Source organism: Akebia trifoliata, chromosome 4 (genome assembly GCF_017979445.1).
Source record: "Akebia trifoliata isolate Shusen 1 chromosome 4, ASM1797944v1, whole genome shotgun sequence".
NCBI classification, from domain to species: Eukaryota; Viridiplantae; Streptophyta; class Magnoliopsida; order Ranunculales; family Lardizabalaceae; genus Akebia; species Akebia trifoliata.
The window spans coordinates 44840169-44980781 of record NC_141378.1 but is presented as its reverse complement, the minus strand read 5'-3'; the positions used below and the strand labels follow the sequence as shown (position 1 = coordinate 44980781).

General features: G+C 34.4%; 10 protein-coding genes and 1 non-coding gene across 18 annotated transcripts; 6 read left to right on the top strand and 5 right to left on the bottom strand.

Moving 5' to 3' along the window:
• Window positions 1-1500: 1500 nt before the first annotated feature.
• Window positions 1501-1609, top strand: LOC147405231 (small nucleolar RNA Z279/snoR105/snoR108). The gene has a single exon (XR_015178134.1). It is a non-coding gene; the product is annotated as a small nucleolar RNA Z279/snoR105/snoR108 (small nucleolar RNA).
• Window positions 1610-5300: 3691 nt separating this feature from the next.
• On the top strand, window positions 5301-9013 carry LOC147405230 (tubulin beta-1 chain-like). Its single transcript, XM_086441460.1, has 3 exons — window positions 5301-5764; window positions 7467-7736; window positions 8140-9013. The coding sequence occupies exons 1-3, from the start codon at window positions 5368-5370 to the stop codon at window positions 8820-8822; spliced, it is 1350 nt and encodes a 449-aa protein (XP_086297586.1). The 5' UTR covers window positions 5301-5367; the 3' UTR covers window positions 8823-9013.
• A 1752-nt stretch (window positions 9014-10765) lies between these two features.
• Window positions 10766-22010, bottom strand: LOC147405229 (E3 ubiquitin ligase BIG BROTHER-related-like). The gene is made up of 7 exons (XM_086441461.1): window positions 21636-22010; window positions 19637-19931; window positions 19491-19531; window positions 14167-14199; window positions 13959-14080; window positions 13775-13883; window positions 10766-11224 (listed from the first exon to the last, which is right to left on the bottom strand). The coding sequence occupies exons 1-7, from the start codon at window positions 21816-21818 to the stop codon at window positions 11177-11179; spliced, it is 831 nt and encodes a 276-aa protein (XP_086297587.1). The 5' UTR covers window positions 21819-22010; the 3' UTR covers window positions 10766-11176.
• A 2799-nt stretch (window positions 22011-24809) lies between these two features.
• LOC147405228 (uncharacterized) lies at window positions 24810-28151 on the top strand. Of its 3 annotated transcripts, none has more exons than XM_086441459.1 (5): window positions 24810-24962; window positions 25280-25539; window positions 25617-25659; window positions 27582-27726; window positions 27846-28151. In XM_086441459.1, the coding sequence occupies exons 2-4, from the start codon at window positions 25288-25290 to the stop codon at window positions 27701-27703; spliced, it is 417 nt and encodes a 138-aa protein (XP_086297585.1). In that variant the 5' UTR covers window positions 24810-24962; window positions 25280-25287; the 3' UTR covers window positions 27704-27726; window positions 27846-28151. The 3 variants fall into 3 exon arrangements, with proteins under 3 accessions (XP_086297585.1, XP_086297583.1, XP_086297584.1); XM_086441457.1 differs by having other exon boundaries at window positions 27817-28151; XM_086441458.1 differs by lacking the exon at window positions 24810-24962 and adding an exon at window positions 24969-25110 and having other exon boundaries at window positions 27817-28151.
• A 6551-nt stretch (window positions 28152-34702) lies between these two features.
• On the top strand, window positions 34703-42999 carry TIM (triosephosphate isomerase). 2 transcript variants are annotated; one of them, XM_086441454.1, is made up of 9 exons: window positions 34703-35038; window positions 35917-35943; window positions 37877-37946; window positions 40135-40258; window positions 40857-40941; window positions 41095-41227; window positions 41346-41519; window positions 41806-41888; window positions 42717-42999. In XM_086441454.1, the coding sequence occupies exons 1-9, from the start codon at window positions 34802-34804 to the stop codon at window positions 42771-42773; spliced, it is 990 nt and encodes a 329-aa protein (XP_086297580.1). In that variant the 5' UTR covers window positions 34703-34801; the 3' UTR covers window positions 42774-42999. The 2 variants fall into 2 exon arrangements, with proteins under 2 accessions (XP_086297580.1, XP_086297579.1); XM_086441453.1 differs by having other exon boundaries at window positions 41095-41231; window positions 41350-41519.
• Window positions 43000-43958: 959 nt separating this feature from the next.
• LOC147405226 (nucleolin) lies at window positions 43959-50791 on the bottom strand. The gene is made up of 4 exons (XM_086441456.1): window positions 50409-50791; window positions 50170-50301; window positions 49894-49964; window positions 43959-44675 (listed from the first exon to the last, which is right to left on the bottom strand). The coding sequence occupies exons 1-4, from the start codon at window positions 50622-50624 to the stop codon at window positions 44267-44269; spliced, it is 828 nt and encodes a 275-aa protein (XP_086297582.1). The 5' UTR covers window positions 50625-50791; the 3' UTR covers window positions 43959-44266.
• Window positions 50792-52394: 1603 nt separating this feature from the next.
• Window positions 52395-55919, bottom strand: LOC147405225 (small ribosomal subunit protein eS19x). The gene is made up of 4 exons (XM_086441452.1): window positions 55763-55919; window positions 53489-53579; window positions 52956-53139; window positions 52395-52743 (listed from the first exon to the last, which is right to left on the bottom strand). The coding sequence occupies exons 1-4, from the start codon at window positions 55844-55846 to the stop codon at window positions 52671-52673; spliced, it is 432 nt and encodes a 143-aa protein (XP_086297578.1). The 5' UTR covers window positions 55847-55919; the 3' UTR covers window positions 52395-52670.
• Window positions 55920-60993: 5074 nt separating this feature from the next.
• Window positions 60994-61407, top strand: LOC147405224 (uncharacterized). Its single transcript, XM_086437966.1, has one exon. The coding sequence runs from the start codon at window positions 60994-60996 to the stop codon at window positions 61405-61407; it is 414 nt and encodes a 137-aa protein (XP_086294092.1).
• An 899-nt stretch (window positions 61408-62306) lies between these two features.
• Window positions 62307-65987, bottom strand: LOC147405223 (uncharacterized). 2 transcript variants are annotated; one of them, XM_086441450.1, is made up of 5 exons: window positions 65701-65987; window positions 65493-65604; window positions 64371-64447; window positions 63662-64282; window positions 62307-62678 (listed from the first exon to the last, which is right to left on the bottom strand). In XM_086441450.1, the coding sequence occupies exons 1-5, from the start codon at window positions 65902-65904 to the stop codon at window positions 62562-62564; spliced, it is 1131 nt and encodes a 376-aa protein (XP_086297576.1). In that variant the 5' UTR covers window positions 65905-65987; the 3' UTR covers window positions 62307-62561. The 2 variants fall into 2 exon arrangements, with proteins under 2 accessions (XP_086297576.1, XP_086297577.1); XM_086441451.1 differs by having other exon boundaries at window positions 62309-62678; window positions 64371-64444.
• A 3659-nt stretch (window positions 65988-69646) lies between these two features.
• LOC147405222 (putative alkaline/neutral invertase B) lies at window positions 69647-74220 on the top strand. 4 transcript variants are annotated; one of them, XM_086441446.1, is made up of 5 exons: window positions 69647-69870; window positions 70565-71037; window positions 71643-72074; window positions 72677-73235; window positions 73751-74220. In XM_086441446.1, the coding sequence occupies exons 1-5, from the start codon at window positions 69822-69824 to the stop codon at window positions 74044-74046; spliced, it is 1809 nt and encodes a 602-aa protein (XP_086297572.1). In that variant the 5' UTR covers window positions 69647-69821; the 3' UTR covers window positions 74047-74220. The 4 variants fall into 4 exon arrangements, with proteins under 4 accessions (XP_086297572.1, XP_086297574.1, XP_086297573.1 ...); XM_086441448.1 differs by having other exon boundaries at window positions 70545-71037; XM_086441447.1 differs by having other exon boundaries at window positions 69826-69986.
• A 9307-nt stretch (window positions 74221-83527) lies between these two features.
• Window positions 83528-123164, bottom strand: LOC147405221 (uncharacterized). Its single transcript, XM_086441445.1, is given in 36 exon segments — window positions 83528-83942; window positions 84726-84932; window positions 85213-85764; window positions 87201-87479; window positions 88011-88442; window positions 89347-89709; window positions 90824-91114; window positions 91221-91481; window positions 92597-93892; window positions 94485-94914; window positions 95096-95508; window positions 101001-101357; window positions 101441-101701; window positions 102253-102861; window positions 103957-104178; window positions 104478-104699; window positions 104830-104979; window positions 105768-106113; window positions 106315-106537; window positions 106937-107195; window positions 108015-108350; window positions 109459-109841; window positions 109844-110426; window positions 111098-112330; window positions 112410-112472; window positions 112546-112598; window positions 112928-113009; window positions 113396-113464; window positions 114606-114665; window positions 114754-114816; window positions 114969-115064; window positions 116754-116862; window positions 118729-118814; window positions 118907-119032; window positions 122075-122772; window positions 122914-123164. Coding segments are annotated over 36 exon segments (11394 nt in total). The 5' UTR covers window positions 122972-123164; the 3' UTR covers window positions 83528-83819.
• Between the last annotated feature and the right edge of the window lie 17449 nt (window positions 123165-140613).

Below are 140613 nucleotides of genomic sequence, written 5' to 3'. Positions count from 1 at the left end.
CAGAGATTGGAAAAGGGCGTCAATCAAAAAATGGGTAAAATGGAGAGATTGATTTCAATCGGACTTCAAATCGTCATCGTCAATACCGTCAATCGTCAATGACGTTGATCTTCATCGCTATTTTGATCGGGATTGGGTTCAACGATGAATGGCATCGATCGACGATGGGTTTTTCAAGCCTTAGGATTTATTGTCGTCGTCGATAGGTTTCAATTGAACGAAGCTAACATCGTCGTCAATGGGTTCGATCGATGTTGTAGTGGTAGTCGTCATCAATGAGATCGATCATTGCTGCTATCAAAATCGAAGGGTGAAGACATATTAACGATGAACGAAGTCAATATAATTGTGGACAGACGATAGAAATTCTAAAAATGACGAAGGGTTAAACGTCATTTCATATCAATGTGTTTAAACGTTGTTGCGTGAAGTGTCTCCCATCCGTTTTTCAAAATAACGGTTAAAAATAAAAAAATTGCATTAAAAATTTCAGAACGCGGATTTTAAAAGCGTTAGGCCCCGTTTGATTTAGCTTCAAAACTTAGCTTATCACCGCAAACGCTGAAAAATCTGCATTTAGAAGCTCAATCAAACACCACCTTAGTGTTGTAATGGCCAAAAATATTGTAAAAAATCTCGAAGAGCAAACTATACTTCTTCTTTCCTTTTTTCACTTTTTTTATTTGTTTAGTGATTTGGATATTAAGAAATGTTTGATTGGATGGAAAATTTGAAGGTGATTTAGACTTAGTTCATATAAACATGGTCATCAACTAGAATAAAAACTGGAGTCTCACACCTCATAAAGAGTGGATCGAAACATACCCTCGTAGGCCTCTACACTTTGGTAAGTCCTTTACAAATTAATAGCATGCCCCCAACTTCTATTTACCCCTTGTAAACTAATGAAAAATAACTTAAATGTTCTCGTCTCTAATCTCTAGTAGAAGACCCTTGATTTCTTCAAGTTCTTAAACCTCTAGTGCGAAACTATTTTTAACTACTCAGCCTTAAATTGGATCCATCATCTTTAACAGTGCCCTTTGTAGAAATGTTTTCTACCAAAAAACCCATAGTCTTCTATTACTCAAAAATCCTATATTATATTTACCATAATAAAGGTCTCAAGGGATAAGTAAATGGAAATCTTGAGGTTGAAGATGATGGTAAAAATTTCAGGGGCTGGAGATTGTTCCAGGGAAGAAAAATGAAGGGCTTATTGGCTAGACATGAAGTTGGGGTACTTAGGACATTTTTCATTAATCTAAAAGAGACACCAAGGTTAAAGGGGGCATCTCATCATTTTGGAAACACAGGGCTATCTAAAAATCTTATCAAAATGTGAAGCTGTAATGTGTAAATCACCCAAATATTTGTGAATGATTGGTAAGGAAACTTTTAGTCCCACATCGAAGGAGGAGTAAAGTTTAAGTAGAATTGATTTTTTTAAATAGAATAGACCTCCATTCAGTAAAAACCATGATCCTTCAGGCAGTTAATGGGATATGATGAGTGGTCAGAGCTCGCTTTAAAATAATTGCGAGAAGGGTGTCCAGCCCAAGCCTGGTTACGACAATATGGGCACTCTAATATATACCAATCTGATCCCTACAAAATACTAATAGACCTTATCACCTTAATTTTGTGAGTTTCGGTCATTTTTATACGGGGCACGTGCGCACATCACCGTACAACGCCCTTCTAAATTCTAATTGCTTATCACACATTAGGAAGTTGGGAAAAGGGCCTCGCTAGGTTAGTGAAAGTTTCTTGAGATTAGTGAAAGTTTCTTGTTACTCGTCTTGATATTGTGCACCAAAGAGATTATTAGAAAATTTGTCTCAGATGACTCGTCTCATTCATGGATGAGATTAAGGGTGTTGATGCATGAATGAGACTAAGGGTGTTGATGCTTATGGGTTCGGATACAACAATGTCCGAGTCAAAATTTTTTATCTGATATTTGAATTTAAATGTTCTAAAATTCTATCCAAATTCGAATCCGACTAGAATTCAAATAATTTGTATATTAAAAAAAACACAATTTTTCCTTATCCAACTTATTTTTTCTTATTAATAATAAATAAAATACAATTGTATATATTATATTATTTATATAATAAATAAAATAAAATATATTATATATTGTTTCAAATCCGATTTGAAATGTTGGTACTTGGATTCATATCTGACAAGTATTTGAATATATAAAATTATCTGAATTCGAATCCGATTCAAATTCAAAATATCCATTGACACCCCTAGATGAGACGTCAAAACAAGTTGGTTCGGAATTGCCATTGACCCAACCACTCGGGTCATGACCGATGATTGAAACAATTCTCAGTGATTTAAATTAGTGTATCTCAACGATGATTTACATTGAACTCAACCATTAAAGAGAGTGGGGGAATTAAAAAGGAAGTTTGGTGCTATTTAGAAAGAAATCCCCCTTGAGGGTTTATCAGGTAATTTTCTCAATGAATTACTTAATTAGATCTGTATTATTTGGAAATGGGTATTTGATTTCAAATTAGCGTAATTTAAGTCATTCAGAAACTTTTCTAATTTTCTATTTTGAATTTGTAGGGCCCAACGTTAATTTGTTAGACCAATTTATATTTGTAAGGTAATGGAAGTTTTATCATGATGCGGGCGTATCACTCCATCTAGTGATGAATGTTTGAGGTACTTTATTCTTGTGAACTTGAAGAGACAAATGAAAATGACTTAAAAAACTTGATTTTTCTCCCCATACTCTAGACAAGAAACTTCCTGATTTTCCTCCCCATGATCAATCATCTTAAGTAAGATAAAATATGATTTTGCATAAAACTCTATCATAATTAAATGGGTGTTTTTGTAATTTTAACTAATTAAAAGGATATTTTTAAAGTTTGACAAATTATGTGATTATGGTAGTCGTAAGTTGCAATTTTATTTATTTTGATAAATAACATCCTAGTAAGTTAAAGAGTAAAAAAATAGAATTTTGGGTAAAAAGCAAGAATTTTCTTGAAAGACATTAATATGGGGTGGAAAACGATGGTTGGAAGATGAATTAAATAAATTAAAAATAAGTTATCAATGAGATTGAACAGTTTGAAGATGATTGGTTTTGGAAAGATATTCAAAGGATTTGGATAGAGGTTGAAGATGAGGGCATTTAGGGTTTATTTGCTAAGTGAGAGTTAATCGTAAGAGTTGAACTTTCATGTTTGGTAGATGATGAGAGTTAGGGACAAATGAACTTTCAAATAGGATTTGATTGCAGGGCAAAGGATTCGAAATAAAGTTCCAAGGCTTGGTGGAAGAGGTGATGCCATTATTATTGGATTCAAATCGAAGGGTGGGTCAAATAGGAACGAATGAACTCTCCATAGAAGAAAAATAAAAAACCTAATTCATGAAAAGAGAGAGAGAGAGAGAGAGGAGGACAGAGCATTGGCTAGGATTGGAGAAGAAGAAGAAAGGGAGAGATGTCTAGGGGGGTGAGGGGGCGAAGAAGGAGAGTGATGGCTAGGGCGAGGTTGGGAAATAAAGAGTGAGAGTGAGTGAGTGAGAGAGAGAGTTGCATTTGAGTTGTTCACAATGACGAATATTCTCAACATTTACCCCTGAGGGTGAATGTTGAGGTTATTAACTTGTGCGAGTTGACAATTCAAATGCAATAAGTTTAAAAACCTCGTGTGGGTGACTAAATCTTTTATGCAACAACTACTTATCAAACACACCCTTTCATTTTTTTTCTTATTTTTGTTGGAGAATTATGCAATCCCTTCATTATGCTCATCAAGTAATTTTGGGTTATACCAAACCCTTGGGGAGCGGGTGCTCCCCAAGAGAGTCATTCCTTTCATGGGTTTCAAACACCTGACTTATGCTTCACTAGGTGCTTATCAATGATTGACTCGCCATGAGTCTAATCCCTTGAGATTCATTGAGATCATCTTTAGTTAGTCTATAAGAGAAGACTAAGGTCAAGAGTCATACAATCATTTCAAGAAAAATAGAGGTATGTAAGACATTCATGGAAGATTATGCCTAGCCTTAGTAAGTTAGTAAGGATTTCAACTTCAATAATAGTCATCCAACAAAATCACGATTTGATGCTTCATGGTTGTAGAGGACAAAATTCTATAATATTTGAAGGAAAAAAAAAAATCCAAGAAAATTTATTTTTCATCATTGAATTTTAATTTTAAGTTTAGGAATTATGTGGAAGTTCGGTGGTCATCCATTTTCAAAACTTAAGATCAATCACAAAAGGATTTTTTTTATTATATATTTTTTTATTGGCTTGGAGGACTATGGAGTTTGATTGTTGACATGGTAATCCATTTGAGCAAAATGACCCTTTGTAAGGTTGAAAATATAGTGAGAACCTTTTTTCTCTTCATGGAAAGATGGAGGTAGAGTTGGCAACGAATCGGCTTGGTATCAGATCAGTATTGCTCCAATACTGATCCAATTTTTTTATAAACATGCACCTGATCCGACTGGATCAATGAATATGTGAATCGAGTCCGATCTGTTTCATTTCATCATTTATTCGAAAACCAATCTGATTCGAAATCATGCCTTATTTCCAAATTACCAATGCTCAAATAATTTAAAAAATTTACTTTCTATCTACAAATATATTTATAGAGAAAAATCAAAAAGATTAAAATATTTTATCTACATGTATTTATATGAAAATAAGAAAAAAAATATATTAAAATATATTTGAATCAGATTTTTTCATAGAGTGAATTAGGGTATATCCAAATCTGATTATTCATATTTTTTTTTATCAGATTGATTCGAACCGATTCAGGCATCAAGTATATTTCAGATGTGTATTGATTTTCAACTGTCCCCCTATAACACATGACCCCAAGGCACTCATCACAGAATCGTAGATCACTTACATCAACATACGCACAACCATACATATCTTTTCTGTATCTCGAGGCAAATGATCCACGGTCATGTGATGGGGCGTATCTCAGAGAGGAGGGGCGTATACCATGTGCTAACTAATGCCGTAACCTAATGGCGGGGTATGGTACGGTGTATACCAGGTGCTAACTAACGCCGTAACTTAACGGCACTCAAAATACTGTTGTCCGTATATTCCCGCTTCCCTTAGCTTCAAAGTCCCCTCCTTTTGTGGTCCTGAGGTGGGCACTATCCCTAAATATTTATCGTTGATATTTCCTCGAGATTAGAAAATAAGATCATCCAACTGTCTGAAAAATAGGCAAACGTTTTCCTAAGGACGACATTACCATTTTCTCCTATATATCCGCTCCTCCTCTAAACCGATGTACTCGGACACAGGAGGAACGAACAAGTTCGAAACCCTAACTACAAATCTCGAAAATGCGAGAAATCCTTCATGTTCAAGGAGGCCAATGTGGAAACCAGATCGGTGCGAAGTTCTGGGAAGTGATCTGTGATGAACATGGAATCGATCCAACAGGAAGATACAAAGGTGGAGCGTCAGATCTGCAACTTGAGAGGATCAATGTGTACTACAACGAAGCTTCTGGTGGAAGATACGTTCCGAGAGCTGTTCTTATGGATCTGGAACCAGGAACGATGGATAGTATCAGATCTGGACCGTTTGGTCAGATCTTTCGTCCTGATAATTTTGTTTTCGGGCAATCTGGCGCTGGAAACAATTGGGCGAAAGGTCATTATACTGAAGGAGCTGAGTTGATCGATTCAGTTCTTGATGTTGTTCGAAAAGAGGCGGAAAATTGTGATTGTCTGCAAGGTTAGATCTGGTTTAATATATGTTTCTCTGTTTCAATTTTGTGATATTTTGATTGTTTATGTTTGAATTTTTTTATTTAGTTATATTAATTGAATCCTATGCGAATTGGGGAAGGATATGAGATCTGCAAGAGTTTTACTTCTCGGATCTAGATCTAGGAAGATCTTTGATTCTTATTAAAATGTTGTAATCTTGGAAGTGTAGCATTTCGGGTTTTCTTTGATGCTTCTATGATCTATATTTAAATTTAAATCTTGAGATAAATTTTTGATAACTCAATTAGAATGAAGATATTCATAGTTTTATTTTATTATTTCTTGATATTTCAGTAATCTGTTGTAGGATATTTTTTTTTCTATCTTGATTTGTTGATACTCTTTCTGATATGCTTCGAATGTAATTGCTAGAGAGGGAAGCAAAAATGAGTGAGATTATTTCCAAATGTCAATTAAAAAAAAATAATATTACTTAATCTTCCCAATAAAGAAGCAATGTGAATCATAATTAAAATTTTCCTCATTGCATTTGCAAGTTTAGATCTGGTTTAATATCTGTTTTTCTCTTCCAATTCTGGGATATTTTGATAATTTCTGTTTGAATTTTATGCTTATTTTGTTATATTATATTAAGTTGATCTGATGAGAATTGGGGAAGCATATGAAATCTACAAGAGTTTTTCTTATCCGATCTAGATCTATGAAGAGGTTTTATCAGATCTTTGATTCTTATTAAAATGTACAAATATTGGAAGCATAGCATTTTGGGATTTCTTGGATGCTTGTATGATCTATATTTAAATTTAAATCGTGAGATAACCTTCTAGTAATTCAATTAAAATGAATATATTTATAGTTTTATTTTATTTTAGTTTATTATTTCTTGATGTTTCAATAATTTTTTTAGGATCTCTTCTATGCTGATTTGTTGATGCTCCTTCTGATAGTTTATAACCTTATTTTGTTCTTCTTACATGCTCTTTTTATTCCTAAACAACAAATCGTTCGTAGAGAATATAGTAGTAACAAAATGCTTTGAGAGTCTAAGGTGAGATGAGAGTCTTGGTAGAAATGGAGAGATTTAGGAAAGAGTCCTACTAACCTTACTAAGTAAGGATTTCACCCTTACCAAAGGTCCTTGGGCTCACTTTTTGGCATCCAAAAACATGATCTGATGATTTAAGGTTGTAGAGACAAAATTATATGAACTTTTGAAAAGAAAATTTTCAAAAAAGTATTGGTTTCAAAACCTTGGATCAAGCCCAAAAAATATTGTTTTTTGAACCTTTTTTTTGGATATGAGTTTTTGGATGCAATTTAGAGAGCTGTGGTGTAGGATTGTTAATGTGGTAATCCATTTGAGCAAAGCAGCTCTAGGAAGGCTTAACATCTTTACTAAGCTAGCAAGGAAAATGTTTTCCTTAAGCAAATGCGGTTATGTTATTTTCATAAATTATTGAACGAAGATTACATAGGAATCTTGATTTTAGGATGATATGGACGGGGAATCAGATAGCACACAAGTGAGTTCTTAGTTGCAGAGTATAAGAGCATAACCTGTCAGTTTGCTCCACTAACAGACATGAAAATTGAATAAGCTATTTGTACTCTCTTTGTTTGATTTTCTTCCTCTGATTGACACTTTTTAAATTTCAAATTGTGTCAAACTGATCAGGTTTACTATGTTTACTCTCTACTTTTGTCAGGTTTTCAGGTATGTCACTCTCTTGGAGGAGGGACTGGTTCTGGTATGGGAACCCTACTGATATCAAAGATGAGAGAAGAGTACCCAGACAGGATGATGCTTACCTTTTCCGTCTTCCCCTCTCCCAAGGTATCTGACACAGTTGTTGAACCTTACAACGCCACTCTCTCTGTTCACCAGTTGGTGGAGAATGCAGATGAATGTATGGTCCTTGACAATGAAGCACTCTACGACATCTGCTTCAGGACCCTTAAGCTAAGCACCCCTAGCTGTAAGTATCATATGGTATCAGTCATGGTTTTAAATCTCATTTGAGATTGAGATTACTCGCCCTAGTCATCTCAGTATCATTCAACAACGAGATGGGTTTACATGGTGTCTCAGACTTCACACTGTCTTGTGGGATAAACGAGATGACTTGGATGATATTTTGTAAATCTTGGCCGAGTCAGCAAAACTCATCTAAGTCAACCGAGATTTGTATATATATATATATATATATATTTTTTTTTTTTCATTTAGAATTTTATTTAATGGTTTATCTTGTCTGAGACAACTTGCTCCCATCCATCGACAGGACAAGATGTCTAACCGAGTTTTGAAACCATGGTATCATCACCACAATGAAATTAAAAATAATAATTAAAGCCTTACTTATACTACTGTTGTTGCAGTTGGGGACCTGAACCACTTGATCTCAGCGACCATGAGTGGGGTGACGTGCTGCCTAAGGTTCCCTGGGCAGCTTAACTCAGACCTGAGGAAGCTGGCGGTTAACCTCATACCGTTCCCGCGTCTCCACTTCTTTATGGTGGGATTTGCTCCACTCACAGCCCGTGGGTCGCAGCAGTACATCTCCCTAACCGTGCCAGAGCTGACCCAGCAAATGTGGGACACCAAGAACATGATGTGTGCAGCAGATCCCCGTCACGGTCGGTACCTCACCGCCTCAGCCATGTTCAGGGGAAAGATGAGCACAAAGGAGGTGGATGAGCAGATGTTGAATGTTCAGAACAAGAACTCTTCCTACTTTGTGGAGTGGATCCCAAACAATGTGAAATCAAGTGTGTGTGACATTGCGCCAACTGGGCTGACAATGGCATCGACGTTTGTGGGTAACTCAACATCGATTCAGGAGATGTTCAGGAGGGTGAGTGAGCAGTTCACGGCCATGTTCAGGCGCAAAGCCTTTTTACACTGGTACACAGGGGAAGGAATGGACGAGATGGAGTTCACAGAGGCAGAGAGCAACATGAACGACTTGGTTTCTGAGTACCAGCAGTACCAGGATGCCACTGCTGATGATGAAGAGGAGGAGGGATATGAGGATGAGGGTGTTGAAGAAAATTACAACTGAATGGAAAAACAGAATAGGATATCTCACTTATCTACCATGTGAGTGAATCGTGTCGCTCTCTATCTATTATGCGGTTGTTTGTGCCTTTTTCCACCATGTCTTATTCAGTTCCTGTTGTTCTATTTTCTGTTCTTATAAGCGAATATTATTGTTGGTTTGCTTTCATGAATGCTTCAAGTGGTTCAATTTTATTCTTGTGGGTTGCTCTGGGTGTTTATTTAAGGAGGAGAGCTGAGCCCCACTGGATCTCATATATTTGTGTCATGAAAACAGAGTGGGCATATTATTTCTCCCTGAGGAATGTGGTTCTAATAGAAAAAGATATAATGGGTTCATGTCTCGATTCTCAAAAAAAAAGTATTGGAGGAGTGATTATTGAACAAATGTTCAGAAGAAATAGGTGAGATTTTAAAGGATTGATAATTGATCCGATGTTAGAAGAATCGCTATATATGATTGATATTTGCAATTTATCCAATATTATGATTCATTCTAGGAAGAGAAAAAGATGAGAGGACAACTCCTGGATCGGAATTTGGACTTTTGTGAGTTCTCAACACTTCACCTCCAACACCTATACTTCCAAGCAGGAGATGTCATGAATGGTGAAACATGGCTTCATCTAACATGCCAAACATAAATACAATTTTATGTAAAGGGTGGTTCAATTTTAGTCTTATGGGTTGGTCGTTCCTGGTGTTTTTAGATGAACAAAACGTTCTTTTCCGAAAGGCAAAAGTTTAGGGTTTAGCCAAATCTTGTGCTCTAGCCTCATAGAATCAGGTTCCGCCTTTTTATAATTTTTTTTTTTTGCCTGTTTCCCAAGGTCACTCTGGAATGTTTTTGAGTGTTAAGTCTCAATGAGGTGTTGACTTGCAGGCATTCAAGAGGAAACTTTGGAGACTAGTCCCCTTTGCTATATTTGTTGGGGGCTGTGGCTGTGGCACGAAAGGAATTTTAGGGTATTTGAGGATAAACGGCCGTTGAGATCACGAGATAATCATTGATTTCTGGGGTCTTAACTCTTTTAAGTCCCAATGGAGTTTGATTTTTATTGAAGCAAATGGGATTTTTCTTCGAGGATCTTTTGGGGATGTGGGATTGGTTTGTAAGCATATGGGAAGCTCTTGATTGTTGTCTAATCTTTCTTCATTGTTTTTTTGGTTCAGGTTTGGTCTTCTCTCTCCCCACCCCACCCCATTGAAGTAATTTTTTCTCATTTAAAAATAAAAATAATAAAATACAACAACTAATCTTCTTGACTGGCATGCCGTCTGTAAATTGTTGCTGCAGCCAGAAAGGTCAATCTGTTCAGTAATTTTATCCCAAACATGCAATCATAATAAAAAAGGGGTGGTTTAAAGTGGCACATTACCATATTAAAAAAGGGGCAATTTAGATAGAACGCTCCATAGTTTGGCTTGGCTTGTTTTTTTGGTTTTTTGTTTGTTTCTCGAGAAAGTTCAATAGGGCTATTTCAACAGTTTGAAAACATGGGCATATCAAATATTCGCCAAACTATGGAGTGTTATAGCTCTAACCAAAACCCTTATAATTTTGTTCCAAAAACAGTCATTTTCTACCTCTTGAGTAAACTATTTTCAAGCATCATCCTCCAATCTCAAGAATAAGACAATTTTTTGGAAAATAGAATATGGTAAAATTTCTACTAGAAAAAATCAAAGGCTTATAAAAGGAGGGTTAGGATGCCACTTCTTATGAAAGGGAAGTGATACATCCAATATGGCTGGATATCCATCAACTAGGGACAGAAATGAAGAAGTAAAGGCACATAATTTTCCTTTTCAAATAGTCTTCATTGAAGCATTTGCAGGTTAGGACCATCCGGTGTGGATTGGGATATAGGAGGAGAATGGATATGCTGTGAAGTTCAAACTCACACAATTTCATTTAAGTCTGATGGAAAAAAAATAACAAATATCTCAAGAAAAAAACGAAGAAGGTTGCTTTGTTGATGAATCCATAAAATTGGTGTAATCAAATCAAGCACTTGAATACATATATAATACTTGGCCCACCAACAAATTGATCACAACCATTGATTTGATAGGCCGATTTTAGGATGGGAAGTGATCCCAAAAGAATGCTGATAGAGCATTGTACTACGACAAACAAATAATAATAACATGTTGAACAAGACTTTAGTCTTTGGAGGTACCTATTGATTTGAGCAGAAAAAGGAACATAATAAATATGCGAGTGCCCATGCAGCATGTTTTCCAAGAAAGATGGTGAAAAAGTACCCCCATACAAGAGATATATATATAGCTGTTGTGTTTCACCTGTTTCGAATCAGAATAAATGTAACTTAAAAACAAGATCATACATCACCACTATCTGTTCTCAGAAGAGGAAACCTCAGCATTGCAGACAGGGCAGACCTGCACAATCACAATCACAATCACGTCTTAGTATATATGAGAACAGTTGTTAAATCTGGCTAAAACCAATAAACTTGATGTACTAACCCAGAATACAATACTTAATTTTGGAATAAAAGGCTCGATGAACCAAAGGGCATGGCCTTTCAACAGGATTTGAGACATGGATTTAAGAGGGTATTGATGCAAGACGGTGAGGGAAGAAGGGGAAAACAAACTAAAACACTAAATAATAACCTAATTTTCGTAATTTTCTCTTTCTTAATTTTTCAACCCTAATAAATTTAAATAAAAGACAAACTAAAATTACTAAACTATCTCTAAATATTATACTAAGACCATGGGCAAATAAAACATCAAAACAAGCCCAAAAAACATAAAATTAAAATCCTAAAATAGAAATCAAAATAAAAAAATTAATCTAAAATAACCCCCGAACGATAAAATAATAAATCTAGACTCAAATAAGTGAAAACCTAAATAATTACAAATTTTTTGTCGGAACCCTTAACCATTGACTTGATTTGCGTTCCACATTAGGTATCTAATGGAAATTATCTTTGAGACTCCAATAAAAAATGCAATTTGATAAAGAGAAGCTGCTCTACACCACAAAGGAAGAAAACCGTAAAGGATCACAAAATAATAGTTGGACTACATCGGAATCAAATCATTGGATCCTAAAATTTATGGAGATTTTAACATTCATAAGTGAAAAAAAAAGGAAATAATAGCCAAAAATTTAAATATGTATCATATATAGCAGGTCTCCGACTCTTGGCATCCATATGAGTGTTTTCTTTCTTACTTTCTCTTTCCACTTTTTGGAAAATACTCTATAATGTGAAACTTAAGATAGTGCTTTGGATGGTAATGATGTATCCTCACTTAAGCAATACAGAAGGAAAAGAGAAGAAGAAAAGATTAGTTAACTAGTAGGAATAATAGTCAAATTAAATAAGTTTCCATCTTTCATTTACAATCTCAATTCTTAATCTTCAAATTTTGTGATGTACATACATTTTTCATCATTCGAGTTTACATATTTTTGATAACTAAACTCATTAGTAAAACACCTAATAGTTGTTCTTGGTCTGTTCTTTACAGAAGCCAGCTCCAGCTCCAGAAGCTGGCTTCTAGAAGAAGTAGAAGTCCAGAGCCTGAAAAGCCACATCCAGCAGAAGCTTGTTCGTTATAGAAGCACATAAGCTAGAAATTGATGTTCGTTTGATAGCTTTTTATTGCTGGATTCTTATAAAATGACCAGAATACCCTTAATATTGATAATGCACAAAAAATTAGCAGAATACCTTAACAAATATATAATTGCACTATATATATATAATAAATTTATAAATTTTATAATTCTATTGAAATTTCGATAGGACCTCCTCTTAAAAAAAATATATATGATAAAGAAAATACCTGCATAATATACAATCTAGCATCCACATAAAGATGAAAGGTGTTTTGATAATAAAGTAGTGATGATGAATTGCTTTTGATCTTTGTAGTAAAGATGAAGGGTATTTTGGTAATTTCATTTTATTTTTTAAGGTCAAGTTTGGTTGAAAATTTAATTAAAGAGGTATTTTGGAAAATGAAGGGTATTTTGATAATTTCATTTTATTTTTAAGGTTAAGTTTAGTTGGAAATTTGATTAAAAATTAAGGTATTTTGATAATTGGTAAAGATGAAGGGTATTTTGATAATTTCATTTTATTTTTTAAGGTTAAGTTTGATTGAAAATTTGATTAAAGATGAAGGGTATTTTGATAAATATAAAGGGTATTTTACTTATCTCATTTCATTTTTTAAGATTAAGTTTAGTTAGAAATTTGATTAAAGATTAAGGGTATTTTGGTAATTACGCTTGAACCGTTTTATGTTTTTGGCTTCCAACAAAAGCCATTTGAAGAAGCCCTCTTGGGCGACTTCTTTTAGGAGCTAATTTTAGGCTTCAATTGAAACCTACAGGAGTAAAAAAAGCCCAAACGAACATCATTTATCTGGCTTTTTTGGCTTAAAAGCTAAAAAAGCGAAAAAAGCTGGCTCCTGAAACTGAAAAGAACAGAGCAGTGTCCAAGGCTCAAGAAAAAAACTGCAAACAAGTAATCATTGTTTTTTTTGGAAACGTGCCACATCATTTTACTCGATTGGTTATGATTCAGTTTGAATCAAAGGATTCAACTTATAAATCATAGGTCTTTAATAACACTCATGAATGGAGCATGTAGCAAGTAATCAAAATTTGTAATTTCTAATCCGGGAAGAAAAGGACATCGGGCATAATAATGGGAGCACGTCTAAAGGAAAAAGCCTTCCAAGTTTCATCTACTCTTGAACGATAAAAATACCTCCAGCTAAGGAGGATGTTAAAACATTAAAAAAGACAACCAAAAACCTAGACAGGTAAGAAATTTTACCAGATCACGTCCTAAATGCTGGAGAAAGTAAAAAAGTTCAAATGTTAAGCAAAAAATTAGGATCCCCTTTATCATGGAATAAAAGAAAAATAAGTATACTTTCCACCACAGAATACAACAATACCTTGTTTATTTGAAGCCAGTTGTTTATGCACTCACAATGGTAAGAGTGCTTGCATGAAAGCACGGTCAGGGTATCACCATCCTCATAGTCCAGACGGCAAATAACACATCTGTAACATACCCATATAAATTCCTCCATCACACACCACTACAAATCATTGAAAATGAGGACATTAGGTACTTACTGATCAGTGCTGCCATCCTGGTTGCTTTCTGTTTTGTAATTAACTAAAGGCAAAGAGGCAATTGTATCAGCAGAAAGTCCTCGACTCTCAGTTCCTACCACTTCACCCAAGGCAAGCAATTCCTGTAATAATAATAGATCCCTTCTTCATAAAGTAAACTAAAATAAAGAACCTCTTCCAAGGGACCAATAACCAAATTTTAGTGTACCTCATATGAAAGTTCATCAACCTCCCATGCATCCTGAAGACACAATAAGTGACACAAATATATTACCGCATTGAATAAAGAAATCACATACTAACTATAATATGGAGGAATTCAAGAATCCAGCAGCGTCACACTCATGTCCTTTTAGTCTGCCAAGTTGCAGGAGCACTAAGATAGTGCTTACAGAACATAAGTAGATATCAAAGTCGCCGACTTTTTCTAAAAATCATGTTTAAATCGCCGATTGTTGCTATTTAAACAAAAAAAAATGTGATTTTTTTTTTTTTCAGAACAAGCTATTTTAACAAAGACCAATAGGATTTAATGATATAAATGATCACATCATTTAGTAGAAAAAATATATTGTCGTAACACTACTTCCATTTTTTCATTTTTTTTCCAACTTTTTCCCTTGCCAACTTTTTCCTGAACCCCGACTTGGTGACTATGCATAAGAATAAAGGTGTATTAGAGCCTCCTTTATTTGCAAGCAGTGAAACATAGCAAAATAAGATGATCTCTCCATTATGTGTAAAAAATTCCTTCTCCAAGATTTGGAAGACATGGTTGAGGCAATTGCTGTGAATTACTGGCTCATGTTCAACCTCATAAAGAACCAAAAAATCATCCGGAGAAGTTCAAAGAGAATGAAGGTAGCATTGTTCCAAGAAAAGATGGTCAGCCCACATCTCTTGCAGTCGATGTTGACTATCAGGTTTGCATTGGGTCCAACTGCAAATTTTGAGCTCTATGGTTACCATAGACTAACACTCAATTTCTTTCTCATCCTCCTGCAGATATGTAGCCAAGCACTTCAACTGATAGAGCTCTTGGATTGCTAATAGAGAGGTTGATAACCAGTCACCAATAACCTAGGTAACTTCACACACTTTTTGATTCTTACTAGCAATGACCATATATTACACTGTTGACAATTGCATATAGAAAGTTCTCTTAGAAATGGATAATCTTTCTGATTGCAATAATTTCCTATTTCCCAAGTCCTGTAGTTTTACCTGTTTTGTAGTTTATCAATGAACGTTATTGTGGTTTCAAGATTTTATTGAAATGAATCTGGTTAAAGGTTATAGAATCAGATGAAGAGTCATCAACATTGGAGTATTTTCTTCCTTCAATATGTAACCACAAGGAGGGTCGTAGTGGCTCTACTACTGTGTTTTTGCATGGACCACTGTCCACACTGTCTCACTTCGACTCCCATTTAACAAATGATGGTGCAAAACCTAGAGCGTGTAGTGAAAACAAACTTGCACTGCCCTATACGCTTGAGCTGCAATGACAGAAACATTCAGCTTAGTATGCCTCGTTTATGAGGAGGTCGGCCTAAGGTCACCCAAGCTGCACATTACTCATGCTAAGCCTGACTCGGAATAGATTGGGTTGAACACATTCTTTTTAATATATATATAGAGAGAGAGAGAGTCCGTCTATACATACTCCCTACTTATATTCCCTTTCTTTACACCAAATCTCCACCATTAATAGAAGATAGTTCACGGTTCAAAAACTGCTGACGTGGCAACTCAGTTAGAAAAAATTTATACGACTTGGCTTGATCCAAGTCATTACTTTAATTAAATTTGTATCCCTATCCTTACTTTAATTGAAGGCAACAGCCAACCAATGTAAGTCTCTTCTCTTTCCATATTTTTCTCAGTGAAAATAAAAGGATGCCATGATCACACCTCCATCTAGCATCCAAAATCTGATATAGGATGCCACGGCAATGTAGAACACAAAATTTGAAGAATTATCATAAACAACAATAACAATAATAAAAATAATAATAGTAATAATGAAAGTCTAGGATCAAGCTAAAAAACAAAAAAGTTTTTATTTATTTATTATTTTTAAATCAGATCAAGACCATGGAATTCATAGGGCTATGGTGTCATTCGGCCAACATGTAGCCCAACAGCCCTTTTTGGAAGTTAGTCACAAACTCTATGAAATCCGAGTTTTTTTGGATCTGAGTCATGAACTATATGAAATCTGGGTTTTTTAGGAAGGTAGTCACGAAACTCTATGAGCTCTATGAAGTTTGTCACCACAGCCCTTATTTGATCTGAGTTTTTTCTATAAAATCTAGAGGGCTGTGGTATTGGACTGCTAATGTGGTAATCCATCTGACCAAACCGACCCTTCGTAAGGCTTAAATGCTTACTGTGTAATCACGTGGGCTATGATCTAATTTGGCTATCACGTGGGCCCAACAGCCCCTTTTAAGAAGTTTGTGACAAAATCAGGCTAATTTAGAAGGGTCCACTAATGTCATTGAAACATCTTTGACATTGATTTTTATTAAAAATATATAATTTATTATTTTCACTAATATCCAATATTTGATGAGCTCCCTTCAAATTGCATTAATTGGGTATTCTAACTCCATGATATTTTGATTTAGATCTGTAAAAATCATTCTATAAGTGATACATAGATATTGGTAATTGATTTGATCATTCATATAAGAAATCAATAAAAGATAGGTTGATTAGGAAAGTGGACCCTATTGGTGTGCTTTTAAGGAAAGACATCTAACTGTTGTATACTAATGAGATGGCAAGGTTGAACCCTATGGTGACGTGTCTAACTTAAATGCTTAGCATGGATTTTAATAGGGAGAGAATCCAAAGGAGAAGTTTTATTGCACCCATCTTTTCCGCTATTTAACCGCCTAGAGCAGAGCCAATTAAAGGAAAAAAATGAAGACAAAAACTTGCCATGTCAGCATAAAGATTGTCCATTGATGTTGCTGGGCAAACGACATGGATTCAGAGTAAAAGAAAGGAGTACGTATAGACGGACTCATATATATATATATATGTGTGTGTGTGTGTGTGTGTGTGTGTGTGTGTGTATGTGGGAAATGTTAACGTCCAAAACCTCACGGGGACATAATAAATGCTTGCTTACCTAATAAATGCAAAGGGAAATTTAGTCTTTTGATTTAAATGCCTTTTCTGTAGTAAATGTTTTGGCAATCAATGCCAATATAATAAATGCATTTATTACGGGCATAATAAACGTATTTCTTATGTAAAAGACTAACATACCCTTGTCTATTTCACTAAAAGACAAAATGAGGAAACATATCATTGGGAAAAATACAGGGAGAATGTTAACGTCCCCACAAGGCCTTGGATGTTAGCATTCCCTTATATATATATATATATAGAGAGAGAGAGAGAGAGAGAGAGAGTTTTAGTCCAGGGAAAAAGAACCAGAAGGTGTGGTACACACATACGAACAAAAAAAACAAAAAAAAAAACTAGAAGGTATGTCTCCCTACTCCATCCCCATGGACACAATAACCACATGCTTGATATGATTCCCATTTGTGTACATATATATATATTAGTGTGGATCAGTGACTTAGATTCAACTGAGTTTTGGACGATCATATGCCAATCCCGGTCCAATGTCATTGCCTAGTCATATTTGGAACTCCAGCGCGCCTGACACCGATCCCAAATAAAATCAGACAAGCAACTCAGGACCGACTGAGTTTTGAAACCTTGCTTTGGAAGGGTAAAGCATTGTATGTCAAAAATCAATACTTAAGTAGCTAATCGTGTGATTTTGCTCAATTTTTCACATGGGTATTATTTCCCCTAACTACCATGTAGTTACCCACATTTCCTGTTTATATAAAAGTTGCCAATTGATATAGCCAATACTCAAACTATAATTATGTCCGGAGTATCTATACTTATCAAAAGAAAAAAGGTTCAGAGTATCTACACCCAAGCTATAGTAAATGAATTATCCAGCAATGCACTGAATGCAATGTGAAGCCGTGAAGTATAGCTTGAAAATCAAGAGATGGTATTGAGATATGAGTAACTTAGTAAGATTTACAAATTATCAAATGAAGAATGAAATTATGTGAATGACTGATATCAGTCCATCTTAGGTATCATGAGTATAATTTATAATAATCATGCCCCCATGTTACCTATTGTTTGACTTCTATGTTTCTGTATGTGCGATTCTCAATGAAATTACCCCCAATGTCTACACAAACAATGAAGAGTTTGTGCTGAAATAGTTCAGATACGGCCAGAATATATTATGTTTTACAGCTAGATACTCCATAATTCCAACCTAAACAAATCCTTTACCTATAATTAAATGGTGAGATACATTGTGGAAAGAGTTCTTTTGTTGGCTCGAAAATACGAAGCCACATTGTCCTCCAACAAATCAGAAGTATATCATTTTATGACATGCGTCTTTTACACTTTTGCAAATTTGCACAATATAAAGCCAATTTAGGGAAAAACATATTGATACATTAAGCCTGATAAATTTGGGGGTCCAACTCAAAACCAATTGGCAATGAGTGGAGAGGCCCAAGAACTTATTATAAGGAGAGAAACAAGGCAATTTGTGTCCGATGTAGGACTAAACTCAACACGCCCCCACACATGTGGGCAGGACTTGGCCAAAGCAAGTGGAGATATGAACTAGGTGATGTGAAGGAGAGAAAGGCCCGCTCTGATACCATGATAAATTTGGGGGTCCAACTCAAACCAATTGACAATGAGTGGAGAGGCCCAAGAGCTTATAAGGAAAGAAACAAGGCAATTTGTGTCCAATGTGGGACTAAACTCAACAAAGCCAATCCACAAAGTAGTTAGAAGAACATAATTCTCAAAAAAAAAAAAAATCTAAAATTTGGGAATCCTCTTTGTACGCTCAGACCTAGAAAAATGAGCTTAAGATTCTAGAAAACCGTATCATGGTGCTAGTGTTAAACTGGCCTTTAAATCACATTATACATACTGAGGTTGCTCCACTTCCTATCAAAATTTCACCCATCTATCGAAAGATACAGATAAAATTATCCAGTAATACATTAGGAATTAAATATGCATTGCTATATCCTAATAATGGTCCCAAAAGATAGTAAGATATGAACTTGAATAGCATTACCAAAATAACAACCAGATAGGAAACAAATGGAATTTATGATCAGCTTTCAAATTCAATGGGTCGTATCTCATTTCTGAATATAGATCCAAGAGCAGTTGTAACTTCTGAGCAAGAATTAAGCCACTAAAACATGAATAATTCAAACACATCGCAAGCAGGAAATTAACACGAGCCATGGTAACTGAACATGATAATGACATTAATACACAAGAAAGGCCCCCACATATACTCAAAATAAAGTTCTATTAATTCAGATCATTTAAGAATATCTTATATTAAGAGTCAAGACTCCATTTGCTAATTTTTGACGTTATTTAAGCTGCAAAAGGAACTAGTGATAGAATAAAATCAGAGACAAGCATGAATACCTGAGAATTACTATCATGATCATCAGTATCTTCTGGTTCCCCTATAATCATAACAAGTTATTAGAAAATATAATAAATGGGTAACTCACAAGGGAAAGAAAGCAAGATGAGAAACTACTTCGATGGACCAATTTCAACCAACTCACAATCATTAATCCCTGCAAGGGCCATCAAATGAGCAGCCATTTCTCGCTCTTCAGCATCCAGGAGAGCTCTTGCATAGGCCTCATCACTATTAAAAGCCGATCGTTGAAGTCCAGAAACCTGGTTATTATCTGTAGCCTCAAGATGTGCATGAATATCAAATGCATCTTCATCAGCATCATCATTATCATCATCATTTGGATCATCGATATAATCTTCGTACACAAAACTACCAGTCTCTGAACTTCCATAATCACTCACTGCACCATTCAAGGCCAGCATCATATATGCCCTCTCCTAAATTCACATCCAAACACACCCAATTAATTTCCAATCCACTATGAATCCAAAAAATCGAAACTTTCTGATATAATTAAAAACAAATGAAGGTAGGTCTAGTGTGAAATTTTTAAAACCCTAAAAAGAACATATACATGAAAAGTAAGTAATTCAATCAAAATACAACAAAACTTAGTGGAATTAGAATTAAGAACTGGAGATCTGAACTTTTGCAGATTGAACCTGTTCTTGGAACCTCTAATTTCCAATCAACTATGAATAAGAAATCACTACTTTCAGATACAATTACAAACAAATGAAGGTCTAGGTGTGAAATTTTTGAAACCCTAGATAAAACATACGCATGAAAAGTAAATCATTCAATCAAAATCCCAAGAAACGAAGTCGAAATGGAATTAAAAACTAGAGATTTGAACTTTTGCAGATTGAACCTCTTCTTCTGCTTTTTTTTTGATAGGTAGATTGAACCTGTTCTTGTAACCTCTAATTTCCAATCCCCTATGAATAATAAAAAATCGCAACTTTCAGATATAATTAAGAACAAACGAAGGTTTAGGTGTGAAATTTCAAATATTTGAAACCCTAAATAGAACATATATGTGAAAATTAAAGAATCCAATCAAAATCCAATAAAACCAAGTCCAGTTAGAATAAAAAGACTAGAGATTTGAACTTTTGCAGATTGAACCTGTTCTTGTAACCTCTAATTTCCAATCCAATATGATTATAAAAAAAAAACACAACTTTCAGATATAATTAAGAACAAATGAAGGTCTAGGTGTGAAAATTTTGAAACCCAAGATAGAACATATATTCAATCAAAATCCAACAAAACTTGGTCGATTTAGAATTAAAAACTAGAAATTTGAACTTTTGCAGATTGAACCTGTTCTTGTTACCTTTAATTCCCAATCCACTATGAATAAAAAAAATCGCAACTTTCAGATATAATTAAGAACAAACGAAGGTTTAGGTGTGAAATTTCAAATATTTGAAACCCTAAATAGAATATATATATGAAAATTAAAGAATCCAATAAAACCGAGTCCAATTAGAATAAAAAGGCTAGAGATTTGAACTTTTGCAGATTGAACCTGTTCTTGTAACCTCTAATTTCCAATCCAATATGATTATAAAAAAAAAAAACGCAACTTTCAGATATAATTAAGAACAAATGAAGGTCTAGGTGTGAAATTTTTGAAACCGAAGATAGAACATATATTCAATCAAAATCCAACAAAACTTGGTCGAATTAAGAATTTAAAAACTACATATTTGAACTTTTACAGATTGAACCTGCTCTTGCAACCTCTAATTTCCAATCCAATATGATTTTAAAAAAACGCAACTTCCAGATATAATTAAGAACAAGTGAAGGTCTAGGTGTGAAATTTTTGAAACCCAAGATAGAACATGTATTCAATCAAAATCCAACAAAACTTAGTCGAATTAGAATTAAAAACTAGATATTTGAACTTTTGCAGATTGAACTGTTCTTGTAGCCTCTAATTTCTAATCCACTATGAATAAAAATAATCGCAACTTTCAGATATAATTAAGAACAAATGAAGGTCTAGGTGTGAAATTTTTGAAACCCTAAATAGAACATATACGTGAAAAGTAAATAATTCAATCAAAATCCAACAAAACTGAGTCCAATTAGAATTAAAAACTAAAGATTTAAACTTTTGCAGATTGAACCTGTTCCTGCAACCTCCGAGCGAGAGCGAGGTCGGCATCGACTTGGCTAAGGCTCGTGAATGGAGTTCTCGAAGACTGCCGAGACGGAGCCAAATTCGATTCGGTTTCGGGTTCCGTAACGGAATTAGGGTTTTCAGAATCGTTTGCTTTTGATTCTCCGCAAGGTTCTTTCGCGTTCTCCATGGATTCAAGAATCGAAAAATCTAGAAACAAAGAAGAGATCAAAGAGATCGTAATTTAGGGATTCGATCGTACCAGAATTGATCCGAACAGATGAGATAGAAATGATAGAAGAGAAAGGCGACTATCGCGAGATCGATTATTGCCGTTGAGAGTTGAGAGATGATGAATCTGGATTGTGGATCACGGTTTTAAAACCCGGGATTTCGACTCACCGTCCACTACTGATACTTAATTGACTCATTTGAGTCATGGTGTTTCGAACGAGTCAAATCGTTAAAACTTTAAATTAGAGTCCTCATAAAATGGCTCGCCAGGCGGCATACGCAATCGACTCACTTATGTGGACACGTTTGGAAACTATAGATCATTCCACCTCGGGATACATGGATCCCTCGAGATAGACCTTTTTATGGGGAAGTGTTACAACGTATCCCAAGGCAAAAAGATCTAAAATTCTAAACTTGTCACATCAATGAGTCAATTCAGTATGCCACCTAGAAAAGTCAGTCTATCACGGCTCTTTAAATTAAGTGTGCAACTTGGTCAGGTACAAACGAAAAGTGATAGCTTTAAAATGACTTGGTTTGGTTTGGAACAAAGTTATGATTGGATTTTGATTTGAGAAAATAGAGAACCGATCCATTTGATTTGGTTCTCAATGTAAAGTTTGTATAGAATTGAATCAAATCGAAAATCGAGCCTTAATAAATTACTATTTTTTAGAAGTTAAGATATAAATTGATGATTTTTTAAGGATAGATTAATGGTTTATTATATGAAATTTCATGTATATTTTTTTCATTAAAATATGTTACTTGCAAATTATATTTTATAGGACATTGGCAACTCATAGAATTAAACTCAACTAAGCTAAACCAACCTTATTTCAATTTGATTTGGTTTGGTTTTATGAAAAATTTATTTTAATTTTAATTTTTATTTAATAGAATTGACTTACGTTGATTTGATCTGATTTGACTCCAAACGAAGTCAATTTGCACATCTTAATTTAAATGATATCAAGTTTTTTTTAATGGCAAGTTATCTGAACTTACAACTGACTAGGAGGATTGGAAGAGATAGGGCCAAAGTCAAGACATATATCGGTTCCTCCCCCGGGCATATGCAATGCCACACATCACACGCACTGGATAAGTGAGAGTGTCCTTTCACAGGATGCCCGAAGAAATTTACAATTATAGATATAAACAATTTGACGAAATACTGCTCATAAAGGAGAAATGTGTAGTTGAAGACGTCAAGGATGGGAATCCTATGGTAAAGGGGTTATTATGTGTTGGTTCCGGGGGGGGGGGGGGGTATTCAAATGATTTTTGGTCAATTAGGTGAGAGTCAAACTGCATAGGGTTTGCTGTAATGTTCCAAATTAAATTTGGTGCTGAGGCTGATGTTATTTTAGAGCCAACTTTTGACTTTAGAAATTGTTTATAAATATAAAGAAAAAGGTGAAGGATTATTTTCTTTTAATAAAAAGGTAATTTAGACATATACCTCCTAGTTTTGATGAAGGCCAAAATCTCTGGCCTAGTCACTTGTTTTAAAATATTTTTCAAAAGTCCCTCCTATTTTAATAATTTACATATTTTTATCAAAAAAGTATCCATTGTGTGATTATTAGGGATGTATGACATTAGAAGAAAAAAAAAACATGAGCAAGTTGAATACAAGGGTATTCTTGTCTTATTTCAAAAGTTGGGATGGTTTCCAAACGCTACTTTAGAGTGTTTGGTTCCCAAACGCATGTGCTACCCCTATAGTACTTCTCCAACTCCTCTACATAGAACTCAGCTCTAAAACTTTCTTGAGTCTTGGCTTAGTATCTTTTTTGATCACAAAACTTTCTAATCTCATCTTTTATACTTTCATGTTCATTCAAACTTTTTTCTCTGTGTCATGCTTCCTTATGATTAAACTCCTAAGATTCTGAAAAGATCTTCTATTCTAAGTCGTATTTATCTTCTAAGTCGCCTTCATGCTTATTCTTTTAGAAGATGAGTGGTGATTTTCTGACTCCTCCACATGGCATATTCAAAATACTCTCTTGATGTGGCATGTGCTAGAATTATCAAAAAAATATATCGTTCTAGCACATGCCACATCATGAGAGTATTTTGAATATGCCACATCAGGGAGTCAGATTATCACGACTTTTATAAAAATGATCAACATTATCTTTCGTATTTATCTTCCAACTTGACTCCATGCTTAGTCCTTTATAAGGATGATCATTCGGCCAAAGTTGTCTTCAACTAAGTATTATCCATTAGCCACGTATCATACTATCATAGTCCTCTTTCGCACTCGATAGAATTGACACATGATGATCTCGACTAACCTCACTCGTCAATCAAGCCAAATCTTAATCCTTGAAGAGTCGACACATGTAGGTGTTAACTCTTTTTGTTTGTGTTTTTGTGGCTGCTTGGATATCTTTTTATTGGTCCACGTTACTAAGTGTAATTATGCACCTACAGTTTTTTAACTTATTGGAGTTTAATCAAAAGTTGGATAAGTTGACTCGACTTGATTGACTTTCAAGGTGGCTCGATCCAAAAACTCATTGGTTTGAACCAATTCATTGTATTAAATTGGTATTTTAGTTGAGCCAACATGGAAATAGAGAGTCAATTAGAAACTTTATCAAATTATGACTTACAAGCATGGTTTCAAAACTTGTCTGAGATTGAGATGTATTGCTTGAGTCATCTCAATGTCAGGTATCGACAAGACAGACGAACAAATCAATTTTTCGGATGAGATATAAAATCCCATATTCATTTTTCATTTTTTTGAATGAGACGTTTCAAATGTATCGAAAAACTCATCCGAGACAATTTGTCATCTAACATGGATGAGACGAAGCCCAGTTTTAAAACCATGCTTATGAGGTACTATTTAAATATTTGTATGAAAAACGATAAAAAAATATATATATATTAAACATTACTTTAAAAATACTAAAACCTATTCAAAATAGAGAGTTTCTATTGCCACACTAACTTTTACTAATGCCACCCCAAGATGTGTGCTAATTCTTTGGGAACTCCTCTGCGTCTTAAGAGTCTAAATCCTACCTCATACTCCCAACAGCGAAACAACCAAGCGAGTTGATTTTCTAGCGAGGTAAGTGCGTACTTCTTCTTCTTCGTTCATGATTGAAATTAGGTTTTTTTTTACAGATGGATCTTCAATAAAGTAGACTTAAAACCCTAATAAGCACGACAACAAAACCCTAAAATATGTAGTTTCTGGGGTTGTTTATTTTGAGATGGTAAGAATTGGTCTTTTTTAATGAGGGAGAATTCATTAATTCTGGAAATTTGGAATTTTTTTTATAATTTGGAATTCGAGCTCTGATTGAATGATTCAAACCTTTTTCATGGAATCATTTTCGCATTCTTTCTGTACTCTAATTTCTAAATGGAATTTCTGACTAACAGAGAAAGTGATGGAGAGATCTCTTCGTCTCTTCAGAAATTCCTTCAATCTCGTTAGAAGCTTCAGTGCTTCTGCAACTTCTGCGACGACTTCTCCGTCTTCGAGTGCACCAACATCAGTGTCGAAGAAACCAAAGCGTAAGAAGAAGAAGAACCTCATCGAAGTTGCTCAGTTTCTTCCCAATTGGGGAATTGGTTATCAGATGGCTAAGACTCACTGGACTGGAGTTTCCTACCAGATCACCAAGATCAATCTCTACAAGGTCCATGTTTATTTCTCTCTTTTTTTTTTCATGCATTTTTACCTTAATAGGTTTTCTTTTTTGGGTTATTGTTGCAGGATGGTCGGCATGGAAAGGCATGGGGAATAGTTCACAAAGATGGTGAGTTTGGTTTCTGGTTTTTTGGGTTCTAAGTTTCGTATAAAGAGCTGTTAATGATTTATTATATTTGAGTTTTCTGTGTTAATGTTGTTCTTTAGTGTAGAAGTCTTTATACGTACTAAGAGTTCATTAAAGGTTTTAGTCTGGGAATATAAAATCTTAGTGAGCCAAAAAAAGATTGTGGGTTCAAATCCAACTCTCCATTAAAGAGAGACAAAACGTAATCATACACATATGTTAATGAGGGGAGTGTAGATTGGTTAATATGTTTGATTTTCTGATGCAAAGCTTTGGGGTTCAACTCAACCCCATTCCACAAACTTGCACATGAGAGCTGCATTGTGTGAAGGTGACGACTAGCTTAGTTGGTAAAGTCTATGGGTGATAATATGATACACATATGGGTAGGTTATCATTCTCTATATCGACATACCCTAATGGTGGAACGAGTGGTTAGTCACATAAGAAGACCAGTAAGGGTTTCCCCCAATCCTTTCAGGTGATACCTGCGTGGGATGGACAGATTAAGTAGTTTAGGCCCTCAGAGTCTAGCAAGAGATGGACAGAGGATTGTCTATTATCACATGAGGAGCTGGAGAAAGTGGACGAGTTTCTTTAGGAAGCTTGTGTGCATTCCTCTGTGAAATCATTTTGGAAGGAGTTCCATGGCTTTGTGAGGTTGAACATTGTGTAGTTCTCAGTGAATACTAAGGGGTGTACCTCAAGTTAGCGGTATTTCGTCCATTGAGCAAAAACGGGATTTTGTCTTCTACACGTGGACAGTGGAGACCAAGAGGTGGAGATCTTGGAGATTTTGGCTAAAACAGGAGATGCACAAAGATTTGGGCAGTTGGAGCTTTGGAGGAGGGAGGGATTTTTTGTTAAAAAATATGGGGTCAATGTCTTCCCAATTTGCATTTTATTGAGGTCCATGCTAAATTCATTCATATCTCCACTAGCATTAAGTGAGCTAATGACAATACATTGTGATCTGCTCTTATCCAAAAACCGATCTTATGTGCATTCCAATTCACAATACTACAATAGGATAGTAACTCTGCCAAGAGAGACCCAGAGATGTTCTGGTGGTCTAACTTGAGACCGTCCATACCTAAAAACCATGCTAATGGATTCTGCCATAAATTCTTGAATTGATGTCTTTGTTGTTCAAGATGACACTTTTTCACCCTCATTTGCTGAGTTAAAATAAGAATCTTGGTTGGGCAGCACAAAAGCCACTTAGTCATTGGCATTCCCATTGACACTTGGCCATCACGAGATTGCTCGTGTTGACAACAGGCTTTATGTCATTGATTACTTTATTTTGTTCGTAATATTGGATGGGAGAAACCTTCTCTTTCCCAAATATGGTTTGTTGTGCCTCTGGACTGCGCTGAGATATTGTGATCACTTTTGGGTGGATAATTATCATCATTGTTATTGAGTAAGAATTAAGTAAATGGTATTTTTCGTACATGGTGCTCTGAATACTATTTTTGGGAGAATGAGGAAAGCTAGGTTTTCTCTATACCCATTACATACAATCCAGGTTTCATTACGCTTGAGGTTATGTTCTGTTGTTTTCCCAAAATTTATCAAGTGTTAATGTATACTGTGAGAGTTCTTTACACTAAATTGCCGGAGGGTTGCATCAGGTTGGCGCTTAGTGTGGAAATCCACGACCCCCCAACATGAATCCTGACCAGACATTTCACCCAACCCCAAATCTTTGGGTTGAGGCTTTGTCGTTGTTTCCAAACTTCCATGATGGGCTAGGTTCTATATTTATATTTGATCATTTCGATGCCTACTGGATAGTTTAACCTTCAATTTATTTTTGCGCTAGTAATGTTGAGTTGATGGTTTTAAGAATGTATATGCTAGTAATGTTAAGTTGATGGTTTTAAGCATGTATATTGCAGGGGTGCTAGCTGCAGATGCTCCCAAGAAAATAAGTGGGGTTCACAAGCGCTGTTGGAGGTACATCGCAAACTCAAAGAAACCCATAGAGAATACACCAAAACCAGAAGCTCAAGTGGCTTGATTCCTTGTCTTTGGGTTGTGAAGGTGCGACTTTTCCGTTTTATCTGCTTTATTTTCTGTTTTCTCCTGAAAAGAAAACCGTAATTGTTACATTTATCTTTTTTTTTATTGCAGTCTCCTTAGATCAATGTGATTTATTCCAGATTCAGTGGAGATCTGGCGCACTCCACACTCTCTTTTGGAAGCTTGAGCAAGATATAGTAGGTGTTCCCTGTTTTGTAGAAGTTGCAAGCTCATCTTGGGTTTTTTTTTTCACCTCAAAGAGAAGAGTATTTGGTGGGTCCATTGAGATAGTTTTTCCCTTTTTATATAATTGCCTACATGTTCTCAGTAGGAGTAACAGAGTTTTTGCTGTTGCCCCTGGTTATGTGATGATCTTATTTAGTTGCCTGAGATATTGTTTCCAGCATTGGAATGGTTAAGTACAATTCAGATTCTCATTTACAAAATTGGTTTAATATTTCATACAATGTATAAGCTTATTTCTATAATCACTGAAGAAGAAAAGATAATGTCTTTAATAAAATTGGATCGGTTGGGTATTCCATTTTTTCTTAAAAAAATGTTCTAAGATCTGGTGTTCCAAAATTCAAGGACATGCAAAACCCTTGTGCATTATGCTGTTTTATTTTTTATTAAAAAGAAAACAAACCCAATTCGTCGGCCTGAAGCCCACAAATTGAACTTACAAAAATTTGACGGCTTGCCGCCCGCGAATTATGTTGTTGAATTTGAAAATTTTCACGTAGTGACCTCAGTCTCCCTTCAAAGACTTGAGGGATTTAGAAAAAGTCCCCTTTATATTTTTAGTAAATATTCGAGGAATCCTTGTTTTTTCATACTAGTGGTATACCCCTTGGCCTAGGCATCATCTGAAAAACTTGATATGAATGTTTCAAGTGTTTCGAATGTTTCGGTATTGTTTCAATTTTTGAAAAATCCAAAACATTGAGATGACATGAAATTTTAAACCATGCTCTCTAATTCTAATGGTAAAGAAGGGTAGAGTCGGCGATGAAAACGCAAATAAAAAAATCATCCTCAACTTTAGGATGTCAGTTTAAGTCCACCTATATATTCTCTCTGCATTCACCCGATGTGTTATTTCCCCACTCGTCTTCCTTCTTTTTATGAAGATAGCCCTCTAACTCATATTGGCTAAGCATTTGTTTTATTCTCGATGAGCTTCCAACTTCAGTTCTTCTCCTTTTCGAATCGTAACAAAGTCCCAGGAGGCACTCATTACAAAGATTTTGAATCAAGACAAAGTCAAGTTATTTGCAAATTCTTTTCTTGCACATTTGCTTGTATTAGTGTTTAAAAATCGAATTGATGGTCTGATAAGGTCCAATTAGATTTTGTTATAAATCAATTGAGCTAAAGAACCAATGTGTGTGTATCCCCTATATATATGACATAATATCTTGACCATATAAAGACAAAATCTAATTATTGAAAATTACCCTCAAGATTAGTATCATCGAGATATATTGTTGAGATATGCAAAAAATCTCAACCGTTAAATTTTGTGTTTACATGATCAAGATCTTATGTCATTTCATAGTCCAACTAAATTGAACAAGGATTCAACTCCAGTTCCCCAATCAAATTGATAAAGATTGATCCAATCATTAATTCGATTGCTAAACTATTTTTCTATATCATGATTTCAAAACTCGTCTGAGATTGAGACGTATCATATGAATTAACTCAATATTAGGATTGAATGATACAAATTCACCAGTCAATTTTTTGAACGAGAGTTAATACCTCATGTTCATTTTTGAAATATTTGGACGAAACATCTAAACGTATCGAAAATGAGAAATCGAGTTATAAAATCATGTTCTATAAAAGCGTATTAAAACAAAAATAACACCATTACTCAAAGCATGACAAAATTTTAGTTCACATCAATTCATGGTGAACGTTTCTTAAAGTATTTAAAACCTTCAATCAACCGTTCAGCATCCACTCATAAAAGTTAACGAATGTGTCAATGTTCTACCAATAATCTTAAAGACTCGCGGTATTTGCAAGGATCATTTACTCTGATTCTTTTTGCCTAATTTGCTTTTCAGCTTTTGGATTTTCTCTCACAACTATCTCAATTGGGTCAAATCTGCTTGGCCAGACTGTGGGACCCATCTAGTCAAAGCTAATTTAACTCTCTTTACTGGGTCCCACCCGATCAAGTTATGTGACATCGACTTCTCAGTTGTCAAGCAAAAGCTCAGACTTAAACAAGTTTTAGGATTAGAGAAACCTTTCCATACTTTCGTAGTGTGGAAAGAGGCGTTACTAAGTCTCATCTACTGTAAAAAAAGATCTCGAGATGGGTACAAATAAGATTTTCAGATTTGGTACGAATCTTGAGGATGCTTAATAATTAGAAAGTCGGGTTGGAGTGACCTCATGATTGTACCTCACATCACATCATACATCTTGACGTGAAAGTGGACAGGAATCATAAATTTTATTTTTTCACTTGCACCTACGGTTCCCATGCACCTTTACATTAGGATGTGTGATGTGAAGTACAATCTTGAGGTCATTTCAGTATTATTCTAACAATAAAATGAAGAGCAACTTAGAACTGCTTTCCATTTCAGTCTTTGGGGGTAGTGCATTTCATTGCCAACAAGGATTAGTTTTCTTTTAAGAATCTCACTTTTTAGTTAACTTAGCAAACTTTATCATCCATCATTTCAAATATTAGAATGTTTTTAATAAAAAATTTTAAAAGTATTATAAACATTTAAATAGAATCTATTGCATTTTTATTTCAAAAATTCTCTTTTAGAGTTCTGACAATTCTAAAGAAATTTTACTTTATTAAGTTTGTTACCCAATAAATCTTGGAGTGGGGATCCACATTGTAAAATTTAAATTGATGCAATTACTTAATTACTTAACATACCTTAGAGTGGATTTTAACCGCATCAATTTGCAACATTCAAAAACAAGATCTGATGCCACATGGATTATAAAGGACAAAATTGTAAGAATTTAGAAAAAAAGAAAATATATAGAAAAAAAAAGAGAGTAAATTTTCACAATTGAATTTTATATTTAAATTTAAGAATTCAACAACCATCCATTTTCAACACCTTTGATCAAGTTCAAAAAATTAAAATAAAAAAATTTGTTTTGAATTTCCATGAAATCTAAAAGGTTGTGGTGGTGGATTGTCAATTTGATAATCCATGTAAGCCCACGACCCTTAGTAAGATTTGGAATCTCATTAAGTTAGTCATTCTAGCATGATTCATATTAGTAAGTTAGTATAGTGAAAAACTTCGAGGGGGGTGGGGGGGTGCTCAATGAAAATTTCGAAGCCAATAAGTGGTTAGAGTTTGTAGGTTATGTTCGATACCTAATATGAGCAATATTTTCTTGAGGCCACCCACGAGGGCGTTACCTCACTTACCTGGTGCATGCGATGTGCAGGTATTATTGCATGTACCCGAGGGAGGGTCCCATATGCCTTGGTTCCGATCCTAGTTGATCCAATCCTCCTAGACAAACGTAAAGGGTCCCATATGCCTTTTTCAGGTCTTAGCTCATCCAATCCCCCTAGATAGACGTAAGTCTAGACACCTCGTTATTAAAAAAAAATAAAAAAATTGTTCAATGACAATCTTGATTAAGTATAAGAGTTTTTTCTTAATAAAATTGCAAGAGATAGGTCTGCCCAATAAATCTCAGTTATACAAATTACAGTTTTTACTGATAATCTAGCCAAATTTTGCTTAGATGATCACAAACGCAATTCATGCGAGTGCATGGCAATCATGTACACCCTACCACCAGTAAAGCTCTCTACTCTGCCACTTCAGCAAAATTTTCAAGGTTATCTCTTGTGTCTGTAATCCATTTATTTGGTAGACGTGACTCCAGAACATGTATTGATCGATAAATACAAAAGCAAACTCTCAAATGATCTCATAGGTCTCAACCAACTCAACATTATTGTCTTTTAATCAGAATTTTAATAAATTATATAACATTTTCAGTTGGAAGCCATGTTGTTGGTTCAAAATTTAAAAGCTTTGAGCCTAAATTTTAAAAGGAAAAAAAAATTATAAATTGAAATTTCTGAAACCTAGTGATAATTAAAAGGGTTTATATATATATTTTAATTAATAATGTTTAAAAATCACATTTTGATATGAAATAAATCACATTTTGCATTTTTAGCAAATCCAAAATGAAAATGGACAAAACAAGAAGAGTCTCAGGTTCACTTTGGACTTCTCTGGGATTTCGAAAGTGGGCCTAAACTCAAACTTTCAAATTTAAAGATGGCTTCAAGTTATTAGATTTAATAATTTTTCATAATTGTGATTTATAGGTATTGATTTTGATCATTTTTTAATAATGTTTATATAAGTATATAAACTAATGGTTTTAAAGAGATGCTATTGGCACCCAACTTTTACTTGCGACACCCCAATTGATGATGTAGATTTTCCAAGAACATTTTGACTCCATTATTTTTAAGAAATATGTGGAGACCATTTTTATTCCACTCTGTGATAAGGGCACGCGTCCCAAAAGGTTGAATGAACCCAATGCGAAGTATTGAGCCAAACCCACAAACACCAAAATCACCGTAGATCACGACAGGCATCTATTGAGATCGAACTTAGTACCTGAATGGAATGAGTAGCAGTAAAAGAGAGGAACTGAATCTTACCCCTGCCTACTTAGTTATTTGGGAGCACAGTACAAATTGAGCACTGAAGATAAACATTTTTCGCATTTCATTGAAGCGTGGAAAGTTGAAGGGGCAATTCAAATGTTCTTATATTGAAGTGGTCCACACAGAGGTCCAAATTGATTCTCGGATCGGTAAATCCATTAGCTCGGCCTCAAGGCTTTAGATATAATAAGATGGGACATTAATAACGATCTAAGCACTATCATGCATCAAATCTATCCTATTAATTGTGATATTTACCAATACTTGACATTCTTTGACTCGTCCACCGTCAAACAGTGAAATCACATTAACTCAATATTTAATACAATGAAACACTACAAATCAAACTCGATTGAAAATATTAATGAGGCATAGACACAACCCCCAGGAAAAAGTCTACAATCATCATCTAGCTCACGTTCTACGAGATATCTTACCTGGATCAATTGTGTAGTGACACCTGTTATTGAATCTTAGTTATAAAATCTCCTATCAAAGATTGAAAGATGGTTCATGACACAAATTCTACTGAAAAATACACTCTCACTCTTCATCCTATGCAACCTTACTATTCATCATCTTATTTAATTTCCCATTTATCTTCCATGATTATTGACTTAAGCTTCGAAGAATCTTTGACAGGCACCACACCAAAACCTCATTATTCTTGTCTACTTTTCTTCTACTATCAAAAAATTGAAGATGAACTAAAGAAAGAATCCTTTGATCAAGATCGAAGTCATCATCAAGAAGACATTCTTATCTCGAGGAATAAAAGCCCAAAAAACTCTCGAGTCTCGACAAGAAATATGTTTGATCACATTTTATTAATTTAAATTTTTTAAAGATTATTTTGAAAAAAAATATATTTAATTTTGCATTTTGCTATCCCCAATCAAACAATGTAAAATATGATTTTTAATGAAAATAGAAATCCAACTCATTTTCCATGGCTAGTCAAACACATGCATCATAAAATTTCCTTCTAGATGTTTTATTAAGAAAGTTGGCAACCCAACTTTTACTTATTACACCCCAATTAAAAGTAGGGAAAATAAATGAAAAGCTGAAAATAAGTAAAGTTGGGGTGCCAATAGAAGCTCCCCTCTCTTCTAGATTTCTATTTTTTGAATTTAGGCTTTTATATGAGCCGAATCATAATTGTAAACAACTATTGAAATTGTCTGAAGGAGTGATAATGTCTTGTAATGTTGAGATTAAAATCTAAACCAAACCTTGATAATGTTTGAGGAGTGTGTTTTAATTAAAGAAATTGTGGTGTGATAAGTAAAAGTTGGTGAGTTAATAGAATTTCTCTTTAATATTTTTATTATTAAAGAGAAATTGTATTGACACCCCCAAATTTTACTTATCACACCCCAATTATTTAAATTACTTATGACAATCTAACTAAAATTTAACGCACTCCATTCAAAATAAAATTAATATTAGGCAAATTATCATTTTGTGCGTTGAATATGATGAAATTTCGAGTTTGGTACATTGTTCATTTTAATTATGAAAATATATTTTCAAATGAGTTTGCTAGTAGATATTCTAATTTAAAGTGATGATCTCCCTGATAAAAAATGACGAACTCACCGATAATTACCAGTGATCTAATATTTAAAAAATAAAGACAATTGTCTTTAAATTTATTAGTGAGGTCATCACTTTTTATGAGCAAGATCGACACTTTAAAATTAAGGATATTTTATATTTTAAATTTACTAGGGTTACTTTTATCAATGGATTATCACTTCAAATCAGAATACCTACAAACGAACTCACTCAAAAACATATTTTGAGAATTAAAATGAACAATGCATCAAAATAATTATTTTTGCAAAAATTAACATTGTTTTGAAATAAAAATCAAAAATATTTTTACATTAGAATTTTCTTTATATATTTGTAAAAGATGAAAAAGTCACGAATTGTCATCTTGGACAATAATCCATCCAAAAGAACAAGTTGACATCGATAAGATCGTTTATTTCAACCTCATAATGATATTCCAGTATAATAAGTAGAAGTTAGGGTGTCAATAGAAATTTTGACATCGATGGGATCATCTATTTCGACCTCATAATGATATTCAGGAGTTAAAGTTAGGGTGTCAGTAGAAATTTTGACATAATGATATTCAGTGTAATAAGTAAAAGTTAGGGTGTCAATAGAAATTCTTATTAAATGCATGCACGGAGTTGACCCCACACCTCCAACAACCTGGTAAGGGCTCATACGATTGGCCCTATATCAATATCCTTCCTTATTTAGCGCCAAAGTAAAGCCGCGTGGCATAACTTTATCTTCTCTCAGCTTGATAGCATTGGCTCTTGAGGACACTACGGAGTACACAGAGACAAGACGAGGTAAGCTAAAATTGGGCAAATGGCGATGGCCTCTACATCTCTCGCATCTCAACTGTCTGGTCCCAAATCTTCCTCCACTATCATCTCATCTTCTCCGCAATTCTCTGGACTTCGTCGATCATCTTGTTTGAAGTTCGATCAATCTCACTCTCTCTCTACTACACAATCTTTCTTTAACCAGATCGCTTCTCATCTTCGTCTCTCCTCTTCTTCAAGTGGTTGCAGAGCTGTTGTTACTATGGCTGGATCTGGAAAGGTCGATTTTTTTCCCTCTTTTTTTTTTTAGATCTCTTATTTTCTTGATATTTTGTCTTCGATTCGTTCAATTTTTTTTTTTTTTTGGGGGTTTGGTTTTGCCATTTGGATTTAGATCTGAGCTGCAGATTGATTTATGGCTAGGATTGTGGTTTTTGTTTTCGAAAAAAAATTATTTGAAGTTTCTAGTCCTGTTAAACTATTTGCTTCAATGGCTACTGTTTTAACTCTCATCTCTACTTGATATTTTTTTCTTCGATTTTTTTATTTTTTATAATTTGGATCGAGATCTGGTTGTTGGAGAAAAGGAGTTGGAATTTATGTTGTATTGTATATTAGGTGTTTAGTGCAGATTTATTTGATTTGAAGGGACTAGCTTTCTGTTGGTGGAATCATGGCTAGGATTGTTGTTTTGTTTTTGAAAAAAAAATTGTTATTTGAAGTTTCTAGTCCTGTTCAATTCTGCTTCAATGCTTATTGTTCTTGAGTTTAGCTTTCATTAAATTTGAGAGAAGAATTTGTACTTTATCTTATTTTTTTCTTGAGTTATGAAGAGATGTCATAAACTTTTGTTTATGCTAGTTTTTCTTGATAGTTATAACTTATTTTGATCCTGGTTTGAACGATCTTAAAAAATCAGAAGGAATTATGATCCAACTGTTCTCAATATCAATATCTATTTTGGATTCCTCTTCCCCTTTCTCCTTTCTATGCTTTTTATCTGTCATTTTTCTGTAATTATGCCATTCGGTCTAGATAATGGACCCATCCCTTGCAAATTAAATACACAAGGTTGGACATTTTGAATTAGTGTAGTATGCGTTCTTTACCTCAAGTGTTTTTTGGGCTTCTGATCCCTTTCATTGCTTGTTACTGCAGTTTTTCGTTGGCGGCAACTGGAAGTGTGTAAGTATCATAGTCGCTCTAATTAATTAATTTTTTTATAAGCATTAATCAATTTTTGTTTTGTCTTTAATCCTTATCTCATTATTGGTTTATTTGTCTGCATTTACTTCTTGTGATAATCTTCAAGAAATCATTCTCTTAGGTATTTCTAATTTGATATTGCACAGGAATAGATTTTTTTTCATAGTTTATGTACATAGCTTTCTACTGGTATTTATATTAATTGAAAAGATATGTTATGCATTGAAGAACAAATCACATAATTCAAAGTACTTGTGAGTTACAAGAAGGCAAAAAGAGGACAAAGAAACTGTCTACCCTGGAAGATGTTCTTACCCCCAGAGAAAAGAAAACAAGGAATGTTAGACATGCACAGTATAGATATTTTGTTATTATACATGGTTAGGGGTAGTTTGGTCTTCTTGCTTATAATTTTATTTTTATATCATTTTGTGTCATAAATAAGTTAATGTGATCTGCACAGCTTCTCTTCAGTTTCCTATCAACTTTTGGAAAAAGAATGAGTAAGAGGAAAAAAAAAAGTATGACGAAGAATGACCATGTGAATTTTAAAGATGAAAAATGAGGAACAAGCAGTGGGGGACTGTTCATCTAAGCATAGTGACAAAGTCGACGGCAATGGAAAACTTCGGAAAAAACAGGAAAAAATGATTAAACATAAAAAATGAATTAAAAATTATGAAAAATGTGTGTATATAGAATACATTAGGCATTTATTCTAAGTCTCCAATAAATTTTTTGAGCAAGAAAACACACTGTTGAATATCTATGCATGATAACATGTTTTCAAAATAATTATACATGTTATGATTCTAAAAAAATTTCAACATAACTTTTGTTCAAAATAACACACTATTGAAAAAATGAAAATGATATCAAGGTATTATCATCAGATCCCTTATTTCTACATTATTGAATTACTGAATCCTACATTAAACAACATTCATGAGTTATCAAATCACGAACAACTATAAGACCACAAAAAAAAAGTTCATTCTTTTTTGAAAAAAATGTGATTAAAACATAAAGAATGCATTTTAAACAAAAAATAAATAAAAAATTGACTTTTTAAAAATTGATCCACTTCAAAAAAACATTTTTATCGTTTCAATCGCCAGAGATACTAAACACTTAAAAAAAAAACGTTGTTTTTGGTGGCTATGCATCCAAGAAATCCTAAGAGATCTTTAATAAATGCAATAAAGTACAAACCCTAAAAAAACTGAGATGAATGATTCTGTAAGAATGACTCATCTCGGTTGAAAATGGCCAATCTGTATAATTAAACACAACGGTTCAGTTCCCAATGTTTACCCTTCCCATTAGTAGGAGTTGGGATTTAATCTCCCTATGAATCTCGAGGACAACTCTTCACTTTATTTCCTTTTCTCTTCTCTTCCTTTCCAAGAATACTCCTCCAACTTTATTTTCTTTCCTCTTCTCCCCCCTTTTCAATGATAACCCTCTCAATTTAATTGCCTTTCCTCAACTACCCCCTTAACCGCAGAGACCGGCACATGCAAACTCTAGTCTAAGCATATTTCATACTGAACATAGAGAAAGCCCAAAGAACAAAACAAAGCAATAATGTTACAGGTAGCGTTAGAAACGCCTTGGGAATTTCCAATATGATTGATTTTATACTTTTTGTTTTTATTGCCAGTTTTAAAGTTGGAGATTGCACATTTGTTTATCGTTATCACTAATTTTTATTTGAAGCTTCCTTTTGCTACTGAATGTGAGAAACGATTCTTCTAGCAAACTCGTCATTTATTCGATTTACACTACCATTTTTGTTTCATTATTGAAGATTGCACATGTATTAATTGGGACCAATTTGTGTTTTATTTTCTTTGGTTGTAATTTTTCCTGTATGACGCTGTTTTGTTTTGTCTTCTTTCGTTTGCAATAGAATGGGACAAAGGAATCAATCAGCAAACTTGTTTCTGACTTGAATAGTGAGAAAATGGAGGCTGATGTTGGTGAGATAAAATTTTTCTACTAATGTGCTAATTTTATGCTACTACATCAGTTAGTGCTTGTTTGGTGTTATCTTTTTCCAATTCTACGAGTGTTCGTACTTCTTTGCTTCCATTTTACCTGCTTGAAATATGATAATCTTTGACCTCATCTTGTATTCACTAGGCATGCTGGTGTTGTTGGGCTTTCAAATTGCACGCATTGTGATATTCGCTTAGAACTTCAAATCTTTTCCTAATGCATATTTAAATCTTCTTATTTTTTGGGATATATTATGCATATTTAAATCAATGAAATGGCTAGCTAGATTTTTAGAACGTCTGTTAGAATACAAATTATAATGGTATCTCGACCAATGAAAACACTATTGCATGTCCTGATTCCTAACCTTCTCCTGCCTGCATTCTTCTCAACTTCCAACTAATTATTTGGGGGCGGAAAGTTAGGGGAGGGTTTTATCCCTGACCCCCATTTTAAATGCTCTACTATGAGAAGAGACAGAATCTTACTTTTGAGTTATAAGCAGAATCTCAAGTTGATCTTTTCCTCAAGTTTGTTGCTTTAGCTCTTTTAGTTGGAGTAAGAAATAGAGTAGTTCGGTGTATGCTTGTAAGAGAGTCTGAATGTTGGGGGGGTGGGGGGGGGGGGGCACAAGGAGGAAAGGGGGGACCCTTCCCTCACCGAACTGGATCGCTATTCCTTGCCAAAGGAATAAAATCAAGCTCCAACCTACTCTATTAGCAAAACGAACTGTAAGCCCATATTTGATATATCTAGAATGCAAGCTCAAAGGCCTGTATGTCAGCCCCTACTTAAGCGAGTGTAAACTCCTGATTTAATGCTCTAAAAGGCCTGTCTAAAGAGGCCCTGCTAAAAGGTAGCTACTCCCCTCGAGGGGGTTAGGGGAGAGGGGGGGGGGGGGGGATGTCCTTATTGTTAGTTGCTTTAGTGCTAGAGTAGCTAGGGTGAAAAGCATGTCTCTTGATGGTTTCAAAGGAAGCTTCAAGTCTAGTGTTTAACATCTAGTATAGTTGTAGTTCTTTAATGGACTGCCTATTCCTAACAAGGAATAGAGTAAAGGTCTGACTTTAAGCTTAAGTATCTGTATAGCCCCATAAGGGCGAGGACCGTCTTCCATCTCCAATTCACCTCCTGGGGGACTTTGAAGAATCCTTTATTTAGGCCGTAGGAGCTTGAAGAGAAACTCAAATTCCCCTGCATGTGCTCTTGTCACTATCCAGTGAATTCTTTTGGGGTATGGAACTTTGGATATTCAATGTATTTTTGATAAAAGAAATGTTCGTCAAAAGAGGTTTTGGAATAGAAAAATGTCAAAAGCTAGGGAATTTCAAACCTAGCTCATGTTGCAAAAATTGAAGATCGACCACCATCTATTGCACTTGGAAAAAAAAGAAAAGTAAACAAAGACAAAACCGGAAAGACCACCTCTAGGGTTATGTTTGCAGTTGATGACAATGGGAGAATGTTCACTATGCATTCAATGCCCAAGAGGTATCATTAGAGGAGAGATTCCAATAAGTTTTCAAATCTTCTAACAAATCCATAGCCTCTGGTTCTAAGAGGCTTAGTGAACACCTACAAAAGTTCTCCACACTTTTATGCCTACAAACAATCCAAACACAAACCAAGCCGAAATTCTCAAAACAAGATTGAGATTTGTAATTTCATGGCTTCATTTTATTTATAGAGTGGTATTGAGTTGCCCTGGAAGCACAGAATGCGGGTATTTTCATTTTATAAAAAATGCACAGTTCCCTTTATATTTTTTAATCTAGTCAATTACTCATAAGAAAAAAAAGATGACCATCATAAGAGAATATGGATGTACTCTTAAGAATATTTCAAGAGATGTGTTCAGTGTACCACTATGCTATATTCTTTAATATTGAGCTGCATTTACAAAGGTTGGACATTCATATCTCCCCATGCTTTCGCATGGGGGTAGTATGTAGATAATATGTCACTCCTTAATACATTGCACTTTTTTAATAAGTTAACTTCCTATTATTTCTAGCATCTTGCTACAATCTGGCTTTTAAAAGCAAGCCTTTTCTATGGTCATTGTGCCATGTTATCTAGGTGGTTGTTGAAATATGCTCGTATTATGTATTCTATTTTTTATAAAAAAGAGAAACCTCCCTGAACTTTTGTTTTCTCTGAACAATGCAGATGTTGTTGTGGCACCACCCTTTGTATACATTGATCAAGTAAAGAGCACATTAACAGATAGGATTGAGATATCTGCTCAGAATTCTTGGGTTGGAAAGGGCGGAGCCTTCACAGGAGAAATAAGGTTTGTTTTTCTTCTCCTAACAGGACATGATAAATCAGTCCTCCATCAATTCTCATCCCATAGGGAGTTTCAAGGCATTCCATTTATGCTCCTATATCGTAGGTGGGATGAGTTCATTCAAAGGAGAGAATTTAAAAGGATGTTGTCAGTTGTTTTATTTTTGTCTTGGGATTTTCCTTTGTTGTTTTTAATAGTTCTTACTTTCTTATACACAGTTCTATGTATCAAAAAGAGAGGGGGGCTGAAAAGCGAGAATATAATAAAAAAATTATTATTGCTAGTAAATCATGTACTACTTAGTTTACTAATCATATCTGTCCATCTTCTTGTTTGAACTCCTTATCTCACTTGTCCTGCTTTACGTATCACCCCTTCTCTAGTGTTGCGAGTGGTCTTTGTTACTCATGACCAAACTATCTCATAGGCCGATGACCGAAGTAATCAAAAGAACGTGAAGGTCAATTCTCTATTATCATTTTTGCACATTAGCCTTTTAGGTTGGTTTTGAATCAGGAGATCCAGCAAATTCGTAGCTCATGGGCTTGTTTTCTTTATCTTTATCGTCAATAACTACCAATTTACGTGTTTGGTTGTGTAGTGTGGAGCAATTGAAAGATATTGGCTGCAAGTGGGTTATTCTTGGCCATTCTGAGCGTAGGCATGTTATTGGTGAAGATGACCAGGTATTAGGACTTAGAAGACTTCCAACTAGTATGCATATTCTCTTTTCCTTTTTTTTTTTTTTTCTTTAATGCTGAAGTGAGGCTATATGTTTAAAATGCTATATACCTAGTAGCTATAAATTCGAATCTCAACTAAAACGCAGCCACATTCAGTTTATAGGGAAGAAGGCTGCTTATGCATTGAGCCAAAATCTTAAGGTAATAGCTTGCATTGGAGAAAAACTTGAAGAAAGAGAATCAGGGAAAACTTTTGATGTGTGCTTTCAACAAATGAAGGCATTTGCAGGCAGGTTTTGCTATTTCTCACAATGTTTCTGTTCTTGCGGATTATGAAATGTAGGGTTCGTGTTGCAAAGTAGATACTTGGATGAATGTTTCCTAAATGCTTAGTTCATGATGTACAGATAGTGTTCCCGGATGGGATGATGTAGTTGTTGCATATGAGCCTGTATGGGCTATTGGGACGGGTAAAGTGGCCTCTCCACAGCAGGCTCAAGAAGTACATGTAGCTGTTCGTGATTGGCTAAAAAAGAATGTCTCTGCAGAAGTTGCTTCTAAGACAAGAATTATCTATGGAGGTATTCCATTTCTAAATGAAACTCTGTGCGTTGTGGATACTTCATTTTTTTATATAAAAAGATAATAATAATAATTTCAAGCCTTAAGACTTGGTGATAAACTGAGAATTATGAGACTTACTTTTGTTGAAATGTGATTTTTCTTGCTTAGTTATCTTTTGGTTCTTGGATTTTGCCCTTAACCAATTTCTGGCAATGCCCTGAGCTTGTCTGAATGCTCAACTCTAATTTCGAGGATTGGATATGCTATTAAAACATCTAACCATGAATTCATATTCTTTTGAAGGATCTGTAAACGGGGGCAATTGTGCTGAGCTTGCAAAGCAAGAAGATATTGATGGATTTCTTGTTGGCGGTGCTTCTTTGAAGGTAAATACATGCTTACAATAGTTGTTTCTTAGGGTTGATACATTGAGAAAGGTGGGAAGTATGACACCACCATCCAATACTTAGCTTTATTTGGATCCATAGCCATTTCCATGTGTACGTGCTATCATCCTGTTATGCAAACCACTCTCCATGTATTTTGCTTGTAACAAATCTGCAGCAAGTAACTTTAAACAACTTAATAGGTGACCATTTTTTTCACTCCTTTACCCTCAAAAAGGATGGAACACCTTCTGAGGACATGATCCACACCTGTCTAATCCTAGCCAAACAGGAAAATAGCTATCATTTCGGCGAATTTTTCTGTAGAGTTGCAACCCAACTACCCTGGATTCTTTTATCGTTCTACACTGTCAAGTCAATGACTCCACTTGGCAGTTATCCTAGACAAAATTCAGCCGAATTGGTTGATTGGAGCCAATCCCCCTTCTTTCCCATAAAATAAAATAAAAAAAAGAAAAGAAAAATATGTAAATGGGTTATCTATTGAAGGTTTTCTATCATTTTATGGGATTGAGTTTGAGATAGAACTTAGAAGATGTTACAATTAAGTTTCATGTCTTGGGTAAAGTTCCTTCATCATTATACTTTATAGTATGATAATATCCCATTGATCTTCCCTTATATAATATTCATCTAATATGCTACAAAGTACAATCCGATAAAATTTCATCAAATACCCATTTGTTCGAGATTACTGAACACTTGCAGGAAATGTTTTACGACGCTCCCGTGTGATGATAGATTACCCTTTCAGATAGAAATGTAGGTTCAAGTTACTTATGTGATTACACTGCTACGTTGTTGCAGGGCCCGGAGTTCGCCACCATTGTCAACTCCGTAACGTCCAAGAAGGTGACTGCTTGATCATTTCGTGGTGATTTCAGCAAATAAAGGCCAAAGGAAATCTCTTTTATTTAGTAAGAACATGATGTAACAATTATGTGAGCATTTGTATTTGTGGGGCTTTGATCATGGGTCCAATTTTCCTTTTCTAGAAAGAATTTCCTATTTTTGGTGTGAATTCAATACCATAATTTTGGGCTAACTTAAAATAATAAATCATATAAGAGGCATACTATTGTGGACTGAATCTTGTTCGCCTTCTGTTTCTACTTTTAATTCTCTGTTGCTGACTAAAAGTCTATTAATGAGTTGTGACAGGTTCAGAGCAAGGTTTGATGGTAGATATCACTCGTTAAAATTTCAGAATTAATTCGAGGAAGTCTAATTTGATAGTGTTTGTGGGAAAAATTATGGTCAAAATGTTGGAAAATTGTATTGATGTTATATGAACTTGGGGAAAATTTTGATCAATTTTTATTCGTCGGAAAGTTAACTGTGAAAATATAAATGATCTCAATTCATTTCTTCCCTAGTGGGATTTGGTTGTATTTTAAGATGTTTAAACTTTTCTTTAATGGTTGGTAGATGATTGGCTTAAACTCTAATCAAAGGATCTTATGGAGATTGATCACTATGAATTATTGGGCCTTTGAGAGGAAGTTATATTTTCATGCAAGTTGTTTGAGAAGTTGAAAAAAGTTCTTTTTTTGGTTTTTTGTTTTTGGGTTATTGGATGGGTCTCTCAAGTCTCAACCAACCTATTTGTACATTCTTTCTTTTGTATTTATTTATTTAAAAAAACATGATGATAACAGTTACAACTAAACTAATTGTATATGAGAAAAATTAAGAATCTAACTAGCAAAACTTACTGATGCTATGAAATACAATAGGAACCTAAATACACTTATTGAGAGCGAAAAGAGGATACTAGCCTCATCAATGCATGAATCAGACTCAGCCTAAAAGAGATAATATGAATTAATCGACGATTCACCAATAAACCCACCAAATAATTGGTTATTGATCAACCCACCAAATAATTGGTTATTAATCGACAAATAATTAGTTTTCTTCTTCAAAGTTCATCAGTCCCAAGCAATTAATCAACAACTAATTAGTTTTCTTCTTCAAAGTTCATTGGCCTTTCTTGGGACCTCGATGAATTTTTTTTCATCCTCAACCTTGATTCTTATTTTTCCAAAATTTTATTAAAGATTCTTTTATTTCTCAAATAGGAACAACAATCCAAAATTTTCACGAATTTTTTTCCAAAACTTTTTGGGATCTAAACATGTGTCTACCTAATCAAACCATGGTATAGCTAAATCACAGAGAACAACCCAAGAAAGTAGAATTACAAATCTTCCAATCAGGTCAATTGTCATTGAAGATTTCCCAACTCATGAAATTCATCAAAAACTTTGCTCTGAATTGTCCAAGTACCAACTCTAAAGCAAAATATAGTAAGAAACACAAAATAATTAACCAAGGGAATCAGTAAATTAATTAGTCTAAGCTTCTCTAAGTTTCTTCGTCTTTCTCTTGCTCAAAACAAAGTCGTCATCATCGTCATTGCTTGATTCATTCTCCGAACTGCTTTCCTTCATCTTACGCTTCTTGGACTGCTGCCCCACTGTTTTGGATTCAGAGGTCTGCTTCACTGAAGAAGCCAGGGAGGTTGTCTTCTTCACAGAGGAAGCCGGGGAGATCTTCTTCATTGAGGAAGCTGGGGAGGTTGTCTTCTTCACAGAGGAAGCCGAGGAGGATATTGTTCTCTTAACAGTGACAGACTTAGTAGTCACCTTCACTGAGGCCACAGCTTTGATCGGCGAGCCTAGCTTTTGTTGCTGGGTCTTCATCTGTTTCTTCTCAAAAACCTTCTTCGCCACGTCTTTGGTTAACAATCCATGCTCCATCATCCTGTAGTGGCATTGAACAACGTAAACCTCAATAGGGATCAAAGACAAACTTTCCGAATGTCTGACTCAGGTAAATATGAACTGCTTTGGGCCTGATTAGCAAAGCAACTTTGAGGTCATGGGTTCAAGTCCAGCTTACCCATAAAAAATAAAATAAAAAACTTTGGGGATCAATGACAAACTACCGAATGTCTCGACTCGGATAAATATAAACTACTTTGGGACTGATTAGCAATCAGGTATGGTCTGGCTTACAGATCCATGATAGAAAGGGAGAGGAGATTTGCTAACCTATTTGCTGGAGTTCATAGTTATAGGGTATTCTACGTGCATGCAAAACAATCCGCATATGTTTTCTATGATGTATACTGTATCAAGATTAACTAAAAGACAACAACAACAAAAACTGAAGTAGCCCTAGCTTACAAACCCCAAAAGAGAAAAATCTGGAAATAAAGATGAGGCTTATGCCTCAACACTGTAGGCAAACACATGGTCTAAGCATATGAACAAATTATCTTTTTAAAGTTGTCCCATTATTACCTTAAAATATTCTTCCCATCACATCTTCAGATGGAATCCATGATTTTGTAATTTATGGAGTTATGGGGGGTGGTTGGGTTTTGCTTCTATAATCTTGTAGGTTTCAGCCTTGGTCCGTTGTACGAGTTGGGCATCTTTAACCCTTTTTTTCTTTTGTGGGATTGTGTGGTTGGTCTGCTCAATCTACCTTGAGCTTTTTGCAGTTGTAATGTTTCTGTTTTTTTAATAATATTGTATTTTACTTACCATAAAAAATCCCTATAGACACTATATCTCCTCTCATTTAACTGTTAAATGGATGAACAAACTCTTGATGGGACAGGCATTTATGTGTGCGGGGGAAGAGAAGGGACCGATTCACTGCCTGGCCCTACTATTTACTTCTCAATTGGCACTGAAAAAAAGGGTATGCACTATTTCTGTTAATAATAACTGTAAAATCCCAACCATATTCTAAGTAGCTTCAACTAGAAATGTTACCAAGTTACTTTGTTTAAGTGGGGAGAGAAAAAAGAAATGATAAAGACGACAGCTCTTGAAAACTTGAGCTTTGTGTAAGTAGGATAAGGATTCCCAAGATTGAAGTCTAAGGACCGATCTAAGTACAACACATATTGCCAAGCACCAAACAGTCCTCTGGGGGATTCTATCTAGTTTGTACGAAGAATGACCCTGAAAAAATTTCCATTATTCATTGTTGAGGTTGGGGTCAATGTTGGATTGTCAAAATGCCCAGATGAGAGATGAAATAGCCTCCCCTTAGCCTAAAGTAAGCATGTTAACTGAACATAAAGGAAAAAAATTAGAACAATTATTAATAATGTACTGATACAACTATATACTACTTGGAAAATAGTGTATGGCCCTTACAAATACAGTTATACAAGTGCATGTGATACATGAAAGGCATAGATTTACGTAAAATTATCATATAAGAAGATTAAAATCCTTTTTTTTTTTTTTGACAGATTATAATCATATTCAATTATACATTCACAACCACATATGTTATTGAGGAGACAACCTTATTAAAAAGCTAAGCATCTCTTCAAGGGTATAAGAGTACACCACATATGTTATTGAGGAGACAAACTTATTATTAAAAAGCTAAGCATCTCTTCAAGGGTATAAGAGTACACCTTGATTAGCCAATAAGTCCACTCTTCCTCAGTACATCAACTTCTATGCATATGTCCTTATACAAAACCTCAAGATCTACATGAAATTTGCTCTAACAATGTTAACTAACTCCTTGATCTTCCCACCTCCTATGATGCCCAAGCAATATTGTTAGATGCATCTTCCTCAACTTCAAGAAGAAACTAAAAGGTCAAAAGATATTTAGTCCTTAATGTGACACAAGCTTCTGCTTCATTTGAGTCTCCTTCCCTATACATTAAGAGTGTTGTCTCTAAATGCTACCCTATCCCAGCTGGTCCTGATTCTCAGATCACATACCCATCAATGTTTGAACTTGCCTTCAATTTTCTTTGACTATGACAAAATATTTTCTTCAGCTAATTTGCCTCAATAACCACCTTCCAAATGGTTGCAAAATCCAACACCTGTAGTTATAAAATTGTATCCCATCTTATCATCTCCAACTTTATAACCGATAAACATAGAATTCACCAATCTCCTCTTTTTTGTTTGAAAATTCTTCCAAATCCTTTCTTTCCAATCCCCCTAATGAAAATAACTTTTCCATTGTGATCAAGAGAAACATAACTCTACTCAACTACAACTAAAATCTATTAACTTGCAAGGCATAACCCATTCTCTACAGAATTAAGAAAGCCATCCCATCCACTGGTACCTCACAAGTCCATGTATATAGCAGAACAATTTCAATACATAAAATTACAATGGCATGCAATAATAGAGTATCTATTAAACCATTAATCGTCACTGTTCAACAATTTAAAGTAAATTGCTGATTTAATGTTCCAGTGATTTGCTTTTGATTAGAACTAAGTTTTGACTAAGGGGCTTAGATCCATAGCTCAGTTGGTTTGACACATTGCAAAGCAACTCTGAGGTCGTGGGTTCACGTCCAGCTTGCCCATAAAAAAAATGTTTTGACTAAGAGTTTTGCAGAGCAGGGAAGCATTTTTGACAATGTTAGCCAACGCAAGAAGTTTAGGAAAAGAATTACTTGTGTAAAGGTAATTATGTCCAGAAGGGTTTACATGGTTAGCTGGTGGCAGTGGTTAGGTGGAATAAATACTTGGGGAAGGAAGTAGGCTTATGAGGGGAAAGGACAGTTGGAAGATTTTAATGGAACCGAATACTGTGAATGGAAGAGTTGAGCCACATTTGAATAACCATAAGGAATATCTGTCAACACCTCAAGAAAGGAAAATTATGGCATGACGATAAGTCCTAAGCTCCAACTAGTGGATTGACAAGTTTGAGTAGTTCTAGGGGGTGAATTGGGCATAGAATTCAAGAGTAGATAGAACAATGGAAAAGTTCCACAGGATTGAGGACAATCATACTAGGGTATTCAGCACTAAAATCCTCAAGGGGAATGATATATGGCCTCCACTTATGAGTGAACCCAAACCCAAGTAAGTGGCAAGAATGGCATATTGGGTGCTTGTGAAGGGAATAATAGACAAACACGCACAAGGACACGAATTAGGAAAAGTATCTCCCTGAGAAGAGGCATTTCACTTTTCAACAGTCCAATGAGTGTGATGAACTATCAAGTTCATCACAATGGACTTTGGGATAAAACAACCAAATGAAACCCAAGTGCAATGGGCACCAAGCACCAAGCATGAATCAGATCAACGAGGATATCAAGATAGTGAATTGTGGAGAGCCGTCATAAACATATCAATATCATGGATAATGTGGCCCTTGACATAAAAAATTGCAGTTCTTTATGCAACCTGGATGGATACTTGACACTAGCAACATGGAAATTGATGTTAGTCTGGCCCTTAGTCTTAGCCGTGCAAGTGTGATGGCACCCTTAACATGGGCTTCAGAACCATTGCCATGGATCACTTTTGTCTTGAGATGTACCACAAAGACAGCCAGTGCACAACTTGATTCTAAATAAGATAAGACATGGGCGAGTTTAGCAGTGTCAAACACTGATACGAAGTGCCAGGCACAATGACCACAACAAACCTGATGCAATGTCCATACAATTGATTCCAAAACACTGAGATAACCACTTATGCAAATACTTCAGTTCACAAAATAAATACTTCAGTTCATGTCAAAAATATAATTATAAAAAATATTTAGATAAACATTAATAATAATATAATAGAAACACTTAATTTTATAGTTAAGCCTACAGCAACATATAGATAAGAGATGAAAACGAAAAATCTGAACAAATTTGAATTGTTTGAGAAAATGTCAATGTGGAATAATTGAATATGGCAAGGTGTTGGATATGACAAATGTTAGACTATGAACTGTCCTTGTTACATGAGTATGTTTCCCCAAACAGGTGAGGTACAAACCTGTGGTTGTGGCCTGTGGGCTAAATGTGGCCAAACCTGTACGAATCTTGGCTCAATTAAATTGGCACTCATGCAATTTGTGCCACACATGGCTAAGTTACCTTTGAACTTGACTATGCAGACCGAGGCTGCATCTTGGAGCCACAGTTGTTGGTGGTCTCAGGCCTGCCCACATGGGATCCCTATAGTGGTGAGGCCAAGGTTCGTAGGAAGTATTTCTGGTCACTAAGGAATTAGGTTTGCTGCAAGAATGGTAGTGTTGGTTTTTCCCAGACAGAGATCTTTAGGCTTAGTTTATGATCAGCTTATAAGGCATCTATGACAGGTACCAAAATCCACTAGAGGCGGGGTGGTCAGAAAGAATGTGAGACCAACTACTTCCCACACACCAGAGACGAGCATGGCTTCTAAATGGTACCAAAAAGGCATTGTGTGCATTGGGGCACAACTGGAATTTGTTTCTACACAACCATACGAAGAAATCCTTAGCTCTTGAGATACCTCGAGAGCAAGAAACTCAACATTATACCTAAATGAAAGAAGAAAGAATCTGAATTAAAAACAAACTAAATTCGAACAATGCCATATAAAAGATGTCATTAAACCATATGATGAAATCATGTTCAAGCTACCTCTAGAACAAGCAACTCAACATTAGAACTAAATGAAAGAAGAAAGATTATCAATTGAACACAAACTAAATTTGAATAATGCCATATAAAAAGCTGTTACAAAACCATATATGATGAAATCCTTAGCTCTCGCAATACCTCATTTAGTCCAAACTCAACATTTGGACTAAATGAAAGAGGAAAGACTATTAATTAAACACAAACTAAATTGGATTAATGTCATATAAAAGCTGTCACAAAACCATATATGAAATCCTTGGCTCTCAAGATACTTCTAGAACAAGCAACTCAACATTAAAACTAAATGAAAGAAAAAAAAAACTGTATAAATCATAGGGAAATTTCCCAAATAATTACAATCATTTTTGTTTATTCTGTAAGTGTTACAAGTGTTGACAAAGCTACGACATAGTGTTGACACTTTGAGAACGATTTGTCATCAGTATGTGGTGTCAACACATGTAACACTTTCGGTGATTTTGAAAACTTTGGTAATTATCTGGAAAATTTTCCTAAAACATAAATAGAATTCCAACAATACCACCAAAAAAGCTCTTACCAGAACGCAGCCATATCGCTACCAGGCAACTGCTCATACAATGTTTCATAGAAAATCCTTAATGGGTCTCTCTGCAAAACCAAAATGCAACAAACCCATAACCCCAAATCTCCCAAAAAAGACACATTTCAAAAATTCCATTAAAGAAAAATTAAAAACAATAGAAAATCCTTAATGGGTCTCTCTGTAAAACCAAAATGTACCAGACCCATAACCCCAAATCCCCCAAAAATGATACATTTCAAGAATCCCTTTAAGGAAAAAATGTCACCATACTTCCTCAGGTGGGTCACGCTTCTGACCAGGCAAATCAAACACCTTCTTCTCCTTCTTCTTACCATTATCTTCTGCTACAACCACTTTCTTCTTCATCTCTTCTATCTTAACTTTCTTCTTCTTTTTCTTCTCCTTCAGTCCCCAAGAACCACAAAAAAGAACAAAACACACCCATTATTAATGGAAAATAAGAGCAAAATAACTAACATTCCCAGATTGAAATTTGAGGGGAAAACAACCTGATCGACCTTCTTTGGAGACTTTTTAGTGACGGGTTCGTCACTATCTTCGTCTTTCGGTTCTTCTTTCTTTACTTTAGCTATCTTGACACGAGCTTCTGCAACACTACCGTTAATGGGTTTCTTCTTCTTGTCTTTGACAAAAGAACTGAGCCTTAACCCATCTTCGTCTTCAATCTCTTCCTTCTTCACAGATTTCACTTCTCCGGAAGGCATTTTTGCGAGAAAATACAGAGAAAAAGCAGGAAAAATGGAGAAGTTTTCTGAAACTACGAGCGTACGTGAGTTTGGAAGAGAGAGTATTGGTGTTGGGTTTCTCTGCTTTTCCAAAGACGATTCATACCGATACGGTTTGTGCAGTTTGTAACGTTCATAGGTTTATAGACCCTAAGAACAGTCTAACAAAAGATCCGGCTAGGCGCTAGCTGCCCCTCCTTGAGTCCTTTGTCAATGGATTGGGTCGGATCGAGGTTGATTTCGGATCAATCTATAATACGGATCGGATTGGACTTAAAATCGGTTCAGTATGGATTGGACCTTAGCTTTGTCAAATCAGGTTTTATCTGATCTCAATATTAAGATCCAAATTTAAATTGATAATAATGCAATAGGAGGAGAAGAATCGCCCAAGAGGTGATATATTGGATATATTTTGGGTTTGTTGATTTTTTTAGATCAAGTTGTACAAAGATTTCAAAGGAATTTTCTTTTAAGGAATTTTCTTTTAGGGTATGTTTGATTGCACATGGAAAATAGGGTGGAAAATCAATTTCCATGGAAAATGATATTTTTCAAGTGTTTGATTACACATGGAAATGGAAATTCATTTTCCACCTCAATCAAAAAGTTCACCAAAACATGGATTTCACTTTCCCACCCATATGGGTGGGAAAGTGAAATCCACCCATATTTTCCATCTCCAATTTTTTCACAATCATATCTTCTTCTTCACCACCACCACCACCATTACACTAACCTCACCATCGTCACCATCACCCTCGTCATTGCCTTCACCGTCGTCGTCGCCGTCACCGTCATCACCATCTCCCACCACATTTCCTCTCTCTCTCTTCTTCTTCTCCTTCTCCATCTCCATCCCTCACTTCCGTCACCACCTCCACTACCATGTTCTCCCCTCATCTTCTTCCTCACTTACCTCCGTTGCCATCGTCACCGCCACCACCACTGTCATCACCGCCGCTATCACCCCTACCGCCACCGTCTCCACCATCGCTATCATTGCCACCGCCACCGCCACCACCACCGTCGCCACCACCGCCACCGCCACTTATCTTCTTCCTCTCCCCCTTCTCTCATCTTTCTTTCTCCTCCTCCTCTCCTTCTTTTTCTTTTTTCTCATTTAATTTTCCCATGATTTTATCCAAATAAAATCAAACAATAAAATTTGATTTTCCAACCCTACCTATTTTCCATCACAATTTTTTCATAGATTTCAAATTCCATGGAAAGTCACTTTCCATGGAAAGTGGTTTGTGTGTTTATTTTCCCTCCTTCGTACTTTTCTGTTCTTATATAAAGGCCATCTAAGCCTCTATTTTTTTTTTTTACTTCTTCAATAAGGATTTGAGGTATAAAATGATAAATGGGCATAATGATTAAAAACAAAAATAAATTTAGATCTGAATTAACTTTAGAAAATGAGGTGGGTTTATATGATAATTTGGATCTTGACTCATTCATCCGAAAGTTTGGATTCCACAATTATTTGGTGGGGTTCAATCCATAAAAAAGTTGAAAAGGATTCTTAAAAGTAAAAAAATATTAGAGGTACTAATCACTTATTTGGAGAATTTTACAAATTTGATTCATCCACTCGACCAAGCTCAGATTGGATCCAGATGAAATGAAGTTTTTATGGGATTGAGAACAGTTTAGTACCAATCCTATTCAAGCCCGATCCAAAGACTACTAGCCCAAGACCCTCATCAACATCACCCAATATAAACTGAAACATGAAACATTGGATAAAATAAACAATAATAATTGCATCTGGGCTTAATCAAAATCTTTAATAAGGTACTGGTCCACATTCCAACACATACTAAGATCAAAACAATGTAAAACTCAAAATCCCTAACCAATTCCATGTTTGATTTTCAAGATACTCTGCAATAAGAATTGAGAAGAAAATGCATACGGTCTCTACTCTCTACAACTATGCCAACAAAAAACAAAACCTGCAAAACCTTTAGAACGGAACAGAACAGAACAATGTGTATTAGCAGTGCTGAACAAATAATTTTAAGGGGCGACTACAATTCGTCCAGCAACTTGATCCAGATCCCGCTGGCCAGTTGATGTGATTCTCCTCCCACTGTTACACAAGAACACAGTAGATTATTAAAAAATGATTTACGGGCTTTTAAAAGGGGGAAATTATAAGCACTGTTTTATTATTAAAATTCCCCAAGATGTCCAAAAATTCCCCCCACAAACTCATAGTATTAGACATGATTAGCCTTAAATCTAGATGGTGAGGTGTTTGTTGCCAATCATGGAATAAGGAAAAAGGAATCAATGACGCACCCCTTTGGATCAATATCAATAATGTTCATATTCTGCAGTTGTAGAAGGATGTGCCGAGCAATTGCACCACTGCTCTTGCAAAAATGGGGTGGACGACTCCCGTTTCTCTTGCGTCCACCATAGATCTTCCGGAAACCACCTACTCCAATACCGTGCCTCAAATAGATCTTCCTAGCCATGGAAGCTGTAATCCAAAAAATAAAAAAAAGTTAATAGAAACATATCTAATGGTCACATATCCATCAAGATGAGTTCAACGGAGATCTTTGGTGAAAGGTGTTAATCCCCCTAATATGGATATTATCCTCCTAAAACATCTTCTAACCCCACCAAAAGTGGAGCAATTCAAAACATTCTGGATCACCAATAGGGTAAAAAAATTATAGAACAGACTAATTTTTATGCTGAGACCTACATGGCGCTGAGATTGTCCTCACCAAGACTCTTATCTTGATGTGGGCCAACAAACCCATGCATGAATAACACCAACGTGTGTCTGTGTGTGTAAGAAAAACAAGCAAAAGCATGCATACCAGCTCTGATATAGTACCAATCGGGGTCATACGGAGCAAGTTCCTTGAATGTAGCAGTCTTCACAATATCAGTCCAGTGAGGAAGCTCCACCTATTTACAAAAGAAAAGAAAATGAAAACGTGGCGCTTGCAGACAAAATTAAAGTGAAGTTGAAATCTAGTCTGGTTAGACACTATACCAAGAGATTTATATTGCAGATTTTTACAACATCACTTCAAATTAGCAAAAACCTACCTGGAATGTGTATCAGAATATGATTTTAACACTACAATATTAGGATTATTTATGAGGGTTTCTTATAAACCTAGTTTTTAAGGCTTAACATTACCAGACCTAAATTTTGCACAATTCATACCAACAGATTTACATTAAAGATTTTTCCAACATACTTTGTGTCAGCAAAATCTAACCTGGGGTCTCTTTCAGAACATGATTTAAAAATAACTCTTACGATGATATATTGTGGTTACCATTAAGATCATGTTGTTGGTTCAGCATCACCAAATTATTGGCAAAAGTAAGTTTTACTTTGTCTCCATTGACAATAAATGGGAGCCTGCAGCTTCAGCTGGTAAATCAAATCGTAGAGTATATTTAATTCTTTTTTATGTGTTAAATGGAAAGCAGTCTTTTGGATTTTATGAAATTCATTCCCTCCAATCTCGAACCTCTTAAAAATAACATATACCATGGGATGGGGCTTCCCTTTGAATACAAGGAGTTAATCTATCCTTGGTAATGCAAAAAAAGATATTGACTTTATGTTGGTCTGGTGTACAAACTCACTATAAGTGGAAACTCGCACGTCTCGCCACCAATTGTTCTAAAACTAGTAACAGCTCCACAATACACATCTTTCATAACATCAACACATGGGACTCTATGTTTTTCCATGTCAGTAAATTCATGTGCAAATTTGTCTCTATTTTCGAAACTTTACCATTAATTGCCCAATTAAGAAAATAGCACTGATAGTCAACCTCCTTGCATTGACCCCACAATGATTGGTGAAATTTTACATATCACACTTGTTATTGTAAAAAAAATAGGTACCCATACCATAGTACTCCATTTATCTAACATTTTCTTTGTATCTAAAAATATTGTTAAACAACCTAAGAAACCAACAAAATACAGTTTCTCCAATGTACTTCCAAGTATCTATATGGGGATACAATCTGGTCGGAAAGCCTTTCATATTTTAACCAGAGCCAAAGTCCCTTTCACTTTTATAACACAGTCTTACAATAGCTTATATATCTTATGTAAGATAAGCATTTCCTTCAACTTCTAAGCTCACTAAGTGATCTTCATTTTGCAATGTATGAAAATAATCCCTTCATCTTTCCTTAATTTTCCTTACTAAAAATAGAAAATTTTGGTTTTCATTCTCAATACATCAATGCCTCCAGTTTTCTTCTTTTATTTTGCAAGTTTGTAAATATCTTTCTCACCTTCTATAAAACATCATAAATTCCGTGTTTACCTTATTTCTTTGCTTCTTCTTTAACAGATTTATATATATTTTTTCCTCAAAACTTTCGTGTCTCTTATTTACCAACAAGTATGAACATGACTTTAAATCTTATCCGAGACCGTGACGACTCGTCCGATATGACATGACGGATAGACAAGTCAAATGTATCGGACGAGATTTAAAACCATGACTCATTTTTCTCATTGTTGAACGAGATCCAAGACGACTCGGTCTCGTTCATGGACAAGACGAGACGTAAAAACGAGTTTTAAAACCATGAGTATGAATAATATTTTCTTCTATTATGACCTTTTAAAACAGTGCATGCGTGTATGTGACACACTTCAAGCTAAACTCGATACAAATTGGAACTAATAAAGTAAATAGTTAATTACTAACTCCTAGGAGAACAGCTCAAATGTTGGCATTATCATCCAAATAGCCCTAAATCATATTAAATTGATAATCCCTTTTTTCCAAAAAATAATTTTCTACAGTGCATCCGAACAGGCCCTGACATTAAAACTGTAGAATTCGTAATCAGATCAACAAAACTCCAAATCCTGAGAACAAAGAATAGACATTCACATTCGAAAAAATATAAAAGCAGATCAAATAAAAATAAAATGTGGAACAAATCAATCAACAAGCACGAATCTAAAACCCCAAAATTATTGTGCACATACATTAAGAAAAAAAAAAAAACTAAAAAAATCAAAGTTTCAATATTAATCTGATATCTACAACTATAACGTAAATTTACATATAATAAACAAGAGAAGAAGTGAAGATTTACCTTTCCCGATCGTTTGAGGTGAGCAGAGTAAGCTTTTACAAATTCATGTGGAGATACATCCTTAACAGTCTTGGCAGTTGCCATGGCCGATGAACAAGGAAAACTAGGGTTTCTACTCTTCTCTCGATTCTTAGGGTTTCTCTTCGAATGTTAGGCAGATTATATACGCACCCTCCGCTTGACATGACACGTAACCTTTGAATTTATAATATGCACCCGCGTTTTCGTTAATATTTAGTATACCTCCCTCCACTTTCAAATTAATTACATGATACCTTGACCTAGGTCTTCTCTAATAGACTAATAAAAATGACATAACAGCCCTCTTTTCACCATCACCATTGTCATCATTGATGTATTCATCATTGTCATTATATCATAACAATCCATCATCATCATCACCATCATTATTCATCATTGTCATCGTCATCATGATCACCTACAATCATCATCATCCAATTCAACAGGTTGAAGATGACTATTTTGGAAAGAAAAATCAAAGGTGTTTAGGTTTATGCTACTTGATTGGTGGGTTCATTTGGTTTGAATTTAAGTTCGCGATTCTTATTTCGTCTCTAGAGAATGGACTCGATTCGCATAGGTAGAGACGAAGACGTTTGAAGGTTGAAATAATGAGTAAGGTACAAATAGATCAAATATAATAGATTTTGGGAAGAAACAATCAACCTTTTTTATTTATAAGTTGTAGATGAGGTTATTTGGTCATTTTTAATTAGTTTAATAATAAAGCCAACGTCAAAGGAGTATACTATCAGTTTAAAATTTTGTAGGGATATCATAAATATTATGAATATATGTGGAGGGGGTGTAAAACAATTAAAATAAAAGAGTTGCAATCCAAAATGGTGTCTCGTTCTCATAGGAACATACGAAGTCTACATTACACTTGTTTATTGGAGAACAAATATACTGGGCTGCATGCCAAATAGAAAAACCAACTTAGTTAAGAGCCCAATGTTTCTTAGACCCCTACTAAAACACATTGTGTAGAATCATTCCTATGCTATAGGAACATGACACCGTTTTGGATTTTGACTCAAAGTAAAATGGAATTTGCTTTGATTCGCTAGATTTGGCGAACTCATAATGAATTGTACCGCAAATTGGTTCGGTTCAAATTGATTCATGTTTCAGTAACATACTAACGAATTTGATTAACTCTTTTTTAAGTCATTTTCCATTAATCTATAAGAGAAGCCCAAAGTTAAGTGGCATGTTTTCAACTTTAAAACATAGGAGCTTCTCTAATGTTATGTTTGGATTGAGAGAAATGGAGAAAAGAGAAGAGGAGAAAATAAATGAGTTTCTCTTCATTTCGCTTGTTTTGATTGTTAAGTGGGGAGAGAAGAGAAAAGAATTAGAGAGAAAAAAAATGTTGCTTTTCTTCCTCTCCAAAAATTAAGAGAAGATGAGAGAAATAGAGAAGGCCAACTCTAAGGTTATGTTTGGATTGAGAGAAGTAAAAAGAAGAGAAGAGAAATTCAATTTCTCTCTCCACCATGTTTAGATTGACAGGAGAGAACTTCACTTTGAAATTTTAAAATATCTTAAAAGAACTTTAAGAGTAGAGTTGGAATTATAAAATATTTAAAAAGGGTTTCTCTCAATTTCTCTCTTCTCTCCACTTTTGGGGAGAAAGGAAACTCATCTTTTATTTTTTCTCTTCTTCTCTCTAATTCTTTTCTTTTCACTCCCCACTTAACAATCCAAACAAGTGAAATGGAGAGAAACTCATTTATCTTCTCTTCTCTCCATTTCTCTCAATCCAAACATACCATTAATATTCACCGAAATGTGGAGGGGAGGGTTCTACCAAATTTTTTAATAAAGATGAAAATGTGTAGGTAAAGGGGAGCGTTCTAACAAAATTTTGAAGAAAGATGGGTGCTTCAAAGTTCTTACTAAAAATTACAAAAAAAAATCCCAATATTTAAGTTAATTTAAATAAATAAATATTATTTAAAAAAAATAAATTACAAAATATACTACTCAACTTGCTTGACTGCCCAACATTTTGAAACCATTTATATGTTAAAATGTTAGATTGTCTAACGAGTTACAATAATCCTACCAGATGAATTGCTCATTATCTTCTACAAAACTTTGAGTAGTTGAACTGTCTAACAGGTTTTTAAAACGCTGGTTAGTCCAGCATTTTAAATAGTTTTTTTAAACAAAAGGATAATGATGAAGTAACATCCATATCTCAATAAAAAGCATCTATGATTCCTATACACTTTCACGTCAGAAATGTCCCTCACAATCTTACTCGAGCACGACTCTGAACCAAAATCGATTTTTTTTTTTTATTAATAAAAATGTTAACTCTCTTTTGGTAAATTTTTGAAGTATTTAGGGAAATAAATACCCTGTATTTATGGTAGTAGGATACTTACTTTGCTCCCAGTCCCAATTTGCGCCACGTTGTATACCCTTTAGACCCCAATTCCAACATATCCATTTGGAGTTGGGCCGCCTCTTGGTAGATCTCTTGACACCGGAAATCAAAAGGACAAACCATATATTGCCCCACCAAAAAAATTTCAAGACAAACTAACAATGGAATTAAATGGAGAACTTCTATTGGCACATCAACATTTAACTTTTAACATGTTAATTAATTAAATAATATATTACCTAAAACATACAGTTAAAGGGGACACCAAAGTCATCTTCTAGACTCTTTGGAAAATCTAAAAAGAAGAAATTTTAAAGATAAGGAAAATCAAGAGAAATAGAGGGGGGAATGAGAGGGAGAGGGAGATTAAATTGGGAGCGACTACTTGAAGATCAACTAGAACTGATTGCATCCCATTACATAAAAATCCCCTTGCACTCCTCCTCAAGTTTAAATCAATCTAACATTATTCTACCTTGTTGAAAGTTGGACTCCTAATTTAAAAGTTCAAATCATCTTCATTTAGGCCATTTGGATTATCACATTGGTCCAAATAACTAGGGTTGACAATGATCTGAAATATACCCGATGTCGGAACCTGATCCGAAAAATATGAAAAATTGGATTTTTGGATTGAAATCTTAAATCTGAAATAATTTCAGATCGGATTCGGATCTACCCTAAGCTGATCCGAACATATTTCAATAAATTTTTTTATATTCTTAATTTCATATATATACATATATATCTAAAATGTTTTAGTCTTTTTTATTTTCCTCTATATTTGTAGTAGGAAAGTATATTTTTTAACATTTTATATATTTTACAATTTTGAATATTGATAATTTAAAATAAGGCATGCGTTCGGATCAATTTCGGCTTAAGGATGAAATGAAACGGATCAGATTCGATTCACATATTCAGTAATCCGTTCAAATCATATAAGATCGAGTACATTTTTAAAAAAAAATTTGGATCGGATCAAAGTGGCACTGATCCGGTACCGAATTGATCCATTGCCACCCCTACAAATAACACCCCAGCTCATATACATTAATGATTTAGAATTTAGATCAGGTTTGAAAAAAAATCATGAAAGAATATTTTTTTGTTAGATGTAAGACTTTAAAAATGCACTATTGCTAAACACCCAAATTTAAAATTGAAATCCAATGGTGAAAATAAGTCATTTTTTTAAAGGTTTGTTTTTTTTTTTTTTTTCTTTTTTCTTTTTTCAAAGTTTTTAGAATTTAATATTCTATAACCATATGGCACCTAATCGTGTTTATTTTGCCACAATGCGCAATTTACTCATGAGTAGTAAATAAATAAGGAACCTATTAAGGCTTTTGGGCAGACCATGGGGAGGGAAAATCAACTTACATGGTTATATGGTAAGGTTGAGAGCCTAACTATATTAGAGAAACTCCAATGGACTCAGGCTCGAGCTTTTTATCCTCTCCCAATTGGTATTTTACAGAGTCAAATTCATTCGAAATCACTCCAACGCACTTAAGCTGGGATTCTCTACTTTGAAATATTTTGGAGAGAGAAAATAGGAGAAGAAAAAGAAAAAAGTGAATTTCTCTCTCTACATGTTGGCAGTAAAAAACGACAGTAATTATGAAATATTTCACTGTAGCTGAATTTGTGGAGAGTCATTTTGACTAGTAAGATTGGAGTGAAGACCCCTTCAAAATCTCAAATCCTAGAAAACAACATCTGCAATCTTTTCTTATTAAAAGAAACAAGTACATTAGATTTCTCAATATGGCTTGGCATCATCACTTTGCGTGGGCATCAGTCCTAGAGAATGGTGGGCTAAGTAAAGAATCCATACAACAGCATTTATGCCAAAGCAATCAAAATCTTAAAGTTAAAAATCGAATCCATACTTTTAGATGCTAACTCCTCTGTGTTTTGGTGAAATACTTTACACACCCCTGCCATTTTGAACTGACAACATCCCTTGACCGTGGTCTTTTATGAGAGATTAATAGAAAATGATTTGAACACCCTTATATAAAGTGAGAGTAAAACCCAAAAGAACTTGAATAACAACAGTGAAAATACATATAAACTCCCTCTCATTAGCAAAATACTTTGGTATACCCCCCAAATATCTGTATATAACTCTTGCTAGAAGCCCTTTTTGTTTGAAGAAAAATCCATCATTGCCAACCTCTTCAATGTTTTGGATTGAAACTTTGATTTAATTTGCAACTCTTGCTTTTTACCTTAAAAAAGTGTAAACCCTTGATTTATTTTGGAAAGTTATCATATTTAAAAACTTTATTGATTTCTTCCCATTGATTTAAAAGCCATTAAATAGAAAATTGAATAACTAATCAAATAGTATGGATTGCAAGAAGCGATCTAGAGACCAAACTGTTGATTTTTCCCTCAAAAGTAAAATAATACATCGTCTTCAACCACCCTCGATTTATTTTGGCAAAGTCATCTAAGTTAAAATCTTTACCTATTTTGTTTCCATTGATTTCAAAGACAAAAACAAAAGAAAGAAAGATAAGTTGAAATGAAGGGTTTCTTGGCAAGACATTGAAGGCAAGGTTACTTTGACAATTTTCTATTAGTCTCTCACCAAAGGCTGTGGTCAATGGCTATGTCATCAATTTTTAAAACACGAGAGGGTGATCTCAAATATCCACCAAACCTAGAGGGGGAATATCAAAGTTAAAATATACATAAATTAATACATAAAGCCATAAACCAGTCTCTTCTTATTAAGATTTAAGAGTGCTCACCACAAGAGATAGCACATGCATGTGCACACACACATAAAGAGACAGACATGTCTTGGTTCTTAAGAGACAGAAGAGGCCCCGAATGGAAACGCGGATGGACAGAACAGACCGTGTCCTCCATCTCCCTTCCTCCAGCACCATTGCTTGCCATCTCCGCGATTGTCGTGCTCTTTCTTTCTCTGTCCCACTACTCGACCTATAAGGCCCAATTGCAGTACACTTTGATCAACTACCATGTACTCCTCTTCATGTTGCCAGTCGCACTAATACTCATTGTAAGATCCATTTCTGTCGATCGAAGGTATATATTTCGGGTCCCACGTTTTGAAAATGCTTCGATTCTTGGAGCTGGGAAATTTCCATGGGGTGTCGCTGCATTGGTTGTTTTGCTTCTGGTGATGATCTCTTACAAGTCATCCTTTGATTCACAATGGTTTCGACCTCTGTGGAGGTCAGATTAATTGATTCAACCATGTGTGGATGAACTTATTAGTGGCTTTTTAAGACATATATTAGTTGGTACCACATGTACTTACATGTCATTCAATTCGAGTTTTTTTTTTGACATAAATGTCATTATGGACATTACAATAAACCTCACTTCTAGACCCAAAAAAACACTTTTTAAGCATGATTAACAACAATCCATTGCAAAATAGCGATTCTGTAGGAACTACGCTTATGCTCAACAAACCATATTCTCAAACAATGCCTAAGTGTTTATGTGTATGTGTTTTCTAGGGTACATGACAGGCTTACCAGCTTGCCAAGTTGGTACCTTCATAAAGAGTACATTTTTATAAAAATAGAATTAAAACAAGAGTAAATTACCAACATGGAGCATGAAAATTGTAAAATTCCCAAAAAGGTGCACTATATAGTCAAATTAATTCCAAAAATGGTAATTTATCATTTTCAAAAATAAGTTTTTTACCAAAACGTTAAAAATAAAATGAACAGTAATTTTTCAATTTTTCATACCAAAAGTAACCTTTTTACTATTCACATTTTTCATACCAACATTTTATATAATGTTGGCGAATTAAGATAAGAGGGTATAAATGTAATTTGAATATAAATTAAAAAGAATGGTAATTAAGTAATTTCAATATTAAATAAAAAAAAGGTATTTTGGGTACAAAAATGGTAAACAATACTGTTCCTTTTATTTCTTACCGATTTGGTTAAAAAACACTTATTTCCGAAAACAATAAAACGGTAACTTATCATTTTTGGAATTAATTTGAATAGTTCACTGTATTGGGAATTTTTCAATTTTCGGTGCATGTTTTGGTAATGTCGAGTTGGTAAAGCATGTGATACCATAGTAATACCCACCTTTCACATAATTGCATACCAATATAAAAGAAGAGAAATTACCCCAAATAACCAAGTGATGATAAGTTGTTTATCCTGCTTCATAATTCAAATAGAAGATTTCTTCCAAATTATTATCTAACTAATTGGAAATCGGACAGAACAAGAAAAATAAAAAATTGAATCAATTACATACATAAAACTTAGAAGGATACACAAATTTCGGTTAGAGTTGTTAGCCGAGTGCACATCAAGAAATACAATTATACGATTGTGGGCCTGCAGAGTGTTACAAGACTCATGGAGATGAGGTCTTCAGTTTGGGAACTTTAAACGAGGAAGAGAACAACCTTGGAGTCCCTGAACTGGTGGGAATGGCCTCAACTCCCCTTCTTCTCTTTGAACTTCTAAATTCCTGTTCACAAAAAAAAATTGATTGGAAATTTCATAAACCTTCAGATACTTTATGCATGATCTTTCCCTATTTGGATCAATAAGTAACCAAAATATTTCTCTTTCGAATAGAACAATGCTGAAGTAACCTCAAGATTGTACCTCATATCGCACATACTGCCATGAAAGTGTGTTAGTAACCCTAGATGATTTTCATCGAGATACAAGTCAAAAAGCATCTATGGTTCCTACACACTTTCACATCAGGATGTGCGATATGAGGTACAATCTTGAGGTCACTCCAGCACAACTCTTTCGAATATTATGAACCGAGAAAAAAAAATGAAATTATGTGGTAGTTGGATAGCCGCACACGACCACCCCAAATATTTTCTAAAGAAAAACAAAGAGTGAAACAATGATCAACTAACCTCTAGCTACAAATCTTCAGTAGTTTTTTTATTATTATCAATTACATGGTCCCAACATTATACTTAAATTACAGTTTCCGGAGCATGTTTGTCATATGAAAGACAGATTTGATAAGCCAGGTTAAGAAACACTGTTTCATCTAAAAGAAAGCTGGAAATCCTTTCTATTTACTCATTTATAGAATCAAAGCATACAGAAGAAACCAATAATTATACATCTATTTACCAAGATAAAGTTTCCTCTATCCTTGTTCAAAATAAAAACAAACATTAACTTCAAATGCATAAAATGTTCTACCATTTCTAAATTCACAGAAGACCATTGGACCGAGTGGAATGGAAGAACATTATTTGATTAGCTGACCCCAATTCTTGGGGATAAGGCCTTCTTCTTGTTGTTGTTGTTGCCTCAAATTCATAGGATGTCTAGCAGATTGCATTAAAAGTACGCATATAAAAACATATAGAGATTGTGACAACGAGACATGTTAAATGATGCCAAGAGACATTAATTCAAAACGTGAGATAAAAAATATGTTTAAATAAATTCATGTTTTACTCAATTTGGACTTACCTTCTGAGGGTTCTTCACACTATCAGAGGCTTGTGATACAGCTGACCCTTTCTTCACAATAGGTCTCCTATCCCTGCAATTCTTTTGGCTTTCCAAACTACAAGCACTTGGTTCCATTGTGCAACGATTCAAGACAGGTGTAGTACCCGAAGCACTTCTCGAGTTTCTTAGAAACTCTAATTCCTTAGAGAGTCTAGAAATTTCTACATTGCCTTTATCTTTGTCTGCCTCAACCTTAGCCAGCTTAGCTTTTAACTCAACAATGGTCTCATCCTTCCCATTTTTCGATGACTGCAACTGTTCCATATTCGTTAAAAGTTTCTCAATCTTCTCATTTGCTTGTTCAACTTCAATTTGCTTACAATTTTGGAGATTAGTGTAGTCATTTTCGATCCTCTTAAACTGATTCCACACAAAATTTCTTTCTGATAATAGTGCAGAAACCTCAGAATTATTCTTTGAAGTAAGCTCCTCATATGCACGCTTTAGTTTTTTTAGTTTGCCCTCCAAGACCTTCAAACTACGTTCTTCTCCCTTGTCATTCTCCGTAGAATTTGGGTTATCATCTACTATTACTGTCTTTCCTTTGTCAATTACTTTGTTTTCATCGCTGGATTTTTCCTATAAATCAAGATAAATTTAAATAATATTGGGTACTCTTAAACATTAAAAACTCAAAATATAGTTTGAAGAAATTGTGCCAACTTACATTCTGGTCAGCGCATTTACGAGTAAGGTAGTCAAACCATAATTTAAAGTCCTCCAACTCACTTTCTGCGTGTTCTGCTTTAAAAGAAATTAAAATAAAATTATTCCCTCAAAATCAGAAATACTCTAACAATAGATTATATCATATTGGTTTAGGAAAAAAAAAAGACGGCCCTATATCAATTTGAAGCAAATAATCATAATTCATACATAGGAAAATAAGGGTAACTAAAATTGCTAATAAGAATCCCCACTCTGTCTACACACTTTTTTCGTTTATCGCAGAGGCAAAAAATGCCTTAAAGAGAGTGACCAAGTTCGAGCCTCAACTTGATTCAATCTTCTTCGTGTAAATCGTAATAGATCAGATAGTATTGTACAATCAGCTTTATAAGTAATGGTGTTATAATAACTAGAAGGTGGCATGTAGAAATGCACATGTATTTAAAGGGCTTATTTGTAATTTAAAATATTAATTAAACGCAGATTTGAAGATTAAAAAAGAATATTTTTGTAATTTTGAAAACTAACCAACATGTTTTTAATTTGATCACAATTTTCTTGGTTTTTTGACCAAAATGACCCTAATTATATTAAGTTTAAATGTTAAGGTGAGGGCATTTTTGGAATCCAATTTTTGGTCTGGAACCACTTATACTCAACCTTTTCTCATTATAATAATAAAGATAAGATGACTATGATAATGGTTGTTCATGATTGTGGCAATAATGCTTCCATCGTCGATTGTGTTGATGATGGCAATGACGCTGATGTGTATAGTGGTCATGATGACATGGACATGATGGTGGTACTAATTATAACGATGATGATGAACAATGGATAATGATATAATGTTGATGATAAGGCGTTGGAATAAAATTGCAATTTAATGCTAAAATTGCAATTTAATGCTAAAATTGCAAGCCAAACCCGAAAAACATAAAATACAAAATAAAATTGCAATTTAATGTTAAAATTTAAACAGGACATGAAGCATAATAAAATATAGATAAAATTTCTATATTCTAAGATCCAAATGTGCATAATTGGAAATTTAATCTTACAAATTTTTTCCTTATGGTTACAAAAACAAAACCCTAAAAATTTGGGAAGAAAATCTGACCTAATTTGTTCTTATAGAGAAGAGACTCCCTCTGCTTCAATCCGACCACTAGTTCCGATTTCGCTACCTCTAAAAAAAGACCCTTCTCCGCCTCTAGGAGATCCCTCTTCATCTGCAAAAGGAATTAGAAACAAAAGTTTAAAAACCCCAAATTACACTGAGAGAAAGATTAAAAACCTCTCTGAATTTGAAAGTTTCTTGAGTGAACCTGAGAGATTTGTTCTTCGAGAAGATGAACATCGGAAACCCATCGATCGTATTGGATTTGGATCCGATCTTCGAGAATCTTTCTCTCCTTGACCAGAGATTCGAGTTGGGTTTGTTGGGTCCGCAACAAGTGTACGAGAGCATTGAAGACTTTCTGCCATTGACTACGATCACATGAGATCGTAGGAGCCTTGTTAGCGACCATTGAGACGAGCGAGAGAGAGACAGAGAGAGAGATGACAACGGTCGAAATATGGAGCGTAATTTAGAGTGATTATGATAGGAGGTTCTAACTTGCGCTATTTTCAGAGTACCTGAGGAAATTGGCCGTTGTATTTGAAAATAGGTTTAAAAATCGTTGAGTCGACCCTAAAACTAGTTCAACTCCAACGATTCACTATTACTCATACCAAGTTGGATCGAAAACTCAACCGGAAAACAAAAGGCATAGGTGATACTAGGTAGGGGTGAGATTTGGTTTGTTTCAATTCGATTTGATTTAATTTGAGGCCAAATTGGAATCGAACTGACAAAGGTCGATTTCACTAAAATAGAATCAGAACCGAACCAAAATGTCATTGATACCAAACTAATGGTTCTAACTTCTATGGAATGGATTGCCAATATTTTATAAATTATAAATTAGAAGTAACATATTTTTAATGGAAAAAACAAATATTAAACACAAGATTTTATACAATAAATCATAATCTATGTATAAAAAATTATTAGTTTATCCATAATAAAGTCTTTAATTTATGTCCTAACTCTTAAAATAATTCATAATACATTAATATATATATATTACTTTAAGGGTTCGGTTCGATTATAAGCTTGATCCGAGAACCGAACTAAATTGATCGATTCTCCATTTTCTTAACTTGGAACCAAACCACAACTTGTCTCAAACTGAATCAAACCACCCCAAAGCTATCGGTTTAGTTCGATTCTCAATTTGATTCAGACTAAGTTGCACCCCTAATAATAGGTTGACCTTCATGTTAGTGCACCCACTTTCTTTTATACATCCCAGTCCAAAATGTGCTTTTGTTGGGTTCAATGAGCACTGATAGTAGGTGCAATAGCCTGGCCCTTCTTAAATTTTACATCTCCCAAACCATGGTTTTATATCTCATACGAGATTGAGACGACTCGTCTGATATGTTTCGGTATCGTCCACCAATGAGATGGATAGACAAGTCAAACGTATCGGATGAGATTTAAAATCATGATTCGTCATTTGCCTCATTGTTGAATGAGACGACTCAAACATATCGAAAAACTCGTTTGAGACGATTCAGTCTTGTTCATGGAGATGAAGACGTCAAAACGAGTTTTAAAACCATGTCCCAAACATACAATGTTAAACAACTCATGTACCCAACTAACATTTTTCAAATTGATCAAATACTCCTTGACATGTGCCCTCATCCTTAATCTCTAGCATAAAATACTCCTAGATTTAGTCATCTTCAACTTCCTTCTAGTAATGAGTTGCAAATGAGTTTCCATTCTTATAGCAACATATTGTGTTTATGTGGCATGTTTTAAAAGGAGATTAAACACATCAAAGTGCATTCAATTAGAAAAACAATATAAGGTATAATCATTGTACCTATTTAATAGAACTTTGGGTAGAAAAACAACAAATTTCATTGAGGGATTGAGGTATGGTTGAAAAGGATGCTCAGAACCAAACAAACAAATAAACGAATTTGACTCACTCCAAAACCGATCGACTTCTTATAATCCTAATAGGAAACAAATACTATATTATTGACAAATAAATAATTCTTCTAATTAGATAGATATCCTTAATTAGTAATCCAACTAAAAGATTTAAATAAAAGGCATGTCATAATTACCACGTCAACCATAGATAATCAAAACAACTCTACACCCTTCATAGACGACTAGTCCCAAAGTCGAAAATTCTAAAGATGGTCACCAAAATCGGAGAAATTCTTTCTTATAGTGGTCGATGATATTAGAGAACATGGACCTCTTTTCTCAACACTTGTTTGTCAAGGTTTCTAAGTAGTATTATTATTTGATTTTCACACACGATATAAATTTTGAACTGCAACAATCACCCCTTCTTGAAAAAATGAAAGTTCTTCTTGAAAAAATGAAAGTTCAACCTTGAACTTTTTGGAGATTAGTTTTTTTTTTTTTTCATCGAATGAAAGCAATCTAATGGATGGTTTGTGTGAGATAGAGATTTGTTGTCCAATATATGATGATCGGGGCATCATGACTTGATCAACATCTTTATTGTCATAGTCATCTTATATATGAGATTCTTATATATATAATTCCACACATCATTCTTTGGATCCAAATCCTTGTGTTAATCTTGGTTGCTTCAAAACTACTATAATTCCTAGACGACTAATGATAAAGTGACTTGAAATTCACTCGTTGACATGGATATTTGTATAGAACGATGTATCTTTTGAGTTGTGTTGGAGTGACCTCAAGATTGTATCTCGCATCACACTTTTCCAATGTGGAAGTCTGTAGGAACCATAAATGTTTTTCACTCATATCTCGATCGATGAAAAACATCAATGGTACCTATATACTTTCATGTCAGGAAGTGCGATATGAGGTACAATCTTGAGGTCACTTTAATATTATTCATATCCTTTCCTTGTGTATCCTGAAATAGATAGTGAAGTTCTCCTTTGTAACCTCGGTTCTATCATTGATAAGGATCGTAGGGATATTTTCTTTCTTAAGATTGTAGCTTGTCTGGGTCTATCTTAACCCTGTTAACCTTTCAAATATATATATATATATATGGGGGGGGCGTTCAATGGCCAACTTTTTAGCAAACTTTTTGGCAAAACATTTTCAAAACATGAGTTAGAGGTTTTGGAATGGGCTGATTTTTGGTGAGGATGATCTCTACAGTGAGGAGATCATCATCACCAAAAATCAGCCCATTCCAAAACTTCTAACCCCATCAAAAACAGTTTACAAAAAATGGACGGTCCACGATTTTTCAACTGGTAAACATGGGTTAGAAGTTTTGGAATGGGATGATTTTTGGTGAGGATGATCTACTCACCGTAGAGATCATCCTCACCAAAAATCAGCCCATTCCAAAACCTCTAACCCATGTTTTGAAAAATGTTTTGCCAAAAAGTTTGCTAAAAAGTTTGCCCTTGAACGCTACCCTATATATATATATATATATATATCCTGAAGAAAATGATCTATGATTTTATGCACATGCCACGTCAACAAATAAATTTTGAGTCAATTTATCATGAGTCTTTCCTATGTAATCAAATGCTGGAACTCATCTTAATTACTTCTTAAATAAACTTTGGTGTAGTTTGCAAGAAGACCCGATTTATAGATTCGAAATAATGTTGGTCTTCTCCCCATTTTCAAAGGAGGCACAATCCATAATAGTGTCTGGTTACGATTACAACATTAGGTGTTTACGTGGCATATTTTTGTTGGAATTCATTCTATTTGAATCGCGTGTCACTTTCAAGTAGTCCCAACCCAACAACCTCCTTTTCCTAAATAAGACAACCAACATTTTGGAAGTAATTTGCACGAGCTCCACGTGCCTTCTTGGTTTATAAAGCAACGACAACATCTAACATCTGCGTGTACTCTTCAAACTCTCGCGCTCTCAATGAACTAATGGTTACATTTACAGCAAAGAAAATCTGAAGAGTGGTGTTGCAAACATTGCGCTGACGTGGAGATGTGCAAGAAATCATAGATGCTTCAGCGTCGTATCTCGAGGAAAAATATTCAACGCAGTCATTCCAGCATTTTACAAATCTGAATTAACACGTGTCGTTTAATGGTGCAATATACCGTACAGTAATCTTCCAAAGAAGTACAGCTGTGAATCATCGAAAACATCGTTTGTTCAACAGAGCTATTCCAGTTTACTGAAAAAAAAGAAAAAAAATTGCCGACAAAAATATCCTCGGAATTCCCAAGAAGTGCCACCTGTCAGTAACTCATCTTCCTAAACTGGAAAGTAACCGCTGAAGTACACTTGACAACTGGTAGTAACCGGTTACTTCACAGTTGTCTGCTCCACCTAATTCCACCAACCTTCACAGATAAATTGCCACTCTTGCCATATTCATGCTTCTTTCATTCTTTCTCTCATCGATGCGCACCAAGGTCGTGTTAGGTAATTAACCTGCGCATCCAAGATCAGTCTCTCTCTCTCTCTCCTCGCTTGCATTGAAGTATTAGGGTTTCTGCAACTTCGAATTATGATTCGTTTCTTTCTCTGATTCAAATCATGTAAACTTTTTTATTTTTTATTCTTTTATTTTAAATTCACTTCAATTCTGTTGATTTATGCTTCGTTTTCGGTTAGTAATTCTGCTCCATTTTTCACTGATTTTTTCTTTTTAGTTTGGAATTTTTTGTTAGATTTTGGTTGGGACTGTAAAAAAATTGTTGGTTTCTAAAATGAATCTCTGGTTTGAGTGGATATGATATTGATGGATTTCTGATGTTTTAATTTCAATATCAGTGGAATTGAAGCTGATTGAAGTGTAGACGCAGTAGAATTTCTCATAGTTTTCTGTTTTTCAATTATTTTTGAGTGTGAAAGATATGAATTTTCTTGAATTCTGGTTAAAATTTTGATTCTTTTGATGTTTTGGGACGTTTGATTGTGCAGACAGAAACCCTAGATTGATAAATTTTTATTCTCGAAAACTGTTGATGAGTTGCTGCTTGTCAACTTTGTGACATCAGATGTTGTTCTGATCGTTTTAACTTTCGAATTAATGCTGATTTTAGTTTATGTCGCTTCCACGAAATTTTTTATATGATTTTTTTGGATTAATGCAGATTTTTGAACTCTTTGACAGTTATATCAGATCAAGTCACGCTTCTCAATCATAGAAAAAGTTCGGACATCTTTACGACTACCATGGATGTGTCGCAGAATGGAACTGTAAAAAGTCTTGAAACACCATGTAGTGTAGCTGAGATTGAAGAATTTTATTTATCAAGGTTAACAGACAGACCCAGAGGCCTTAATATAGAGAGGCAAAGATCCTTTGAGGAAAGGTCCATTAGTGAATTGTCTATTGGTTTCTCTCCTCGACATTCGTCAAGAAACACTGAACACTATCGATTAACAGACCATTTCGAGAATGTATTTTCTCCTTGTAGGAGGTCTGGTTTGAATACCCCTAACTCACACCATTTCTTTGAACCACATCCTATGGTCTCTGAAGCATGGGATGCTCTACGACGATCTTTGGTTTACTTTCGGGGGGAACCAGTTGGGACTATTGCAGCATTAGACCATACTGAAGAAGAGCTAAACTATGATCAGGTGAAGTTTTTTTATGCATTGTGCAAATGTTAGATAGAATGTAAGCTTCATGTACCCCACGTTACTACATGTGTTCAAAAAGATCAAATGTTCATAACCATTGCACTTTCGTGTTCTAGTTATATTTATTATTTGGAAGTACCATAGTCTCTTTGTTGTAAATGTCTTGTATTTTGTTGGCGGTACATTGAGTTGTGGGGGTGTAGGTGGCAGCACCTCCGGACCAAATTTTTTAGGGTTACGAAAAGGCAATTATGTAATATTTCTGAAGGATTTTATATTTTTTGGGGGAGATAGACACATTGTCTCAACTCCCGGTTTTATAAATAGAGATCTCTAGGGCTGTACAACTTGGGAAAGAAAATAGCGATTGTTCTTAATCTGATCCATGTGGATGTAGGCACTCTGCCAAACCATGTAAATCCTTGTGTTTTTATGTGCGATTTCTTCTCTCTTTGTTTCTTTGTTTTTTCACTCTTTTGCAGCTCATAATTTACCATTTTATTCCTCTTTACATACAAAATGGTTATTCTTGACAAGGTTGCATAATGAGTTTCAGGGGCAATATAAGTTGGTATCCATCTAATTGTTGTTAGTTTGGGCAGGTTTTTCTGAGAGACTTTGTCCCAAGTGCATTGGCTTTTTTAATGAATGGAGAACCTGAAATAGTCAAGAATTTTATTCTGAAAACTCTTCGGCTTCAATCATGGGAGAAAAAGATTGACCAATTCAAGCTAGGAGAAGGAGTAATGCCAGCAAGTTTTAAAGTACTTCATGATCCTGTTCGGAATTATGAAACCTTAATTGCAGATTTCGGTGAAAGTGCAATCGGAAGAGTTGCTCCTGTTGATTCTGGATTTTGGTGGATCATATTGCTTCGTGCATACACAAAGTCTACAGGAGACTCTTCCTTGGCTGATTTGCCAGCGTGCCAAAAGGGTATGCGCCTCATTCTGAGTTTATGTCTTTCTGAAGGGTTCGACACGTTCCCAACTCTGCTCTGTGCTGATGGGTGCTCTATGATTGATCGTAGAATGGTGAGCTTCTGACAAATCCTTCTTTCTATATGTCTGTTATGTAGATCATTGTCAGGCATGTTTTTTGGTGTTATTAGACTTCACTTGTTTCACATCATTTATATATAGTGATGTTGACGAATGCAAATGAACAATGTTATGTGCTTTTAACTAGCATTTCTATTTATACGAGTATATGGTTTCAATACATCATATATTTCTATTATATGATGTCCAGGGATGCCCTTGAATCCTAAATATTTACATGGGTATTTTAGAAATACCCCCATGTTAAATTGGAGATATTGGTTTACCCTCATTGACTGTAACTCACAGTAGCTTTTTCTTGATGATTTAACAGTGAAAATTTCACAGTTCAAGCATCAAGAAAACGCAACCTTGACTTATGGTCAAGGGGGGTAAGTCTAATCTTGCATTTTGCAAGTGGGTATACCTAATATCACCAATTTAACAAGGGGGAATTTATAAAATACCCCATGTACAATGAATGAGTTACAAACTTTAAAAACCATGTTCCATGAGTATGACACAGCTTTTCCTCATAGTTAATTGGGTGTAGTTTGTTTATCTAACCATTGTTTTTTTAATATCAATGCTTTCAGGGTGTTTATGGGTATCCCATTGAAATTCAAGCACTTTTTTTCATGGCTTTAAGATGTGCTTTGCTTTTACTTAAGCAAGACGATGAGGGCAAGGAGTTCGTAGAGCGAATAGTTAAACGCCTCCATGCATTGAGCTATCACATGCGGAGTTATTTCTGGCTTGACTTAAAGCAGCTTAACAACATTTATCGGTATAAAACTGAGGAATACTCTCACACTGCTGTTAACAAGTTCAATGTCATTCCTGATTCTCTTCCAGAGTGGGTATTTGATTTTATGCCAAATCATGGTGGTTACTTTATTGGAAATGTCAGTCCTGCAAAAATGGATTTCCGTTGGTTTTGCCTCGGTAATTGTGTTGCAATTTTGTCATCTTTGGCAACCCCTGAGCAATCTGCAGCCATTATGGATCTTATTGAATCTCGTTGGGAAGAATTGGTTGGTGAAATGCCACTGAAGATTTGCTATCCAGCCATAGAAAACCATGAATGGCGGATTGTAACAGGTTGCGACCCAAAAAATACTAGGTGGAGTTACCACAATGGAGGATCTTGGCCAGGTAAGCAATTAATTAAGCAAATTTGCATTATAGGTCCTTGAAACAAAAGTAGGATTTTCTTCCAACTCCTCCCAAGGTAAAGTTTTACAGAGTAGGATGTGAAGAGGTTCAAATTGGATCTTGGAAATTCATACATACACTTATAGTAATGGCATTATTTCTTTCTTTTTTTTTTCCCCAAATGACCGAGTTTTTGTAAGATTTAGATAAATATCACAAAGTTGCCCGTTAGTTAAAATTTCAAAATTGTCCTCGGTTTCAGAAGAACTTGATCCAATTACATGAGGGATTTCTTGAAAAAGAAAAGCCACACGATCACATGACCTTTGTAGAGAGGAGTGAGATTTCTGTATATGGTAGAGATAATATCATATGTGTTCTACATTAATGTCTAACACATAACATACATTCTTTCAAAATCCATAATTACATGATTATTCCTAGTTAACAGCATCTTTTGTTCCTTCTAAAGTATTTATGAAGAGTTTCACTTTGTGCAATTGTTGTATATCTAGTGCTCTTATGGCTCCTCACAGCAGCATGTATCAAGACTGGGAGGCCACAAATTGCAAGACGAGCAATTGAACTTGCTGAGAGCCGTTTGTCCAAAGATAGCTGGCCAGAATATTATGACGGAAAGCTCGGACGTTACGTTGGGAAGCAGGCTCGTAAATTCCAGACTTGGTCCATTGCCGGCTACTTGGTAGCAAAGATGATGCTTGAAGACCCATCACATCTAGGTATGGTATCACTTGAGGAGGACAAACAGATGAAGCCCCTGATGAAAAGATCGGCTTCATGGACTTGTTAATATCTTTTCACTCTTCCTCGATTACCATGATAAGTATAGCTGAAATCAAATTCCATGCTTTTTTTTTTTTTTTTTGTTGAGGTTTATATCATCCTACCACTAATAAGAATGTGTTTATAGTATAGATTGTTCTTTATTTATTTTAAAATTATATAAATAAATATTTCTCATCAAGATTTTTCTTTGTTTCTTTTACCAAGATATCCCAATATTTAGAAGCAATTTGCTTCTCTAGTGAAGGAAATGTTTTATTTGATTTGTTCATTTTTCTTTCCCTTTGAGGTATCTTTACATGAGGTTATAGATGCCGTAATGAAGAGACTTTGTAAGATTGGTTTCCTTGATGTGGACAAGGATGAGATTTAGTAAGTTTGGTCTCCGTAACAAGGACAATTCATGTAATGCTGATTGTTCAACATGATCTCCATGTGATCCTAACATCCAAGTTTAAGAAAAAGTAAAATTTAGGAAAAATTATTTAAAGGATCCTTGCTAAAGGGGTTTTATTTATTTATTTTATTTATTTTTATTTATTATAATATAGTCCCTAAGTTTTGCTAGCTTGACAGGGCATTTATTAAATTTTTTCTTTCTTAATGATCTCTCGTACTGTCGAGTTCACAATTTTTATTGACGAACTCACCTCTATTTACTATCGAGTTCACCACTTTTTATTTATAGTTATACTCCACGTTTTTTAATTACTGTCGAGTTCACCACTTTTTTAAATAAAAAGTGGTGAACTTGACACTGGTAAAACCCATCCATTTTCAATTTTCGAGATTTTCTGACTAAAATACATGGAACTAAAAATTCGAGATAACGATTTTTTTAAATGATTTCAATCCAAAAGAACCATTCTTGATAGATTTTCATCTAAAACTAATAAGAAAAAAAAAAGTGAAAAAGTCATTGAAAATGACTTCTTCTTTCTTAAATCTTTTCTAGCGGAATGGAATCTTCGAAACTCGATTGAGATGGCAAAAATCCAATTTTTGAATGAAAATAATGAGTTTGAACGGTTAGGGCATTCAATCGTGAGAAATGTGGGAAATGAAGTCCAAGGATCATTTAGAAAGAAAATATTTACTAAATGTCCTGCAGAGCAACAACTGAAAACTTATGCCTTATTTAGAAAGAAACCCTTCCATGAGGGTCCTTTATGCCTCTTGCATGAGGGTTAAATAGTTCCAAATAAGATGTTGCAGATTTCAACCCTTGATTTTACCATCCCAAGTTCCATCCTTCTCCAAAAATCTCATCTTGTTCTGGAGATTTGAAAGAGAGAACTTTACGATCGAATAAGTTTTATCCTAAAAGTTTATCATCTTCAATGTTAATTAGAAACCTTGACTTTTTTTCTACCCAAAAATCTATCTTTCTACATTTCTGAAAATTTGATCTTGTTCTTGAGGTTCAAAGTTGAATAAGACAGAATCGAAGGGTTGGAAATGAGGCTAAAAGTAACATTAAAGATGATTGATTTTGGGAGAAAGTAAAAGAAAAAGACGGAGAAGTGATGAGTTTGAAAACCAATAGGATATCTCTAATATTGAACCAAAACTTATCACCCTTTTACTCATCATTAGAATCATGAATTTGTTGTATTAATCAACATAAAAATTTGATATCGGTTGTCATGTGAATCATTTTTTAACCCACAACAACAAGAATTTTCAGTTTAATTATAATCATTATATTTTTAATAAGCTAATTCTTAAATCTTTATCTTGATTTTTTTATTTTATTTAATTTGTTATTACAAACAAGATGTAACACATATTTGAACAAACCCAATTTAGCAGATAATACACAATCAAATATTATATCCATAACCACTTTCTTTATAATATTTTCTTAAGGTTCCATCAAATAGTTGGAATATAGCACAAAGGAAATCATTGATTAAAAAAAGATACGCACGTCATGAATGAATGAAGAGATAGAGTATCTCAACTTTTTAATTTTTAGTTTTGTAGTTCAAAGATTTTTAATTTACTCCAATATCTCACTTTCTTTTACTTGTAATTCTCTAATTACTTATTCAAAATAAATAATAAGTAATTTTGAGGATAATGAAATTAATAAGTGAAGGAAAAAAAAAGTTGTTATTTAAATATGTTGCCCTTTGAATATTTATAAGAAAAAATCATGTAAAAAATGTGGTGCAATGATCATATTAAATGGATTTTTCTTCTACATATTATAATTATGTTTTTTAAAATAATTTTTATCTCTCTTTTGTTTATTTGGACAAAGGGTCTAAATTTTCACATCCCTTTTATTCCTACTTTCAAATCTGTAAGCACTCAACTCAACTCAACTCAACCCTTGCTTGCCTAACCCAAAAAAAAGTATACAATTACAAAAGAACAACTATGGTCTGCTGTTGAAGTTTTAACTTCGAGCAATGGATCCATGATGCATTTGGATTACAATTTCAAACATTTTCAAGAGATATAGTCAGAAATGATGTAATTAAAACATATAATGAAATTTTTTTCTAATTAATTTTGAAAAAAATATTCCGATAAAATATGTTCAACTTTTGATTCACGAACTAGTAAAATGCACATGAACTATTAAATAATTATTAAAAAAATTATTTGTTTTATTATCTAAATATAGAAATTATTTTTCGAGTTATTTTTAAATGATCGTCTTTATTCCAAATTTTAAAGTCAGATATTTTTCTATCCAACTTTTAATATATTCAATACTTCTTAATACCTCTTTTTTTATTGTTCAAAATTATTTATTTGATAGAATTAGTTGATGAAAATTTTATTAAATCTTAATCGTGCTTGTCATGTGCTTCTTGATTTTAATCTGACATTCTCATTAAAAAATATAAATAAATTAATTTATTGATTTTGTGCAGTTAACTGTGAAACTGTGTCTGATATATAATCAAATTAAAACATCTACAATTGATTGTACAAGCTGAAAAGAAGCATGATCTATAGTTTAATGCAAGAACGTCGACAAACAAAAAATGGTCGTAGATCAAATAATCATTTTAATTTATATCATGAACATATATAATCTAAAAGTTTAATTGCGCATTAGTACATTTAGCATCAATGTCACAATACATTGATATGTAATCCTTTGATTAGAAATAAAATAAAATAAAATAAAAATAAATTATCAAAATATATAAATAGTTAAAAAAAATAATGATAAAATTATTATTTGGACTTTTTTTTAGATCGACTATAAATGTAACATCAGAGCAAAACAATATTAACATTAACGTTTTATTAAAATGAATCATAGTTGAGTTTTGGTTGAAAACTTCATTTCTTATTTCAATCAATATTAATAAAATAAACTATTATTTGAATTATTGATAGAATATTATTAGTTTTATTTCCAATAATAATAATAAATGGACGAGCCTTGATTGAAGGAAGATGATCTATAATACAATATAAAAAAAATTATTTTTTCGGATTCTTTTTCAAATTCTCCCCATTCAAGTTAATAGGCTGAAGAATTTATTTTAAATTATTTTTTTATATATAAATTTTAATAAAGTACTTTTCAGTCCAACATGTTCGCAATTTTTTTTTTTTTTGTAAAAAATTTACAAGCATAGCCTCCACGACTTGGTGCATATCTGTGTTATATGCTATTTTCAAATTGATGACTTTGCCCCACAAAACTACAAAGCAGTGGATGTCCTTAGCACTATTTTTGAACTTATGTATGAATTAGAGTGAGTATGAATTAGATCGAGCAAGCGAAAATCTGCAAATTTTCCCCTTCAGTTTGAGACGATTAAGATTTTAAATTTTATTCTTCATAACCTAATTTATTCCCCACACACTTCAAGCTCATAGATTTAAATAATTTACCATCGAGATTGAATTTAAATTTATTTTGGGAAGAAAAGTTGAGTTTTTTGTAGGAGGTTGAGGATGATGTATTGAAGTCATATTTTGTTAAATACAAAGATATCTCAATTTTTCTTTCAAATATTCACCAAAGACTAATGCTAAAGTGATCTCAAGATTGTACCGCACATCGTACACCAACGTGAAAATGTATAGGAACCATAGATACTTTACATTGAGATACGAGTGAAAAAGCATCTATGGCTCCTATGCACTTTCAAGTCAGGATACTCCAACACGACTATTATATTCACCAAAAACAACTTGAAAATACTGCTCAAACTTGATCCAAAAAAATAGTAATTCTTTTTAGGATTATTTTTACCAAAGTCAAAAACCCTAATAATTGGCTCTCTCAATCTATTCTGATTCTTTTTTTTTTTTTTTAACAGGCTATGACTCAATTTCAAATTAAAACAAAAATGGGTCTCAATCCTATCCTATACTATCTTGGACACTTACATTCAAATTTCCAACGAAGTTTCCACTTCAGATTACTAAGGTTTGTCAACGGTCTCTACTTCTCTGATCCACATTTTAGACAAAAGGGGGGAAGAAGAAGAATGATAAATCAAGATGATAGAAAAAAAAAATATTGTTGGTGCAACAGTATGATTTTCTCACAAATAATTAATTTTATAGGTTGAAAGAAAACAATTATGGATTCTGAGTAAGTGGTTTGAACCCTTTTATCGGATTAAGTTATTGGATCAGAAATCAATTTTTTGGACATAACAGATCCTTTGGAAACCCTAATCCTAACTACTTTTATAGTGAACAAGAAAAATGTTTAAAATATAATTTAAAGTTGAACGGTATTTACAATATTAGGATCACCTATATTACATGATTCTATAGTGTATTGGGTCCTCTCTAAAACTATCTCAGTAATTACAAAGGCCACCCAAAGCATAACTGCCAGTGGCATTCATATAGTGTATGGTTTTTCCAAGGCTAACCATGATATCTACATGATTTTTCTCTATTTCTTCTTTTCGAGTATACACGAAACTGTCTTATAGTTTAGGTGCTTTAGCTGTCTTTGGTTTCATCGCTTGTTGCTTTGTCTGGTTCAATAATACCGCTTATCCTAGTGAGTTTTACGGGCCCACTGGGCCAGAAGCTTCGCAAGCTCAAGCATTCACTTTTCTAGTTAGAGACCAACGTCTTGGGGCTAACGTGGGATAGCATTCACTTTTCTAGTTAGAGACCAACGTCTTGGGGCTAACGTGGGATCCGCTCAAGGACCTACCGGTTTAGGGAACCGTTTAATCTATATTTGCAAAATGGGTTACCTTCTTATCAAAATCAATGATAAATAGTTAGAACCATGGATGCCAAGTTGGATCCATCAAAATCAATGATAAATAGTTAGAACCATGGATGCCAAGTTGGATCCATCATGCATAGATTCCTTGGGTTCAATGCAGCTTCAACCAACTCGGTCACACCCCTGTCAACTGCCTGTAGTGGATCTTCCATGTCATTCTCTTCCTGAAATGCACCACAAACAAGACAACTCACGCATATATTAAGTGTAACTTTCAGTTCCCAAAAGAGGAAATTTAAGGAATGTTTTGGATCTCTAATATTGGGAGAAATTAAAAGAAAAAGACAGAGAAGTGATGAGTTTGAAAACCAATAGGAAATCTCTAATATTGGAACAAAACTTATCACCCTTTTACTCATCATTAGAATCATGAATTTGTTGTATTAATCAATATAAAATTTTGATTTCTATTGTCATGTGAATCATTTTTTAACCCACAACAACAAGAATTTTCAGTTTAATTATAATCATTATATTTTTAATAAGCTAATTCTTAAATCTTTATCTTGATTTTTTTGTTTTTTATTTAATTTGTTATTACAAACCAGATGTAACACTTGCTTGAACAAACCCAATTTAGAAGATAATACACAATCAAAAATTATATCCATAACCACTTTCTTTATAATATTTTCTTGAGGTTCCAGCAAATAGTTGGAATATAGCACAAAGGAAATCAATGGTTAAGATACGCACGTAATGAATGAATGAAGAGATAGAGCATCTCAACTTTTTAATTTTTAGTTTTGTAGTTCAAAGATTTTTAATTTACTCTAATATCTCACTTTTTTTTACTTGTAATTCTCTAATTACTTATTCAAAATAAATAATGAATAATTTTGAGGATAATGAAATTAATAAGCAAAAGAAAAAAAAAGTTGCTATTTAAATATGTTGCCCTTTGAATATTTATAAGAAAAAATCATGTAAAAAATGTGGTGCAATGATCATATCAAATGGATTTTTCTTCTACATGTTATAATTATGTTTTTTAAAATAATTTTGATCTCTCTTTAGTTTATTTGGACAAGGTCTTGTCCAAATTTTCACATTCCTTTTATTCCTACTTTCAAGTATGTAAGCACTCTACTCAACCCTTGCTTGCCTAACCCAAAAAAAGTATACAATTACAAAAGAACAACTATGGTCTACTGTTGAAGTTTTAACTTTGAGCAATGGATCCATAATGCATTTGGTTTACAATTTCAAACATTTTCAAGAGTTACAGTCAGAAATGATGTAATTAAAACATATAATGAATTTTTTTTCTAATTAATTTTGAAAAAATATTCCGATAAAATACGTTCAACTTTTGATTCACAAACTAGTAAAATGCACATGAACTATTAAATAATTATTAAAATATTTATTTGTTTTATTATCTAAACATAGAAATTATTTTTTGACTTATTTTTAAATGATTATATTTATTCCAAATTTTTAAGTCAAATATTTTTCTATACTTTTAATATATTCAATACTTCTTAATACCTCTATTTTATTATTCAAAACTATTTATTTGATAGCATTAGTTGATGAAAATCTTATTAAATCTTAATCGTACTTGTCATGTTGTTCGAGCTATAGATGATGATAAAAGAAAGTACAAAAGAAAATCTTAGCAAGCAAGGGTCAAAGCACAGAGACAATGTTAATCCAAAGTATTTTTACTTCCAATCCAATTTAATTTTAATAAGAGATTTAAAAATACTTTGCAATAGATGATTTATCTAAAATAAATTATTAAAATAAAAACTTAAGAATACAAGAGAGAGAGAGAGAGAGAGAGAGGTGTAGATCAATTGGATGTACCTTCACAAGCTTTATCAGTGATTTCTGATTCTCTATTTATAGAGAAGCCAGATTTTTGAAAACATTCCGTGAATACAAAAATATCAAAGTCTTACTTCAATATGAATATCTTTTGGCCGCCAAGCTTCAATACGAATTTCAAGGCTTGACTTTCTTCGTTGACAGCATCGCCGCCGTTGACCATGGCGTCGCGGTAAAGTTTTAGTCAATTAACTTGAATTTTGGTTCACAGTCTTATTTTGGATCTTGGATCATAATGGTAACTTCGGATTTTCTCGATTCACATTGAAACTTTACAAATAATTTCTATTACACGTAAATAATAGTAATTAGCTTCGAAATACATAATAAAATTGAAAATAAGAATTATTATGGACTAACCATGCATTATGTCTAATGAGGGGATTTAGTGTTCAATTTATTGATAAAGTCTATGTAATTAGGGTTCTAGAAACGACTTTCTAGACCCTGATCACATGTGCTTTTTGATTTTAATATGACATTCTCATTAAAAATATTAATAAATTAATTTATTGATTTTGTGCAGTTAACTCTGAACCTATGTTTGATATATAATCAAATTAAAACATCTACAATTGATTGTGCAAGCTGAAAAGAAGCATGATCTATAATTTAATGCAAGAACGTCGACAAACGAAATGTGGTCCTAGATCAAATAAACATTTTAATTTATATCATGAACATATATAATCTAAAAGATTAATAGGGCATTAGTACATTTAGCATTGACGTGACAATACATTGATATGTAATCCTTTGAATAGAAATAAAAAAAAATTCAAAAATGTAAAATAAAATAAAAATAAATTATCAAAATAAATAAATAGTTAAAAAAAAATAATGATAAAAGTATTACTTGTACTTTTTTTTAGATCGACTATAAATGTAACATCTGAGCAAAACAATATTAACATTAACGTTTTATTAAAATGAAACAAGTGAGTTTTGCTTGAAAACTTCATTTCTTATTTCAATCAATATTAATAAAATATTATTTGAATTATTGATAGAATATTATTAGTTTTATTTTCAATAATAATAATAAATGGACGAGCCTTGATTGAAGGAAGATGATCTATAATACATTCTTTTTCAAATTCTCTCTCTTCAAGTTAATAGGCTGAAGAATTTATTTTAAATTATTTTTTTATATATAAATTTTAATAAAGTACTTTTCAATCCAACATGTTCGCAAAATTTTTTTATTTGTAAAAAATTTACAAGCATACCCTCCACGTTTTGGTACATATTTGTGTCATGCTTGTATCTTCAAATTGATGAATTGGCCCCACAAAACTACAAACCACTGGATGTCCTTAGCACTATTTTTGAACTTTTGCATGAATTGGAGCGAGCAAGCGAAAATCTGCAATTTTTCCCCTTCAGTTTGAGACGAATAAGATTTTATATTTTATTCTTCATAACCTAATTTATTCCCCCACACACTTCAAGCTCATAGATTAAAATAATTTACCATCGAGATTGAATTTAAATTTATTTTGGGAAGAAAAGTTGAGTTTTTTGTAGGAGGTTGAGAATGATGTATTGAAGTCATATTTTGTTAAATACAAAATATCTCAATTTTTTCAAATATTCACCAAAGACTAACGTTGAAGTGATCTCAAGATTGTACCGCACATCCTACACCAACATGAAAATGTATACGAACCATAGATACTTCACATCGAGATACAAGTGAAAAAGCATCCATGAGTTTCAAGTCACACCAATGTGAAAATGTATAGGAACCATAGATACTTTACATCGAGATACATGTGAAAAAGCATCTATGACTTTCAAGTCAGGAAGTGCAATATGAGGTACAATCTTATGGTCACTCCAGCTCAACTCTTCACCAAAAACAACTTGAAAATACTGCTTAAACTTGATCCAAAAAACATAGGAATTCTTTTTAGGATTATTTTTACCAAAGTCAAAAACCCTAATACTTGGATCTCTTAGTCTATTCTGATTCTCTTTTTTGCAGGCTATGACTCAATTTCAAATTAAAACAAAAATGGGTCTCAATCCTATCCTATACTATCTTGGACACTTACCTTCAAATTTCCAACGAAGTTTCCACTTCAGATTACTAAGGTTTGTCAACGATCTCTACTTCGATCCACAATTTAGAGCAATTTAAAGAAAAGGGGGGAAGAAGAAGAATGATCATCCCACCAGCTAGACATCAATTTAATGTTAAATCAAGATGACAGAAACAAAAAAAATTTGTTGGTGCAACAATATGATTTTCTCACAAATAATTAATTTTATAAGTTGAAAGAAAACAATTATGGATTTTGGGTAAGTGGTTTGAAGCCTTTTATGACATTAAGTTATTGGATCAGAAATCAATTTTTTGGACATAACAGATCCATTGGAAGCCCTAATCCTAACTTTTATAAGTGAACAATAAAAATGTATAAATATAATTTAAAGTTGAATGGTATTTACAATATTAGGATCACCTATATTTACACGATTCTTTAGTGCATTGGGTCCTCTCTAAAATTCTCAAGTAATTACAAAGGCCACCCAAAGCATAACTGCCAGGTGGCATTCATATAGTGTATGGTTTTTACTAAGCTATCCATGATATGTACATGATTTTTCTCTATTTCTTCTTTTTGACTATACACAATTTACGAAGGAAGCCCGTTTAATCTATATTTGCAAAATGGGTTACCTTCTGATCAATCAATGATAAATAGTTAGAACCATGGATGCCAAGTTGGATCCATCATGCATAGATTCCTCGGGTTCAATGCAGCTTCAACCAACTCGGTCACACCCCTGTCAACTGCATGTAGTGGATCCTCCATGGCATTCTCTTCCTGAAATGCACCACAAACAAGACAACTCATGTTCAGAGGCATATATTAAGTGTAACTTTCAGTTCTCAAAAGAGGAAATTTAATGAATGTTTTAGCAGTTACAACATTTCCAAATAATAAGAATCCATTTTTTTGTACGATTATGGTTAATTTCTATGGCCTTATGATTGTTTGTGATTTAGTTCATAAATGTTGCTTAATGTGAGATTTGATGATATAATGTCTTGATATTATTTTTTAATTTCCATATTTTGCTCTAAAGATACATTGATTGTTAGTCTTGTTAATGTGCATAGATATTCAATAATGTTTTTCTTTGCTAAAAAATATATTGAAAAATTAGATTAAATGTCTAATATATATTTCATATTTATTGTTTCTTTTCCAGGTTTATTTCCCCGAAGTTTTCCCTTTCTGTTTTAAACCTGTATTCCAACTTGGTGACTATGCCCAACTTTGCTCTACCCTCTGGGTGGGGGGGGGGGGGGGGGGGGTGGGGGTGGGGGGGGCATTCAGCCCTCAGGTGCCGACTAAGCTCCTCCAAGATATCTGTCATTCGTAGTGGTAATTTTATGGTGAGAAAGGTCACCTTAAAAAATGGTCTACCAACTAAATATTCCCATGGACCATTCTTGCAGTTTGCCCAATGGTTACCTTCCAGAAGATTATATATTTCTGCGGGATGAGTGATTGAGTGGCATAATGGTCTAACCTACTATTATTAGGGAAAGAATGTGGAGTACAAAGAAACTGATTTAAGTGTGCAATACGGACAAAAATTACCTCTTCAGAGTATTGTGGGGCTATTCCTTTGACAAGGCCAATAACATTATCCACATTGGTGATGACCTTATCCTTGAAATCCATGAGAATCATGCCAGCTCTTGCAGCATTAGGGGTAGACAGCGTCCCCAGTTGTCTCCTCCAGGACAAAGATAGCAGCTCATCACGGAAAAACATAGCTAAGTGATGCCATAAGTGCTGACTTTGCTGCAAAAGATAATCGGTAAAAAGCGTAAGGAGCTAATGAGCTAACTCATTATCTTTATGAATCAGGATGCAGAATGGTGTCTATGTGCCACATTTCGGTAGGAGTATAAAAAACATTGGGCTCCAAACCAAGCCGTTTTCTAGTTATGCACACAGCCTGATATGTTTAATCACCAACCAAAATGTGCCACATAGACACCATATATTACCATAGGAACAGGACACCGTTCTGGATCACGACTATATCTATATTGACACAACTTCCAATCATGGAACTCACTTTTGGTGAAACCACAGCTTGTGCTGCTGCACACATGGCAGACACAATCAAACCTTCGATTCCAAAATGGGAGAAGAACGTTTGCATATTCCTGGTCAGTCGGAAAGGAACAGACTCGTTAAATTCAATTATCCCATTAAAATCATAAGTGGGGTGGAAATCAGTCTGGAATATTTTGCCGGTGTTCTTGGCAAATAGAAACTTGTTCGGGGACCTCCCTCCAATTTGTAGCATAAATGACATGAAGTTTGAGAGTGCCAGCTGGATTGCGAATTGCTTTTTGAAAGCCCATAGATGGTACCCACTCGGAAGAGTCTTGTACATGTACTGAGAGAATATATTTTCATTGACGAGGTCCTTTGCTATACCATTATATGCTTGAAGACGTAGATCCACAATGGCTTCTGGTGAGATATGGCCAGATAGAGCTTGGTTCAGTTCTACCTTGAAACGGGTGATTGGGAGATCTGCTTCCTGATTATTCCGTGCACAGTGGGCCTCATAGACCTCTAGAAAGGTGTTATACATTAAATCATCCTCCACCAATCGAACCTGATTCAAACAATCTAACTAATAAAATCAATAAATATTGATGCAGGACAACCTAGATCTGTTCGATTCTGAAGTTGTTGTGTCTCACATCAAATATAACTAGCATATAAATCAAGTGGAAAATCTTTGTTGGGATGGGAGAACCAAGAGCAGTTGAAACTCATTGCTTCTACCATGCATGCGGCGTATATGCAGCTGGTTGGGTCATATGTAAAGATCTCCCAAATCAATAGATATGAGTATATGACAAACAATAAAGGAAAAAAAGCCAGTAGTTTCAAATCATTATGGCCACTTTATCATTAAACATTCAACAAGGAGATTTCCCTGGCATAGTGACAAAGTCGCAATTTGGGTATACTTGGGCAAAGAATTACTTTGAAAAAATCGGGAGAAGTTGGAAAAACATCAGAAAAATTTATATAAATATATATATGGGTGGCGTTCGGAGGCTCTAAAGAGAGCCACACATTGTGCCAAACATTTTTTCAATGTATGGGTTAGAAGTTTCGGAATGAGCTGTTTTTTCGTGAGGATGATCTCTATGATGAGGAGATCATCCTCACCAAAAATCAGCCTATTCCGAAACTTCTAACCCCATCAAAAGTGGTTTAAAAAAATCGGACGGTCCACAGTTCTTCAACTTGTAAACTAGGGTCAGAAGTTTCGGAATGAGCTGATTTTTGGTGAGGATGATCTCTTCACCATAGAGATCATTCTCACAAAAAATCAGCCCATTCGAAAACTTCTAACCCCTATTTCGAAAAATGTTTGGCACAATGTTTGCCACTCTTTAGGGCCTCCAAATGCTTCCCTATATATATGTATGTATTTCATATATTAAATGGAAAATAATATTAAATAAAATTATAAATTTAGAGAAAGAGAGATTTGATCCAGTCAACTTCGTCGTCTTCGTTATTTTAGTTTTTAATTTTTTTTTCTTACTGTGAGTGGCTGAGTTCTTGAGTTCGAGTGAAACATCAAAACCCTTTTTTTCTTCACTTTATATGAAGAAGTAACTTTATTTTATTACAAGAAACCCCATATTCATTAGAATATATTTATTTCAGCATAAACAAATTTATTATTAAAAAAATCCTTTCATGGCAAAGTTGCATGAAAACTGTAAAGGGAAACTCGCATCTTAAAAAATGGTGAAGCTTCACGATTTTTACAAAAGTTGCCAATGTTATAAATAAAAAAAGCAATGATTAAATCGGCAAATGAGAAAATCACAATTTTTTCAACAACAAAAAAAAAAAAAACCCAGCAATTTTTTCAATAGGCACCCTGGTGAGATCCACCATCAGTCAGTCCCCAACAATGCATGCACACCATGAGAACCACTAGTACTGGTTTACCAGGGTTGAAACCCTAGATTTCCTCATAAACATTCAATGGAATAAGAGTTATAGAAGGTAAGATTTTGTCACCTGGGAATAAACAGGAATAATTATTGGTGAGTGGACACATAGGTGGCGACGCCTTGATTCCTTGTGCTTATCTAACATTCTGTTTATCACACGGAAAAGTTGCAATACACGTTCATCACTTCTAGCACTGGGGATCACAGATGTCTGAACAATAAAATGGCGTTGAGATCCATCAGAGCCTATAAGAGTCAAGCGGTGGAAACTGCTTCCATGCCGTCGCACATTTTGAACATCAGCTCCAATTCTGTCCAGCTTTACCGTATGATCAGGTGCAACTTCCTGAAAGCAATTTGAATGAAAAGTCGGTAAGGATTGCAAAGTGAATGTCAATGTTCCGGAGAAAAGGCACTGTACTTCATGGTCAAGTTCAGCACAACCTTCAAAGTAAAGGGACAAAAAAACCTCCAATTATATTTTTTTTAGAGCTGCTATTGGCACCCCAAATTTTACTTATTACACCGCAATTAAAGATTAAAACACACTCTTCAAACATTACAAAGGTTTGGCTCAAATTATAATGTCAACATTATATAACACTAGCTCAATCTAACAACAAAAAAAAAAAAAAAAAAACCGAGCGCTTCTATTGGCACCCCAACTTTTACTTATTCTCAACCATTCACTTATTTTCTTCGTTTTTACTTGGAGTGCGGTAAGTAAAAGTTGGGGTGCCAATAATAGATCTCATAGTTTTTTTTTTTTTTTCAACTATGTTTTTATGTACAATATTAACATATATCAAAAGTTCATAATTTGTTTTCTAGTTGAGTCAAGTCAACCAAGACTCAGCTGACTTCCTATTTAGCTTACCTGGTCAGTGAAATACTGGCCGGGAACTTCCACATCAACAAAATGAAAGTCACGAAGAACCATGCTTTCTTCTTCCAGCTTTAAGACGGAAGGAAACCTATCTTCAACATTGGTCTGAAGAATATTTTTCCAATGCTTCAAGCGCTCCGTCAATTCAGAAAGTGTGCCTGGGAAAGTAGCTGCGCTCTCTGGATCAAGATCATGCTCAAAGTCATGCTTGTACTCTCTTACAAAGTCAACGTATTTGTTCAGAGCATCTGCCGAAAAGCAAGCCCGGCAAACGCTAGATAGTTCCTTCTTCATAGGTTGAGGAACCTCTGCTGTAGTGGCGGTTGAATATTTGTAACAGCGGTGGAGCAAAGTATTAACCACTGCTAGAAGCCTCTCCTCAGGAAGAGTGACAAATCTTGAACCTATTTCTGAGAGAAGCATCTGCAAATCGATGGATATGTCTATAATATATTCAAACTGAAGCATTAAGGAATCAAATAGTTCTGAATCATTCTCATACAAAAGAAGACACAGTTCTGAATAAATGCAAAGACACGTGGACAAGTACATGGGGTGTCCATTAACAAAGGCAATTAGGGAAAACAGCCCTTCTTTTACTTTCTTGAGGTTGGTACGTCCTAGGGCTTAAAATAGGTTGAGTTCGGCCCGGATATGAATATATCCACATCCAAATCTGAGTTTTTTATTCGGATCCAAATCCGACTTGGATCCTATTAGTTAAAACCATATCCAGAACATTTTTTCACTAGGACCCAACCAATTTATTTGATTTGGGTTGAGTAATTTCGGACCATTCAACTTTTTTTTCCTAATTGCTATACTATTCATTTTACTATTACAATTTATAATTCTTTTCCTTTATAAGAATTCATGTTATATTAAAGTAGTAGAAAAAAGATATTTTGAAAACATAAAAATATAATTTTCAAAGTAATACATCATTCGGATCTAGGCGGATATAGCGATGGATCCATATCTGACCCGGATCCGAATGAGATCAAGGGATAGTAACCCACATTCAACGCATTTTTTATTCAGGTCTACTCCAAGGACCAAACCTCCAAATTTAGATTTGGATTCGGATCACAAGCTTTCAGATAAAATCTGGCCCATTTTATGCCCTAGTATGTCCAAGTGAGGAACCTGTTGCGAAGAATTTTTTCAATTTAGGAGTACAAGTGCAAAGGTCCAAAAAAAAAACATGGAAACTTAAAACTCCCATTTTTGGGGGGCATGATTGATTTCCTCTACAGAATTAGAGAGCATAAAAAGAAAACAACACAACTGAGAAAAATAAAAATGACCTTGTTATATTGATTCTCACCTCAAGCTCACTAGCCAAATTAGTGTGTTTGCTCCTTAGAGCTTCCAGTATATCTTTGGCAGCATCAAATGCCCTAGCAGAAGAAGTGACCAATTCAAGCGCACCATTACGCTTAAATGTGCTTCGACTACCTTCATTAATGGTGGTAGAATTTTGTTGTAAAGGTTGGCCATGCCCAGCGTGCACACTGCCTTCCATAGCAGTGGACCTTTCAGGTTCTTGTCTGTGAGAATTTCCACCATAATGATTCTGTAAACTTTGTTGCATTTGTTGCGGAGTCATTCCTACATCCCTTCCAAGTTCAGATTTATTGGCAACATCACGACATTCCAGTAAATATGTGCGTAACCAGTAATACAGAGCCTGCAATTTTTAAACAAGTCACCAAGTTGGAATACAGGTTTAAAATGGCAAGGGAAAACTTTGGAAAAAAAGAGAAATATATATATAATAAAACACAACAGTAGGACTCACTTTACTACAAAACATTTTGTGGGGGACAAATCTCCCACCAAGTTACAATTTTGTGGGGCCCACTTTTATTACCTTTACTCTTCATCCCCTATAACTTTATTATATTTCGTCTTTTAACCCACTTTATAGTTTTTCATCTTTTACCCCCTTAACCTCTAAATTTTTAATAATACCCCTCCAACTTTATATATATGCATATGGGTTAGGTTCAGGAGACAAAGCGTTTTGTCCTATATGGGCTAAAAATTTCAGAATGGCCTGAGTTTTTGTGAGGATGAGTTGTATGGTGAGGAAATCATCCTCACAAAAAATCAACTCATTCTAAAATTTCTAACCCTAGTTTATAAGTTGAAGAATTGTGGATCATTAATTTTTTACCATTAATTTCTAACCTCTTTTCATGGGGTTAGAAGTTTCGGAATGAGCTGATTTTTTTTGTGAGGATGATCTACTCACCATAGAGATCATCCACACAAAAAATCAGCCCATTCCAAAACTTTTTTATCCATATAAGACAAAACTTTGTTTAAAACGTTGTCTACAATTTTGTCTACCGAAGACTACCCAATTATTTGACAAATCACTCCATGTTTTCAATATATTTTTAATAAAAAATAAACACTTGAGTATCTATGCATGAAAAGATGTTTCCACACATAATTATATATTTTATGATGAAAGCAAGTCTAACTATCAATGTATCTTTTGAGCAAAATAACATACTATCGAAAAAAAAAAAATTAAATCATAATATCAAGATTTTATAAAAATGGGATTCTTATTATTTTTATTTCTTTTGAAAAAATGTGTTTAAAACGTAAAAATGAGTTTTTTTCTTAAGTCGAATTTTTTTAATTGTTTTAATCATTAAGACATATAGAACACATTTTATACGAGACTTTTTTTAAAAAACGGAGTTTTTGTTACTATGCTATTATGACGAATGGAACTTGATATAAAATTTAAAGTCAACGTGATTTCCTCGAGGGGAAATAGTCCGCACCTGTGGATAGACAGTGGCAATTTTCAATAGAACAAGTTTGCAATGAGGAGCCTCTGTCCTTTGCAAGGAAAGCAATAGCTGTGGGACCCATGAAAGCCAAATCCAATGTGGTATCTCGTCCAAGTACTTATCAAATGCTCTTCCAACAGGTTTGTTAGCAGTATCAAAGCTGAGAAGGTAAAGAATGCGTCCTAGATGGCTTCTAGAATTCGGAACACCATATTTTATTCCCTGAAGAAAGCAACTTACAGCATATTCTAACCAAGTTTCTTCATGGGTTTCTTTATAACTCTGATAATAAATTAGTAGCAGATTAGAAGTCAGTTTAAGTTATTAATGCAGCAAAAATATAAAAAAAGAACAAAAATGATGAAAAAAAAGTATAAAAAAAGAATACCAAGTCACAATAATTTCCCCAGCTTATCCATCCTTTCGGCAACTGTTTAAAGAGGCTGATGGCATTGGAATATGAAATATTAGCATTTTCACTATCACTTAGCTTTAATAGGAAATCCCCCTTGAGACAAAAAATTTCTGCTCTATGCTTCACAGGAAAGTAGTCTAGATTAGTACTATTGATTAAATTAAGACCACTGGTAAGCTCCCCTTTCATTTCCAGATAAGCCTTTGCTTGTTCTCTTATTTTGATGAAGGCCTCCTGAAAGCAATTAATAGAAGTCCAATTATTATGAAAAACAGGACAAGTAAACAGAGCTGTTTGTCCTATAAAAATTCATATAGAAGGGGCAGCTCTCCTCTATACCCCCACTGCTGTGGCACAAGGCTGGGCATAGAGAAGAAGTTGGGGTTCAGGAATAATTTGGCAATAAAAAGATTCAGAAAAAGTCGGCAAAAATTGATGAAGTCGGGAAACATCGGATAAGTTAAAATTTAAAAATATTTTTTTAAGCATAAAAAATGTAAATATATATATATATATATATATATGGTCAGGTTCGGCAGCCAACGTTAGGGAGCCAGCACAGAACCAATGATTTGTCCTATATGGCTTAAAAGTTTCGGATTGAGCTGATTTTTTGTGAGAATGATCTCTATGATGAGGAGACCATCCTCACAAAAAATCACCTCAATCCAAATCTTTAATCCCATCAAAAGTGATTAGAATTGTGGACCGTCAAATTTTTACCAATAATTTGTAAACCACTTTTGATGGATTTAGAAGTTTTAGATTGAGCTGATTTTTTGTGAGAATAATCTCCTCACCCTAGAGATCATCCTCACAAAAAATCAGCTTAATCTGAAACTTTTAAGCCATATAGGACAAAATTGGCTCCCTAATGTTGGCGATATATATAAATGATAAAATAACACTTAAATATACTTTAAAAAAAGCCTCTGATTTTTTCAAAAATGTCAATTAAATTATGATTAATCGTGATTTTTGAAAATCAAAGCTTTTTTCAAAAACTTCATGATTATTTGAAAAAATCATGATTTAATCGCGATTTTTCGAAAAATCGCATATTTTTGTCACTATGAATCCGGGTACTTTTGAACCACCACTCAATGTGTTCCAAAAAGGATATATCCTAGAGGAAGAGCAATCCAATCAGATGAGCCTAACCACCCCATTTATGATACTTTTTTCTGGGATGATTGACATATTTCTTCAAACTGTCCAACAGAACACTAGATTAGATAGTTAGGATCATCTGATGGCATAGGAATTGTTTTCCCAGCAGAAGCAATGACGATTACTCCTTCCCATCTTCCTGTTTCAGCATGAGAATTCTTTTTCAGAGTTTGTGATACCTGCACTTCCATGGTTGAGTGACCATACATCTTTTCAAGTATTGTCACGCAAACATTGTTAAGGCCCTGCTTACGGGCAATGTGAGCCAACTTATTTACGTTCCATGCTTTGTCACGATAACCGAGGTGATGAAGTTGTGGGTTTGTGGTGCCAAAATCCTTGAATGCCTCTACAACAGCATTATACATCTCATTCCTCCATTGAAGCAAATCAAACCAAACAGACATATTATCCCATTCATTTGGAGTTCTTAGTCGCCAAGTCTCAAGTATATCCTTGAGCTCCATATATCCTCCACCATGGACACCCACAGATGAATTTCCGGAAAGCTGTTTGTTTCCATTGAAAATGTCCACTATAATTTTAGCGGATTCTTGAACTTCAACCATCTGTTGAAATTGCTGCAAAAGAGGTATTCGGGACTGAAAGGACAGTTCGGGCAATTGCCACCACTGTTCCAAAGCAAGATCAACACTTTTCCCCACTATATTTTCAGCATCAACACCACCACTTGAGCTTTTATCATGAAGAGCAAAAAAGGCTTGGATTAAACGAAGCTTCGGAGTTTCTTCTACTTGGGCTTTTGGAATTACATTATCCTTCATATATGCCCAATCCGGAACCTTCCAAAGACAATCAAGTAGTGTTTCATAATTCTCGATATCCTTGCCAAAGTCTGCCAACGCATCCCACTGACCAAGTTGACTAGCACAATTAAGCCATTGTTCTTCCCAAAGACACATTTCAGGTTTTGGGACTGTGTTGTTGTAAGTGCCTTGTGTTGCTTTAATCATGGCGTGATAAAAGAGGCTTTGAGCACGCTGCCAGTAACCATGCTGAACTAGTGAAAGCCCAATCTTAGTTTCGGCAGTAATTGACCTTTTTTTCCACAACCCACACCTCATATCTTCCTCGTTCAGTAATCGATAAAGCTCGGTAAGAGATTCAGAACACTTTGCATCATTCGTGAACACTTGACTTTCTAGCAAAGCCAATGAGATATGCCAGGCATTGAAAGTCTTTCCGAGATATTTGATGAGTTCACTGGGCATCCGAAGCTGAGGTTGGCTCAAGTGAAGGCCTTCTAGGAGTGCTTGCACAACATTTGGTCTGCTAGTTTGCTGCTTTTTGTGGTAATCTTTTGACAAAAGAGCTATCATCGGCCTAGCTAGTGCAATCTGTTCTTCCGTCTGTAAGGTAAGCCAAACAATTGGAAATAACAGTACCCACAAGTGGTATGCTACATTTGCATCTATATGAGCAAGTTCTCTCAGAGGAATAATAAGATCAGACACCTATAAAAATAAAAATAAAAATCAGTCCCAAGATGTAATCAGCCTTGTATATCCTAATAGACCAAATTCCTGCCATTATTTCATTAGACCAACTAGCCTTGGTAAGATTTCAACTGTTACTAAGGTCATTGACCACACCATGTGGCATCCAAAAACATGATCCAATGCAACAGGGTTGTAGAGGACAAAATTCTATGAATTTTGAAAAGAAATTATTTTTCACTGTTGAATTTTAATTTTCAATTTGGGAGTACCATCGAAGTTTGGTAGCAGTCCATTTTCAAAATTTTGGATCAAGCCAAAAGAAAAAAAAAATAGCTTCTGGTTTTTTTTTTCTGAGTTTTTCATGAAATCTAGAGGGCTGTGGTGTTGGATTGCCAATGTGGTAATCCATTTGAGCTCAAGGACCCTTAGTAAGAGTTAAAATCTTACTAAGTTAAAAAGGAAAGTTTTGTATTATTTCATTGGTAAACCATCCGTTGATTTCCTCATCCAAAATATCAGTGAGCAGAACGTCAAGGACCAAAGCAAATACAAACTTAGCCCTTAAAAATACAACTCGGGATAAGAAGTCAAGAACAAATACACCAACCTGAAGTTTGCTCATTTCATTCAGAAAATGTGAATGATGAAATAAAAGGCTACCAAATGATGGAAGACCTCCTTCTGAATCCTCTGGAGCATCACTAACACGCTGCGGAAACCCAGAATGATCTGCAAGAGATGCTGGTGCCACAAGTGGTGGTACCCGAGCAGAGTTTGGAGCGAGTGTGATAGGTTCATTCTCGACCAAGATCGCCAAAATGAGATCGAGTCCTTGTTTAAGCCAGAAGACATCACCTAGAGCTTCCCAATCCTGAATTTGGATGATAAATTGCAGCCTTGTAAATAACGTTTTCCCTAGAGAATCATGATAGAGTGAAAAGAATTTATGCCTAATCTCAGGATCCTTTGCCCTTAAACCATGCATGAATTGTCTTTCCACCTTTTGAAATACTTCTTGTCGCATTGAGAGGGAATATCTGTAAGGAAACCAAATCATTAAACTCATATCTTGATCAAAGGACATTATGTTGCCAAAGAACTCAAAATAGAGAGATTCCATTGCTACACCAAATTTTGCAAACACCACTCCAATTCATATGTAGGCATTAGCAAAAGTTGGGGTGGCAATAGAATATCTCCTCAAAATATATAGCTTACTTGTTTGAATCAGCACAAACTCCATAAAGAAGTTGAAGGTATTTTTTGTCCCATTCTTCTAGAGCATTTACAGAAAAGTTTTGCTTATCGACCTGTGAAAGCTTTTGAAGATAAGAAACTGCTTCCTTCTGTGAGAGAACAGCATTGGACATGTTGGAAGTAGTAGGCCTACTGAAGTCAACTTCAATCCAACCCTTTATAACATCGAGTATGCAAAGAATCACATTGGCATCTGTACCCTTCTCTGAGAGTAATGTGTTCAGTATTTGGCTTATAGATCGTTTGGATTCAGGAACAAGCATAACCTTTTCACTAATAAGTTCCAAGGCAGATTTCAAATTAGAGGTTATTGACCCGATGTCAGTAACAGAATGTGTAGAACTTAGTGTAGAATCTGGATCTGTTCTTTGAGCCTGGAATTGAGGATCAATTTTAATGCAACTCAGTAAAATGAAATGAACACTAGACATACAATTAAAAAATCCTACAGTTAAATAGAGATATTAGAAAACTATTGTTTTTACAAGGTAGTTAATCTAAACGTATATACAGTAACAATAGATGGATCACAGACACATATCAATAGTATAACATAATAGCTGAGAACTGACAGAGAATAAATTTAGATTTATACCGATATTGATGGTGGGTATGACACACCATATTATATAAAACGGAGATTCATTGTCACAAAGGCCGGACTAGACAAAGTTGTTCTTCCAAACAGTTGCAACAACAAGAAAGGAGAAAACCTTCTTTAAAAATCACACAAGAAAAACAATACTTGTAATTCTTTTTTATACAACAAAAATTTTATAAGGAGGACAAGAAGTCCTCAAAGAGAAACAGGACAAAGAAGCAAAGAACAAACATGAGAAGAAAAAACAAGCAAACCCTGCCTCCAACCGGAGCAAGAACACCCTCTACAAACAAGCTCCCACCTAAACAAGAAATCCTCAAACCCAAGAGCCTGAACTCCTGAAATTGCTTACAACAATAAAACAAAAGCCCAAAATATTAGAGAAGATCTCCTGAAAAGAATTCTCCTTTCCTTCAAAAATTCACCCATTTCTTTCTTTCCACAGATCCCAACAAATAGCTGAGGGAATGAAGTTCCTTGGAATCCTTTCCTTGCCAACAAAGTTAGTGGATCTCCAACAATCTAGAAGACACTTGACCGCATGAGGGGTGCACCAAGAAAAATTAAACAAAGAAAGTAAGGAAGACCAAACTTGATGAGCCCCAAAATGGAGGAGAAGGTGACGTACGGATTCACCATTAGATTTACAAAGAGAGTAAATTTCCACAATCACAAAACCCCTCGTTCTGAGAAGATTTATGGTGAGGAGCTTATTCAAAGCTGCAAGCCATAAGAAAAAATGCTACTTTTGAAGGAATAACAGACAACCAAATCGAGACAACTGGAAAACGAAGCTTGACCATATCAAGAAGAGAATAAAAAGATTTGCAGTGAAAAAATCCCTTGGAGTTCCCCACCCAAGACCAACTATACTCCAACTGAGTGGGCGAGCCCACCGAGGGGACTAAGCAAGGATGTCACTGTTGGAATTTCTCAATCGTTTAAATTTCTTCTAAATATGAGATCCCAAGACACCTCCTGGCCCCTTTTAGACAAGAAAACATAAAGGGAAGGGAAACTAACTTGAAGAGGGGAATCACTGCACCACCAATCTTCCCAAAAACAAACTGTCACCAGGACCCACGTCAAACTTAATAAACTTTTGGAACAATGTGTCAACCTTCTAGATTCCTTTCAAAGCCCCGCAACCAAACTTATTACTTAAAACACTGCTCCAACCTCTTGGGTCTTTGCCATATTTGGCTTTGATTGACATCCTCTAAAGACTATCTTTCTCAACGCCAAACCTCTATGGCCACTTTTCTAACAACACCTGATTAGTTTGCCTCAACCTTCTGATTCCTAGACCACCTTTTCTTTTAGGTCTACACACAAATTTCCAATTAACCAAATGGAATTTTCGATTACCGGTATTATCGTTCCAAAGAAAGTCTCTCATAAATTTTTCCAACTGGTCTTTGACCTTTTTTGGAACTTTGAACAATGATACTCAAGAGGGTACTTTTAATCAAAGTCAATTTTCCAACCTTAGCTAAGTATCTTGCTTTCCACAAACCCAACCTTTTTTTAATCTTTCAATGACTTGATCCCAACTTCTGATCGACCTATAAGTTGCCCCCAAAGAAAGACCCAAATAGGAAGAAGGCAGTACACCCACCTAACAACCTAAAACCTTGGCCCACCCTTAAATGTCCTCAACTTGACCAATCCCAAAAATCATGCTCTTTCCAAAGAACTGGCAAACCAGAGGCAACTTCAAACAAGTTAAGAAGACCACTAAGGAGACATACCTGGTTGGGAGATGCATCCAAGAAAACCAGAGTGTCATCTGCAAACTAAAGGTGAGAGAAAATTGGGCCATCCTCCGCCACTCTAAAACCCCACAAAGCTCTTTAACTCTTGGCTATAGAAAACATTCTCCCTAAAGCTTCAACCACTATACCAAACAAGAAGGGGATAAAGATCTCCCTAGTGCAACCTTCTAGAGCTTTTAAGCAATTCGTTGCATTTTCCAATCACTACCACTAAAAAAGAAGCCAACGAAGTGCATTTATGGATCCAAGAAATCCACTTACCCCCAAACTGTACAAAAAGAAATCCCAACTGACATGATCAAAAGCTTTTTCAATATCCACCTTGTAGACAAGACCTGGAACCCCCTCTTTTAGTTTAGAATTAATGCACACATTCGCAATCAACACCTCATCCAAGATTTGCCTACCCATGATAAAAGCTACTTGTTCAGGAGCTAAGATTTGGGGGATTGGCCCCTTTAATCTTGTGACTAAAACCTTAGAGAAAATCTTGTACATTGAACTCACCAAACTAATGGGTCTGAAGTCTTTGAGTTCTTCGGCCCTTCTTTCTTAAGAATCAAGGTGAGGAAAGTGTTATTCGAGGAGTGATCAAGGAAACACTAGTAAAAAATTCATGAAAGGCTAACATCGGATCTTCCTTAATGATGTCCCAACCAAACTTGTAAAAATCCATCGAGAAACTGTCAATCCCAGGAGCTTTTTCTCCACTCAAATTCCTTATGGCTTGAAACACTTCTTCCTCCCCGAACGGTCTCTCAAGCCAATCTCTTATCTTAGGAGAGATACAATCAAAAGCAAAATCCTCTAACAATGGTCTATCTTTACTAACCTTCGAATACAAGACATACAAGACTCCACTATAGCTATTCTGATTTCTTCCTCCCCCTCAATCATTTCCCCTTCTAACTGGATTTTGGCAATAAAATTTGTTCTCCTGTGAGAGTTAGTCACCTGATTAAAGAACTTTGTGTTGTTATCTCCTCCTTCAATCATCTAACCTTAGCTCCTGCTTACAACTAATTTCTTCCAAAAGAGAAACTTTCAGAAATTCCCTAAGATTAACTCTCTTTACCCTCTCCTCAACAAACAAGAAGCCTTCCTCTTCCTCCTTTTTGACCAATATTTCTACTCTCTAGGATCCCTAGCCTTTTCAAATCAATTTATTGAACACTTTTTTGTCCCAACCTTTCAATTTTTCCTTAAGAATCTTAAGCTTCAATTTAAAGCTTGTTAAATTTTGTGTTATCCGCCTTCGCTCCCGAGTATCACGGGCTCACGTATCGTGCCCCAGTTCGACCTGTGACCCTCTTATATGCATAGTTGCGCCTTTCCCATCCAATCGGACTTTTGGGGTAAATGGTTTTCAACAATGGTATCAAAGTGCTAGGTTCATAGAGGTCACGGGTTCGAGTCTCCTCAAGAGAATTTTTCACCCTTATAGGTGAGGAGGGGTATTGAGTGTTATATTATCCGCCTCTGCTTACGGGTGTCACATGCTCACGTATCGTGCCCTAGTTCTACTTGTGACCGTCTTATATTTATAGTTGCGCCTTCCCCATCAAATCGGTCTTTTGGGATAAATGGTTGTCAATATGGTATCAGAGAGCTAGGTTCGTATAGGTCATGGGTTCAAGTCTCCTCGTGGGAATTTTTCACCCTTATGAGTGAGAAGGAGTGTTGAGTGTTGTGTTCTCTGCATCCATTCCTGGGTATCACGTGCTCACGTATCGTGCGCAATTGGACCCATGAACCTCTTATATTCATAGTTGCGCCTTCCCCATCAAATCGGTCTTTTGGGGTAAATGGTTGTCTGCAAAGTTAGCACTTGGTCTCCCACTCACAAAAAACAAACTCCACCAATCCCCCACCCAACAAACTACAAAAACCTTCAGACTTGAGCCACATATTTTCAAATCGAAAAAGGGTCCTACTCAAATCTAAACCGCCTTCCAAGACAATAGGAGTGTGATCAAAAAAGGGATTGGGGATTGTGTACTGGATAATGGAGCCGAATAACTCTTTCCAAGAAGAGTAATCAAGAATTTGTCCAGACTCGATAAGGTTGGAGAAGCTTTGATTATTTGACCAAGTGAATCTTTCACCCCCAAGCAGTGAATCCAAAAGATCATTCCTCGAGACAAAATTATCAAAATTCTTCATTCTGAACGAAACAATCACCCCTCCACACTTCTCATGTAAAAATATGATCATGTTAAAATCTCCGCCAGCACACCATAGTTTGTCAAACCAACCTATCTCTTCCAACTCAATCCAAAATTGATCCCTTTCCCAGCTTCTCGTAGGGCAATATAGCCCGGTAAAGACCCAAGAAAGATCGCTTCCCAAGCATGAGCACAAAACTAAAATAGAAAAGGCCCCAACCAAACTATCAGTCACAAAAACCACCTGAGCATCCCATAAAACTAAAACTCCCCCCGAGGCCCCAATAGACGGAAAAGCGATCCACTTGAAGAAGTTACCCACCCAAATATCCGAGATTAAGAATTTGGAAACTACCTCCAGCTTAGATTCTTGCAACACCACCAAATGAGCACAATGGAAGCGAATAATCTCTTTCACTGACGCCCTTTTTCCTAGCCTCGCCTAATCCCCTAACATTCCAAGAGAGAATTCTAGTAATCATTAACATCAATTGAGGCCCTAACTTTCCTCCTCGAACTCCAAACTTTAAAGGGAAGGACGTGATATCCCTAATCAAACTCTCAGCTTCTTTTGCTAGACTTTTACCTTACCTTGACTTCCTTGAAGTCCCTTCCTCCTTTTCTTCCTGATGGACTTGCTCTGAACAACCAACAAGAGGATTCCTCAAGTCACCCAAAAGGACACAATCAATAGCAGTTGTGCTCTCTCCAGAGGGGCTAGAAAGGTTCCCCACTCCCACCTCAAAAACTTCATTGACTCAAATCACCCAAAAAGATACTTAATCATGGTTCAAAGTTTTGTTTCATTTCGATCAAGGCCCTCATTATTTTTCTTCAGATTGAAACATTAGCTCAAACGAGATTTTAAACATTATGATATATGATACCATGATGCTTCAATATGTGTACACTACCCTAATCCACATGAAACAATAGTAATTTCAATACCAAATACTATTTGTATACTTTTAAACCACAACTTTCTCATTTCATATTGTATTATTAGCTATTTTAACAACTCCTTACTATTTTAACTTTGTAAATTCAATAAAATAACATGTCTTATAGACAAAAATTGCAATAATAGAAGGTTCATAACAATTGGCATGATGTGGATACAACAACAATAACAATAAGCTTAAATAAGTAAAGCACAGTAACAAGATAATGGACAAGATACTCGTGTCTGTACCCATGACCAACATTTGGAAAACAAAGGAATCTTATTCATGTGTCCCATAGTCGTGTCCATATTAGTAACACCCAAAGAACTACAAGTAGATAAAAAAGGAGTAATAATTTCCATATTAAAAGGAGTAGCATACTTGTCTTAAATGAGAACCCGCAGATGACCCCATATCTCGTGCAAGCCTTTGCAGGACACGAACCAAGGGTAAAATGAAAGGGTCAATCAGATTCTTATGCAACTCTGTCAAGGTTTTAATGACAATGAGTGCAAAGCTAATCATAAAGTTTGCAGAGCTAACTTCTAGTGATATCTGAGGGGCTGTCACAACGGTGAGATGCTTATGTATGAGATCCTCGACCCTTTTATACAATATCTTCACATCTTGAGGTGTATCAGCCATTTCAATAGGAAAAACAACAAAAACCATCTTCAATAAGGAGCACAGTGACTTCCCCTCATCCAACATTTTATGATTGAAGCAGGGGTCAAGTATCTAAAACAAACACCAAGAATATGATCAACAAGAAGGTTTAGTTATTAGAAAACTTATCTAATAAAAATATCTTCAAAGCATACTTGAGAAATTTGGTTGATATTGTTCCGGATGAATAGATGTGGTTGCTTCTCCAAGACCTTGTTCATGACATCCAGGCCTTGTGCAAGAGCTGTTGTTGGGTCTTCGGATTGAGATGGTTGAAGACTACTTAGCAACTTTTCTAGATAATTGAACTTAACATTAGCATTCGGCCACACCTCCAAAGCTTGCGATAGTAGCTCCAATGCTTGCTTGTACATATAAGTGGCTTCCTTATCCTTGGGCACTATGACTAATGCAACCTATTTTCCAGAAAAGAAAAAAATGAGTAAAAGTTATCTGTTCGTATATCTTAACTTAAAATAAATAAATATTTTATCTTTATCTCTGACATATAAACTTTGATTAAATTTGAAAAGCTTAATATTAGTATATTAATAATATACAACCACATGAGAAGTAGAATTTAAAGAACTAAAATTTAACATTGCATTAAGATAAAAAATTCAAGAAAACCATATCAAACTTTTTTTTTTATATAAGTAAAGTTTTATATTTAAAAGAAAGCCGGTCGAGGTGACCAGCAAAATTACAAACTCCAAACAACATCTACATTATACACTAGAGATATTACATACCTACTCCCATAGAATTTTTTTTTTTTTTTTAAAAATCCATAACCAAGGGTAAAAAAATTCCATTTTTGAAAAAGTGACCATCGAAGAAAAACCCTGGCATGTCAAAAGTGCAAAAAAAATTAAAGAACGGATTAAGTGCTGGAGAAAGAAGCTCAAACAAAAAAAATCAAATAAAGAAATATAAAAACCATTATTATTTAAAGTTGACAACTCACTCTTATGAGAAAATTAATAACCATTTCTTCCATTGCAGCATTAGGCTTGAATGCTTCATCAGGTTGACTAACGGATCCAGGGGTTTCTATATTGGGGATTGATGATGGACCATCAGGTGACATGACACAGAGTGACTGACGACCAGATTCAATTTTAACTTGTTTGCTTAGATCATCAGGGAATTCAGAACCATCCGAAGGAAGCTTTGGATCGAACACATCACTAGTCTGTTTAGTGCCCTCTGTATGCCTTTGCCTTTCCCAACTGATAACCAATCCAGCAAGTTCAATGGAAAGGCACCTGTTTTCAGCTGTAGTGTTAGACAGCAATCCAAGGCGACTGAGAGAGTTTACCATTTGAGGTACAAATTGCACTCTACAGCTGTAGAAGAGATCTGAATGACGGACAATGAGCTGAAAAATGTGAATCAAATTATGAATCGAATGACCTTCCTCGACCATAATTTTTTTAGTGTAACGTATCCAAATTGGCACACAAGAATCCACGGCAGGCAATTTTCGTGGTAGTGCTGGCATTAATATATCAAGGGCTCGCTTAGCCAAAATTTTATTCTCTGGTTGGCAATTTCTAAGAAGAGCACCAAAAACCTGCAATTCAAAGCTATGTTAGAATGATGTTTCACTTAATCTAAAGTTAGTACAATAAAAAAACATAATTTATATGATAAACTCCATCTGTGATAATAAATGAGGGAATTAATAGAAGAATACTCGAATAAAATGTATTAGTGGACAAAATATGGGATATCATGGAGAAATATTCTTGCCAACTTTTTTCATGAATTTTTAATGTTGTTCTTATAGATCCTCTCTTTCCAAGCTAGCTTCATGAATTGAGGTAGTAACAATGAATATGGACACTTAAATTAACATAAGACGGATTTAAATAGAATTTGATGAAAGAACAACGTTCGTTTAGTCGAACCCAAATTTTTGGGACAAGGCTCATCAAATGTGTAGCTCGGCGTTGATAAGTAAAATTTATTAAAACAAGGCCAAAAAAAAAAAAAAACTGGTTGAGGGGACTGACCAAGAGAAAGAAAACTAGATACAAGAAATAACCCAGAACCAGAAGGTGCACACACTCTCACCCGATACCCCTTGACATTACAAACAATCTCTAGTATAACTAAAGAAGCCTTTAACTCATCAAAAAGTTTACACCAAAAGAACATGACACCTGATACAACAATAATAACATCAGACATAGAATTCTCCTTCCATCGAAAGCTATGTTCACTTCTTTCCTTCCATAGTCACCAGCATACCGTGAACGGTGTTAAGACTCCATAGAATTTTCTTCTTACCCCCAAAGCACGAGGATAACCAACATTGTAATAGTGGCAGGAAATGGGATCATATAATTCTAGAGAACTTGAAATGCAGCTAAAGGAGCAATCCTCATTTTATAAGACCAAAAATGTTGGAATGAGTTAATTTTTAGTGAGGATGATCTAACATGGAGAGGAGATTATCCTCACCAAAAAACATTCATTGACTCATCTCTACTTGGTCCCATGAGTGAACTTCAATTAGCGTGTTAAAAAAATATAACGTTAAATCTATATCGTAAGTTCCTGACTACATAAACCCCCATGTAACAATGTCTTGTTAGCGAATAATGACACAAGATTGAAAGGTTTGTTGTGCACAAGTGCATGCATACATTGTTTGAAAAAATACCTGAAGAATGGGTTTCCCCGGAACCTCATAGGCCACCAAGAAGTGGCAAACATTAACAAATGCCCATTGCTTACTCTCACTCTCTTCACGCTTGAGATGATTCCAACCAAATTTAAAAAGTTCCTTTTTATGATCAACAAGGTCATCTTGGAAATACTTGAGAAGTAAGGTAGAGAGCTGAAGCAGCTCTATTCTCAGAGGCTCATCATATTCAGCAGTAACCTACAATAGAGACAATCTCAACAAATCATTTATAGCTTTAAGAAATTGAATCAGGATCCAGAACAGTGTCTACTTGGTAACATTTGGTTGGTGGTTAAAACACATCAGACTCCTAAACAAGCAGTGCACACAGCCCTATGTGTTTTAAATTCAACCAAAACGAGCCACGTAGACACCATATGTTGCTATAGGACCAGGACATCGTTCTAGATCGCAATTCTAAGAAATTTTACAAGTTGAACAAACTAAGAAGAATTGTACAGATAAGGATGTTTATTAGACAAATGTAAATCATCCACCTCTTCTAGGGGATCAAGAAGCTTGTGAACAATTGTTTTTAAAATATCAGAGTCAAGAACCTCCCAATTTTGGTCATTCTGAAAAGCATGGGCTAACATTGGAAGAATGAGCATTTGCATAGAAACAACCAAGTGATCATGACCTAGTTGCTTTGATTGGAAAAGTTGCAAAAAATGTAAGAGAACCATTTTCTTCATATTGGGAGGATAACCTTCAACAACCTGAGAACAAGGACAATGTTTAACATCACCATCACCAAATGCATTAGACCATAACACTAAAACAACTTTTTCCACAATTATATTAGCTCAAAAACAAAAACTGATCAAGACAATCTAGAATTTAACATACCTCAATGAGATAAAACTCCTTCAGAAAAGTATAATCAATGCGAGACTTAAATAGGAAAATAGAGAGCATATCAAACAGAACATTGACTTTTGATTTATCATGCCGCAAGTAATTCAGAAAACATTTGACAAGCCATTTGCTCTCCTTTACCTGCACTTTCTCCGTAATTTTGAACAAAAAATATCATAAGCACACTGAAGCAGAAAGACTATGGACTGCACATTGAATAACATCAACTAATAACATCATCAAAGCTTTATCCCAAACACCTGGAATTGGCTGAAATAAATCCTGTTCCTCCATTCAATTATGTTTATATCTAATTTCATTTCTCCTTTTTTCAAGTGTATAATGTTTTTTTTTTTTTTTAAACCCTAAAATAAAGATGTCCTTAAACAATTTTCAACCATACTACAGTAAGCAATTCTCAAGAACTCACTCCCATAACAATAATTACACATGCTTATCCTCTAATTGTACAAAAAGCAAATTGGAGTCAAAAAATTTCATCCATCATAATTTTCTTCCGTCACTTTCCCATTTTTAAACTTTAATTTTGAATTTTTTATAAAAAATTGATGAGTAAAATTATTTTAAAATTGTAGAACACATAAAGCAATGTTATCATTTATTTATTTTTATAATAAGTAAATGCAACTTGTATTAAAAGTGATCGAGATCACCAACAAAAAAAATGTATATTATTGTTGCATATAGGATCCCAAAAATCTGCTAATGTATCCAAAATTATATAGTAGTAAATGTAACAAAATCACTAAATGCAATTTTGTTGTTGTATATAAGTATACAACCACATTGGCAGATTTTGATGGCAACAAAATCTGCTAATGTTGCATATAGTATCCAATATAGAACAGAGTGATTACAGAAAGAGATCATCACGAAAAGCCAGAATAAGTAAAAGCAATCAAACTTACTTGCACCAAGCTTAGTTCTTGTTCGTTGCGCAAACGAGTAATTCTTTCAGGAGATTTCCAAAGAAGAACTAGAGTATCAAACACAACATGATTAGCCTGCAACCAGTCAGGCATTAATTTAACCAAACAAGAAACAAGAACAAGTCCATGAAAATAAGCATCTGAGCTTATGGCCAAATTTGCAAAAGTTGGATTAGTAAGACTCTCAGTTATAGATCCAGATGTCATTGATCCTTCCAATTTTGTAAAAAATTGAGGAAAAGCACAAGCAAGTATCTTCTGAGGTGAGTTTGCCAGTTCTTCCCGCAAGGGTTGGCCAGCATCTGAGCGTATTATATACATAAACCTGAAATGAACATCAGAACATAATGTTTAACTGGTTTAAGGACCAAAATAAAATACAGAACAAAAGCTTCATCCAAGCAACATTTTTTTTTCTTCTTTTTCTTTTTCTTAGGTCACTCATCTCGACCACCTTTTGTACATTCTTCTTTTATTTGAAATAAATTTTATACTTATCAGAAAAAAAAAAAGGAAAAAAATTTACCGCCTGAAGTATCTTGGTTGTTTTAATCGACCAAGAAAATAGTCAACAGCATCTTCTGCATAACGATTTAAAAATTTAGTAAGAGGAAGGCGATAAGGACTGTTAAGTTCACTATAAATCTGTCCTTGTGGAAGAGCCCCTTCCAAATCCATTGCCAAGCTCACAAGTTCGTCAAGGACCTTCCCTGACGCTGGAGGGAGAAGATGGAACAGCTCAATGATAGCTGCACCAAACAGAAACTATTATTATATGCAGAGAACAGGTAACAAAATCATAAAAACTATACAAATAATAGACGATTACTGCTGAGCGTATATTTTCCTCTACTCTCAGGTGTGTCATAACACAGTTAAGCCCTGTGACCCTCTTATATTCATAGTTCTCACCCTATCCAATAGATCGGCCTTTTGGAATAGTTAGTTGGTTAACGGTATCAGAGCACTAGATTTCTATGGGTCACAGGTTTGATTATTTTCATCTTTATGGGTGAGGAGTTGAGTGTATATTTTCCTCTACTCTCGGGTGTTCATACCCCAGGTAAGCGTCATGATCATCTTATATTCATAGTTCTCCCCCTCTCCAAAGATAGGTCATTTGGAGTAATTAGTTGGTTAAAAATTACCTGCGGCAATTTTTGGTTCCTCACCAGGCTTCCATGACTTCTGGCATTGTGCAAGCTTTTCTGGTTCCAACCACTTTTTTAAGTGTTCTAACAACTTATCACCCAATGTTACATTGAAGTAGCTGGACAGAAGTTCAAGCAAGCGAGCAAGACCTTGAAGAAAAGGCATGTTGAGATTTTTTGTCTGTGCCAAATTAACTAAGATTGGCCTGAGATTGTTCTGCAGAAGTTCTTTGGGCAACCTTTGTTGTTGAACCACCTGAGAAAGCAAGATCAAATTTCATAACCAGAACTCATTAACAAAAGAGAGGAAATTTAGATATCTCTACCAACAAAATCCCTATCGCATTTGGTGGAGTTTGCTGCCATTAGCTATTTGTTGGGGGGGTATAGAAGGATAGAAATAGCTGGACTTTTGACAGGAAAGAGCTTACCTCTCAGAATTTAGTCGTGTCCATGTTGGCATGTCTTTTTTTTTTTTTTTTTGTAGGCCTAAGTTGTTTGTCGAATTCAAAGGTTTTTTCTTTGAAGACTTCCTTGTAAGATGGGACAGGGTTTGTAATCTTTATATGAGGTAGTCATCCTTGTCTTGGGAGTCTCAGTTCTTTGTGTAGTTTGTTTTTTCCTTGTTTGTATTTAGAGATGGGTCATCTCAACCGCCCTTTCTCATTTTTCTTTCTAATAAAAATCACCTTTGCCAATCAAAAAGAAAAAAAAAATTGTCTACCAACAATATAGCACCTATGATGCACTGCTAGAGAGACCATTTGATGTGCCCCACCTAAGGTATCACATGGGCTATGTGATCAAATGGGGTGGTCTTATAATTTGTTCAATATGCTTTTCTTCAGGACCATACAACAACTTTTTATAACATTGGAAATTATGTGATCAGCTGGCTAAGATATCTGGTTAAGGCAATTATTTTAGGCCTGGGAGAGGTCATAGGCATAAACCATCAAACAGTGAGTATAACCCCTATAATCGCACTAATCATACACCAGATACCATTATGCCTTTACATCTTTATGGCCTAACAAGAAGAGCTCAACTAAATTTGAAAAAAAAATCAACAAACCTGGCGTAACGCCTCCTTGGCAACAGCAACTATTTCTGGTGTGTGACAAGTCAAAGACTTGAAAAACATTGAAATGATTTTGACACGCAACTCAGAATGACTTGCCGTTTTCAAATCTGCCCATGCCATAGCTGTACAAAGTAATTCAATGCAAGCTGTCCGAAGTTTGTTGAACGATGTGACCACTTTAGGGTTCATCAACTTCACAACCTTGGTAGTCTCATCTGCCTCGGCAATTTGCAAAGCTTCTTGCAAGAAATTGACAAGCTCTAGTGTCAACTTAAGAAGAGGAGGTCTCAAGGCCAAGCAGAAGTTCAAAGCTGTGACTGTCCCAACCTGTACATTTGAGCAATTACTTGATGCATTCAAGAAAAAGGCACATACATATGTATATGTATATAGATAGATAAATAGATAGATGGGGTCCAGCTCCGTTGACTCAAAAAATATGACTAAAGAAATAACACATGATCCCAACCATGTATGCACAACATCCAATGCTTGAGACTTTTTTTTTTTTTTTTTTTGATAGGTAAATGCAACTTGTATTAACAGTGGTCAAGAAGACCAACGAAAGGAATACAAAGAAAGAAAGAGCAGAGCAACCCAAAACAACTGGGACAATCTACGTACCCAATCCCACCTCCCCATGAAATCTTCAAAGAAGACTGACACCTTTAAACTCCGCAAATATTTTACACCAAGAAAAAAAGAAAACCTTTAACAGAAATAAGAATGTCTTCTAAGGATGCTTCAAACCCATCAAAAATACAGCGATTTCTTTCTTTCCACACTCCCCAACACACCGCAAATAGGATGATACTTATCTCGAGGATAATTTCAAACAATTGGATTTTGTATTTACGTGGCTAAGATATTGCGTTATTTCTTGAATCAACAAAACCAAACATTCTATGTATAGGATAGCATTCCGCAGCCAACGTTAGGGAGCCAAAATTTGTCCTATATGACTTAAAAGGTGAGGAGATCATCCTCACAAAAAATCAACCCAATCCGAAACTTTTAAGCCATATAGGACAAAGGCATTGGCTCCATATATGGGTCCCATTCGGCAGCCAATGTTGGGAGCCAAAATTTGTCTGGGTCAAAAGTCTTGGATTGGGCTGATCTCCTCACCATAGAGATCATCCTCACAAAAGATCATCACATTCCTAAACTTCTAACCCCCATCAAAAGTGGTTACAAAATAACAGTAAAAATTGACGTTCCACAATTCTTCAACTTGTAAACTAGGGTTAGAAGTTTCGGAATGGACTGATTTTTCGTGAAGATAATCTCCTCATCATAGAAATCACCCTTACAAAATATCAGCCCATTCCAAAACTTCTAACAACCCACCCATATAGGACAAATTTTCGCTCGCAATGTTGGCTGCCGAACATTTCCCTACATATAACATCCCACAGTGGCTGAAAGATTTTACCTGTTGATCAACATTCTTGGACCGAAGTGGCAGCATTATGAGAGGCTGAAGTAAAGGTTGATAAAAAGGTTCAAGCAACTCAGAAACCGCACTACCTGTCCTACTAGCCAGAAGAGACAAGCACGAATGTACACTCTTTCTCACAATAATAGATGCATTAACATTAAACAATTCTGTAGCAAGATATTCAATAACTCCTTGGAAGCTCTGTCTATGGGTCTCACTGCTTCCTTCATTAACATTATTCACCAAACGAAGAACCTGTGTAAGCACTTGACTTGTCTCTCCGTGCTCTTTGTTAGCATGCACAGGAAGCCTTTTAAGAACAACTACCAGAACACGGACTATCCGAACTACGAAAAAATATAAAGTCTCAGCTGTTACTTACCAACCAAAGCCCCAAGCCCCATCACACCTCCAATTTGCACTTGCCATGTACTCCCATAACAACAATGCAAAAGGCGAAGCAAAAGTTGCTCGAATACAGGGATTCGAACACTTGGAGGAGGTGAATATATAGGATTTGTTGATGGACTAGAAACCATCATAGGAGTGACAGGACCTCCCCTTGAAGTCAATACACCATTGTGTTTTGAGCGAGAAAGAAACAAAAGTGTTTCAGCAAATATATTTAAAGCATTAAGAGCAGCCTTGGCATGTAGTCTGTTTTCATCTGTTAGCACATCCACTAATGCATCTAAAAATATTAATGGATCCAACTCCTTCAAACTAGAAGCAATAGCATCACTTGATCTGGAACTCAGCTGTACAGATGCAACTGAAGAACAAGTTGAAGAATAATTGACATAGAAAATCATTGCAAAATGACGGCAAATATTTAGAACGAAATTATCCTTGGGATTGTATAGATCTGGTTCGCCACTCGCAGCAATGGTGGTCATCAAGAGAATTTTAAAAACAGATTTTTCTGCCATAAGTTGAATCTTAGTCTTTACGCCCAAATCAGCCTGTAAAAAAATACAAGGAAATGAAGATGTACACCAAATTGAGGTATCAGCAACAAAGAGCATGATTCAACCAAATAACAAAAAAGCTAAATAAAAAGGACAACTTGCATTTTTCTTTTACTCTAAATGAGAAGAAGGCCTAACTATCAAAAGATTATTCACAGCATAAGCAATGAAGACATCAAAAGATGGTCTAGATGAACAAAAATTTTATTAAAAAAAACAACAAGTGTGTTTCTTTTCACATTTGCTACTCATTACACAACACCTATTAAGATATATAAGCTTTAACCGAGCTTCTATTTGGAGCAGGAAGAGTGAAGTCAAATAATCCCATTTAGTTAACTAGACGGTGGTTTGTTGTCTCAAAGAGATGGGCACCTACTGAGAATCCCATGGACTTGATTAAAGCATTTTTTTGGAAATGAAGTTGGAGATTGGTGTAGATAATAGCAGTCGCAGAAAAATGTTGTGATGTTTGTATGAACAGAAAGTGAAAACTAAAGTGACTTCCAATGTGTGTCATGCAAATCCAGGTAGATACGTTTCAACGCAGGGGAAAAAAACACAAAAAGTTCCATAGCATTTTTACATAGAAAAACAAATCACATGGTTTTCTGGTTAATAAGAGCACAAGCACTATGTAGGTGACAGGATGTATCCAAACGAACCTCGGAATCCGATGCCTCAGCCATGTGCAAGAGAGGAGTCCATGAAGAAACCAACAACGTTGCCAACAGTCCAGGTGTAACTCCCTCCACATTAACATATCCTTGCAAATTCAGCTGAGATGATAAGCATACACGAAGGAATTTCAAAGCCTGTTGTCTGTAGAAAGCATCTACTCCAGCACTGTTTCGCAAGACTAAGTCTACAGCCAACGAAATGCAACGATCTAAAGGAACTAAAAATGGGGTTGACGGCTCAAATGTAAGAACCAAACGAAGCCCATGTTCAAGATTCTCCTTGTATTCTAGTTCAAGGGGCTTTTTGAGGAATCGCCAACTACGACCACCTAACTTACCAAGGAGTTGCAAAGCTTTTCTACCAAAAGAATAAGGTGTAGGCCTCAAATGCGACCATAAAGCTAAAATAATGTCAGAAATAGCATTTCCCATACTAGCTTCCAAGAAATCAGGATTTAGACTTTCAATCCAAAGCTCAAGTGTACTTAGACCTACAGTCACTAGCCCATTACTTCCTTTGAGAGTCAAAACTAGAGGCTTCATAAGACGATGAAGATGGGGTAATAAAGACCTTAAGTGTGCTGGTAAAGTCAAGCAAAGCTCGAGCACAAGTTCCCTCGTATCTTCACCAGTGGGCCCCTCAACCATAGCCAACAACATGTTCAAGCAAGGTTGCAATGTAGGAACTAAGTCATGCAATATAAGTTCAAACTTGCTTCCATTAAGTGCTAGGAACATAGTACGAAGAAGCTGTAAATATCCTAGCGGTCTATCGAATTCAGTAGCATTTTTTATGCTAACTTCCATGATAACAACCACATGGGGCAGCAGAATACGTTCGCAGTCTGAAGGAGCCTTGGCAACAGCACCAAACAAATCCCGAAAAAGTTGCAAAACAAGTTTCGCCACCGGTGTATCTGGGTGTTTCAATACACCAAGTTTGCTGCTTACAAGAAAATTGACCAAAACATCTATGAAGGGACGAAAAACTTTCGGTTCTTGCAGAAGGGTATGAAATATGTGAAGTAACTGACTGTCGTTAATCATGTGCTCAAAAAGCTCTGGCATGCACATTGAAAACATGTCCATGAGATTACGAGGCTCCATAATTGCCAATATCTGGGAAAAGAGATGGAGTATGTCTCGCTCCTCGTCTTTCTCTTTGAAGAGAGCCAAACAATAGATGCCATTCTTTAGAATACTCGAAGCTTTACAAACCTACAGAAATTAAATGTCAGATCAATTTAATCATGTCCAGAAATAAATAATAAGAAATCACCACTTTCATTTGTAATACCTCCTCTTCTCTCATCCCTTTTTTGAATACTTGAGAAAGTGGCACGTTAGATGATGGTGAAACCTGAAACATAGGAAGTGCAAGGTAAGATGAATGAAATGCCTGCATTTGAAGCCAAATTTGAGGCTTGTAATACCTGTGCTTGGGGTAAATGAGCATTTGTGATGCTCCAGATTATGGTTTTCATTCCTACACCACATATCGAATCATAGTTATTGGACGTGTATCAAATAATGCTATTTTTAGAGAGCTTCTATTGCAACACCAAATTTTGCTAATGCCACCCCAAGATGTGTGCTAATTCTTACACATGAATTGGGTGGTGTTAGCAAAAGTTGGTGTGGCAATAGAATCTCTCATTTTTAATAGGTAAATAATGTTATTTGAAAACAGGGAAATCAAATCAATAGTCAGGACAAAATACGGGGAAAGTATTTTCCTTTTCCTTTATCTGATGAGGAAGAATTAACTATTAGATTATGATGCAACATTAAGTATCAAGGTTCCAGATCATTTACCCATGAATAAGGTCTTAATCAGATTCTTGCAATCACTGACTTCTTTTGAATGCTCCTGAGGGACCTGCAAATTTAGAACAGCCTGCAACCAGATCAAATGTCATGGGCACAGAAACCAAAAGGCCAACAGCAGATGGATAGACGAGGCGTCTCACGTGCAAAATTTTGCGAGACAAACAAGATGACTAGTAAAAATCAAATATTTTAACAGAAATATATTTTAAACCGCCATTCATGAAGAATAAGAAAGGTGGCAAGTGTAACAAAGAAAATATCTTCAATTATCGTAAAATGTAAAACTTTGAAATATAAAGATTGAATGAAACTAAATTAAAATCAAATACTTCAACAAAAATATATTTTAAAAATACAAAAAATAGGATCACATTAGAATGACACAACAGCTAAGATGTGTAACTTACAGAAAACATAAAATAGAAATGAACACAAGAAATGTAATGAAATAACCTGCACGGGGAGTTCAAGTTTTGACCGCAGTGTTAATCGATCGCTTTCTTCCTCACCTTCTTCAAGTAGCTAGTTCAAGAACAATGACACTATCAATGACAAAGCATACCTGACTCGTGACTATCATTAAATAAGAAAAAGCACTTATGGAAACACGAAAGAAAGCAATCTCAACTCTTTAGCAGAATGGTTTAAATCGTGATGCTTTCCACGCACTACAACATATCTTATTGACAACTCTTCACTGTCCCAACATAAGTTCCTACTTTCATATTTCACAAGAATGACATTTCACCACTATCCTGAACCATCAGTACATCATAAAATGTACGTAATCAGAACTAGACTCCTAAGCTGAGTTGACAGACTCTTCCAAAGAGCATGGAAAGGTCAGAAAAAAAAATTGGCTTTGAGGTCAAACAAAGTAACATCGATGACTATATATTTAAACATAAGCTCATGTTTGGGCACATTCAATGAAAGCTGATTACAACTACATTTAGAATGCATATCCAAGTTGAAGTTATAAAAGGGACGAAGAAGACCCAAAAGAATGTGGATTAAGGTAGTGAAAGCAGATGTAACACACTTCCAATAACAGAAGATGTAGTGAAAGGGGATGTAAACAAACTTTCAATGACAGAGGACGTGGTTTTGGACAGAATTGAATGGATGAACAGAATTCATTCAGCCAACCCCAAACCTTTGGGATAAGGTTTCAATGCTGATATTCATTCTGGTTCAGAAAAAACTTCATTTATTTTTTGGCTATGGGGGAGTCGTCTGAGAAATAAAACAGGGAAAATACTACATACGAGAGCGAAAAACACAAATAATGGTTAAGATCCATACATAAAAATATTAAAGAGATTCATTTCAACCTTGCGTCCATCCAAACAGACATTAAAATATTTGATCAGCTATGCTGAATACACTAAAGGTTAAGATCCATACATAAATGGATAATGTTCTTATGAGCTGAATCCGAAGGACTCCATAGAAAATGCAAATGTCAAAAAAACACCATTGAACCTCTCAGTTACCAGATGATAACCCCAAAAGGGTGGTAATAAATGTTTCAAATGCCCTTAAGAAACATACTAGCTAGAAAAATGATCCTATACAGAAAATTCACTCCAATCCCACATGGAAATATGGAATATCCAAAGCAGCATATTATACTCTCTTTTTTCTAAAATATTGCAAATACCTGAGGAATGATGCGTTTCAAGGTACCAAACTTCCCTACAAAAGCATCTAAAATTTGCCCCTGTGAAGAAAGATACAAGTATTTCATTCCAGACAAGAGATCTATATAGACTAAGAAACTGCAAATCTGGGGGCAATGAGACTCAAACCAATAAAACTCGAGCTTCATCCATTTCTTGTTGGTTGACACCTTTCTCAAAAATGGGCTTCACCTAGAAAACAATGAAAACCACACCATGATACTTAAATTTATGAGTCAAATAATACCACAGTCAAACGTCAGTAAAATGGGCGGACCAAGTGAAATTGAAGAATCAAAAACATTTCTTTTTAAAGTAATAAAGGTTATAATTTATATCCGCACCAGATTCAACATTAGGCGAGCACACATAGTATGAACGCTAAGAGACAAGGATGCATCATGCATATTACTTGAGAACAAGTAAATGATTCGCGACAACTGCAGCATAATAGCACAAGTGTTAGAAACTAACATTTTGTTGAGATGTAGAAAATCTGTGACAATTGTATGGTAATAGAACAGTAAAAGACACGTGCATGATGCCTTTCATTGATTGTCGCACACCAAAGAGCATGAGATCAACATAAAAAAGATGGCTATAAATAGCAATTTAATTAAATGCCAATACAAATCAAAGGGCAGTCCCCAAATCAGTTGAACCAACATATGGAGGATCATCTAACCAAATACAATTATAATCACTTTCTCATATAGTAATCTACAAATGCGTCAGTATTGAATCCAGAAGAATGAAAACAGTGTCTTTAAGAGGACATCATGACAATCTTTTGGAGAACCAAAGGACAACCTTTATTTCAATTGTCTAATTTCCAGCAATGGTCCAAGGTTAGATGAAATTTTAGGGGATTATATATCGAGGATTTTGTTTTCATATGGAATCTCACAGTGAATGGGATAAACTAGCGTATCATTTTGCTTTCGCCACTCCTTGGTTTGAACCTCATTGATTTGATCATAAGGCTTCACTTTTTCTATAAAAAAAATTGTATACTTGTCAAAAATAAATAATTCATGCAAAATTTGTTCATGCATTTGTCAGTATTTAGTGGTGCTAAATGCATAAAGAGAAACTTAGGAACTGCTACATTTAAATGGAACTAAATCCGTTGAAGACTTAATCTTTCCCCAAAGAAGAAAACGTAGATTCAGGATTTTGAATATTTCATTCCCTTGGAGTGCTAAAACAAAGACCCACATCAAAACTGATACACCGATGTATGGTGTCAGTGTATGCATACGAAAACTCCTGTGCATGTTTTGATTTATAGTCATAAAGTTTGTGGATTTTAATCTCAACCTGTCATTTAATCTAAAGATCAGATGGAATACATCTTTTCCATCAGACTTGAGTTGTAAATCGGAGGATATTACTCAAAGATGGACATATAGCATCACCAAAAATTACATATGTAAGGTGCCTAAACTAACGCAAGGGACACTCTTGGTATTAGAATGCCAAAGGATATGTTTGCCCTTTCACAACATCACTAACAGGCACTTGACTTAAGGAACGGACCGATGGGGTCCCAATGATTGAAATTGTAAGAGATCTCAATAAATTATAATTTCTAGAGGGAGGGCATTACAAAATTATCCAAAAATAAAATTAAAATAGTATATAAGAATACATTTTATGTGTTTCTAGAATCTCAAAGGCACCACGTCACACCCCACATCTGTTTTGAACACCTACATTTCTTTTTCCAATTGGTAGAATGTTGTTTGTTTGTTTTTTTTTTTTGGTTAACAGAGGGTATCCCGCATCATACATGGACTAATCCCTACGGTTGCACACCCTAACCCCACGGAAGTTTCCAGGCGTACAACGGGTTAAATCAAGAGGCCACCTAGTTTCGAACACATGACTAGAGGGAGCAAACCCCGGTCACTAGTTTTACCACTGAGCCAACCCCTTGGGGTTTTTGAACACCCACACTTGTGTGTCATTGAGGGGTGGGTTATAAAAACAAATACCTTCGGAATGAAATAATCAACTGCAAAGGTATCGAATGCTACATAACAATCATCTTAAACACCATAAGATAAAAAACCTGAGATGCAACACAAAAAAACATTACTTAATTTAGAAGGAAGAGAAACAAAAACCTGGGACAAGGAAAGGTCTTGCTGAACATGATGAATAATTTCTGCCAGAAGACTGTAAGCTATTGGTCTCAATGTCTCGAAGCATGCCCGACCAGTCCCCACAAGAACCCTGATATACAATAAGAACCAAATGAGTCGAGCAAAATACGGACAATGATAATAGTAGCAATTGAAGAAATTCTTATTTGTGCTCATAAAGAATGATGAATCAAAATTATGCAAAGTCCAAGTCTCCAAATTGAAACAGGTAATAATTTGCAGGACCTTTTGACAAGCAAGACTTTATTACTAAAACTGAACACAAAAGATTGAATGACAGAAAAATGAGTGCCAATTAAAAGTCTCTCACCAAAAGCAACATATGTTACACCTCAAGAACAAAAACCCAACAGATTTGAGCCCTTTAATCACCAAAAGAACCACATCCACTTAGGCATTCCCAAATATCCTTCTACTTCTCTCCTTACAAACTGCCCAATAAACCGCAAACAGAATCAACCTATAAAGTGCCCTGCCTAAACCATTGAAGACATTCATTCTACAGCCAACTAAGAGTGTCCAAAAAAGATTAGGAATCCAAAACACCCCCAAGGACTGCAAAATTCGACTCAACGAAGTTCTAGTAAAGCTATAATGGTTCTAACAGAGGCACACATTTGGAATAATATTCTTCATTTCTTCTTGATGCTAAGATGATCGAATGGTTACATACGATCCCAGGGATCCTTAATCGAGCTCTTGAATCGATGAACTCATTTGCAATCAAACACCATCTAAAATTTATCTACAACAAAAGCTCCCCATTTTGGCAAGATCACGAAAGGTGAGACCAAATGTACTTTTTAAGCGAGAGTCATCCAAATAGTGATCTTGTATATGCTCACTATCAAACTAATTTGTCCAAAGTCTGCTATGTAGTCCACACCTTGTTTTTAGGAACTAAAGCAATGAAATAACAATTTGAGGTAGGACCAAACATACTTTATAAGTGAGAGTCGACCGAATAACGATTTTATATATGTTCGCTGCCAAACTAGTTGGCACCTTGTTTTGGGGAATTAAAGCAATGAAATTACAATTTGAGCAATAATCCAAAAATTCTTTTATGTTATATTGCGGCGGTCAATCCGAGGTTCCTGCTAGGAACAACACCATGCAATCCATATGATTGCTCTACTCCCTCCATTAGGAGGTTTGATTCCTATTCTTTTTATGCCATCACCGGAAGAGATCTTGTTGTTTTGGGTTCCAATGCCGATTGAGACACAAAAGTGTCCGGGCTAACTTCCATGCTTTCAATCTCGATTCATGATGTGTTTCTCTCTTCCTTGGGGCTCATCTTCCTTTGCAGTCATCGAGGAATCAAAAGGGGCATTTTTCGAGGATTTCATTGGGAGATGGGATTGGATTTGTAAAATTGGATTGTAATAGGGTTTCAAGTGGTTTTTGAGTTGTTTTCTTTGTGTTTTTTCTTGAGTTCTGTTTTGTCCTGCTCCAGGTTTGGCCATCTCAACCAACCTTCCTCTTCTTAATAAAAATTTCTTCTTATCAAAAAAATTTTAAAAATGCTTTCGGTCTCAATCTCATTCACATTCAAAATTGAAACAAATCAATCCCCCATAAAATCCGAACCAACCATCATGGATCAAAACGTTAATTATCGGACCTGTAGCATCCAAGTCTGAAAATGATAATTTCAAAATACTTGTACTCTCCTTATTTTCTTTTTCTCAGATTCTAAAGTCAATGCGTTCTCTTAATATTAACACACCATCCAAAATGTGCTTCTATTTATAAAAGTACTTGTGTAAGCCAGCTCATCCTCTCATACTTGTTTCAGCATTTTCTAAAATTTCAAAGCATGTTACCACAAGCTTCGTGACAGTGGGAAAAACATTTCCACTCTAAAGTTGAATTAATGGAACTCAAAAGAAAAATTTACACAGAAACATAAAATCGTGCTGCCCAATAATACCTCTCTTCCAATAGTTTGTCAATCAAAGGAAATAAACCCCTCTTAAAATCTGTCCGAAGAACATGCTTCAAGTCTACTAGCAATTCCTGTATCAAAGATGTCAGATTTCACCAGAGACTGAAAAAACAAAAAAAGGGATTTAAGAAGCATAGTAATTAACCATGCCCCATTCTCTCACCTTACGAATGGAAACAGAATCAGGACAAGTAACAAGCAAATTGACAATGCTTTTACATATGCTTTCTTCATGCAGCCTGATATAGTCGGCAAAACTCTTCAATAGGTAAGTCAAAAAGGAAACAGTCTGCAATAAATGGAGAAAGAAAACAAGTGATCAACAATGGTGAAAGGGAAAAAAAAAAAAAAAAACAGAACTCATTTAGACGTAATAAGGTCCAAGCTACAATGTCCACCTTTTGGAGTCCATTATTTTGTTTTGTTATACTTGTTGCAAATAGCTAATTGGATTGCTCTTTGGACTATTCCTACTTGGGTTGAATAATAGTTGTAAGAGATCTTTGAATAGTGGGAACTATTCGTGCACTTACTTGAAAATCTTGTCATTATGCATTAAAATCTGGTTGTTGGAATTGCCAAGTTATAAAACTTTTAGGGATTTTTATTCCTAATATAAGTCTTTAAACATTTGTTGTTGCACAATTTTTATTCCTAATATTTGAGTCTTTAAACTTTTGTTGTTGCACAAAATATTTTCCTTATCCCTCATGTTCTCTAAGACATTTCCCACCTCTAATTGGTGTTAAGAGATTGCCTCCCCAAAATGGAAAGACGGTTTGAAGTAAATGATATTTTACTCAATTACCCTAATAGGTACCACAACGGAACAAAGAAGTTAGAGGAAAATGGTTCGTGAGATTCACTGCTTAGTTACCGGAACCACTGGGAAATGACTATTATATGATCGGGCGTAGGAGCAACATGCTGCCAGTTGCCACTAGGTTTGACGTGGTTAGCTTCCAAGGAGCAAAACTTCTCGCTCCAACACCCTTTCAAAATGATCCATAGCTTGATGGAAACATATTTTTAAACCTATAACAATCTGTTATTACACTTTTTTTCAAGATCCTATTGGTTTGGACATACAAAGTGGGTCCAAATTCAGTGAACGAATAATGCATTTAGCTTCAGGAAGCACAACTTCCCACACAAATATCCATTTCCCAATTATCTAAGCCTTATTTGAAATATCATCTCAAAACCTAAAACAACTAGTTGTGCACTAAATGTCAAGGTTTTGATGGTTTTTTTTTTTTTTTTTTATAAGCAGAATTTTATTAAGAAGAAAAAGCAAGGTCGGGCAAGGTGACGAACCAAGCAACGACAGAATACAAAGCGACTAATGTAATTGAAGATTACACACCCGATCCCAATTAACTACAAAGTCAATAAACCTAACCCTTTAAAACAAGGTTTTGATTTAACCCTTAAAAAAGAAAAGGAAAAAAAAAAAAAAAACACGTTAACAAGACCCTTTTATCATTCAATATACGAAATACATATTTTTATTTTAAAAAATTATTTTTTATTTTTTAATGTATCGAATGTTTTCCCTACTTTTTCCGAAGCTTTCCCTTGCCGAATTATTCTCGAACCCCGACTTCGTCACTATGCGAGTAAAGAACTTAGTCTAAGAGTATAGGATCTGTCTAGGCAGTTGGGATGTGAGACTTTAACATGCAAGAGGATGGAGTTAATGCAAAAAAAATTGTGGATAGGTACTAATGGAAAAGAAACTAAAGGTTAAAAAAAAATTAGTACACAAGAAGAGGAACGGGAGAATCTTTGAAGGGGATGAGCATTCCTTGCAGGAGATCATCAATTATAACTTGTAAGCAACGCTTTTAGAGGCATGTGAGGCTTACACCTCGAGTCACACCTCGGGATGACGCTCATTAAAAATGCCACTAGGTGTAAAGTTAAAACATAAAAGCATTTTTAAAGCTTATGCCACACACCAAGATACTCACAAATGGCATACGCCTTTTGGCCGAGGCTTATGCCTCACATTAATTTTTATATTTTTTAACAATATTTTTATCTATTTAGTTCTTTTCTTTTCCTCATTCTTTACTTCAATTTCTTTGTTACAGTTAGCACACACATAATTGAAATACTTAGAATTAAATTTGAATAAAAATAGTTATATATGCATAGATTCAAGTTGTTTTGATTTAGTAATATTTTTTTGTAGTATTTTGTATTGTACAAATGAAGTTATTGAAAAAAAAATCTTCAACATTAAATAGTTATTTACTTATTATAACCAATCAAAAAAAAAGTTATTTATTATAGAAACTTTCAACTATTCAAATATAAATATTTTTCTAGTAATGGATTAGAACTTAGAATTCAATAATGCAGATTTGAAATTTGAGAAAATATGGTGACCATCGTACTTTTTAAAAAAATTTAATATTAATCATTTATATGTCATGTTTTTTCTATAGGCAAAGAAATATTTTATTAAAAACGAGAAGAAGAAAAAATGGGAGGCGAAGATAGCCGCCCAAAAACAAGAGACCAAAAGAAAGACAAAAAGACACGAAAAGAAGCAAAGACAAAAGCCTCAATCAACACATAATAACTCCCATCTAAATACAAAGTCATCAAAGAGAACTCCTCTAAAGTCCTCAAAATTAATATATATATATATATCCAGGGGAAAATTAGCCCAAAATTTCCAAGATGACATCATGCAAGGAGTGCTCGTTCACTACGAAGACTTTACTATTCTGCTTTTTCCAGATACTCCAACATACGGCAAAGGAAGCTAAAGACCACAAGATTCTTTTTGTGACAATGCATTCAATGAGTTGCAACTTGGAAAAAAGAGCTAAAATAGAATACGGAATGCATGTGAGGCTTACACCTCGAGGCGCGTAACTATCGAACGCCTTGCACCTCAGCATCTGAAAACATTAATTATAAGTATATTGGGTTTTTCTTTCTATTGGGGTAAATGTATAGAGAATTTTGTTCCTTTCGATAAGTATGAGGTCATGGTCTGTCTTTTTTCTTCCTCGTTGGGTGATCATCCCCCCTTCCCCCTCCAATAATGTCAGTTTTATCTATCAAGAAAAAAATTCAGTACACAGGAAAAGTTACCCAAAAATGCATATATATGGTAGCTTATAGAGATTCGAAGAATAAAATTCTAATTGACTATTTATGTAAGAGCATGATTGGAATGTAAAGTCCATGATACTATAGACCTTGGTTCAATTCCTGCCATCACCAAGTTATTAATCTCATTCAAAACAGGTTTACTGATAAGAATAATAAATAAATAAATAAAGTTTCAATTCTAATAATAGAGAACCCATACCTTAACCTGTGCACCTTTCAATTCAATTAAGTGGTTCTTCAAGTCAGTGGGAACCTTATCAGGACCCGGAACAGATATGGCAGCAATAATCAAGGGCAACAACTTAGGAATGTAAGTCTGAACAATCCGACCGTTCAGCTGGAATAGAAACATCACCACCAATGGGCACTCAGTAATTATCTTGAATGAATGGGTGCTCGAATTAAGCCGCCCTGTACCAATGTACCCACTTGGCGTCGGACTTGAACCGACCAACGACTCAGTACCTTCTCCGCCTGGTTCGAAGAAATGCCTAACAGTCAATCCAAAGTTCTGATATATCTTACAAACAAAATCAAGTATGAGCTGAAACTCGGTCTCAAGGCTCGGCTTAAAGTTCCGTAAAAGATCGAATATGAATCGAATACTAATTAACCCGTTCTCCTCATCGTCCAATGTGAGAACTTGAAGGGCAACCTTCAAGAGGTCATGAACGAATGGGCGGAGAACCTCAGTATGAGGGAGACGGCTTAGAATTTCGACAACGATGTTACGAAGCTTGTGCTCGGGATTGTCTGTAAGTTGAGGAGTTGTTATCTGTGTTAGAATCATCGAGAAGGCTCGAATGTAACACATTAGAAAGTTTAGGTATTCCGCAGTGTGAGTGATGTCGAGAATTTCTCGGACCTCCATTACCATCTCAAGCCTGGTTTGGATAGCTGTTTCAGCAATCAAGAAACACAGAAATCATAGTTTAGAAGATCAAGAAACAATAATTGTAGATTAATGCGATCGATTATGGTTTTTAAAGAGAAAAAAATGAATTTTAATAAAAATTTTAAGGGGGGAAATATCCATACGAAGATTGGGTTCAACAAGATGGCGAGAATGCTGTTCAAAGCTCTGAATTGGAGCCATGTATGGTTCTTGTGAAACAAAATCTCGACTTGCTTCGGAAGCTTTTTCTGCGTTTCTAGGGTCTATGATTTGGGAGTTTCTAGGATTTATGATTTGGGAGTTGAGACGAGTTCTTCGTCTACTCTCTCGCTCTCGCTCTGCTGTTTGTTTTTTCGAGTTTTTCTCGCTCGCTCTATTTTTTTCCTCGAATTTTCTTTCTAGTGGACTCCTGCTTTTTATAGGACCCAAGCGGAGAAGGGATTTCTTTACAATTAGTCCCTAAGTTTTAGGGTTTTTCATGATACTCCATTTACTAAACTTTTCTTTCTAATCAATCCCACATTACTCACGAGGGTAATTATAAAAGCACCCCACGAATTAATAAGGGCAACTCACATCATAACCGAATTATTTTGTCTTACATGAGTTAAAAAGTTTTAGAATGAGTTGATTTTTTGTGAGGAAGATCTCCTAACCCTATCAAAACTAGTTTAAAAAAAAAAAAAAAAAACGATCGATTTTTTATTTTTGAACTTGTTTTGATGTGATTATAAGTTTCGAAATGAGTTGATTTTTTTGTGATGATGATCTCCTCATCAAAAATCAGTTCATTTCGATATTTTTAACCCATATAGGACAAAACAATTTAGCAATGGTGTAGGCTGCTTTTATTAATTCGTGGGTTACTTTTATAATTATTTTTCTCATTATTAAAATGTTAAAACTACCTTCACCATTTAAACTCTCCACTTTCATCACAAAAAAAAAAAAAAAAATTAGCATTCCGATCAAGTTTCAAAGACTCCATTCTGACATAAAATATTTGAGAATGAAGAAGTCGTTTTCAATGGTAGTTCTTTCAAGTATTTTAAAAACGTACCTAAAAAAATTAGAGGTTTTCCTATTTTTTTTACTTCGCTTTTGAATGAAGAACGATTAAGCATGGCTATTTTGGGGGTAGTGTTAAAGGCACCCAAATTATTACTAAGGGCACCCCACACCAAAGCCAAATTATATTGTCTTATATGAGTTAAAAGTTTTGGAATGATTTGATTTTAGTGAGGATGATTTCTATGATAAGGAGATCATCCTCACTCAAAATCAGCTCATTCTGAAACTTCTAACCCTATCCAAACAAGTTAAAGAACTGTAAATCATTAATTTTTTTTGTACATCACATTTGATGAGGTTGGAAGTTTAGGAATGAGCACATTTTTTGCAAGGGTGATCTCCTCACCAAAAATCAGCCCATTCCTAAACTTTTAATATATGACAGCAACAACAACAAAAAATGGTTATGGTATGGGGTGCCTTTACTAGTATCCTTCTTTTGGTTTGAAAGCATATTTACACAAGTCATTATGTCAATCATTGTTTTAAAACCCAAACTGGACATAGACTCGTTTGACTGACCAAGTCGATAAAATTGATCCAACCCAAAACTAAAATAAATGGTATACATTTGGTGTTTCATCCCAAAACCTAAGTCTTCAACGTCTTTGTAATTTTTTTACCCAAATCTTAAAACCCCGAATTTGATCTACTTAAACTTAAAAAGTTTACCATCTTTAACCCTTAGATTATATCTAGTTCTTCAAACAATACTATTTGTAATAGAAGATGATAAATAAAAAAAAACCAAGGGTTTTCTACAAAGTAAAAGCCTACATGTAATCTTTCTCTTGCTTTCTCTCTCAATCTTTTAGCAAAAGTTTCTTTTTACCAATTTTTATTTTTAATTTGTTGTCTTCTTCAACCTCACAAACCATGTAGGGTTTTGATATTGGGATGTAATTTTTAGGGGAAAAAAAAGGTCTTCTAAAAATGATTAAGGTGGGCTTGAAGACGATAGATTGAAGATGAGTTTCAATAGGTTAAAATTTATCTACCATCAAGGTTGAAGAGCTTGTAACTTACTGGTTTTTAGAAGAAAAAAATTGATTTTTTTTTCTCTCTAATACATGTTGAAGATGGAGACATTTATGTCATTCTACTTTACTTGACCCATCTCAAGCCCTTACTCAAACATGTACTCAACTCTAAATTTTGAGTAAAAACACAACTTTTGACGCTCCAGCCATTTATTAGAACTCAAACCAAATTGTGTCTTACTTAAATGTAAACTCAAATTGAATCTGGATTTGATTTTTACTCAAATCTCAACGGATAGTTTTTGGTCCCAAAAGGTAATAAAAAAAATGGTAATTTTTTTTATATGTAAATTCTCATACTTCCACTCCCACACCCTTCTTCTCTACTTCTCATCTCATACACTATCCTCAAAAAATTTAATTGTTTTAAATTCTATATCTATTTATAAACTTAATTATTTCCTTTTCACTTTTCTATTTTGGTTAATTTTATATTTAAGCAATGGCTTATGATTCTCCAATGTTTATTGATTCTCCAAGTTTGGAAAAATCTCATCAAGTCGAGATAATTTTTCAAAGTAGTCGTGTTCGTGGTAAATCCTTCAATATGGTAGAAGCTGAATCATTTTGTAGAGCTTAGTTGACCGTCTCCCAAGACTCGGTTGTAGGTAATACTGAAATTATGGCAGTATTTTTCGAATCGTCTTCATGTTTACTTCTCTTTCCAACCAAATGTTGAATACAATTGATCAAGTATTTATTTGATTCAAAAGGTGGTGAACAAATTTTTAGGTTTCATGATCAAGTGCAAATGAGAAAACAATGTGGAATTGGAGAAGCAGATAAGGTATTTATTTCAAACTTAAAATTTGTGATCAAGTTGTAACTTTTGATGTTAATTTTATTTATTTTGTTTCCAGATCAGTGAGGCAAAAAGCATGTATCATACTATCCAAAAAAACACATCACATTTGATACATGTTGGAAAATACTGTGATTGAGTTGTAAATGGTATGAAATTAGAACACAATGCCAGAAAACTACATTCCAAGCTTCTTCCCTTTCAACTCACTCTACTCAAAGTTCTCTAGTATCTCTTGACTCTAATTTGGAGACAGACTATTAGTCTTCAAGAGCGAAATTAAAACGACCTATTGATGATAAGGCTGAGAAAGAAACATGGACGAAGAAAATAGTCAATGATGGTTTGGTAGACAACCAAACTAAATTTATTGATGCTTTGTCGAACATTTCCATTAAAAATATGGACCAATAACAACAAAATGAAGTAAATCGTCGAAGTAAGGCTAAGAATAGGCAGACACAACTACATATGTTAACGATGATAAATCAAAGAGAGCAGAAAAATAAAAATCATAAAATCATATAGATGGATATAACCAATTTAACTCCTATGCAAAGATCCTACTACGAAGATCTTCAACAACAAATTATTACTCGAAATAGAAATAATAGGTTTTGAATATTTTATATTTATTTTCATCATATATTATTTTATCTATCATTGTAATACACTACGTGAAAACAGGAAAACTCTACAGAAAAAATTGACTGGCGAAAGCCCACGAATTTTAGAAATCGAATTTTGACGGTCTAGGACTGTTGAAATTCTTGATATTCCCATATTTGACGGCTTAGAATTGTCGGATTTCTCTCATCCTTCATTAATTTGATAGATTCGGTCCGTTGAAAAAAAAAATTGACAATGAAAAATTCGACTCCAATTTGAGCTCTTGATCCGTCGAATTTTATGAAATTTGATGGCCCAAGACCGTCAAATTCAGGTTTTTTTAACATTGTGATATTTGTTTAATTAATTAAAGCAATGTTTTATCTTTCAATGAGTAAAATATTAGATTTGGAGGAAAATATTGAGAGGAAATAGTTTAGAAGAAAGGGAAAATTGATAGGGAAACTAGAGGAGAGAAAGGTGGGTGAAAATAATTTAAATGAAAATTGAAACAAATCTGTTTTTAAGATAAAATATGAATATTTTTAAATAATTTGAGTAAAAATTGTAGTTTATCATTGGAGAGTTCCATACCAAATGAAGCTTTTACTCAAAATTGTGTAGAAATTTGAGTCATGGTTGGCGATGCCCTTGTTTGAGAGGCCAATAGGTTAAGGGGTCATGCCATCAGTTTCAAAACAAAGGGATACTTAAATATCACCAAAATATGGAGGGTACTCAAATATGGGGGCGGTTCAAGGGACATATGTAAAAACAATGGTTTTTCAGAATATGGGTTAGACGTTTTGGATTGAGCTGACTTTTTGCGAGGATGGTCATTATGATGAGAAGATCATCCTCACAAAAAATCAGCTCAATCTGAAACTTGTAAATCCATCAAAAGTGATTTACAAATTATTGACAAAAATTGGTAAAAAATTGATAGTCCACAGTCTAAATCACTTTTAATGGGGTTAGAAGTTTCAGATTGGACTGATTTTTTTTTCCAGATGATCTTCCCATCATAGAGATCATCCTCACAAAAAATCAGCTCAATCCGAAACTTCTAACCCATATTTTGAAAATTTATTAATGTTACATTATTTTTACATATGTTTTTTCATATGTCCCTTCATCCTGACCCTCAAATATTAATTGAAATTTGTTCTCATCGGTTTCTTAAATAACTAGACGGGTCACTAGTCGAACCGGTTGAATCAAACGGTCCAAATGTTTTTTTCATAAAAATGGATTTTTATTATTAAACCGACATGTGAGAACTTTTGATTCTAATTCAACTAAGTGCGGTCCGGGTTTTAAAACATTAATGTCAAGTTTCTAGTCGATCTTTCCATGTGTTTTAGTTGGAATAACTTGAAAAATGAAAATAAATGGATTTTATGATAGTCAAGCTCACCATTTTTGGTTTATTGTTGAGTTTTAACATTTTTATTGTTAAGTACGACATTATTTTAAAAAAAATTGTCGAGATCAAGAATAAAAAATGTTGAACTTGACAATAAAAAGTGGTGAGATTGACACTGTATAAAAAATTTGGAATCTCAAATTTGTTCTTCAATTTTTATTATCTATAAATGAACAAAATAAATCCCAAAACGCATCTAAATGTAAAAATTAGAAATATATCATTTCCATTTGTCATACATAGGAAAACCTATGTATGTGAGGAAAATGAGAAAAATTACCATTTGGGTTTTCAAGAATATAGTTAGTAATTCTCCGAATAATTCGCAATTATACCCAAATTTTCCGAATAAAACAATAGAAGATTAAAACTTCCAACCAATTCAACTCCTTTTAAAAATTCATGGCGTTTTTTACTTTTTCGAATTATTCATGATTTATTATTTTTCTGAATTAAATAAATCAAAAATACTTTCTGCAAAAAGTGGTAAAAAAACACAAATTAACCCTTATTTATTTATTTATTATTATCTCAATGCGCTTATTTTTATTGTTCTCTCTTTAGACTTAATAGTTTAACCATTAGATCTAGTCAATTTTTCTTTTTCTTATAGATAGTCATTGTTTATTATTGAATCTTAAGATTATCGGCCAACAAGTTAATTTTTTCACTCCTTTCTATATTTTTTGAATAACAACCCTCCTAACACAATTAAGCAAGAGAGTGTAATTACATTATGAAAATGCGCGATAATCGTAAGATTAATCATGAAAAATTATTATGTTCTTAGTTATAAATTTGTTTTATGCTATTTTATAATAATGATTGAAGCGTTTAATAAATACATGTAGAAGTACTCAATCTTAACTAATATGTATAGAATTATCCAAGTGTTTTTGGTCTGTATTAAGACTTAAATGTTTGATAAATATACATAGAATTATCAAAATTTCTTAAGTTAGAAAATGAAGAGCGGTTAAAGATGGTGATTTTGAAAAAATTAGATATAAAAATAATAAATTTTAAAAAGATTGGGGAGTTCTCTAAACATGTGGATATGAGTACTATGGTCGTAGAAATATTAATATGCACACACGAATTTTTGGAAGTTTTCCAGAGTGTTGAACTCGAATTATAGTCAAACCATTCTCATATCGTATTGTTGTCATCCTCTAACTTTTTGACCAATTTTTTAAACGAATTGTTAATTGTATATTCTACTCTACTGTATCAATATTTTATCGTACACTGAATTGCTAATTATGTTCAAGAACATTATAATGTGAGATAAGATTGAGAGACCATTACGAAATAAAAAGTTCGCTAAATGGATCCGCAAGACTTACAGACTAATTAGAAAGGAATCCCTTCGTCATGGTCCTTTAAGTAGTTTTTCCTATTAGTTAACTACAAGATGGTATTTTAATAGTTTACTAGAAGGTGGTGCGTGCAAATTCACATATATATATATATATATATATAGGGTCGGGTTCCTGCAACACACATTGCGACACACATATAGACAACGTGTTTGTCTTATATGGGCAAAAATGTTTGGAATGGGCTGATTTTTTGTGAGGATGATCTCTGTGATGAGAGAATCATCCTGGCAAAAAATCATCAAATTCCAAAACTTCTAACCCCATCAAAATTGATTTACAAAAATTGGACGGTCTATAATTTTTCAACAAAAATCGGACGGTCTAGAAGTTTTGGAATGGGATGATTTTTTGCCAGGATGATCCCCTCACCATAGAGATCATCCTCACAAAAAATCAGCCCATTCCAAACATTTTTGCCCATATAAGACAAACGCGTTGTCTATATGTGTGTTGAAATGGTTGTCGTTTGAACCTGATCCATATATATATATATATATATATATATAATATATATATATATATATATAGGGTCGGGTTATTACGACCCCCATTACGACCCCCTTTGCGACACACCATTTTGTCTTATATGGGCAAAAATATTTGGAATGGGCTGATTTTTTGTGAGGATGATCTCTGTGATGAGGGGATCATCCTGGCAAAAAATCATCCCATTCCAAAACTTCTAACCCCATCAAAATTGATTTACAAAAATTGGACGGTCTATAATTTTTCAACAAAAATCGGATGGTCTAGAAGTTTTGGAATGGGATGATTTTTTGCCAGGATGATCTCCTCACCATAGAGATCATCCTCACAAAAAATCAGCCCATTCCAAACATTTTTGCCCATATAAGACAAAAAGGTGTGTCGCAAAGGGGGTCATAATGGGGGTCGTAATAACGCAACTCATATATATATATATATATTATATATATATATATATATATATATATATATATATATGAATTATTTATAATTTAAATAATAATTAAAGAGTGATTTTGAAGATTACATGATACAATTGATTCAAAAAAGTATAAACTAATCAACTTTATTTTAGTGACGTGGGATTGTAATTTTTTTAATTTTTGGTGTGGAAGCACTTCTACTCTATGTTCTCTCGTTATAATAACTAGAAGGTGGCAAGTGCAAATATACATGTATTGAAGGCTTATTTGCAATTTAAAATATTGATTGAATGGTTTAGAGGATTAGATATTTTTTAAAAAATGATAGTTTTATAATTTTAAAAATTAAATAGCGTGATTCTAGGGTTGTGAGTTGCATTTTTTGAAATTTTTATTAAAATAATTCTGATTATATTAAATTTAAATAAAGAAGTCGGGGCATTTATGACCACTTAAATTTTGGTGTTGAGCCACTTCTACTCCGCCTTCTCTCATTACAACAACTATGATAAAGAAATGGTGGTTTTGAAGATTACTTAGTAAAAATGATATTTTTATTTTAACTTTAAAAATTATTCCACCTGATCTTAGGGATGTGAGATTGTAATTTTCTTGATTTTTGATGAACACGATCCTTGATTATATTAAATTTAAAAGATGGGGTGGGGGTTTTTTTGAAATTCAAATTTTGGTGTTGAACCACTTCTATCTTACCTTCTCTCATTGTAATAGTAAAGATAAAAGTTTATAAAACCACACCAATTTTTCATTGTGGCACATGAGACGCATGTTATATTGTTATTCTAATATTTTATTTGAAAGATAAGAAGACACGAACTCTTATAGAATAAAAGGATTCTAATGGTAAAACACAATGGTATAGAAATTATCAAAGAAGAACAATAGAATATATTATTAAACATATCAACTAATCTGAACTGACATGATCTTAATCAAGCAATTCTAATCGGGTTCGCCCAGACCCGGATTAAGTGAAAGTGAAATTGTTCGGGGATGATTTTATCTATATAAGGATTAGAGTCTGATTCGAATCCAAATAAAATAAATTTGGATCTAAATATGAATATATATTCAACCAAGGTCCAATCCATTTTAAGCCTTATTTTCCTATATCCCAACCAAGAAGTGGTCATAGATTATGTTGGATAAACTCTCGTAGCATATTTCAAGACGTTGATTGTACTCCATGTGGAAACCTTAACATTGTGATAACAAAATTAATTCAATTTCAACAAAAATCATGTTAAAAATATTTTAAAGGAGGGTTTAACTAAAAAAAATGGCAATTTAATCCCCCCACACGCATACACAAATCATAAATTATTCAAGAAAAAAAGGTTGACTTTTCAAAAAATTGATGGTTTTTTTTTAAATATATTTTCCTCAGCTTGTTTTCTTCCCAAACTCTCCCCTGGTCGAAATTTTTCTCGATTTTTTTCTTCAAATTAATTTAATTGTCTTTTTTCGAATATAATTGTGACATATTGAGGCTTTTCATCACATATTTTTTTGTTTTCTTTATTTAAAAATATTTTATTTAAGCATGAATTTGACATTGGGTTTTTATGAATTGTGAAGGACAAATTTTCTGACTGAGGGGCATCTACTTTTGAGTTGGCTCATCCTCTTTTTCAAGTTTGTAAAAGGGCTCTTAGTAGTTGACAGGGGTGTAATTTGGTTCGGTTTGAGGTCAAATTGAAATCGAATCGACATAGGTCTGTTCCACTAAATAAGAATCACAACCAAATTGAATTTCATTGGAACCAAATCGACCAAAATCAAATTAAAGTCAGTTTGGTTATATGGGTTGTCAATATTCTATAAATTATAAGTAATATTTTTTAATGAAAAAATAAACATAAAATTTCATATAATAAAAATTCTAATCTATCCATAAAAAGTCATTGGTACATCCATAAAAAAACATTAATCTATGTCCTAACTCCTAAAACAATTCATAATAATTTGTATATAAATATATATTTATTTATTGCATATATATAAGGGTTTGGTTTGGTTCTATGCAAGCTTGATCCGAGAACCAAACCAAATTGACTAGTTCTCCATTTTCGTAACCCGGAATCGAAACGCAACTTATTCCAAACTGAACCAAAACACCCCCCAAAGCTATGGATTTGATTCGGTTCTCGATTTGAACCAAACCAAGTTTCACCCCTAGTTGTTAATATGTATAGAGGAGACTTTGACTTGAATGTCATAAAAGTAGTCGACATGGCCTCTTCTCTCCACTCCAACTGAGTTGATGAGCTAACTAAATGATTTGTCAAGTTGACTTGATGAGTTAGTAGCAATGAATTTTGGGGCCAAGCGGCATCCAAATCCAACAAGTTTTAAGTTGACTCTTACCATTATTCCCAAAATGTGGTTCTTAAAACAACCGAAGTGGTTGTGGTGGTTTGATCCAATCAGAGTATGATTTTAAAATTTGTCCGAGATTTAGATGACTCAGAATTGCTAAGTTCGATCAATTTAATTCAAAAAATGGATTGAGTTAGAAGATCAACTGATCAATTTAACATTTGTGAGGAGAACAACAAATAAATATTCTATTTATTTTAAATATTTAATATTTAGTATATTTTATTTTAGCTTATTCGAGTCGGCTTGAAAATTATTGATACTCGACTCATTGGACATCCAAGTCAAGGGCGGAACTAAGATTTTCTTGTATTAGGGGGAAACTATAGTTAATAGTACAATTGAAGAGCTTGAAGATGAATAATTTTGGAAAGATTCAGAGTTTTAGGTTAGAAGGTGAAGAAAATGATATCTAAGTCATTTCCAATTAGTCTATGAGAGAAGGCCCAATCAAGAGGCAACGTCATCTTAAAAAATTCAAGGGGAGGGGGAATAAATTGGAGGGAGGCGAGAGGAGTGGGGGCAAATGGGATATGTAATTAATTAAAAATACAAAGGTATCTCAAAGTTTTGTGAGGGCATTGCCCCCCACCCCCTTTTAGGGGTGGGGCAACTGTGAGATAATAGTATTAGGAAATGGGAAAATCATTTTCCTAGGGGTGAGATGACAATCCATTTTTCCTAACGGGATGGATAATCACCAAAGATGGGAAATAAATTCCAAGGAAAATATGTAACCGAGCACCTTAAAATTTCATTTTTCAAGGGTAATCATTTTACTCACAATTTCCATGTCCTATCAAACATTCAACAATTTTCTTGTGAACATGGAGATGGTAGTTTGTTGGTTCTTTTGTTGCCCAACAATGAATGATACCTATCATGACTTTGTTTCACCATTTTTTTTTCACCTCTTGTTTGTTTGTGTTATTATCACAAGTACCACATGTGAATGAAGAGATGGATATTATGTGATATTAGAACTATTTATATAACTCGGATCTCTCTTGTTTTAGAGATATTAATTTCACTTGTCTATAGATTTTTTTTTTTCTTGATCAATTATAATTTGCAACCATCACATGATCATACTTTTAAGCTTAAAAGGATTTGTGACAATGGAGGAAACCAAATAAAAATAAGTGAATAGCTTTTCAACTTTTTTTAAAAAGGTTTTATGGCATAATGATGAGTAGGTTTTATACCTACGAGTTAACCACTTTTAAATATAATATTTTGTTAATTTTAGAGTCTTTTAGTTGTTTTTACTTAAGTTTAGTTTATTTTATACTTTTTATTTGTTTATATGTTTTTATTTGATTTTTATGCTTATTTTACAGATTATGAACAATATGGAACATTGGGATGTTTGCATACGTTTAGGAGAAATTCTGGACTCAAATTTGTTCACTCTTGGATGAAAGAAGTTAAGCATACAAGCTAGAAAGTCTTCAAGCCACAGCTTGATAGAAAACAAGGCCGTGGCGGGAATTTAAGAATGGCATAACAGAAATATAGAAATACAAGCCGCGGCATGATATATTGGGAGGCTATGGCCTGCTTACGTTTCCAGCTTTACACGTTAATTTGTGGTGATCGAATTAGAGACGGATTTTGGGACTCTTAAACCCTAATGACTCTATATCTATAAATAGGAAAGTTTAACCCTTATTTGGGGAGAGAAGTTTTGGGGTTTTTCTTGGAGGCACAAGATCGAGAAGGAGGACGAGAGCTGGAGATTCGACTTTTGAGTTTTATCTTTCTAAACTTTATCTCTTCTCTTGATATTTGTAATATCTAAGAATGACTGAATACTTTTGTGATTTTGTTTTCTTTTCAAGGATGAACTAATTTATATTCTAGGGTTATAATGGAACCCATTCATGATATTTGATTAGTTTTATTTCTTTCTTCTCTGATTCCACATGTGATTGTTTATTCTATCCTATATTTAATACGATTTAATTAACTAGCCATTGATTGAATTGATTCGGTGAACCTTAATAATATCGACAGAGTTATTTTGTGTTCATGACCTAGATAGAGTAACATACGCTAATTTGAGATAGACATATACTCAAGTTGCGTGTGCATCCCTTATGAGAGCTTATTCTTAATGAATTATTCTTGATTTAATTCTTATAGACATATAGGGAGTTAGTTTAGAAGGGTATTTTTACATGACCATCGACAGAGGCTTGTAGAGAATTTAGTGTTCTTGGGTGACAATTATACTGGATTAATTTATCATAGAAGGGAAGATAATCTAATTAAGTGGATTGTTTGGGGGAAATTATAAACCTAGATTTCATCACTCATTGATTTTAATTTACAAATTTATTTTCTCCGTTACTTTTCTAGTTTAGTCTTAAATCCTATTATTACTTTTGTTTGGATAAAATTAGATTGAGATAAATTAGTAATTAACAATAGATTGGTATTTAGTCTCCGTGGGAACGATACTTTCTTATCACTTTATTACTTGTTTCGATACGTATACTTGCGTGCGTAAATTTAGACAACACATAATAAACTCAAAAGTTTATTTTATAATTAATTGTAATTTATTTATTTTAAAAGAAAGTCCAGTAGTCGAAAGCATCACTAGCTTATTTTAGAAGCGCTTGTGTCAAATGCTAGTAATATATAATATTAATGGCGTTTTGTAAAAACCGCTGGTAAATTAAGTATTAGGGGGCGCTTTAGAAACCGTCGGTAATAGTATTACTAATATATTAAATAATACCGGCTGTTTCCAATAAATGTTGTAAATCGTAAAAAAAAAATAGAAAATTAATAACAAAAATTAATAACAAAAAAATAATAGTAATAAACAGAAAATCTTTATATCTTGTGAAGTCCTTAGATAATTGACAGTAATTGTAAATCATCCAAGGCGTTTATTACCTCTTTCATCTGAACTCCATAATATTTAGACAAAAACCAAGCAATTTTTTGCAATTGGATTGTTGGGAAGTCTTTCATACCTTTTAACTTCTTGTACTTATAAATTGCGCACAGAATATTCAGCAACTGTCTCTTATATTTGTGGATGCGCTTGACTTGTTTGTCAAATAGACTATTGGGGCCAATGCTCAAACCAGTCACTTGCAATATGTACTGTGCCAGACGATGTTTGTTAGCCATTTTTGTTGATGCCCACTCAGTTTGCAAGTCTTCATTATCAGCAAACTGTTAGAGAGAGAGGTCAGTGGCTACATTTCACTCAAGTAAAAAATCTGTTGGTAAATCTGCTAATTGAAAATGCTTTCAATTTGCCATTTAGATCTTCACCCCACCTTTACTTATTGCATCAAAAAAAAAAAGAAGAAGAAAGTATATACAATTGAAAATATCCATTTCAATTAAGAAAAGAATAATGACAGTTTTTCAATCTCTAAGTTGTTTCCTCACTTTTGTAATGAGAAAATGAAAAACCCATCATCCACATAAAAACCAAATGAGGAATGGTGACATAAAGAAAATCCGCACAATCATGGATTTTACTGAATATTGGTATCACATTCTCATTAATTCTTAGTTTGGTTTTTTTTCTACGTGAGACATGTTCTCTTTGATAGATTGTTGTTGGTAGTGGTATTTTTTTTTTTGAAAGTTTTGCAACTTCTATTAAGGTGTTATAAGATAATATTGGTAAGAAAATATTAATTCTCATTTTAAATGGTGTATATGTGATAAATATTTCAATAGTTAGGGGTGAAAAGGAAAACTTGGAGTGCCAATAGGAGCTCTCTTTTTTAAAATTTATAAAATATAAATATATAAAACCAATCTATAGATTTTAAAAAATAATAATATGTTTTTATATTGTGCTAAGGCCATCATCTAGGTGCCTAATAGCATGAATATATTACTCCATATGTAAATTGATTTATCCTCGAATCCTGATAAAATGAATCGTTAGGTGGCATATTCAAATGACTCCATGACGTGGATAAGTTGGGGAATCATAGATCTGTATGTCTTAGAATACACTTTTTTATAGAAAAGTGTAATTATGTATCTTAAAGTGTACAGATTTATGATACCAGAACTTGTCATGTCGGAGAGTCATTTGAGTATGTCACATGACGAGTCATTTTACGATGACTCTTTATCCTCTTGAAGGACTCTTAACATTGTAAATTATCCAATTTATTCACCATCTCTAATAACAAACTACCATCTTTGGCCCTACGCAACAAAATTTTCACAATAAAACTGTTAATTTGCAAAACATTTGTACATGGCGTGAGGAGCCCCTCCACTCATTAAACGCCACGTGGAGTGTTACAGTCTACATAAATGAACTCAAATAGATAAATTTTACATCAAATAGATTCTGAATAAACAATAGATATACCTTGTCAACATCTAGCTCAGGTTCGTTGCCATTCTTCAGGGACTCATTCCTCTCTAAATCAACTGCTTTAAAAAATAAAAATAAAAAAGGTCAGAATCCTGGTTTTTTTCTCAAATGAATACTCGGGTTTTATTTTTTTATTTTTATTTTTTTGAGAAACACTTAAGCAATTCATTTGAAAAAATGAAACAATTCAACAATTTGATTAAAGACAAAATATAAAAATTAGTCGGATTTCTGATTTTTCTCATGAAAATTAATGGACATTTTTTAGAAAATCCTCAAGAATCTCTCGATGATTTAAGTGTTTTTTCTAATAAGATTAATGTACTTTTATGAGAAAACAACTCAAAGATTTTCTTGAAGGGGTTCAGGAAGATTCTTCGTCTGTTGAATTGTACTCTTTTCTTTTTCTTTGTTTCTTCTCGACACCATCTCGTTGCTTTACTATCTATTTGTCGTGAAAATATCTTGTATTTGATCGAATTTTGAAGGGATATAAAAAGGACAATCATGTAATATTTTCTTAAGGATTTTCTATTTTTAGTCGTTTCTTAGTTGGGAGAGATTTACATATTTTAGTAACTCCCGATTTTATAAATAGAGATCTTTAGGACTGTAAAACAAAAAGAGAAAATAATAATAATTATTGTTTTGCTCAGTAGACATAGGCACACTACTGGACCACGTGAATCCTTGTGCGTTTGTTTGTTTCTTTGCTATGTCGCTTTTAACAAATTAGTATCAGAATCTCAGGTTATTGAGGTCTGCGATGAAATTTTAAATAAAAAATAAAAATAAATTTATTTTATATTGTCGTTAGTTAAAGAACACGTGCATCTCTAATATTTGAAACAAAAAAAAAAAAAATCACTCTTGGAGTCCTTTCATTCCTCTATCAGTTCCCAAAAAAAATATTATATTTAGCTGACTCAATTGAGTGGTTCTTCCAAATTTTTGGGTCAAGTCGCCTTGAAACCCAATCAAGTTGAGTTAACTCAACTCATACGAGTCTTAAAGTTATGGATGAAAACCAATAATTTTCCAAGTGAGGTCCCTCCTAAATGCATGTACACACCATGCATGCGAGGCAATTTGAGGGTGCTTGAATTTGTATAGATTGGTTCAAAACCTCATGTTTTATGAATTTTAAAAAGTCGTGATAACGTGACTATCCCATGTGGCAAACTCAATCAACTACCCTGACATGATAAGTTTGAAAATTGTAGATCTACAATTTTCGGGATGCACGACTGCGTTTCCCCATAAAAGGTATCTCGAGGGGATCGTGTATCCCAAAGAGCACAGATATACGATTTCCAAACTTTTCATGTCAAGTAGTCAAATGAGTATGTCACGTGGGTTAGTCAGATTAGCACGACTCTTTTAAAAATACTAATAATTTTTTTACTCGGAAATTTTAACTCGATCTGTACTCAACTGGCGTGACGAGGGCACAAAACCATTGATCTTTTTCCTTGTGTATCCCAAAGAAAAAGATTTATTGTTGCCCCGCCAGCCAAGAAAAATTTTTTAATCAGAAAATCACGACTCTTTTAAAAGCTGTGTTTTTGACACAAAATAAGATCCATTATGTCGACCAAGGAAGACTCCTCCTCCATCTGTACTTAAAGTTAGGAGATTGAAATGAAATATATGGACCCCAACTTTAATTAATTATCGAAGTCTTAAATGTGCAACCACCACAGTAGGTATGACTAAGATCCTAATGGTGTAAGACCCACATTTGGTGTGTGTCACTTTATTTATGTGATCAGATGTTTCAAATTATTAAATATCTTGTAATTCATCCAACTACCAATTATTATTAGGATATTCAATGGATCAGGATCGATATTGTACCAGTCCGATAAAGATCGGTTCAATCCAAAATCAATCTAATACAAATTCAATAATTTGGGACCTCGATATTAGGATCCGAAATCTCCAATAACAACTAGAATGCTTTCGGTCCAGATCAAATCCAATTTCATTTATAAAATATAAATAAACTTTGGCTTCCTATATTTAAACAATGGGAAGCGTTCAAGGGACATCTAAGTAAAAACATATGTAAAAAAACAATGATTTTTAAAATATGGGTTAGAAGTTTTAGATTGAACTGATTTTTTGTGAGGATGATATCTATGATGATAAGATCATCCTCACAAAAAATTAGTCCAATCTAAACCTTCTAACCCCATCAAAAATGATTCAGAATGTGGACCGTTGATTTTTTATCAATAATTTGTAAACCCCTTTTGATGGATTAAAAAGTTTCAGATTGGGCCGATTTTTTGTGAGGATGATCTTCTCATCATAGAGATCATCCTCATAAAAAATCAGCTCAATCCGAAACTTCTAACCCATATTTTGAAAAATCATTGTTTTTACATATGTCTCTTGAACACCTCCCTTAAATAATGTATATAGGATGACATTCAACAGCTAATGTTGAGAGTCAAAATTTGTCCTATATGACTTAAAGTTTTAGGTTGGTCTCATTTTTTGTGAGGATGATCCATATAGTGAGGAAATCATCTTCACAAAATAAAATAAAAAATCAGCCCATTCTGAATCTTCAAACTCGTATAGGACAAAGGTGTTAGCTCCCTAATGTTGGATCTGAGACCAATACAATTGGTAATCAAATCGGATCCTTATGAGAATCCAGATCCAAAGTGTTCAGATTAAATTTCGAGGACAACCCCTAATGTCGACTAAGGAACATTCATTCATTAGAAATTACTAGTACGAGGGAAAAACAAAACATTATGGACCCAATGATTTGATGCTCAATATAGACTCAAGTGACAGTCGCTAATATTACTCCATGTTTGTGTTCATTTGTGGAGCTAGTTGAATTTCGGTGACGTTGATCTTTTCATATTGAGAATGATTGAACATATGGTTGGATGGTCTAACATGTTACAATCAATATTGGCGCGATAGAACCGTGGAACGGATAATCATTGTACTTCTTCTCCCTTTATGATAAAAGAGTCGTGCTTTTTTTATTCAAAAATTTTCACTTGGTCTATACTCAGCTGACATGGCAAGGGCATAAAATCATATATCTTCTTTTTTTGAGATATACAAGGAAAAGATCAACAATTTTGTGCCCTTGCCAAGTAAGTAGAGTACAAAATTTAAAGTAAAAAAATCATTAGTGATAATAAAATCTTGAATTCATAAGACAAGCCTTGAATCCACAAGGCAAAAAAATACAATACTCTAAAGAGAATAGTCCTCAATGGAATAAATAAATAATTAATTAAAATTTATTATAATTTTGAATAATTATAATGAAGAAAATCCCTTATAAATTATGATGGATAGATTATAAGATTTATAATTTGTACTCATGCGTAGTTATCCAAAATAGTAAAACTTATATTAATAGTTAATTTCAAAATCGAAAAAATTTAATTTAATTCAAACTCCTTAGGAATGAAACATGTTTAGTGTCATTTTCCTATAGTGCCCTGTAGCTCTTCTTCTTCATTCCACAAAACATCAGTTTAAAAAAAAAAAACAAAAAAACAATTCAAATCTCTTGTACTTATGATTTGGATCAGAGTTGAAAAAAATATATATTTAAAAAATAGTCTTTTTAAATAAATAGAATCGTGATAATTTAACTACCCACGTGACAAACTCAATCGACTACCCTGACATGATAAGTTCGGGATCCACAGATCTGCCCTCCTTGAGATACACGGCTGCACTTCCCCATAAAAATATGTATCTTGAGGGAATCATGTATCCCGAGGAGCGCATATCTACGATTCCCAAACTTATCATGTTAGGTATTCGATTGAGTATGCCATGTGAGGTAGTCA

Excerpts from the sequence above, each read along its gene's own strand:
- LOC147405222 (XM_086441446.1), top strand. The coding sequence starts at position 69,822 with ATGCTTCTTTCATTCTTTCTCTCATCGATGCGCACCAAGGTCGTGTTA. Across the intron at positions 69,871-70,564 it reads GCGCACCAAGGTCGTGTTAG|TTATATCAGATCAAGTCACG; the intron begins GTAATTAACCTG and ends ACTCTTTGACAG. Across the intron at positions 72,075-72,676 it reads CTATGATTGATCGTAGAATG|GGTGTTTATGGGTATCCCAT; the intron begins GTGAGCTTCTGA and ends CAATGCTTTCAG.
- LOC147405230 (XM_086441460.1), top strand. The coding sequence starts at position 5,368 with ATGCGAGAAATCCTTCATGTTCAAGGAGGCCAATGTGGAAACCAGATC. Across the intron at positions 5,765-7,466 it reads AAATTGTGATTGTCTGCAAG|GTTTTCAGGTATGTCACTCT; the intron begins GTTAGATCTGGT and ends TACTTTTGTCAG. Across the intron at positions 7,737-8,139 it reads TAAGCTAAGCACCCCTAGCT|TTGGGGACCTGAACCACTTG; the intron begins GTAAGTATCATA and ends CTGTTGTTGCAG.
- LOC147405224 (XM_086437966.1), top strand. The coding sequence starts at position 60,994 with ATGTCTTGGTTCTTAAGAGACAGAAGAGGCCCCGAATGGAAACGCGGA.
- LOC147405229 (XM_086441461.1), bottom strand. The coding sequence starts at position 21,818 with ATGGAGAACGCGAAAGAACCTTGCGGAGAATCAAAAGCAAACGATTCT. Across the intron at positions 14,200-19,490 it reads ATCATGATAGTAATTCTCAG|GATGCATGGGAGGTTGATGA; the intron begins GTATTCATGCTT and ends TTGTGTCTTCAG. Across the intron at positions 14,081-14,166 it reads TTGATGAACTTTCATATGAG|GAATTGCTTGCCTTGGGTGA; the intron begins GTACACTAAAAT and ends TTATTATTACAG.
- LOC147405225 (XM_086441452.1), bottom strand. The coding sequence starts at position 55,846 with ATGGCAACTGCCAAGACTGTTAAGGATGTATCTCCACATGAATTTGTA. Across the intron at positions 53,140-53,488 it reads TTGGTACTATATCAGAGCTG|CTTCCATGGCTAGGAAGATC; the intron begins GTATGCATGCTT and ends TTTGGATTACAG. Across the intron at positions 52,744-52,955 it reads ATTGATATTGATCCAAAGGG|TGGGAGGAGAATCACATCAA; the intron begins GTGCGTCATTGA and ends CTTGTGTAACAG.
- LOC147405228 (XM_086441459.1), top strand. The coding sequence starts at position 25,288 with ATGGAGAGATCTCTTCGTCTCTTCAGAAATTCCTTCAATCTCGTTAGA. Across the intron at positions 25,540-25,616 it reads CCAAGATCAATCTCTACAAG|GATGGTCGGCATGGAAAGGC; the intron begins GTCCATGTTTAT and ends TTATTGTTGCAG. Across the intron at positions 25,660-27,581 it reads GGGAATAGTTCACAAAGATG|GGGTGCTAGCTGCAGATGCT; the intron begins GTGAGTTTGGTT and ends TGTATATTGCAG.
- LOC147405223 (XM_086441450.1), bottom strand. The coding sequence starts at position 65,904 with ATGGTCGCTAACAAGGCTCCTACGATCTCATGTGATCGTAGTCAATGG. Across the intron at positions 64,283-64,370 it reads GTAAATGCGCTGACCAGAAT|GAAAAATCCAGCGATGAAAA; the intron begins GTAAGTTGGCAC and ends CTTGATTTATAG. Across the intron at positions 62,679-63,661 it reads GTGTGAAGAACCCTCAGAAG|GAATTTAGAAGTTCAAAGAG; the intron begins GTAAGTCCAAAT and ends TTTTGTGAACAG.
- TIM (XM_086441454.1), top strand. The coding sequence starts at position 34,802 with ATGGCGATGGCCTCTACATCTCTCGCATCTCAACTGTCTGGTCCCAAA. Across the intron at positions 40,259-40,856 it reads GCCTTCACAGGAGAAATAAG|TGTGGAGCAATTGAAAGATA; the intron begins GTTTGTTTTTCT and ends TTGGTTGTGTAG. Across the intron at positions 41,889-42,716 it reads TTGGCGGTGCTTCTTTGAAG|GGCCCGGAGTTCGCCACCAT; the intron begins GTAAATACATGC and ends ACGTTGTTGCAG.
- LOC147405226 (XM_086441456.1), bottom strand. The coding sequence starts at position 50,624 with ATGCCTTCCGGAGAAGTGAAATCTGTGAAGAAGGAAGAGATTGAAGAC. Across the intron at positions 50,302-50,408 it reads CTCCAAAGAAGGTCGATCAG|GAGAAGAAAAAGAAGAAGAA; the intron begins GTTGTTTTCCCC and ends TGGGGACTGAAG. Across the intron at positions 44,676-49,893 it reads AGCGATATGGCTGCGTTCTG|GATGATGGAGCATGGATTGT; the intron begins GTAAGAGCTTTT and ends ATGCCACTACAG.